Source organism: Leptodactylus fuscus, chromosome 3 (assembly GCF_031893055.1).
Source record: "Leptodactylus fuscus isolate aLepFus1 chromosome 3, aLepFus1.hap2, whole genome shotgun sequence".
NCBI classification, from domain to species: Eukaryota; Metazoa; Chordata; class Amphibia; order Anura; family Leptodactylidae; genus Leptodactylus; species Leptodactylus fuscus.
In genome coordinates this window covers 243,287,974-243,425,774 of record NC_134267.1, presented here as the reverse complement: position 1 = coordinate 243,425,774, position 137,801 = coordinate 243,287,974, and the positions used below count along the sequence as shown (strand labels likewise).

Here is a 137,801-nt window from a genome sequence, read left to right as displayed (position 1 = left end):
TATATAGCGGCTGTACAGTGACATGTAGTGGTATATAGCGGCTGTACAGTGACATGTAGTGGTATATAGAGGTTGTACAGTGACATGTAGTGGTATATAGCGGCTGTACAGTGACATGTAGTGGTATATAGCGGCTGTACAGTGACATGTAGTGGTATAGAGCGGCTGTACAGTGACATGTAGTGCTATATAGCGGCTGTACAGTGACATGTAGTGGTATATAGCGGCTGTACAGTGACCATATAGTAGTATATAGTGGCTGTACAGTGACCATGTAGTGGTATATAGCGGCTGTACAGTGACATGTAGTGGTATATAGCGGCTGTACAGTGACCATGTAGTGGTATATAGCGGCTGTACAGTGACATGTAGTGGTATATAGTGGCTGTACAGTGACATGTAGTGGTATATAGCGGCTGTACAGTGACATGTAGTGGTATATAGCGGCTGTACAGTGACATGTAGTGGTATATAGCGGCTGTACAGTGACATGTAGTGGTATATAGCGGCTGTACAGTGACATGTAGTGGTATATAGCGGCTGTACAGTGACATGTAGTAGTATATAGCGGCTGTACAGTGACATGTAGCGGTATATAGAGGTTGTACAGTGACATGTAGTGGTATATTGCGGCTGTACAGTGACATGTAGTGGTATATAGCGGCTGTACAGTGACATGTAGTGGTATATAGCGGCTGTACAGTGACCATGTAGTGGTATATAGCGGCTGTACAGTGACATGTAGTGGTATATAGCGGCTGTACAGTGACATGTAGTGGTATATAGCGGCTGTACAGTGACATGTAGTGGTATATAGAGGTTGTACAGTGACATGTAGTGGTATATAGCGGCTGTACAGTGACATGTAGTGGTATATAGCGGCTGTACAGTGACATGTAGTGGTATAGAGCGGCTGTACAGTGACCATGTAGTGGTGTATAGCGGCTGTACAGTGACCATGTAGTGGTATATAGTGGCTGTACAGTGACATGTAGTGGTATATAGCGGCTGTACAGTGACATGTAGTGGTATATAGCGGCTGTACAGTGACATGTAGTGGTATATAGCGGCTGTACAGTGACATGTAGTGGTATATAGCGGCTGTACAGTGACATGTAGTGGTATATAGCGGCTGTACAGTGACATGTAGTGGTATATAGCGGCTGTACAGTGACATGTAGTGGTATATAGCGGCTGTACAGTGACATGTAGTGGTATATAGCGGCTGTACAGTGACATGTAGTGGTATATAGCGGCTGTACAGTGACATGTAGTGGTATATAGCGGCTGTACAGTGACATGTAGTGGTATATAGCGGGTGTACAGTGACCATATAGTGGTATATAGCAGCTGCACAGTGACATATAGTGGTATATAGCGGCTGTACAGTGACATGTAGTGGTATATAGCGGCTGTACAGTGACATGTAGTGGTATATAGCGGGTGTACAGTGACCATATAGTGGTATATAGCGGCTGTACAGTGACATGTAGTGGTATATAGCGGCTGTACAGTGACATGTAGTGGTATATAGCGGCTGTACAGTGACATGTAAGATAAGATAAGATAATCCTTTAATAGTCCCACAGTGGGGAAATTTCAGCGTGTTACAGCAGCATAGTAATACAGATACAGGATAATACAGAGTAATATGTTACAGACGTAGACACAGATAAGCTGAGAAGAGAAGATATACTAAGAGTCCATGGCAGCTAAGGAAAAACAGAAGAGAAAGAGGAAGACCTCATGGTCATCCTCATAATCATTAGTTCTCTGTGCGGAGAGCTCTTCGTTTGGTCTGATGTAGATTATACAGCCTGGTCGCGGTTGGAAGGAAGGATTTGCGATAGCTCCTTCTCACACGGGGTGAAGCAGACGGTCACTTACAGTGCTGCCAAGTCCCATCAGGGTCCCATACATGGGGTGGGATTTGTTCTCCAGCATGGAGGTCACCACAGACAGTATCCTTCTGTCACCCACCACCTGTACTGGGTCCAAGGGGCCCCCCAGGACAGAGCTGGCCCTCCTGATCAGCCTGTCAAGTCTATTTCTGTCCCTGGTTGATATACTGCTTCCCCAGCAGGCCACACCGAAAAAGATGGCTGAGGCAACCACAGAGTTGAAGAAGGCCCTAAGAAGTGTCCCCTGGACTCCGAAGGCCCTCAGCCTCCTGAGCAGGTAGAGTCTGCTGTGGCCCTTTCTGTGCATTGCCTCCAGGTGGTCAGCCCAGTCTAGTTTATTATTGAGGAGCACGCCCAGGTACTTACAGGTCCTGACTATCTCAATACATGTTCCTTGGATCTCCACCGGGGTCGGAGCACCTCTCCGTTTACTAAAGTCCACCACCATCTCCTTGGTCTTCCCAGCATTAATCCTGAGCTGGTTCTGCTGGCACCATTCAACAAAATCCCGGTTTAAGTCTCTGTATTATCTATCATCGCCATCAGTGATCAGGCCGACTATAGCAGAGTCATCGGAGTACTTCTGTAAGTAACAGCTGGATGAGTTGTGCCTGAAGTCAGCAGTGTACAGTGTGAAGAGGAATGGGGCAAGCACTGTACCTTGTGGTGCCCCCGTACTACAGATCACAGTGTCAGACACACAGTCCTGGGCTCTCACATACTGAGGGCGGGTTGTCAGGTAGTCTAGGATCCAGTTGGACAGGTGATGGTCCCTCCACCAAGGTCCAACTTCTCCCTCAGTAGCCCTGGCTGAATGGTGGTAAAAGCAGCAGAGAAGTCACAGAACATTATTCTCACAGTGTTCCCGGGTTTCTCCAGGTGAGAGAGAGCTCTGTGAAGAAGGTGGATGATGGCGTCATCTACCCCAATGCCCGGCCGGTAGGCAAACTGGAGGGGGCCAGAGCGGAGCTCACTAGGGGGCGTAGGTGTGTCAGGACCAGTCTCTCTAGGACCTTCATCAGTTGGGATGTTAGTGCTACAGGTCTGTAGTCTTTGTAGCCCATCGGGTTGGGTGGTAGTGGTATATAGCGGCTGTACAGTGACCATGTAGTGGTATATAGCGGCTGTACAGTGACATGTAGTGGTATATAGCAGCTGTACAGTGACATGTAGTGGTATATAGCGGCTGTACAGTGACATGTAGTGGTATATAGCGGCTGTACAGTGACATGTAGTGGTATATAGCGGCTGTACAGTGACATGTAGTGGTATATAGCGGCTGTACAGTGACATGTAGTGGTATATAGCAGCTGTACAGTGACATGTAGTGGTATATAGCGGCTGTACAGTGACATGTAGTGGTATATAGCGGCTGTACAGTGACATGTAGTGGTATATAGCGGCTGTACAGTGACCATGTAGTGGTATATAGCGGCTGTACAGCGACCATGTAGTGGTATATAGAGGCTGTACAGTGACCATGTAGTGGTATATAGCAGCTGTACAGTGACATGTAGTGGTATATAGCGGCTGTACAGTGACATGTAGTGGTATATAGCGGCTGTACAGTGACATGTAGTGGTATATAGCGGCTGTACAGTGACCATGTAGTGGTATATAGCAGCTGTACAGTGACATGTAGTGGTATATAGCGGCTGTACAGTGACATGTAGTGGTATATAGCAGCTGTACAGTGACATGTAGTGGTATATAGCAGCTGTACAGTGACATGTAGTGGTATATAGCAGCTGTACAGTGACATGTAGTGGTATATAGCGGCTGTACAGTGACATGTAGTGGTATATAGCAGCTGTACAGTGACATGTAGTGGTATATAGCGGCTGTACAGTGACATGTAGTGGTATATAGCAGCTGTACAGTGACATGTAGTGGTATATAGCAGCTGTACAGTGACATGTAGTGGTATATAGCAGCTGTACAGTGACATGTAGTGGTATATAGCGGCTGTACAGTGACATGTAGTGGTATATAGCGGCTGTACAGTGACATGTAGTGGTATATAGCGGCTGTACAGTGACATGTAGTGGTATATAGCGGCTGTACAGTGACATGTAGTGGTATATAGCGGCTGTACAGTGACATGTAGTGGTATATAGCGGCTGTACAGTGACATGTAGTGGTATATAGTGGCTGTACAGTGACATGTAGTGGTATATAGCGGCTGTACAGTGACCATGTAGCGGTATATAGCGGCCGTACAGTGACATGTAGTGGTATATAGTGGCTGTACAGTGACATGTAGTGGTATATAGCGGCTGTACAGTGACATGTAGTGGTATATAGCGGCTGTACAGTGACATGTAGCGGTATATAGCAGCTGTACAGTGACATGTAGTGGTATATAGCGGCTGTACAGTGACATGTAGTGGTATATAGCGGCTGTACAGTGACATGTAGTGGTATATAGCGGCTGTACAGTGACATATAGTGGTATATAGCAGTTGTACGGTGTGCACATTGCTATTTGGGGTTTATTCTGTGTATTTTCATTTGCCACCATTTTGGGGTACATATAATGTTTTTATTATCTTTTATTCATGATTTTGGGGTCCATGTGACATCACACAATTCTATCCTAATGTTTTGTTAGTAGGCCGTTCCCCCTGCGTTATACATGACTTGGCCGCTTTGTCCGGGGGTCGCTCCGATTACGGCGATATTAGATTTATTTCGATTTTACTACATTTATTTTGGGGTTTTACACTCTTTGAATATGACGGATTTTCCCGGGGTCTCCGTATTGTGACCCTATAACTGTATTACTGTAGTGGAGGCGGAGACCTGACAGGAATCTTTATTTTGGTATTTGGGACTTTCTGGTAATTTTTTATTGGTATTTTTTTGGTAAAGCAAAGTGATCAAAATACGTTAATTTGCGCATTGTGGCGTATTTTTTTTTCCGGGATAGATAATAGAGATGAGCGAACACTGTTCGCATCAGCCGATCCGAACAGCACGCACCCATAGAAATGAATGGAAGCACCAGGTGCTTCCATTCATTTCTATGGAGCGTGCTGTTCGGATCGGCTGATCCGAACAGTGTTCGCTCATCTCTAATAGATAACAATATTTTTGGGTAATGGGAACTGACCCGCACATATAGTTTTTAAACATAAAGGGTTGTGGTTTTTTTTTTCCTTTTTTAATCTCTTTATTTTTGTGTGTTTCTCTTTTCCTTGTCCCGGAGACTTGAAGCTGAGATCTCAGATCCCCTGTGCGGTAGACTTAGTATTACAGTCATTCTTATAGGAACTGGAATTAAGCACAGTGATGGATAGACCCTTATATCTAATACTAGCAGGAGGACGCGGCTTCGCACAGGTATATGTCATTTTTTGTTTGTGACCGCATAAGAATTGTCCAGTTTTGCACTGGTGTATTTTGTATGTCGTTTGTGTGTATGTCCATAAGCGTCATGTGATTATGTGTATCTCAGTTTGGATATCAGTGAAAACCTGCGATCGGCTGTTATGGATATCGGGAGTAAAGCTGTTGCCCTTCCGACTGAGCTATCTGGGCTCTTCCTGGAGTAAATCTGTGTGTATGTGACCTTGTGTAACAGTGTCATTCACAGCGCCCTGCCCCTTTAAAGTTGACCTACAGCAGTGAAGAAAATGGATGGATTGTTATGGAAATCTGAAGTAAAGCTCTGATGTAAACCTCTGATTTGTGATACTGTGTGCTGATCTGTGTATCTAATCCCCTGATGCGTGTATCTCAGCTTGGTTATCAGTGTTGGATTGTACATGTGGAGTGATGGTGTGTTTGGCAGTTGGAATATGAGTGAAAGACTTGCAGGTTTGTATTTGCTAATGGGAATGTTTTAGGAATACTGTATCTCAGGAATAGTAATCCGGCAGAGTTGAGACCCGGTCTAAAACTTTCCCAGACACCTGATGTATCTCTGTGCCAAATTTGGTGAAGATCGGTCCAGTCCTTTGTTCGTGCATAAAGAACAGACAGACAGAAACTCATTTTTATATATATGAGATTTAAGGATTCAGTAATGACTGGGTCTGTTCCACAGGATTGGCGCAGAGAAAATGTGATACCGATTTTCAAAAAGAGGTCTAAAATGAGCCTAGAAACTATAGGCCAGTAAGTCTGACTTCTGTGATGGGTAAGATATTTAAGGACTTTCTAATAGATAACTTGAGGATCTCACTGTAAATAATCTAACACCCAATCAGCATGGGTTTATGAGGAATCGGTCCTGTCAGACTAATCTGATCAGCTTCTATGAGGAGGTCAGTACAAGATTGGTCATGGGTAATGCAGTGGACGTGGTGTATCTGGACATGGGTAATGCAGTAGACGTGGTGTATCTGGAGATGGGTAATGCAGTGGACGTGGTGTATCCGGAGATGGGTGATGCAGTAGACGTGGTGTATCTGGACATGGGTAATGCAGTGGACGTGGTATATGTGGACATGGGTAATGCAGTGGACGTGGTGTATCTGGACATGGGTAATGCGGTGGTGTATCAACATGGGTAATGCAGTGGACGTGGTGTATCTGGACATGGGTAATGTAGTGGACGTGGTGTATCTGGACATGGGTAATGCAGTGGACGTGGTGTACCTGGACATGGGTAATGCAGTGGACGTGGTGTATCCGGAGATGGGTAATGCAGTGGACGTGGTGTATCCGGAGATGGGTAATGCAGTAGACGTGGTGTATCTGGACATGGGTAATGCAGTGGACGTGGTGTATGTGGACATGGGTAATGCAGTGGACGTGGTGTATGTGGACATGGGTAATGCAGTAGACGTGGTGTATCGACATGGGTAATGCAGTGGACGTGGTGTATGTGGACATGGGTAATGCAGTGGACGTGGTGTATGTGGACATGGGTAATACAGTGGACATGGTGTATGTGGACATGGGTAATGCAGTGGAGGTGGTGTATCTGAACATGGGTAATGCAGTGGACGTGGTGTATCTGAACATGGGTAATGCAGTGGACGTGGTGTATCTAGACATGGGTAATGCAGTGGATGTGGTGTATCTGAACATGGGTAATGCAGTGGACGTGGTGTATCTAGACATGGGTAATGCAGTGGATGTGGTGTATCTGAACATGGGTAATGCAATGGACGTGGTGTATCTCAACATGGGTAATGCAATGGACGTGGTGTACCTGGGCATGGGTAATGTAGTGGACGTGGTGTATCTGAACATGGGTAATGCAGTGGACGTGGTGTATCTAGACATGGGTAATGCAGTGGATGTGGTGTATCTGAACATGGGTAATGCAATGGACGTGGTGTATCTCAACATGGGTAATGCAATGGACGTGGTGTACCTGGGCATGGGTAATGTAGTGGACGTGGTGTATCTGAACATGGGTGATGCAGTAGACGTGGTGTATCTGGACATTGGTAATGCAGTGGATGTGATGTATCTGGACATGGATAATGCAGTGCACGTGGTGTATCTGGACATGGGTAATACAGTGGACGTGGTGTATCTGGACATGGATAATGAAGTGCACGTGGTGTATCTGGACATGGGTAATGCAGTGGATGTGGTGTATCTGAACATGGGTAATTCAATGGACGTGGTGTATCTCAACATGGGTAATGCAATGGACGTGGTGTACCTGGGCATGGGTAATGTAGTGGACGTGGTGTATCTGAACATGGGTGATGCAGTGGACGTGGTGTATCTGGACATTGGTAATGCAGTGGATATGATGTATCTGGACATGGATAATGCAGTGCACATGGTGTATCTGGACATGGGTAATACAGTGGACGTGGTGTATCTGGACATGGATAATGCAGTGCACGTGGTGTATCTGGACATGGGTAATACAGTGGACGTGGTGTATCTGGACATGGATAATGCAGTGCACGTGGTGTATCTGGACATGGGTAATGCAGGGGATGTGGAGTATCTGGACATGGGTAATGCAGTGGAAGTAATGTATCTGGACATGGGTAATGCAGTGGATGTGATGTATCTGGACATGGGTAATGTAGTGGATGTGATGTATCTGGACATGGGTAATGTAGTGGACGTGGTGTACCTGGATATGGGTAATGCAGTGGACTTGGTGTATCTGGACATGGGTAATGCAGTGGACATGGTGTATCTGGACATGGGTAATGCAGTGGACGTGGTGTATCTGGACTTTTCAAAGACTTTTGATTCTGTCTGTGCCACATAACAGGTTGGTTTGCAAAATGATTATATTGAGACTGGGGGAAAACATGCAATTGGGTTTGCAGATGGTTCATTGATAGGAAACAGAGGGTACTTGTTAATGTAAAATATTCAGACTGAGTCACATTCACCAGTGGGGTGACACAGGGTTCAGTATTAGAAGGGTCACAGTCATCAGTGGGGTGCCAGACAGTACAATCTACCTCAAAATGTCTCCCACACAGTACAATCTGCCTCACTGTGGCCCCCACGCAGTGTTATCTGCTCCAGTGGTCCCCAGGCTGTACAATAAGCTTCAAAGTGGCCTCCAGACAGTATTATATGTTCCACAGTGGCACATAAACAGTATTATACACTCCACAGTAGGCCCCCACACAGTATTATACTCTCCGCAGTAGGCCCACACACAGCATTGGGCCCCCCACAGTAATATACGCTCCACAGTGGGCCCCTAGACAGTAGTATTGTACATGCTACTTACCCAGTATGCAGTCCCACAAAAAGCGTCCTCTTTCTTCTTCTGAATGCAGGCGCTGATGACTTACATCAAAGGTCACATTCTGCAGCTGCGGACCCGCGGCCTACATTGACAGTTTTCAGCTGGATGTGCATTTGCATCACTATATCCTACTTTCTCTTTTTAGGGGATGTTTCTTGGAAGGAGATTTATTCTTACAAAAAGCATCAAAGTTGAATCCTGGCATTGATATAAACCAAATGAATCTTACAATTCCAGGTTGGAATATATAATGTGTAATCCCCTATACATCATAGCAGTGGTGTACAGTCAGGTCTCCTATAGGCCTGCTATTACACCAGACTCTTCTACCTTCTGCGGCTTTACAATGAATTATTTCTCTTTGCACTATATCAGATTCTGCAAATATTTTGGTAAGGTAAGGATAAGGTACGGTAAGTATAAGGTAAGGTAAGTATAAGGTAAGGTAAGTATCAGGTAAGTATAAGGTAAGGTAAGTATAAGATAAGGTAAGTATAAGGTAAGTATAAGGTAAGGTAAGTATAAGGTAAGGTAAGTATAACGTAAGGTAAGTATAAGATAAGGTAAGTATAAGGTAAGGTAAGTATAAGGTAAGGTAAGTATAAGGTAAGGTAAGTATAAGGTAAGGTAAGTATAAGGTAAGGTAAGTGTAAGGTAAGTATAAGGTAAGGTAAGTATAATATAAGGTAAGTATAAGGTAAGTGTAAGGTAAGTGTAAGGTAAGTATAAAGTAAGGTATGTATAAGGTAAGGTAAGTATAAGGTAAGGTAAGTATAAGGTAAGGTAAGTATAAGGTAAGTGTAAGGTAAGTATAAGGTAAGGTAAGTATAAGGTAAGATAAGTATAAGGTAAGGTAAGTATAAGGTAAGTATAAGATAAGGTAAGGGTAAGGTAAGTATAATGTAAGGTAAGTATAAGGTAAGGGTAAGGTAAGTATAAAGTAAGGTATGTATACGGTAAGGTAAGTATAAGATAAGGTAAGTATAAGGTAAGGTAAGTGTAAGGTAAGTATAAGGTAAGGTAAGTATAAGGTAAGTGTAAGGTAAGTATAAGGTAAGGTAAGTATAAAGTAAGGTATGTATAAAGTAAGGTAAGTATAAGGTAAGGTAAGTATAAAGTAAGGTATGTATAAGGTAAGGTAAGTATAAGATAAGGTAAGTATAAGGTAAGGTAAGTATAAGGTAAGGTAAGTATAAAGTAAGGTATGTATAAGGTAAGGTAAGTATAAAGTAAGGTATGTATAAGGTAAGGTAAGTATAAGATAAGGTAAGGTAAGTATAAGGTAAGGTAAGTATAAGGTAAGTATAAGGTAAGTGTAAGGTAAGTATAAGGTAAGTATAAGGTAAGATAAGTATAAGGTAAGGTAAGTGTAAGGTAAGTATAAGGTAAGGTAAGTATAAGGTAAGGTAAGTATAAGGTAAGGTATGTATAAGGTAAGGTATGTATAAGGTAAGGTAAGTATAAAGTAAGGTAAGTATAAGGTAAGTGTAAGGTAAGGTAAGTATAAAGTAAGGTATGTATAAGGTAAGGTAAGTATAAGATAAGGTAAGTGTAAGGTAAGTGTAAGGTAAGTGTAAGGTAAGTGTAAGGTAAGTGTAAGGTAAGTATAAGGTAAGGTAAGTATAAAGTAAGGTATGTATAAGGTAAGGTAAGTATAAGGTAAGTGTAAGGTAAGGTAAGTGTAAGGTAAGTGTAAGGTAAGTATAAGATAAGGTAAGTGTAAGGTAAGTATAAGGTAAGATAAGTATAAAGTAAGGTATGTATAAGGTAAGGTAAGTATAAGGTAAGGTAAGTATAAGATAAGGTAAGTATAAGGTAAGGTAAGTATAAGGTTAAGGTAAGTATAAGGTAAGGTAAGTATAAGATAAGGTAAGTATAAGGTAAGGTATGTATAAGGTAAGGTAAGTGTAAGGTAAAGTAAGTATAAGGTAAGGTAAGTATAAGGTAAGGTAAGTGTAAGGTAAAGTAAGTATAAGGTAAGGTAAGTATAAGGTAAGTGTAAGGTAAAGTAAGTATAAGGTAAGTATAAGGTAAGGTAAGTGTAAGGTAAAGTAAGTATAAGGTAAGGTAAGTGTAAGGTAAGGTATGTATAAGGTAAGGTAAGTATAAGGTAAGGTAAGTATAAGGTAAGGTAAGTGTAAGGTAAAGTAAGTATAAGGTAAGGTAAGTATAAGGTAAGGTAAGTATAAGGTAAGGTAAGTATAAGGTAAGGTAAGTATAAGGTAAGGTAAGTATAAGGTAAGTATAAGGTAAGGTAAGTATAAGGTAAGGTAAGTATAAGGTAAGGTAAGTATATCTGGTAGAAATGGGGTATGTAATATATCACACAGATCTGGGAGGAGGATTGCATCGTAACGTCTCTTTATGTAAGATGGATTATATTACACAATAATCCTGAGGAGGGTGACGTCCCCCTTCAGGCCTGATTCTCTGGGAGAGGTGGGAGGATTCATTATTCCTTGAGTTGTCATCCCCTTTAAGCTTCCTTTTTGGGGCTCTGCACTTCCTTCTCACATGTCCTGGTTACCCATCCCATAACAGGCATTAATGCCGCCATCGCAGGTTTGTGGGGTCTACTACCCAATTCTACCCCTTGAGTTACTTTACACAAAGTGGCCGGTGGTCATGTAACCCATTTTAGCTTCAACCAACTGTTCCATGTCGCTCCATGTGGACCCACTACATAGTTTGCATTTGTCACAGTATTTTTACGAAGGGCATGGGTCTGGTTTCTGGGTCTGGCAAGGTCGTGAGCAACTGCATCCCATAATTCGGGGACCATTTGTACATCTGCTATTGTCTTATTGGCCTAGCTGGAGTCTGAGCCATGTTACGCAGAGTCTGCAGTGCTACAACCACATGTTTCATGTCCTCACTCTCCCCTCCTCTCCTTCTGTCAAATATTTCAGGTGACCCCGCTGACTCCTGAATCTCTCTCTTGTTATCCGTATTAGTCCGTTCACCTCCCAGTAGAGTATACGGGGGAAATCATCAGAAAATTTAGGTGACACGTGTCTTAACCCTTTCTTTTTGAGGAGTCTATTGTGGAGGGGACACCGGATGGTTTTCTGGTAGATTCAGAGAAATCAGTCATAGTCCAGTCTGTCTGTCTTGGTGAGCCGTCTGGTTCCTTTGCCTTGTGTCTGTCACAATCGTCACAACTGGAACTTCAGTCCCTACAATTTTCCTGTCTTTATTAGTTCCGGACTTTGATTTAGTTCTGGTTGTCACTGCGACTACTACAGCTGAGAAATCACTAAAGGATTATTGGGTGAGTTTCCTATTTGTGACAAGATGACCAAATTTATATGATTCCCTATCGTCCTACCAGCAGCACAATGTGGGGTATTTCTGCCCCTGTGTGCTAGTAGGACAGATGGAAATCTTAATCAACATAAATGCATGACTACAACCCTATAAGAGGGTACAGAGACCTTCCCCCCCCCCCCCCCCCACGTGTGTCTTTTTCTGTCTGTGTGGTGGGACAGGTGGAGGAGGCTCTGTGGTCTCCTATATGGTTTGGAAGAAAGTGCTTTAAAGTCTTCTCCTTGTTGTTCTTCTTCTTTTCCTTTTCTTTTCTATGTTTATTTTGCGGTCTCTTTTTTTCTTACCTACTTTTGCAGGTTGTTACTGACATTTCTTCAGCTCGTTTCACTGCCCAGCAGCAAGGAAAGCTAGTCCTCTTTCAGCCTTCTCTCTGTGATCAGTGTAGAAACTAAAGGAGTGGCAGGCAGGCAGTGTCCTTCTCTCTTCTAGGAGGGTTTGTTAACCACTTCTGGACCCTCCATAGACTTTATACGTCCGGGAAGTGATTGCCTAGTTCTGACAGGACGTACCGGTACGTCCAGTCAGGACACAGCAGCTGCATGGAGATCGTGCAGCTGCTTTCAATGGGAGCGGCTGTAACTTCAGCCGGAGCTCCCAGAGAGATGTCAGGGAAGATTTATTACCTCCCCTGCCTTCTGAGCGCTGTATACACGGCTATGGATGCTGCCATAAATCAGCTGCCCTCTGACCCGGCAGACACGTGATCCGCTGGGAAGACTCAGGTCAGCTCAGTAAGCTGTATATACAACATGCAGGAGGCTGGATTTCTCCTGCAACTGGGGTTAAATGTACCAGCCCCAGTTATAGGAGAAATCAGCCTCCAGTACAAAAAAATAAGTGATCAGATGTCCCCAAAGGTCTCTTATCACCTTATGGGGACACAATCTGAAAAAAAAAAATTAAAAAAAAATATAATAAAGTTTAAAAAAAATGTAAATAAAATAATAATAATAAATAAATAAATAATACGCTAATAAAACGCCATTACTAAAGGTTATAGCCCCACCCCCGACGACACCATACAAAATTAAAATTACCGTAACGGAGAGGAAAAACTATATTATATATATAAAGTTTTTCAGTGACACTTTGTGTTATTAAATAAAAATAAATAAATAAATTGAAAACCAGACACAATTTCCCTTCTATTATGTTTATATTTTCCCGGATATAAAAAAAATTAAAACACATTCGAAAATAAAAATAAAGCCCTATGTGTCCCCGAATAAAGACGCAAAAATTAGTTGACTGAGACATACGAGAAAAATTTTACAGACCTCAAAATCGCACATACAAAATAAACCCAAAATGTGTCTGGTCCTGGGCCACAAATTGGCCCGGTACTGAAGTGGTTAAAGGACATCCGTGACTCCATCTCCCAGCTTTCAAAAAAAAACAATTCCTTGCACAACTTGAGAGAGATATAGATTCCGGGGTGCCCAGAGATGACATCTTAGCCTCTATGAGTTCTTTATTTCTGGCAGCCGACTCCTTTTGGCCATTACTTCTGCCAAAAGTTTAGATGAGATTCAGGCTCTGATGAGTAGATCTCCTTTTTTGAGGACAGGGTCCAACTGAGAATCCTTCCAGGGTTCAGGCCCAAGGTGCCTTCCCTATTTAACATTAACCATTTGGTTCTCTTCCTGTGTTTTGTCCTGCTCCTTCTTCTCCGGAGGAGGTGAGACTTCATGCCTTGGACCTTGTAAGGTACTTGAGTATTTACATTGACCTTACCAGGTCTTTCAGGAGATCTGAAAATCTCCTTGTGAATATGGTTGGTAGGCTCAGGGGCCTTAGGCCTCCATCTCCAGGTGGGTTAGGGATGCTATTAAAGTTTCTTTTCTGTTTTTCTTAGGGCTCATTCTACAAGTGCGGTGTTTTCTTACTGGGCGGAGAATAGGGCAGTGCCCTTAGACCAGATTTGCTCGGCAGCCTTGTCGTCTTCCCAACTCACTTGTGTCAAGCACTATAGGTTGAGCTCCTGTGCTTTAGAGGCTACCGCCTTTGGACGGTCTGTATTACAGGGGGATTACTTGCTATATCCCCCACATTGTGCTTCTGGTAGGACGATAGGGAATTGTTGATTATGTAGATAATCTGTTTTCCCTTAGTCCTAACAGCAGCACAAGGCTTCCCTCCCTAAGCAATTTCTTTGTAGAGGTCTATTATAAACAGACGGAGGAGATTTTCTTATGGGATTCGTTTTTACGGTGTTCATTGTGCAGCCACAATGACCTGTCCCCTGTATTCTATGTTTCGGTGTGATTCCAGTGATACCAAATTTCTATGGTTTTATTTACATTTTAACCCCTTAACAAAAATCCAAACCTGTGCCAAATTTTATTCTAAAAGTCGCCATATTCTGACACCCGTAACTTTTTTATACGTCCGTGTACGGGGATGCATAGGGCGTCTTTTTTTGCGGGGTCGGGTGTACTTTTCAGTTCTACCATGTTGGGGAATGTCTTTTGCTCTGATAATTTTTTATTAAAATTTTTATCAGCGGCAAAACAGTGAAAAAATAGTGGTTTGGCACTTTTTACTTATTTTCCCGCTACGGCATTTACCGTACAGGAAAATATTTGTATATATTTGTAGAGAGGAAGATTTCAGACAGAGGGAGATCTGATGTGTAGGTGTGTCACAGTATATAACTACTTTTATATGTGTTCTAGGGAAAGGGGGGTGATTTGAATTCTTAATACTTTTTAATATTTTTATTTATTTTTTGCATTTATTAGACCCCCCCCCCCCCCAGATGTCTTGAACCCCAGGGGCTCATTACAATGCTTATGTATTCCAATACATTGTAAAAAAAAATTGTCATTCAGTCTGCAAAAGAAAAACAGTGCAGAAAGGCCGGGGAGGCTTTACAAGGCTCCCGGCTGTCATGCCAACGTAACATGAGCCCTAGTGCTTGTTCCAGGTGTCGATGATCACTGGCAACATGGCGACGCCCATGCACCGCCAGGAAAATTGCGCCTCAGTCAGCTTTGACCTAGGCGCCGGAGGGGTTTATGCCCCCGATCAGTGCGGGCACCGACCGGGGGCATCAGAAATGGGTGTCTACTGTGTAAAACAGTAGACATCTGGCAGCTATGGTGGCCATCCGACTCCCGGGCGTCCGCCATAATTAAACACCCAGCGTCCACCATACTAGTACGGCGGATGTCGGGAAGGGGTTAATGACCTCTTTTTTTTTTTTCTAAGCCTTCTTTGAGCTGACTGCTGGAGGAGCCCTCCATCTTTGCTGCTTTTTTTTTCCATCCACACTCTGGACAGAGAATTTCCCAGCAAAGGCTAAACCTTTGGGTTGGAGGAACCCTAGATTTCTGAACCTTAGTGTAAGGATTGGAGTCAGGGTCAGGCAGTGCAAAGTGACACAGCTGGGAAAGCAACACTGTGCAACTAATGACAAAAGGGGTCGCAGGCCCTGCAGCTATGACTTTGCTGTAGTATCTGAGATGAGGCAGACCAATGCACTTCCTAATTGAAGTGCGCTTACCACGACTCCTTACGCTTCTATCCCGGCGGCTAGGATAAGGGAAGAGGAGGCCCTGAAAGTCCTAGGGACTGGAGTCACGGGGTCACACCTAAACAGAAAGCACAGTGTAAATGCAATGCAAAACAAAAGACTAAACAGCATGGAACCAGGGAGGACCACAAGTCCCAGCAAGACACAGAAGAGAAGGCGAGGTCAGACGAGCAAGAGGTCAAGCCAGGAGATATAATAAAGGTACCAAATCAAAAGACAAGGGATAGTCAAAAATACAAGCCAGGTAAATAAACCAAGAAACAGACAGAAGACGAACAGACAGGGAATCAGACTGAGCAGGGGGACCAGGAACCACAAGTGAATGGCTGGCAAGGATCCATGCCTGGGTGGGGTTTAAATAGCAGCAGAGAACACACCTGATGGCTAATGGCATGGAGACTGAAGGCAAGGAAAAGATTAACCCTTAATGACCTAAGCACACCCAATATAACTCCTAACACGTCTCCCAGGGAGACGCCGCGCAGCAAGGAGACCGCGGCGACTCCGTATCCTGACACTTAGATTCCCTAAGCAATTAGTCTTTTAATTTAAATTTTTGTCTGACCTAATATGGGGGATCTCTCCCTTTTCTACTCTCTCCTGAACTCAATACCACAAGATATGCAACGCAAAATCAATCCCAACACTTCTTCCTCAGAAGGTGTCCATTTAAATAAAAAAAAAAAAAATGGATAGCAGCCTATTAAAGGGGCATGGCAGCTGGGGTCACTTACAGAGACTTGAGCTCCCAGTGTCAAGTAGCCATTGTGTCAGTTGTAGACTGGTTGACTTGGTCATCCGCTTCATCCCAAGTCACATCAGACACTCCCAGCCAAGAGTCGTTGCATTCGTCAGCCACAACCCTTAGTTGACAAGGCCCAGGAGCAGACTCTGTGCCCTCACGTGTCTTCAACCTGCATTTATTAGGGATAAAATTATCTACTCGGCGTTGTGACAGTTTTTTGTTGCTGCTGGGGGAGACGAACATGGCCATATGTTCAATCTGTGGGCAGAAGGTGAAGCATGGCCAGGGTGCAAATGTTGGCAGCACGTCCCTGTGTCAACATATGCAATGGCACCATAAAGTGGCCTTGAAGAGACGTGGGATGTGGTGTTCCAGCCTGCGGCAGGAATCATTGCAACACCCAGTGGCATGCACCCCATTTCAGGTAGTCAAGGCTCTACCACCTCAGCTGAAGGAAGTTGGGTGTCCTTACCATCATCTGCTGGTCATGATGCTCCTACTCCTCTTCCTCCTCAGTCATTGAGTCAGTAATCGATCAGAGAATCTACTGTATATCTAAGAGACAATACTAGGTGTGCTCTCATTCAACGGTGCAGAAACTGAACGTGCTCCTGTCAAGTTGCTGGTGCTGCAGTCACTCCCTTTCCAATTGGTGGTCTCTGCAGGTTTCACCGAATTGATGGCTTGCGCCGAGCTGAGGTGGAAAGTCCCAAGCTGTCATTTCTTTGCCAAACAGGCAGTACCAGCCCTGCACAAATATGTAGAACAGAAGGTGGGTCAATCCTTGAGACTGTTGGTATCTGCCAAAGTACATGGCAGTGCTGACGTGTGGACCTGTAACTACGGTCAAGGAAAACATATGCCATTTTGGGTCCGCTGGGTTATTGTGACACTACAGCAACTTGGACAGGTGACACTGCCTCCATGTTCTCATGCCATTGGTCCTGCAATGTCCGCCCATCCTCCACTGTGTCCCAAGCCTCCAATGCAGGGACAACTCCCAGTGCTTTTCCAGCATGCCACATGTGCAGGGCACAGCGGTGTCACACTGTTCTACATCTCTTTCACCTGGGTGTACGGTCACACAGGGAAGAAACTCCTCTGTTGTCTCAATCAAGAAATCAAATCCAGGCTTTCTCCAAGTGAACTTAAAATCAGAACGATGATGACCGACAATGGGAAAAACATGGTGTCGGTGCTGCATCAAGGAGGGCTGAGCCATGCGCAGCATAGTGCACATGTTCAATCTGGTTGTCAAGCATTCCCTTAAATATTCCACCATCTGTAAGACATCCTAAAAATGTCAAGGAAACTTTCAGCCACTCGTACACAGAAAAGCACAACCTCCTTGAGCTGCAGATGGATCGACTATATGAATAGAGAAAAGCCATAAAACATTTCTTGATGATATATATACTAGCAGGAGGACCTGGCTTCGCACGGGTATATTTAATTTTTTGTTTGTTTAGTGGCCCCATAAGAATTGTCCAAGATGTGCGTATCTAATCCTCCGGCATTTGGTACTGTGTGAAGAGGCGTGTATCTAATCCTCTAGCATGTGATACTTTGTGCAGACACGCGTATCTAATCCTCTGTCATGTAGAACTGTGTGTAGACTCGTGTATCTAATCCTATGGTGTGTGATACTGTATGCTGACCTGTGTATCTAATCCTCCAGCGTGTGGTCACCTCCTGAGGAAGCCAACTTATGTGGCGAAAGGGGTGGTCCTTCTACTTGTCAGTAATCTTTTCTGTGGACGTTCGGCTGACTATCCTTTACCCTCAAGCAATATGATTGCAGGTATTTAAAAATGTCATCATTTATTATGTTGGTCTAGTTTTGTGTTTCCCCCTGTGAAGTGTGACTTCTGATATGTATAGTCATGTGCAATAGCATTGTTATTACTTTCTCCATGGCGCTGTAGCTATTATAGCTCATCATATCTCTCACACTTTCTTTGAGACATCTCTTGTACTGTTCCCTGTAAGTTATAGGGTTAATTAACATTAGTGTATACTGCTGTGATTGTGTGAAAAGATTTATTTGGGTTGGATGTCTACATTCTTATACATGCCACTCAGTGGGTATTCTCCACTATTGATATAACAAAGCTTTGACATCATTATTATTGATATTTTGACTATAGTCTATCTGAACGTCTTTATCTTGTATTCTTTTGTGTCTTATTTTCGTATGTGTTTGGCAATATCCATCTGCCCTGCTGTACCATTTGTTTTTATGGTATTTATTTACCAAATATTTCAATAAAATTATATATATATATAGAGAGAGAGAGAGAGAGAGAGAGAGAGATCTGATTCGATTGGTTGTCTGATTTAGTTGACTTGTGCTTTTTCCGTATTATGTGCTGAATTATTCTATCAAGTCAAAATTCATTATGTGAGGCAATTGTTTACGGTATGCGAACGGGAGAAACTGCCAGCTGCTGACTGGGCAGACATCATTGCACCCTATCTGACCGGTGAACTCCAGAAGGCCTATTATTACCTCTGCCAGAAGGATGTCCAGGACTATGAAAAGTTAAATGCGGTAATTCTTGCTCGGCTGGGGGTAACCACTGCTGTCCGTGCCCGGCGGGTACATACCTGGAGCTTCCATATGGACAAGCCTGCCAGATCCCAGATGTACGACCTGATTCACCTGGTGAAAAAGTGGCTGGAACCAAACACCTGTACCCCTGCAAAGATGGTGGAGAAGGTGGTCCTAGACTGGTTCACCAGAGCTCTTCCTCCTGCGTTGCAGCGCTGAGTTGAACATGGAGATCCCAAAGATGCCAACCAGCTCATCAGCCTTCTGGAGAGATACCTGGTGACTGAGGCTGAACTCCATTATGACCCTACAGCACGACCATCCCCCATAAACACCCGGTGGAGGACACCTCCTGGTAACGCTGTTCCGATATTTGAGGGTGGAGAGAAAAGAGCTCGTGATAGGTTTTCCAGGCAGTCCACCAGCCCAAGAAGGGACTCTTTGCTGGAGAAACCAGGGCTGGTACAGTGTTGGAGATGCCATGAGCGGATATATATTGCTGCCCATTGCCCATTCACCTCTGAGCCAAGAGACTGTGACGCTGGTGGGTGTCAATCATTATTTGCCAGACCTGTCTGTGCTGCAGCACCGGGACTAGAGACTGGGCCTCAGGTCTGCTAAGTTGTGGTGAATGGTCATTCTGTCCAGGCGTTGTTGGTCTCTGGTAGCCTGGTCGCTCTGGTGCATGCCAGCTTGATAGCTGGGGATTTTATCCCGAAACACACGTATGAGTGTTTGTTGCATCCATGGACTACCCCAAGTCCAAGGTCACAATAGAGACTACATTAGGATCTGTTTATTATGAAGTGGGTGTTGTAAAAAGGCTTATGCATAATGTGATTTTGGGACGTGATTTCCCTTTGTTCTAGGATTTGTGGGGAAAAGGTAAAACCAAACAGCCGAAGGTGGAAACCCTGCCTATGCCCAAAGTGCCTGAGGAGGGCGACACCTTTCCATTACAGGTCCTAGCTGGAGAGGAAGATGATGCCTCTTCCCTAGCTCCTGAGCCTAATATACCTGAATTAGAGGTCTCACGGGATAATTTTGGTACTGCACAATTGAGAGATCCCACTCTTGCTAATGCTCGTGATAATGTGACAGTTATTAACAACATGCCTCAGGAACCTGATGCTGACCACCAATTCCTTCATTTTGCTATGAATAATGACCTCTTGTATCGGGTAGCAAAAAGTAATGGGGAAATTGTGGAGCAGCTTCTCGTACCGAAGCCATACCGCAGTGTGGTACTTGATATGGCCCATAATCATGTGCTTGGAAGACACCTAGGGGCGGAGAAAACACAGGAGAGGATTCTCCAAAGATTTTATTGGCCAGGCGTGTACAGGGAAGTGAAGGACTACTGTGCGTCCTGTCCTATGTGTCAGGTACATGCCCCAGCCCCACATTTCCGTAGTCCCTTGGTTCCCCTGCCCATCATTGAAGTGCCTTTTGAAAGGATTGGTGTGGACTTTTTCGGTCCAATAGTCAAGTCAGCTAGAGGTCACCAATATATTCTGGTTGTCTTAGATTACGCTACTCACTATCCTGAGGCGGTTCCCTTGCGTAATACGACATCAAAGAGTTGAATACACACAGATGTACCCAGGAAAAGATAACCGAGCCGTAAGTGCGATACTTGGAGACAGATGGAAAAAGATGAAGAACGAGGAAAGGAGAACATACACAATAGAAGCTAAAGCTCTGGCTGAAGAACAAAAACGTTTCAATCCTGACTGTTGAAAAAGAAAAAGAACATCTGCAAAGAGCACAAGAGGCCCAAAGCAGAATTTACAATCATTCTGCCAGAGTCCGAGAGTTTAACCCAGGGGACAGAGTCCTTATTTTGGTGCCTACTGTGGAGAGCAAGTTCTTAGTAAAATGGCAAGGCCCATATAAAATTGTGGAAAAAGTAGGACCAGTCAACTATAAGGTTCACCAACCAGGGAAAAGGAAGCCTTGTCAAATCTACTAATTTACTGCAGGTCTAAGAGCGGTGCTGTCCCAGGTGGTAAATGGTGAGGAGCATCCAGTGATGGACCTGAGCAGGAAGCTGTCCCCCGCTGAGAAAAACTACGCCATTGTAGAAAGGGAATGCTTGGCCATTAAGTGGGCGCTGGATGCTCTGAGGTGTTACCTCCTGGGCAGAAAGTTTAAATTGACCACTGACCATGCTCCCCTTACATGGATGAAAATCAATGAGGACAGAAATGCTAGGGTTACCCGATGGTTCATGTCTCTGCAAAATTTTGTGTTTGATGTAGAACACAGGCCAGGGAAATTATTGGGAAACGCTGATGCCCTGTCAAGGGTGCATTGTATGATGGCCACAATTTCCCAGCCCACCGGTCTGGAGAAGAGGGTGGGGATATGTAAGCTGACGGCTGGTCGGGTAATGGAGGGGGTGTACATCTCACCCAGAGTACTAAAGTGGGTGAGATGAGAAAACTCCAGAAAGAACATTTCTCAGCAAATAACTATTGCCTGCTGAGGGTTATTTCAGAGTTCCGGTTACTGGGCTGAATTTTTAGGAATGGCAGGTAGGATTGGTAGTGGGACCTGTCATTCCACTCCCCCTCCAGTCCACACTTTGGGGATGTTCCGGCAGTGACTCAGCTGTTGAGTCTCCTCATCAAGGAGGCTTAAGAAGTCAGCTCCAGCAGCAGACTGGGGCAGAGAGTCAGAGAAAGAGGTCATAGTTTTGGGAGCTGTGTCCTGAATGATACTACTGGCTTTTGGATTTCTGTTCTTCTAGGTGAGGTAATCTATTCCAGGTTTAGTTAGAGCCTAGCCGGGCAGGGAGTTATTTTTGTATTGTTTACTTTTGTTGCTGCACTGCCTTTTTGAGTGAAAATAAACTCTACCTTTGTTTTGGACTAAAAGAAACTGAACTTTTGTGTCTATGCCCCCCCACCTAGCAGCCCCAGACCCTGATATATATATATATATATATATATATATATATATATATATATATATATATATATATATACTAATAACCAATGGAAGCCTGGATGGGTTTGGGGTCACCCCCAAAATTAAGGTGGGAAAACACACTACAGGCTGATCCAACTTTGATTTAATGTCCTTAAAACATGTCAGTATGAGGCTGAGTAGTGTGTGTGGCCTCCACGTGCCTGTATGACCTCCCTACAACACCTGGGCATGCTCCTGATGAGGTTGTGGATGGTGTCCTGAGGGATCTCCTCCCAGACCTGGACTAAAACATCTGCCAACTCCTGGACAGTCTGAAAATAAGTAATGCGTCTCTCCCCCCTGGGTCAGACACGCCGACCCTGTTAGGAGTATTGGTGCACACCTTCTGACTTGCACATGCGCACTGATGGTAGGCAGCTTTGTCTCCTGGTTGATTAGTCTGTCCTCCCATTTGCACCTGGGAGGAGTGGTCTCTACTCTGTATTTAAACCCATGCCTCCCATGGTTCTGTGCTGAGTGTCGCTTTTACAGAGCTAGGCCTTAGCAGGAGGAGTAGGTGGTGTTCTGGGATAGAGGAAGTTCCGTGGTTGATTTTTGGGAGGTTTGGGTGAACGAGTTGGTTTGTGTGTTTTCCCTTCTGTGTTCACCAATCCTCCCTCTGTGTATAATTGACTGTGTGAGTGAATTGCCTTATCCTTTGATTTCTACTCAGTTTCCCTGTGTTTGTTTCCTAGTGTAAGGTTCCTTCCCATATTGGTTTGGGGGAATCCTTTCCCACATGTTTCCTGTGTGCTGCTTGTGTTGTTAGTCAGCGCACACCCTTGTCAGTCCCTGTCAGTAGCAGCTTCACTTGTTCGTTAGGGGTGACCCCCTTTAGTCTCCAGTCCCTAGAGGTCTTATAGGGCATTCCTTCTCCCACTTCCCGCTAGGCCTACGGTATCAGTGAGAGAGGAGCTGTCTGGGTCAGGCTTAGCCTGAGTACAGCCGACCCACACCCGTGAGGCAGGGACCGGGATAGCTAGTGGGAGTAGTGCAGGGCGAGATTCCCTACTGCTATCCCTTAGCCCCGTTGCAGCTACCTGGACTGACATAACAGACCCACATTGACAACATATCGAGGACTGTAAGCTTCTTCTGTTAAATGCATCTTTATGTTTTAGAAAAGCAAACTAAAGATCAGACCTGGGCAATGTACGGCCTGTGGGCCACATCTGGACCTCTGCCTTGTTCTGTCCGGCATTACTTTTGGAAGTTTATTCAAGGACCTGTGATGACGTCATCACAGCCTATCACCAGGATAGGCTATGACTCGTTAGTGGGCGGAGCAGGCAGTGTAGTAACACACAATACTGATTGGAGTCGGATTAGAGACTGAGAATTTGTGATTGTGTGATACGGCTTCTATACATGTCATTACACTGTCTGTGCACGCCATGTACTAATGGATGCTCTAAGGCTGCATTCACATGACAGAAACGTGGTCTGTGTGCCGGTCGGAATTGCCAGCTTGAACAGTAATCGGGAGAGGAATGTCTAGAATAATAGTTACCCATGATGCTAGGATGCTGTATAATCTGTATATTATCTCCTATCTCTCTCTAGTCCTAACTAGAGATGAGCGAACAGTGTTCTATCGAACTCATGTTCGATCGGATATTAGGCTGTTCGGCATGTTCGAATCGAATCGAACACCGCGTGGTAAAGTGCGCCATTACTCGATTCCCCTCCCACCTTCCCTGGCGCCTTTTTTGCTCCAATAACAGCGCAGGGTAGGTGGGACAGGAACTACGACACCGGTGACGTTGAGAAAAGTAGGCAAAACCCATTGGCTGCCGAAAACATGTGACCTCTAATTTAAAAGAACAGCGCCGCCCAGGTTCGCGTCATTCTGAGCTTGCAATTCACCGAGGACGGAGGTTTCCGTCCAGCTAGCTAGGGCTTAGATTCTGGGTAGGCAGGGACAGGCTAGGATAGGAAGGAGAAGACAACCAACAGCTCTTATAAGAGCTAAATTCCAGGGAGAAGCTTGTCAGTGTAACGTGGCACTGACGGGCTCAATCGCCGCAACCCAGCTTTCCCAGGATCCTGAATGGAATACACTGTCAGTGTATTCCCGTATACCCGATATATACCCCGATACCCGTTCCAACGGTGTGCCCCCCCACCTTCACCCCAGAAATACCCTGCAAGTCCCCTAGCAATAGAATTGGGGCTATATACACCCACAATTTTTACTACTGGTATACAGTGCCATTGTCTGACTGGGAATTCAAAGAATATATTGGGGTTATAAATACCCTCATTTCTTGCTACTGCCATATAGTGCCAGTTTCTGACTGGTAATTCAAAGAATATATTGTGGTTACGTGCACCCACAATTTTTACTACTGGTATACAGTGCCATTGTCTGACTGGGAATTCAAAGAATATATTGGGAATACAAATACCCTCATTTCTTGCTACTGCCATATAGTGCCAGTTTCTGACTGGTAATTCAAAGAATATATTGGGGTTACGTGCACCCACAATTTTTACTACTGGTATACAGTGCCAATTTCTAACTAGGAATTCAAAATGCGCAAGGCTCCCGGAAAGGGACGTGGACGAGGCCGTGGGCGAGGTCGGGGGAATGGTTCTGGGGAGCAAGGTAGCAGTGAAGCCACAGGGCGTCCCGTGCCTACTCCTGTGGGGCAGCAAGCATTGCGCCACTCCACAGTGCCAGGGTTGCTTGCCACATTAACTAAACTGCAGGGTACAAACCTTAGTAGGCCCGAGAACCAGGAACAGGTCTTGCAATGGCTGTCAGAGAACGCTTACAGCACATTGTCCAGCAGCCAGTCAGACTCTGCCTCCTCTCCTCCTATTACCCAACAGTCTTGTCCTCCTTCCTCCCAAAATTCCGAAGCTTTACAGAACAATAACCCAAACTGTCCCTGCTCCCCAGAGCTGTTCTCCGCTCCTTTCATTGTCCCTCAACCTGCCTCTCCACGTCACGATTCCACGAACCTAACAGAGGAGCATCTGTGTCCAGATGCTCAAACACTAGAGTCTCCTCCATCTCCGTTCGATTTGGTGGTGGATGACCAGCAACCCACCCTCATCGACGATGATGTGACGCAGTTGCCGTCAGGGCATCCAGTTGACCGGCGCATTGTGCGGGAGGAGGAGATGAGACAGGAGTTGGAAGAGGAAGTGGTGGATGATGAGGACACTGACCCGACCTGGACAGGGGGGATGTCAAGCGGGGAAAGTAGTGTGGATGTTGAGGCAGGTGCAGCACCAAAAAGGGTAGCTAGAGGCAGAGGCAGAGGTCAGCAGCTTAGGCGAAGCCAGGCCACACCCGGAATCTCCCAAGATGTTCCAGTTCGTACCCAGCCCCGAAAAACTCCCACCTCGAGGGCACGTTTCTCGAAGGTGTGGAGTTTTTTCAAGGAATGCGCCGAGGACAGATATAGTGTTGTCTGCACAATTTGCCTCTCGAAATTGATTAGGGGCTCTGAGAAGAGCAACCTGTCCACCACTTCAATGCGCCGTCATTTGGAATCCAAGCACTGGAATCAGTGGCAGGCAGCAACGGCAGGACAAAGGCCGCCTGCCGTTCACGCCACTGCCACTGCCTCTGCCACTGCCACTGCTGACTGTGCTGGCGATGCACTCCAGAGGACGAGCCAGGACACCACTTCATCTGCCTCCGCCACTTTGTTGACTTCTACCTCATCCTCCCCTGGTCCTGTCTTATCTCCTTCTCCTGCACCATCAAAGGCACCATCAGGCGTTTCTTTACAACAACCCACCATCTCTCAGACATTGGAGCGGCGGCAGAAATACACTGCTAACCACCCACACGCGCAAGCCTTGAACGCCAACATCGCTAAACTGCTGGCCCAGGAGATGTTGGCGTTCCGGCTTGTTGAAACTCCCGCCTTCCTGGACCTGATGGCAACTGCGGCACCTCGCTATGCCGTCCCTAGCCGTCACTACTTCTCCCGGTGTGCCGTCCCCGCCTTGCACCAGCACGTGTCACTCAACATCAGGCGGGCCCTTAGTTCCGCGCTTTGCACAAAGGTCCACTTGACCACCGACGCGTGGACAAGTGCATGCGGACAGGGACGCTACATTTCACTGACGGCACACTGGGTGAATGTAGTTGAGGCTGGGACTGCTTCCCAAACTGGCCCGGTGTACCTCGTCTCCCCGCCTAACATTCCTGGCAGGGACACGAGAAGAACACCCCCCTCCTCCTCCTCCTCTACCGCCTCCTCCTCCGCCACCGCCTCCTCCTCCGCCACCTCCTCCGCTGTTAGATTGACCCCAGCTACGAGTTGGAAACGTTGCAGCACTGGCGTTGGTAGACGTCAGCAGGCTGTGCTGAAGCTGATCAGCTTGGGGGACAGACAGCACACTGCCTCCGAGGTGAGGGATGCCCTCCTCGATGAGACGGCAATATGGTTTGAGCCGCTGCACCTGGGCCCAGGCATGGTCGTTTGTGATAACGGCCGGAACCTGGTAGCAGCTCTGGAGCTTGCCGGACTCCAACATGTTCCATGCCTGGCCCACGTCTTCAACCTAGTGGTGCAACGTTTCCTAAAGAGCTACCCCAATGTTCCAGAGCTACTGGTGAAAGTGCGGCGCATGTGCGCCCACTTTCGCAAGTCGACAGTAGCCGCTGCTAGCTTAAAATCTCTCCAGCAACGCCTGCATGTGCCACAACACCGGCTTTTGTGCGACGTCCCCACACGCTGGAACTCAACGTTTCAGATGTTGAATAGAGTGGTTGAGCAGCAGAGACCTTTGATGGAATACCAGCTACAAAACCCTAGGGTGCCACAAAGTCAGCTGCCTCAGTTTCACATCCATGAGTGGCCATGGATGAGAGACCTTTGTGACATCCTACGGGTCTTTGAGGAGTCCACAAGGAGGGTGAGCTCTGAGGATGCGATGGTGAGCCTTACAATCCCGCTCTTGTGTGTTCTGAGAGAATCCCTGATTGACATCAGGGATAACTCAGATCACACAGAGGAGTTAGGGATAGCATCCGATCCGTCACAGCTGGAGAGTAGGTCCACACATCTGTCCGCTTCACTGCGTTTAATGGAGGAGGAGGAGGAGGAGGAGGAGGAGGAAGAAGAGTTGTCCGATGATGTGATGGTGATACAGGAGGCTTCCGGGCAACTTCGAATCGTCCCATTGTTGCAGCGCGGATGGGTAGACATGGAGGATGAGGAGGAAATGGAGATTGAACTTTCCGGTGGGGCCAGAGGAGTCATGCCAACTAACACTGTGGCAGACATGGCTGAGTTCATGTTGGGGTGCTTTACAACCGACAAGCGTATTGTCAAAATCATGGAGGACAACCAGTACTGGATCTTTGCTATCCTTGACCCCCGGTATAAAAACAACATCTCGTCTTTTATTCCGGTAGAGGGGAGGGCCAATCGCATCAATGCTTGCCACAGGCAATTGGTGCAGAATATGATGGAGATGTTTCCAGCATGTGACGTTGGCGGCAGGGAGGGCAGTTCCTCCAGTAGGCAACCAAGTTCTCACCGGTCCACACAAACGAGGGGCACACTGTCTAAGGTCTGGGACACCTTGATGGCACCCCCTCGCCAAAGTGCCGCCACGGAGGGTCCTAGTGTCACCAGGCGTGAGAAGTATAGGCGCATGTTGCGGGAATACCTTTCCGACCACAGCCCTGTCCTCTCCGACCCCTCTGCGCCCTACACGTATTGGGTGTCGAAGTTGGACCTGTGGCTTGAACTTGCCCTATATGCCTTGGAGGTGCTGTCCTGTCCTGCCGCCAGCGTCCTATCTGAGAGGGTGTTCAGTGCAGCCGGTGGCATCATCACTGACAAGCGCACCCGTCTGTCAGCTGAGAGTGCCGACCGGCTCACTTTGATAAAAATGAACCACCACTGGGTAGAGCCGTCATTTTTGTGCCCACCTGTGTAAAGCACCCCAACATGAAACTCCATGTCTGTACTCAACCTCTCCAATTCCTCCGCATCCTCATACTCATCCACCATAAGCGTTGCACAATTCTGCTAATACTAGGCTCCCTCCACCCTGATTTCCCCCAACTCTGCTGGTTAGAGGCTCCCTCCACCCTGATTTCCACCAACTCTGCTGGTTAGAGGCTCCCTCCACCATGAATTTGCCCAAACTGGGCTGTTTTAGAGGCTCCCTCCACCATGAATTGGTCCAAACTGGGGTTTTTAGAGGCTCCCTCCACCATGAATTGGTCCAAACTGGGCTGTTTAGCGGCTCCCTCCACCATTAATTGGTCCAAACTGGGCTGGTTAGAGGCTCCCTCCACCATGAATTTGCCCAAACTGGGCTGTTTAGAGGCTCCCTCCACCATGAATTTGCCCAAACTGGGCTGGTTAGAGGCTCCCTCCACCATGAATTGGTCCAAACTGGGGTTTTTAGAGGCTCCCTCCACCATGAATTGGTCCAAACTTGGCTGTTTAGAGGCTCCCTCCACCATTAATTGGTCCAAACTGGGCTGGTTAGAGGCTCCCTCCACCATGAATTGGTCCAAACTGGGTTTTTTAGAGGCTCCCTCCACCATGAATTGGTCCAAACTGGGGTTTTTAGAGGCTCCCTCCACCATGAATTGGTCCAAACTGGGCTGTTTAGCGGCTCCCTCCACCATTAATTGGTCCAAACTGGGCTGGTTAGAGGCTCCCTCCACCATGAATTTGCCCAAACTGGGCTGTTTAGAGGCTCCCTCCACCATGAATTTGCCCAAACTGGGCTGGTTAGAGGCTCCCTCCACCATGAATTGGTCCAAACTGGGGTTTTTAGAGGCTCCCTCCACCATGAATTGGTCCAAACTTGGCTGTTTAGAGGCTCCCTCCACCATTAATTGGTCCAAACTGGGCTGGTTAGAGGCTCCCTCCACCATGAATTGGTCCAAACTGGGTTTTTTAGAGGCTCCCTCCACCATGAATTGGTCCAAACTGGGGTTTTTAGAGGCTCCCTCCACCATGAATTGGTCCAAACTGGGCTGTTTAGCGGCTCCCTCCACCATTAATTGGTCCAAACTGGGCTGGTTAGAGGCTCCCTCCACCATGAATTTGCCCAAACTGGGCTGTTTAGAGGCTCCCTCCACCATGAATTTGCCCAAACTGGGCTGGTTAGAGGCTCCCTCCACCATGAATTGGTCCAAACTGGGGGTTTTAGAGGCTCCCTCCACCATGAATTGGTCCAAACTTGGCTGTTTAGAGGCTCCCTCCACCATTAATTGGTCCAAACTGGGCTGGTTAGAGGCTCCCTCCACCATGAATTGGTCCAAACTGGGTTTTTTTAGAGGCTCCCTCCACCATGAATTGGTCCAAACTGGGCTGTTTAGCGGCTCCCTCCACCATTAATTGGTCCAAACTGGGGTTTTTAGAGGCTCCCTCCACCATGAATTGGTCCAAACTGGGGTTTTTAGAGGTTCCCTCCACCATGAATTGGTCCAAACTGGGCTGTTTAGCGGCTCCCTCCACCATTAATTGGTCCAAACTGGGCTGGTTAGAGGCTCCCTCCACCATGAATTGGTCCAAACTGGGCTGTTTAGCGGCTCCCTCCACCATGAATTGGTCCAAACTTGGCTGTTTAGAGGCTCCCTCCACCATTAATTGGTCCAAACTGGACTGGTTAGAGGCTCCCTCCACCATGAATTGGTCCAAACTGGGTTTTTTAGAGGCTCCCTCCACCATGAATTTGCCCAAACTGGGCTGTTTAGAGGCTCCCTCCACCATGAATTGGTTCAAACTGGGTTTTTTAGAGGCTCCCTCCACCATGAATTGGTCCAAACTGGGCTGTTTAGAGGCTCCCTCCACCATGAATTTGCCCAAACTGGGCTGGTTAGAGGCTCCCTCCACCATTAATTGGTCCAAACTGGGCTGGTTAGAGGCTCCCTCCACCATGAATTTGCCCAAACTGGGCTGTTTAGAGGCTCCCTCCACCATGAATTTGCCCAAACTGGGCTGTTTAGAGGCTCCCTCCACCATGAATTTGCCCAAACTGGGCTGGTTAGAGGCTCCCTCCACCATGAATTGGTCCAAACTGGGTTTTTTAGAGGCTCCCTCCACCATGAATTTGCCCAAACTGGGTTTTTTAGAGGCTCCCTCCACCATGAATTGGTCCAAACTGGGTTTTTTAGAGGCTCCCTCCACCATGAATTTGCCCAAACTGGGCTGGTTAGAGGCTCCCTCCACCATGAATTGGTCCAAACTGGGCTGGTTAGAGGCTCCCTCCACCATGAATTGGTCCAAACTGGGTTTTTTAGAGGCTCCCTCCACCATGAATTTGCCCAAACTGGGCTGTTTAGAGGCTCCCTCCACCATGAATTGGTCCAAACTGGGCTGGTTAGAGGCTCCCTCCACCATTAATTGGTCCAAACTGGGCTGGTTAGAGGCTCCCTCCACCATTAATTGGTCCAAACTGGGCTGGTTAGAGGCTCCCTCCACCATGAATTTGCCCAAACTGGGCTGGTTAGAGGCTCCCTCCACCATGAATTGGTCCAAACTGGGTTTTTTAGAGGCTCCCTCCACCATGAATTTGCCCAAACTGGGCTGGTTAGAGGCTCCCTCCACCATGAATTGGTCCAAACTGGGGTTTTTAGAGGCTCCCTCCACCATGAATTTGCCCAAACTGGGGTGTTTAGAGGCTCCCTCCACCATGAATTTGCCCAAACTCTGCTGGTTAGAGGCTCAATCCACCCTGATTTTCAAAACAAATGTTGGTGCCAACCTCAACTTACTACAAGGGCCAAATTCACTGCTGGTGACAAGCTCTCCTCACTGCAAGTGCCAAATACACATGTTTCAAGGTGTTTTCCTACTGTCAGAGAGGTGGTATTGAGTGTGTAAAGTGTGTAGTTGTTAGGCTGTGATATTGGGGTAATAGAGGGTCTTTGGTGTGTTAGATGCCCCCAGACATGCTTCCCCTGCTGTCCCAGTGTCATTCCAGAGGTGTTGGCATCATTTCCTGGGGTGTCATAGTGGACTTGGTGACCCTCCAGACACGGATTTGGGTTTCCCCCTTAACGAGTATCTGTTCCCCATAGACTATAATGGGGTTCGAAACCCATTCGAACACACGAACATTGAGCGGCTGTTCGAATTGAATTTCGAACCTCGAACATTTTAGTGTTCGCTCATCTCTAGTCCTAACACTACACTAATCCCCAGAACCCCCCACACTGTGTTATCCAGTCCTAAAACTAATTTAGAGTTTTAGCCCTATATGGGACAGTGACCAACTGCAAAGTGTTATGTGCTGGTGCTATATAGTAAATGAATGGCCGGGCTCTGTGATACAACGTTACAATTAGACCTGTAGTTGTATCTACAATCAGAGCTGAGATTTATCCCTTTAAGCCCTCTATGTCTTTGTTGTTGGGGCAGTTCCCTGATGCACCAAGGAATAGCCCACACTCCAGAATGTGTAATCACTCATTGTTTATTACAGTCCAGCAGCTCTTTCTGGGCTATTAGCCCCGATCTCTATTTAGGAGTCATCCCCTACATAACAATCAGACATCGATACGTCCATATATCATATAATATACAGTCCTATGAAAAAGTTTGGGCACCCCTATTAATCTTAATCATTTTTAGTTCTAAATATTTTGGTGTTTGCAACAGCCATTTCAGTTTGATATATCTAATAACTGATGGACACAGTAATATTTCAGGATTGAAATGAGGTTTATTGTACTAACAGAAAATGTGCAATATGCATTAAACCAAAATTTGACCGGTTCAAAAATATGGGCACCTCAACAGAAAAGTGACATTAATATTTAGTAGATCCTCCTTTTGCAAAGATAACAGCCTCTAGTCGCTTCCTGTAGCTTTTAATCAGTTCCTGGATCCTGGATGAAGGGATTTTGGACCATTTCTTTCTACAAAACAATTCAAGTTCAGTTAAGTTAGATGGTCGCCGAACATGGACAGCCCGCTCTCAAATGATCTGAAAACAAAGATTGTTCAACATAGTTGTTCAGGGGAAGGATACAAAAAGTTGTCTCAGAGATTTAACCTGTCAGTTTCCACTGTGAGGAACATAGTAAGGAAATGGAAGACCACAGGGACAGTTCTTGTTAAGCCCAGAAGTGGCAGGCCAAGAAAAATATCAGAAAGGCAGAGAAGAAGAATGGTGAGAACAGTCAAGGACAATCCACAGACACCTCCAAAGAGCTGCAGCATCATCTTGCTGCAGATGGTGTCACTGTGCATCGATCAACTATACAGCGCACTTTGCACAAATAGAAGCTGTATGGGAGAGTGATGAGAAAGAAGCCGTTTCTGCACGTACGCCACAAATAGAGTTGCCTGAGGTATGAAAAAGCACATTTGGACAAGGCAGCTTCATTTTGGAAACAAAAATTGAGTTGTTTGGTTATAAAAAAAAAAAGGCGTTATGCATGGCGTCCAAAAAGAAACAGAATTCCAAGAAAAACACATGCTACCCACTGTAAAATTTGGTGGAGGCTCCATCATGCTTTGGGGCTGTGTGGCCAATGCCGGCATCGGGAATCTTGTTAAAGTTGAGGGTCGCATGGATTCCACTCAGTATCAGCAGATTCTTGAGAATAATGTTCAAGAATCAGTGACGAAGTTGAAGTTACGCCGGGGATGGATATTTCAGCAAGACAATGATCCAAAACACCGCTCCAAATCCTCAGGCATTCATGCAGAGGAACAATTACAATGTTCTGGAATGGCCATCCCAGTCCCCAGACCTGAATATCATTGAACATCTGTGGGATGATTTGAAGCGGGCTGTCCATGCTCGGCGACCATCAAACTTAACTGAACTTGAATTGTTTGTCCAAAATACCTTTATCCAGGATCCAGGAACTGACTAAAAGCTACAGGAAGCGACTAGAGGCTGTTATCTTTGCAAAAGGAGGATGTACTAAATATTAATGTCACTTTTCTGTTGAGGTGCCCATACTTTTGCACCGGTCAAATTTTGGTTTAATGCATATTGCACATTTTCTGTTAGTACAATAAACCTCATTTCAATCCTGAAATATTACTGTGTCCATCAATTATTAGATATATCAAACTGAAATGGCTGTTGCAAATACCAAAATATTTAGAACTAAAAATGATTAAGATTAATAGGGGTGCCCAAACTTTTTCATAGGACTGTACATGTCACACAGGGTCTCCTTCCTTTTTCATGATGACAATTCAGCTTCACAGTTTATATCCACCAGACTTTTCCTCCGTGGATCCCGGTCACATTGACCTCGCAGATACAAGCTAATGTCACTCAAAACGAGGCTCTTATTGGCTGTTTAATATCTCTGAACTTCAAACAAGAATGGTCTTATTTTCCATAAACTCTCCCGTGTGACTTCTCTGATGATCATTGAATTTGGCTTTTGAAATAAAACATTTCCCACATTCAGAACATGATTACGGCTTCTCCCCTGTATGAATTCTCCCATGTTTAGAAAGATCTGATTTATTTGAAAAACATTTTCCACATTCAGAACATGAATACGGCTTCTCTCCTGTGTGAATTCTCTGATGCACGATAAAATCCTTCTTTGCCGTAAAACATTTCCCACACTCTGAACATGAATATGGCTTCTCTCCTGTGTGAATTCTCATATGTGCAACAAGATTTGATTTACTTGAAAAACATTTCGTACAATCTGAACATGAATACGGCTTCTCTCCTGTGTGAATTCTCTGATGCACAACAAAATGACACTTCTTTATAAAAGATTTCCCGCACTCTGAACATGAATATGGCTTCTCTCCTGTGTGATGTTTCTGATGTGTATTGAGACTTGATTTTTCTGTAAAACATTTTCCACATTCAGAACATGAATATGGTTTCTCTCCTGTATGAATTCTCTGATGCGCAATAAAATGATTCTTCACGGTAAAACATTTCCCACACTCTGAACATGAATATGGCTTCTCTCCTGTATGAATTCTCTGATGCACAACTAAATGATTCTTCTTTATAAAAGATTTCCCACACTCTGAACATGAATATGGTTTCTCTCCGGTGTGAATTTTCTGATGTCTAATAAGACGTGATTGATCCATAAAACATTTTTTACATTCAGAACATGAATACGGCTTCTCTCCTGTGTGAATTCTCTGATGCACAACAAGTTCATTCTTCGTGGTAAAACATTTCCCACACTCTGAACACGAATATGGCTTCTCTCCTGTGTGAATTCTCTGATGTCTAATATAACTTGATTTAAGTGTAAAACGTTTTAGACATTCTGAACATGAATATGGCTTCTCCCCTCTGTGGAATTTCTCATGTATAATAAGATATGATTTATAAGGAAAACATTTCCCACAATCTGGACATGAATATGGCTTCTCTCCTGTGTGATTTTTCTGATGTGTATTGAGACTTGATTTATCCTTAAAACATTTTTCACATTCAGAACATGAATACGGCTTCTCTACTGTGTGAATTCTCTGATGCACGACAAAATCCTTCTTCACCGTAAAACTTTTCCGACACTCTGAACATGAATATGGCTTCTCTCCTGTGTGAATTCTCATATGTGCAACAAGATATGATTTACTTGAAAAAAATTTCCTACAATCTGAACATGAATATGGCTTCTCTCCCATGTGACTTCTCTGATGATCACTTTGTTTGTCTTTAGCAATAAAAGATTTCTCACATTCTGAACATGAATATGGCTTCTCTCCTGTGTGATTTGATTTATTGCTAAAACATTTCCCACATTCTGGACATATAAAGGACTTCTCTTCCGTGTGACTTCTCTCATGTGTAACAAAATTTAATTTATCGTTGAAATATTCTCCTTGTTCTGAACATGAAGATGGCTCAACTCCTGGGTGAATTCTGTTTGTAAGAAGATCTGAGCTCTTATTAAACTCTTTTCCACCTTCCCATTGAAACCTTTCCCCCTCTTTCTGGCCGGTACTTGTGGTCACAATCTGTGGTTGGTCAGAAGGTTCCTCATGATTCGGGGGATTATATGATGGATCTGTACTGTGACCTCCTGGATGTACATTAGGGGTATATACCATATCTTCATCTTCTACTTTATAGTTTTCCTCAAGGTTCTTACGGTGATTTTCTGTAGGATTAAAAAAGATTTGATGATTCTTTTTTCAAAATACAAAGTAGAGAAATTTATAACAGGCTGGAAATACACAAGTTATATACAATATAATCAATGACAAAGAGGGATAGAGACATTACTCTTAAAGGGAATGAGTCACTAAATTCTTATTCACTATTTCTTAATTTTAGATTTTATTGGCATTAAAAAAAAAAAAACCAAATCCTATATATAAAGCCGTGGCCAATACAATTTTATTTTCCAGCGATGGCGTTCACTTTATGGTTTACAGATTTCTGTATTTTAAAGGAATGTTTCACCAAAAATGACTTATTATTTAAACCACGTTTTTGATGTTTATTCATTAGTGACTTTCATTTCATGTTATCATTATTTTTTTTAACCCCTGCCCACCGACGGCATATTTCGATTTTTTTTTTTTGACTCCCCCCCCCCTTCCAAACCCCATAACGTTTTTTTTATTTCTCTGCTCTCCTAGCTATATGAGGTCTTAATTAGAGCTGTGCGAATAGTATTGGATCGAGTAGGTATTCGATTGAATACTATGGTATTCGAAATACTCAATCGAGTACCACTCGCTATTCGAATGTAAAAGTTTGATGCAGAACCAGCATTGATTGGCCGAATACTATACAGTCGGCCAATCAACGCTGGTTCTTCTTCTACCTTTAGAAGTTTTCCCCGTGCAGCGTCCCTGCGGCGTCTTCCAGCTCTGAATTCACTTTGCCAGGCATCGGGCCTAGGCAGAGCCGACTGCGCATGCCCGCGCTACAAGAAATTGGCCGCTTTGACTGTAATTGGCCATTTACTTGTAGTGCGCGCATGCGCAGTTGGCTCTGCCCAGGCCCGATGCCTGGCAAAGTGAATTCAGAGCTGGAAGACGCTGCACAGAGAATCCAGCCCGACCCTCACTCGTGGACTTGGCAAGTTCAATTTGATCGAATGTTGCCTACCCATGAAACGAGCATTTTTCCCCCATAGAGTATAATAGGATTCGATATTCAATTCGAGTAGTCGAATATTGAGGGGCTACTCGAAACGAATATCGAATATTTCACTGTTCGCTTATCTCTAGTCTTAATCTTTGCAAGATTTTGGGGAATTGCTTTTGCATTTATTACTTTATATTAAAATTTTTATCAGAGGCAAAACAGTGAAAAAACGGCGGTTTGGCACGTTTGACTCGTTTTCCTGCTACGGCGTTTACCGTACGGGAAAAATATTTGTATAGATTTGTAGAGCCGGCGATTTCAGACACAGGGAGACCTCATGTGTAGGTGTGTCACAGTATTTAGGTATTTTTATATGTGTTCTAGGGAAAGGGGGGTGATTTGAACTTTTAAGATTTTTAATTTTTTTCATATTTTTTTTTTACTTTATCAAAACTTTTTTTTTTTTTTGCATTTGTTAGACCCCCCCCCCCCAGGTGTCATGAACCCCAGGGGGTCTGATCACTAATGCAATGCATTACAATGCTAATACATTGCAAAATACCGGCACTTCTATTGCAGGCTACCTAGAGTAGTCTGCAATAGAACGACAGGCCGGAGAGCCGTCACAAGGCTCCCGGCTGTCAAAGAAACGTGATGCCGGCCCCGGAGCTTACTCTGGATGCCGCCGAGTGCAGCAAAAATGGTGGCATCCACGTGTCGCCAGGAAAATGGCGCCTCGGTCAGCTTTGACTGAGGCATTGGAGGGGTTTAATGCTCCTGATCAGTGCTGACACAGACCAGGGGTATTAGCGCTGAGTGTCTACTGTATAAAGCAGTAAACACCTGGCGACTATGACGTCCATCCACCTCCCGGGCGTCCGCCATAATTTAACACCCGTGTATCCGCCGTACTAGTACGGTGATTGTCGGGAAGGTGTTAGAGTATAATATCCTGCAATCTTCACTCTCTCCACTAAGCCTTACAGCAGCCTTATACTTGCTATTTCTAAAGATGTTTTCACTGCATCAGTAATCTAATGTACATCACACGCGAGACAGGTGGAATCACAAAATATGTTGACACCTGTACAGATAACACCCATAGTGACCCATCATGACATCACTACTGCCTATAGATGCTACAGAGCAGGTCACGAGTCGGCTTCAGGCTTTTGCTTCCTATGGCCATGACTATACTGTAAAGCATATCACTAAATGCTGTAAACAGGGCAGAGGAGAAGTTCAGGCACCTCCTAGGCAACAATCATTACAACATGGCGGCAACTTTGGAGTCAATTCTGTTTAGAGTTAACTGTTACTTTTGACACAATTGGCGCTGGCCCGACTCATGGCAGGTATTGGCTGTATTATACAGCTGGTTCCCACCATGTATGAAGAGGCTCCGCCCCTGAGCCCTCATTGTAAAACCCCTCATGACCAATAGTTGTTAAGGGGGGTAAGCCGTCACCTAAAATACGAAATATTAGTATTTTCCTTCTCAGCTTATTGTGACCGGGGACGATATTCAGTTCTAGATAATCCTCAGCCCTTTCTGACCCTCCGACCCCAAGGGATTGTCCCCGGGGAAGAACCGCAACAAATTATTCCTAGTAATCTGTAGGATCTCCAAGGAGAATAAGAGAGACTTCCCCCAATGTATTCACTAGGACTAATGGCGGGATGGAGACGCTCCTGCCCCAGTCTGACCAGGACCAGAAACTCCTCCCATCTCTATCCAGTAGTCCAGTATTCACACAACGCTCGGCTACAACTTCTGCTTTATGGCTTATAGTTCTGTTCTTAGTTTAATAGCTGGAATTACTTTCTGCCGGAGAGTTACTGGACTGGAGCTCTAAGGGGGAACCGACCTGAAGAAACCTGGGACTTCTCCTTCTCCATTCATGACTCCGTACCTGTGGTAACACCTCCTGGAATCCCCTCCTCCACTTCCCTCTTACACAGGTGATGGCCCCTCATCCTCTCTTCTTCAGCCTCCGCTTTAATATCAGTCACATCTTCTCCCTGATTTCTGGCAATGGCTCCATCTGTAGGAAACACACAGTGATGGGATAGATTGCCATGTGATGAGGAGATGATGGGAGTAGTAGTATCTAGAGGAGAAAGTCTCCGCTCCTTACACTGCTGATCAGTCCAGGAATCCGTCTCCTCTTCTGCTTCTTCTTTAACCTCAACCTTAATATCCATCAGATCTTCACCCTAAACAGAGGAAAAAACAATGTAATATCTCTGGTCCAGTCACTTTATGCTCTGACTATAGCGCCATCTACCTGCTGACTGTCTGGTACATGTATGAGTGCAGGAGCTCCACCCCCTATATAGATGTACCCCAGGACTCAGCAGCGCCCCCTACCTGCTGACTGTCTGGTACATGTATGAGTGCAGGAGCGGCGAGCTCCACCCCCTATATAGATGTACCCCAGGACTCAGCAGCGCCCCCTACCTGCTGACTGTCTGGGTTATTCTCCTCTGGGCAGTCCTGGGAATACAGAGGACTCAGGGGACATCTCTCGGGGGGATTTCTCCTACTGGATCCATCTGTGGAGACACAAACACACGTGACGGAATACATGAGCGGCTGGAGATCTGTCTAGAATTAGTTATGGGATGACCCTAACAATACAGTACAGACAAAAAGTTTGGCCACACCTTATCAGTCACAGAGTTTTCTGTATCTTCATGATTATGACAATTGTAGATCACACTGAAGGCATCAAAACTCAGAAGTAACACATGTGGGATTATAGACTTACCAGTGTGACACAATGTCTTATATTCTCGGCTCCTTTTGCTTTGATTCCTGCTTTGCACACTCTTGGCATTCTCTTGATGAGCTTCATGAGGTAGTCACCAGGAATGGTCTTCCAACAGTCTTGAAGGAGTTCCCAGAGATGCTTAGCACTTGTTGGCCCTTTTGCCTTCACTCTGCGGTCCAGCTCACCCCAAACCATCTGGATTGGGTTCAGGTCTGGTGACTGTGGGGGCCAGGTCATCTGGCGTAGCCCCCCATCACTCTCCTTCTTGGTCACATAGCCCTTACACAGCCTGGAGGTGTTTGGGGTCATTGTCCTGTTGAAAAATAAATGATGGTCCAACTAAACGCAAACCGGATGGAATAGCATGCCGCTGCAAGATGCTGTGGTAGCCATGCTGGTTCAGTATAAATCCCCAACAGTGTCACCAGCTTGGCCCCCCCACACCATCACACCTCCTCCTCCATGCTTCACGGTGGGAACCAGGCATGTAGAGTCCATCCGATCACTTAAGACACGGTGGTTAGAACCAAAGATCTCAAATTTGGACTCATCAGACCTTGGCACAGATTCCCACTGGTCTAATGTCCATTCCTTGTGGTCTCTTCTGCTTGTTGCCGGTCCTTAGCAGTGGTTTTCTAGCAGCTATTTTACCATGAAGGCCGGCGGCTGCACAAAGTCTCCTCTTACCAGTTGTTGTAGAGATGCGTCTGCTGCTAGAACGCTGTGTGGCATTGACCTGCTCTCTAATCTGAGCTGCTGGTAACCTGCGATTTCTGAGGCTGGTGACTCGGATGACTTTATCCTCTGCAGCAGAGGTGACTCTTGGTCTTCCTTTCCTGGGGCGGTCCTTATCCTCCGCAGCAGAGGTGACTCTTGGTCCTCCTTTCCTGGGGCGGTCCTTATCCTCCGCAGCAGAGGTGACTCTTGGTCCTCCTTTCCTGGGGCGGTCCTTATCCTCCGCAGCAGAGGTGACTCTTGGTCTTCCTTTCCTGGGGCGGTCCATATCCTCCGCAGCAGAGGTGACTCTTGGTCTTCCTTTCCTGGGGCGGTCCTTATCCTCCACAGCAGAGGTGACTCTTGGTCCTCCTTTCCTGGGGCGGTCCTTATCCTCCGCAGCAGAGGTGACTCTTGGTCCTCCTTTCCTGGGGCGGTCCTTATCCTCCGCAGCAGAGGTGACTCTTGGTCTTCCTCATGTCAGCCAGTTTCTTTGTAGCACTTGATGGTTTTTGCAACTGCACTTGGGGACACTTTCAAAGTTTTCCCAATTTTTCGGACTTACTGACCTTCATTTCTTATAGTAATGATGGCCACTCGTTTTTCTTTACTTAGCTGCTTTTTTCTTGCCATAATACAAATTCTAAGAGTCTATTCAGTAGGACTATCAGCTGTGTATCCACCTGACTTCTGCACAACACAACTGATGGTCACAACCCCATTTATAAGGTAAGAAATCCCACTTATTACACCTGACAGGACATACCTGTGAAGTGAAAACTATTCCTGGTGACTACCTCATGGAGCTCATCAAGAGAATGCCAACAGTGTGCAAAGCAGGAATCAAAGCAAAAGGAACCGAGAATGTAAGACAGATTGTCAGTTGTGTCACACTGTTTGGTAAGTCTATAATCCCACATGTCTTACCGCTGACTTTTGATGCCTTCAGTGTGATCTACAATGGTCATAGTTATGGAAATACAGAACACTCACAGAATGAGAAGGTGCGGCCAAACTTTTGGTCTGTACTGTATATATACACATACACATATATATATATCTATATGTCTCCTCTCACCATGTGATGTCTGGGGGGTCCGGGGGTCCTCCATCATCACCTCCTTGTACCGATCCTCGTGTTCTTCTAAATACTCCCACTCCTCCATGGAGAAATAGACAGCGACATCCTGACACCTTATAGGAACCTGACAACACAATGATACAGTCATCACCCCTCCCCCTCCAGTGCTGTTACTGGAGAATTTCCCAGCATTCCCAGCAGTGTCACCTCTCCAGTCAGCAGCTCCAGCATCTTGTTGGTGAGTTCTAGAATCTTCTGCTCATGTATCAGGGAGAGCGAGGGAGGGGGTGTCTTTAGTATAATGTATTCCTGTGTATGGAGAGACAATAGATGATAGAAATGTAGTACAGATACCTCTCCGCTCAGCAGATAGATGATAGAAATGTAGTACAGATATCTCTCCGCTCAGCAGATACATGATAGAAATGTAGTACAGATACCTCTCCGCTCAGCAGATAGATGATAGAAATGTAGTACAGATACCTCTCCGCTCAGCAGGGAGATGATAGAAATGTAGTACAGATACCTCTCCGCTCAGCAGATAGATGATAGAAATGTAGTACAGATACCTCTCCGCTCAGCAGATAGATGATAGAAATGTAGTACAGATACCTCTCCGCTCAGCAGATAGATGATAGAAATGTAGTACAGATACCTCTCCGCTCAGCAGATAGATGATAGAAATGTAGTACAGATACCTCTCCGCTCAGCAGATAGATGATAGAAATGTAGTACAGTTACCTCTCCGCTCAGCAGATAGATGATAGAAATGTAGTACAGTTACCTCTCCGCTCAGCAGATAGATGATAGAAATGTAGTACAGTTACCTCTCCGCTCAGCAGATAGATGATAGAAATGTAGTACAGATACCTCTCCGCTCAGCAGATAGATGATCTCCAAGGTGAAGTCTAATATTCTTCTGGTGATCTCAGTCCTGTCCTTGTCCATCCTTGGTGGGTCATTCAGGAGAGGGAGCGTCTGGAGGAGAAGAGGAGGAAACTGGATGAGCTGGAGGATCTAGTAGTGCAGGAGAGAGGAGGGGCCCGAAATCCTCCAGGGGCCACATCATGTGTGACATACAGGAGCTCCTCACATGGATACAGGAGGATTCCCACAGACACCAGTGATGGGGCCCATTGTATGTGACTGCAGGATCATGGAACTAAGACTCTGTTCACACCTGGAGCAGTGATGTCATCTTACCTTCTAGCCGCAGTGTGAACGTGTCCTGAGAGCAGTCACTGCTGTATATACAGTATATATATATATATATATATCTATAGCCTGGGGTAATGGCTGATAACAGAGAGAGCAGTCACTGCTGTATATACAGTATATATATATATCTATAGCCTGGGGTAATGGCTGATAACAGAGAGAGCAGTCACTGCTGTATATACAGTATATATATATATCTATAGCCTGGGGTAATGGCTGATAACAGAGAGAACAAGACAACAGCACTGACCACCGAGGAGCTGCAAGAGCTGAAGGACCTGGGATGATGTCACCGCTATCATGTGACCAGGAAGTGGGGGCGGAGCTCAGGAGAGGAGAAGGATGAAGGACCTGTGATGATGTCACCGCTATCATGTGACCAGTACATGGGGGCAGAGTTTATTTCTTCATGGTTACAGCGCAGAGGGACAAACATGTCTGAGGAGACCCCGACCTAGTTTTACCGATATCCTCTCTATTCGTATAGTGGTATACAGTGTTGGCCAAAAGTATCGCCCCCCCCCCCCCTTCAATTCTGTCAGATAATACTCGTGTTCTTCCAGATAATGATTGCAGTAACAAATTCTTTGATATTTTCTTCATTTAATTTGTCTTCAATGGAAAACCACAAAAAGAATTGTCAAAAAGCCAAATTGGATATAATTCCACACCAAAAATAAAAAAGGGGGTGGACAAAAGTATTGGCACTGTTTGAAAAATCATGTGATGCTTCTGTAATTTGCGTAACTAACAGCACCTGTTACTTACCTGAGGCACCTAACAGGTGGTGGCAATAACTAAATCACACCTGCAGCCAGTTGAAATGGATTAAAGTTGACTCCACCTCTGTCCTGTGTCCTTGTGTGACCACATTGTGCATGGAGAAAAGAAAGAAGACCAAAGAACTGTCTGAGGATTTGAGAAGCAAAATTGTGAGGAAGCCTGAGCAATCTCAAGGCTACAAGTCCATCTCCAAAGACCTGAATGTTCCTGTGTCTACCGTGCGCAGTGTCATCAAGAAGTGTAAAGCCCATGGCCCTGTGGCTAACCTCCCTAGATGTGGATGCAAAAGAAACATTGACCAGAGATTTCACCGCAAGATTGTGCGGATGGCGGATAAAGAACCTCAACTAACATCCAAACAAGTCCAAGCTGCCCTGCAGTCCGAGGGTACAACAGTGTCACCCCGTACTATCCAGCGTCAGCGTCTGAATGAGAAGGGACTGTATGGTAGGAGACCCAGGAAGACCCCACTTCTTACCCACAGACAGAAGCCAGGCTGGAGTTTGCCAAAACTTACCTGAGAAAGCCAAAACCGTTCTGGAAGAATGTTCTCTGGTCAGAGGAGACAAAAGTAGGAGAAGGCCTCAACATAGAGATTACAGGAAAAAAGAGAAGAAGACGCCCCCTACAGTCAGACATGGCGGAGGTCCCTGATGGTTTGGGGTTGCTTTGCTGCCTCTGGCACTGGACTGCTTGACCGTGTGCATGGCATTATGAAGTCTGAAGACGACCAACACATTGTGCAGCATCATGTAGGGCCCAGTGTGAGAAAGCGGGGTCTCCCTCAGAGGTCAGGGCTCTTCCAGCAGGACAAGGACCCAAAACACACTTCAGGTCAGCACTAGAAAATGGTGGTGAGAGAAAGCCCTGGAGACTTGTAAAGTGGCAGCAATGAGTCCAGCCCTGAATCCCATAGAACACCTGTGGGGGAGGGGGAGAGATCTCTTGGTGGCAGTTTGGAGAAGGCCCCCTTCACATCTCAGGGGGGACCTGGAGCAGTTTGCCAAAGAAGAAGGGTCTAAGATTCCAGCAGAGCCTTGTAAGAAACTCATTGCTGGTTAGCGGAAGCGGTTGTGCCTAGTTATTGTGTTTAAAGGTTGTGCTACCAAGTATTAGGCTGAGGGCGCCAATTAGAGATGAGCAAACACCGTTCGATCGAATAGGTATTTGATCGAACATCAGGCCGTTCGAGGTATTCGATTCCAATCGAATACCACGAGGCAAACGCAGTAAAAATTTGTGTCCCCTCCCACCTTCCCTGGCACTTTTTTTGCATCAATAACTGCGCAGGGGAGGTGGGACAGGAACTACGACAACGGAGGTGAATAAAAAATTGAAAAAACCTATTGGCTGCCGAAAACATGTGACCTCCCATTTATAAGAACGGCCACCGGCATATTCGCCATTTTTGCGGTCAGAGATAGGTAGAGAGACATAACTGCAGAGGGCTAGATAGCGATTAGCTTCAGATAGGCAGGGATAAAACCAAAGAACAACAACAGCTCTTTTCAGAGCTATACACTGCAGGGAGAGGAGTCCAGCTTTCCACGGACAGTGAAAAACAGGGATACAGATTTCTGAACAGTTATTTCTTGCTATATACGTGAAAAACAGCTTTTATTGGAGGGTGTCCCCCCAAAACATAGCAGGAATCCACAGCAGTTACTTTTTGCTATATATGTGAAAAACAGCTTTTCTCTGGGGCCCCCCCAAAAAAATATCAGGAATCCACAGCAGGCAGTTCTTGCTATGTACGTGAAAAACTGTTTTTCAGGCAGTGTGTAACCCCAAAACAGGGATACAGAGCAATTAGGTCCGGCTATGTCTGCTCAATCCAGATATCCAGGGTGTGTACCCCCAAAACCTAGGTGGGAGACACTAAAATTCAGTCTGGCTATGTATGCTCCATCCAGATATCCAGGGTGTGTACCCCCAAATCCTAGGTGGGAGAGACAGAAATTCAGTCAGGATATGTCAGCTCAATCCAATTTTTAAGGGTCTACCCCCCAAAATTAAGTGGGAGACACAGCAATTCAATCATGCTATATCAGCTCAATCCAATTTTTTGTTCAATCCAGTATTGTTTGCTCTCCATGATATGAACTATGCCTTTGTCTCTTGAGAAGCAACCCAACATGAAGTCAGCCATGTGTGCCAGTGTGTTACTTGGCCTGCCTTTGCTGCCCCCAACTGTAAGGGTCATTCTCCATTTCCTCCATTTTCCACTCCCCTTCACACCATCCGTGCTGAAGCAATGGGATGCACTGAAGTGCACCCTCAAGCCTCATGTGGGACTGGGACATCAGATGCCACTTCATCCCCCTCGTCTTCCTCCACCAGCCAACGGTGCGAAGATGAGAGGAGTGTGCTCTGAATGTTTTCAGCCTAGCAGAGGCTACTTCTCGCTTACAAAAATGGCCACATTTTGACCAGTATATCAGGCACAATGGTGTAGGTTTCAAAGAACCATTGCACCAACAAGTTGAAAACGTGGGCCATGTGTGGACCATGTTTGAGTCTGGCAAGCTCCAGATCTGCTAGCAGGTTCCGGCCATTATCACATACGCAAACATGCCTGGGCCCAGGTGCAGCAGGGAAAACCATATTGCCATATCATCCTGGATGGCATCCCTGACCTTGGAGGCACTGTGCTGTCTGTCCCCCAAGCTGATGAGCTTCAGCACGTCCTGCTTACATCTCCCCCATGCCAGTGGTACAGCGTTTCCAGCTTGTAGCTGGGGTGGAGGTTGCAGCGCAGTAGGCTTTCAGAGAAACCCTGCCATTAATTTTGGGCTGGGAGAGGAGATAGGCCACCCCAGTTTGCCCCCGGGGACCAGACTCCACCACATTCACCCTGCCTGTCATTAAAGATAAGCACTGCAGCATCCCTGACCACAGGCGCTTGTCCATGTGTCGGTGGTCAAGTGGACCTTACAGCAAAGCACTGAACGCTGGGCCCGACTGATGTTATGGGACACATGCAGGCGCAAGGCAGGGACAGCACACCAAGAGAAGTAGTAACGGCTAGGCCCAGCATTGGGAGGTGCCCCAGCTGCCATCTGGTGACAGAAGGTCTGAGTATCCAGAAGCATAAACACCAACATCTCCAGGGACAGCAGTTTTTAGATGAGGCCTTTGAAGGCTTGGGCATGTGGGTGGCTTGCGCTGTACTTCTGCCTGCAATGAAACGCCTGGGAGATGGGGAGTGGCTGGGAAAAGGCACATGATGGTGCAGGCCAAAAGGGCGGATGAGGGTGAACTCCCCAATGTGTCAGAGACAGATGTGTAGGTGTCTAGGCTTGCCATCCAAATGAGAGCGCACGCAAAAGGTGGCAAGGTTGCTCTTTTCAAACCCCCTCCTCAGTTTAGACTTGCAACGTGTGCAAACCGCACTAAATTTGTTATGTAACTGGTGACACTAGGCACCTCAGTGGCGGTAGTTTGGCCAGGGGGTACAGCTAGCCTCCTGTGTGACAATGAAATCATCTGCCACCTCGTCATCCTCCTCTTCCTCCATCAATATACGCTGTGAAGCAGACAGGAGTGTGCTTGTCACAATACCCTTACTAGTAGTCTAGAGACCAATGGCTGGAAACAGGGAGTATAACAATAGCAATGCACAGTTAGACTTACAGTCCGTTCAATGAAAGGCAGGGAGGCTTGGCCGGAAGCAGCGGTCCTATTATCAGCAGGAGGGCTTCCTGGAGGCAGTGGTTCCACAGCTCCTATGGACCAGGTAGATAGCAAAGTCTTTTAGTAGAAGGAGGACTTGCTGGGGCCAGTAGTAGTTACAGGTAGCAACCAACTTGGCAGGTGAATAACCAACTTGGAACAGTCAGTTAGAGCTTGAGGAACTTGGTAGAAGACAGACTTCTGGAACCAATACTCAGGCAACTTGGGTAATCACAACACACATGCTAAATAATCAAGAATCAGGAAACCAGGGTAAGTAACAGGCAGGAAACACAAAAAACTTCATCTTGACTGCTGGCAAAAAAAGAGTTCAACAAAACAAGATCCTGACAGTGCACTGACTATCCTGCTGGAATGGTTCTGCTCTTATGCCCGACTCCTCAGCATACAATGTGTTATCCCTGATCACGATGAGGGATTCTTGCATCACACACAGGAGCGGGATTGTTAAAATCAGTAATGCGTCGTCAAAGCTGACCCTCTTGGTGGACTCCTCAAAGACACGGAGCGATCTCGCATAAGTCTGGCAACATGGGCGAGTTTTGCATGAGTGGCTAGTACATGGAAAATCTTTGGCCTTGCTGCCTCTGGACATGCCTCTGCCTCTAGCCACCTTTTTTCCTGCTTAGCTCGCCTCCATATTTACATATCATTTGTGCGATTTTTTTGCTCTCCTGTACCAGAACAAAGGATGTGATTTTTAACTTATACCGAGGATTGCAAAAATCCATTATTGTTTGCTCTCCATGATGTGAACTATGCCTTTGTCTCTTGAAAAGCAACCTAACATGAAGTCAGCCATGTGTGCCAGTGTGTTACTTGGCATTTCTTATAATGAGCTTCTAACCAGCACAGTTGGGGGAATCAGGGTGGATTGAGCCTGTAACCAGAAGAGTTTGGGGGCATTAGTGTGAATTGAAGCTAGTAGGAGCAGAATTGTGCAATGCTGATGGTGGAGGACTATGAAGAGAAGGAAGAATTGTAGAGAGTGAGCACACACATCAAACTTCATGTCAGGGTGCTTGACACTGCTGGAAATGAAAATGATGGGTCTATCCAGTGGCTGCTCATTTTGATCAGCATCAGCCGGTCAGCACTGTCAGCTGGCTGTGCTTATCCGTAATGATGCCATCGGCTGTGCTGAAGACATTTTTCGATAGCATGCGGGCGTCAAGGCAGGAAAGGACCTCCAATGCGTAGAGCACAAGTTCCAGCCACAAATCCAACTTGTAGACCCACTAAATGTAGAGTGTAGAGGGATCGGAGAGGACAGGGCTGGGGTCGGCCAGGTACTCCCGCAACATGCGCCTATACTTGTACCTCCTGGTGACACTAGGCCCCTCAGTGGCGGTAGTTTGGCCAGGGGGTGCCATTAACGTGTACCAGACCTTGAAGAGTGTGCCCCTGATGGGTGCGGACCGGATGGCAGTTGTTAGCCTGATGGAGGAATTAGTCTGGCAACATGGGCGAGTTTTGCATGAGTGGCTAGTACACGGAAAATCTTTGGCCTTGCTGCCTCTGGACATGCCTCTGCCTGTAGCCACCTTTTTTCCTGCTTAGCTTGCCTCCACATCTACACTGCTTTCCCCACTATACATCACCCCTGTCATTTAGGGTCGGTGGCCTCGTCTACCAACTCCTCTTCCAATTGCTCACTCTCCTCTTACTGCAAACTGCACACGACAACAGCATGCCCTGATGGCAATTGTGTCTCATCATCATCATCATCACTGAGGACAGAAAATGCTGGTTGCAGGTCCACAACCACAAAATTGCCAAGTGATGGCAGATGCTCCAGTGTTTGGGCATCAATACACTCAAAGTCTTCTGGTAGCTCCTGGGATTCGGGAAATGGTCCAACAGAGGGAGAGACAATAAAAGGACCCGAAAAGAGATCCTGGAAGGGGGCAAGGGTGGGATGACTCTGTTGGGAAGATTGGGCATGTTGGGAGGAAGGAGGGGCAGACTCTTGGGTATGAACACGACTGCAGGTAGTGGCTGACTGGCTGGTGGAAAAGCAGCTCGAAGCATTATCTGCTAGCCACTGTTACACCTGTTCCTGGTGCTCGGACCTGGTCTGCGTTGTACCCTGCACCCTGCTTAACGCAGCTGCCATATCAGGAATTGTGATGAGCGCATGCTAATGTTTTTTGTCCAGTGGAAAGGATGGGATAGGATTTCACATAAGTCTGCCACCCATGAAAACTCATGGTGCAGAAACTGAGGGAGCTGACTTTGATGAACGCTTGGGTTTTGTAGTTGGAACTCCATCAAAGGTATCTGCTGCTCACACACCCTGCTCAACATACGGTATCTAGGGTTTCAGCGTGTGGTGACCTTGCACAACAGCCGGTGCTTCAGGCAGATGTAGGTGTTGCTGGAGTGTATTGAGGCTAGCACCAGGTACTGTAGGCTTGCCAAAGTGGGAGCACAAGCGCCGCACTTTAACCAGTTGCTTGTGTAAATTGGGGTAAGTTGTTAGAAACCATTGCACCAATAATTTGAAAATGTAGGCCATGTGTGGACCGTGTTTGAGTCTGGCAAGCTCCAGATCTGCTACCAAGTTCCAGCCATTATCACATATGCCAACCTGGGCCCAGGTGCAGCGGATCAAAAAACATTGCCATCTCATCCAGGATGGCATCCCTGACCTCGGAGGCGGTGTGCTGTCTGCCCCCAAGCTGATGAGCTTCAGCGCAGCCTGCTGACGTATCCCCATGCCAGTGTTGCAGCGCTTCCAGCTCGTAGCTGGGGTTGATTTAACGGAGGAGGAGGAGGAGGGTGGTGTTTCAGCACTCCTGCCAGGAATATTGGGCGGGGAGACAAGGCAGGCCGCGACAGTTTGCGACACGGTCCCAGCCTCAACTACATTCAGGCAGTGTGCTGAGATTGAGATGTAGCGTCCCTGGCCGCATGCACTTGTCCACGCGTCAGTGTTCAAGTGGAACTTAGCGCAGAACTTAGGGCCCGCCTGATGTTACGGGATACGTGCTGGTGTAAGGCTCAACTCACCCAAAGGGCCAAAAACACTGCTGGTGAATTTTGTTCCGTTCCAAAGGACTCTGTGTTTAGATTTGGCTCAGTCACAGCTCCAGAACATGCCTTGGAAGGCAAGGTTTCCTTTAGTGGCTCCATCTCAGCAGGATGATGATGGTGAAGCTTGGTTAAATCTGGTGTCGGAAGGGAAAGAGGTTTCTGATCTACATGTAAAGTACTGGAGCATGTTGTTTGGACTATTAACACCTGATCAGAACCCTGTATAGGTAATGTAGAGTCCGATATTAGAGGACCATTACCGCTAGTAGTGGTTGCAGCCAATTCTCCACCTTTGCGGTCCTCTAAATAGAAGTTACCCCCAGGACTTGATGCCAAAATGTTATCAATTTCCCAATCAAAATCAAGGTCAATGTCTGGGTCCTCAGTCCAATCCACTGCATCAATCCAACACAATGAGAGTGATGGTTCTGGAACCACTGTTTTAGGGGCTAAGAATTTTAAAGGGGCTAACACTCTGCTGGTAGAGGCTGAAGTCACCTGAAGGGCCTCAATCTCTGCTGGAGCTCAGCTTAAGGGCCTGGAACTTAATTTGGAAGGGCTCATGTGAAGATCTAGAAAAGTGAATTTTGGAAGGTCTTACCACATCACACACATCCACAATGACAGGTCAGGGGGGGACTGAAGGATTTCCCATTGCCTATTCCATATGTGGTTGTCATGGGCAACGTGATTTAAAGGGGGGCTTGTTAATGTTTCTTTAGCATCAAATTGTGGTTTGTGTCCATCCATTTGGGGAGTAAAGAAGGTTTCCAGGTATTTTCCCCCCACTTTGATAGAGGTTTTGTTGAGTGTGGAAAGTGTGTAGTTGTTAGGCTGTGATAGTGGGGTAATAGAGGGTCTTTGGTGTGTTAGATGCCCCCAGACATGCGCCCCCTGCTGTCCCAGTTGCATTGCAGAAGTGTTGGCATCATTTCCTGGGGTGTCATAGTGGACTTGGTGACCCTCTTGAGTCGAATGGTGGGATCCCCTGAAACGAAGCATTTTATCCCATAGACTATAATGGGGTTCGTTATTCGATCGAATAGTCCAATATTGAGCGGCTACTTGAAACGAATAACGAATATTTTACTGTTCGCTCATCTCTAGTGCCAATACTTCTGTCCGGCCCAGTTTTGGAGTTTTGTGTAAAATGATCAATGATGTGACTTTTTTTTTCATTCTCTTTTGTGTCTTTTCATTGCAAGCAAAATAAATGAAGATATTAATACCAAAGGGTTTGTGCTTGCTGGAAGAACACGAGTATTATCTGACAGAATTGCAGGGGTGCCAATACTTTTGGCCAACGCTGTATGTTATTCAATGTTGTCGGAAAATCACAACCACGAAAAGTGCATATTTGAAAATGCAACGTCATTGGTATATGGCCACTGAAAACTGATCACAAAATGAAGGCAAATATCTGAATATCAAGAAATGCATAATCACACACTTGAAATATTGATAGGTATGTAGATGTGTATAAACTACTTCCCTGAATGATGTTTCATGTATGTATAATGGAGTATAAACACGTCTCCATATTCAAGGCACATAGGTTCTCTCGTTCACTTCTTTTAGAATGGAAACTACCTGCCAAAGATCAATGTATAATAATACTCCGCACCATATTGTTAGATATCATGTTAATATATATAAGATGGAGCGTTCCTCCTGTTTAACCCCTGAGGGTGACGTGTGTTTAGTTTAAGGATCCATGAAGCTTCTCTAGAGTTTTAGCTGATCTTCGCGATTACCTCCTCGAATGGATCTCTTTACATGATCTATAGCCTTGAAAGAGAAAGCACTGATGTCATTATTGTGAGTTTGGATAAAATGTTGTGATACCCCCGTAGATTTTGTACAGTTTTTATTAACAATACTGTAAATATGTTCTGCGATTCTCGTTTTTAAAGAAGTATCTCAGGATTGTCATCCAGATCTCCGGTCACAGGGAGCATTACCAGTTTTCCAGTCTACTCTTCGGCATCTCTTCCGCCCCTCACACCTTCACCAAGATGGTGGCTCCGGTCGCTGACGCCCTCAGACTTCAAGGTTTGTTCGTAGTTCCCTACTTGGACGACTGGCTTATAAAAGCTCAATCAGTCCCAGTCCTCCAACAACATCTTCAGATAGCCATTTCCTTTCTTCAGAGGTTAGGATGGCTAATCAGTTGGGAGAAATCCAAGGTAATTCCATCTACCCAGAAGAAGTTTCTGGGATTCCTTCTAGACTTGGAGGCTCTGCAGATCTCATTATCCATCCCAAAGAAACAAGAGGATAGAAACGGCAACTCGTTTTCTCTACAGAACCCGGCGGGGTCCATCAGAACTGTCATGAGAGTCCTGGCCTGATATCATCCTCAGCTAGGGCAGTCCCTTGGGCTTTATGGCATTTGCGTCCCCTTCAGATGGAAGTGTTGAGCACCTGGGACAGGTCTCTACGGGGACTGCACAAGAAGATCTGCCTTTCTCCCAGTACCAGTCTTTCCCTCAGATGGTGGATACACCTGAAAGATGGAAGGTCCTTAGTCCAACCAGAGTGGACTCTGTTGACAACGGATACATTCCAAACAGGATGGGGAGCCCATTTAGACGATAGGACTGTTCAAGTCAATGGAGCAGCCTGGAAGTAGGATCTTCCAACCAACAGGAACTCAAGGCAATACACCTGGCACTGCTACACTTCGCCCCTTATCTCAGGGTTAAAGCTGTCAAAGTGCGGACGGACAACATGACTGCAATGTTGTACCTGAACAAACAGGGAGGAACCAGGTCGAGATTTCTGAAGATTATGAATCTAATCTTTTCCTGGGCAGAGAGGAACCTGACCCAGCTTTCCGCGGTTCACATCAAGGGCTCTCTGAACATAGTAGCTGATCGATTGAGTCACGGTATTACCATATCAGGAGAATGATCACTCAATCCAGAGGTGTTCCATCAAATTGTCCGGATGTGGGGCCTTTCAGAAGTGGACCTCTTGGCAAGCCGACTCAACGCCAAGGTAGAAAAGTTCTGCTCTCTCTATCAGGAGGACAATCCCTTCGCAGTGGATGCCCTGTCCATCCCTTGGAGGTTCAGGCTGATATACATATTCCCTCCAATTCCCATCATACCCAAGGTATTGATGAAGATAAGACAGGACCAAGTCCAGGTGATTGCCATAATCCCATTCTGGCTGAGAAGAACTTGGTTTGCCTAGCTCATACGGATGAGTCAAGGTGTTTAGTGGAGGCTTCCCCCTCTCCCAGAACTGGTCACTAAGGGAGGACTACGGTGCCAGGATCTGGTGAGACTCAACCTGACAGCCTCGAGGTTGACCAGTCCCTATTACTAAATTGTGGACTGTCAGAGGCCATCCTGAGGACTCTTGCCCATGCCAGGGCAGAATCTACCAACAGAAATTATCTCAGGATCTGGGAGATCTTCAAAACTTGGTGCCTTGGACGTGGCTTGACGTTTTCCAATTCTTCTGTGGAATCAGTATTGGACTTCTTACAGGACGGCCTAGACAGAGGGCTAGCCCCTTCCACATTAAAGGTACACGTGGCAGCCCTCTCCGCCTATCTGAGGAGGCGGTTGATGCAACATCCCTTGGTAAGTAGCTTTCTAAAGGATGCTACGAGGATTATACCAGCCGTTTCAGCTCCAGTTCAGCAGTGGGACCTTGGGACAGTCCTTTCAGGGCTCTGCAAATCCCCATTCGAGCCTTTAGACGAAGTGGATCTAAAGTTCTTGACTTATAAAATTACCTTTCTTCTGGCCATCACATCGGCTAAGAGGGTAGAGGAGCTGCAGGCCCTGTCATCTGAAGAGCCTTACACCTCTTTCTTTGAAGATAGGGTGCAACTGCGTTTTCTGTTGCAGTTTAGGCCTAAGATGCCTTCTCTGGCAAATTTAAATCAAATTATTTCTTTGCCAGTGTTCGTTCCTTCTCCCTCCTCTCCTGAGGAGATAAGACTTCATTACCTTGACCTGGGTAGATGTCTGCGCATTTACCTGGAATGTACGACATCTTTTAGGAGGTCTGGGAACCTCTTAATTAACCTAGCTGGAGGTCTGAAAGCTTCCAAAACCTCTATTTCCCATTGAGTTAGGGAAGCCATCAAGTTGGCCTTTTCTTCCCAAGGATTTTCTCTTCCAGCTTGCCTAATGGCGCACTCTACGAGGGCAGTCTCAACTTCATGGGCGGAGAGGAGGTCCATACCTTTGGAGCAGATCTGCGCGGCGGCTTCCTGGTCCTCTTCCAACACCTTTGTGAAGCACTACAGGTTGAGCTCTCGTGCTTCGGACGCGACTGCCTTTGGACGGTCAGTCTTGAGCTCCGTAGGTCAAGGAAACCCTTCCTAAGGGGATTACTTGATATCTCTCCACATTGTGCAGCTGGTATGACGACAGGGAATGGTGGATTATGTAGATAATCTGTTTTCCCTTAGTCATAACAGCAGCACAAGGCTTCCCTCCCTATTGTATGGTTCTTTTTACTCTTGTATTAACACACGGGAGGGAGGTCTCTGTGCTCTCTTATAGGGCCTAGTCAGGCAAATTAATTAATTGCTGATTACAAATTCCGCCTGTCCTACCAGTACACAGGGGCAGAAATACCCCACATTATGCTGCTGTTATGACTAAGGGAAGCAGATTATCTACATAATCCACCATTGTTCCTCAACATCATGAAACTCTTCCATTTCTATGAATTTCTTCCCCACACTTCCCGGTTATTTTAAGTTTACCTTAGTTGCAGGCACAAAACCCTGCAAACAATTAGGGAACGAAGGTGTTGAGTTTTCCTCCAAAGGACGATGAGGTAAAGAATCAGTTTGAACCACCGATTTCAGTCTCAACCCAAGATCAAAAATCGTGTCAATTACCCACCGTCTATGAGGAGTTAAAGTATGTTTGTGACAAACCAAAGGCTGATAAATTACCACCACATCGTTCTTATGACTGTCCAATAGATTTACTTCCTGGAGCACCCATACCTGTTAGAACAATATACCCATTATCAGGACCTGAATTGAATACCCTTAAGGAATCTATTGATGACAATTTAAGAAAGGATTTATTCGGCCATCCTCATCACCTGCAGGGGCTCCTATATTCTTTGTCAAGAAATCAGATGGTTCTTTACGGCCAGTAGTAGATTATAGGGAACTGAATAAGATCACAGTCAAGAACCGTTATCCGTTGCCCCTAATTCATGAGTTATTGGAGAAAGTACAGCGAGCAAAGATCTTCACTACATTAGATCTATGGGGTGCTTACAATCTTGTCCGGATAAGACCAGGGAACGAATGGAAAACCACTTTTCGCACCCGGTATGGTCATAATGAGAGTTTAGTGATGCCGTTCGGACTCTGCAATGCTCCGGCTACCTTTCAACATCTAGCAAACGATATATTCAGAGATTTATTAGATCAATTCCAGGTAGTCTATTTAGACAATAAATGAATTTTCTCTGGATCTCTAGAAGAACATCGGGAGCATGTAATATGTGTATTCAAGTGGTTACAAGAGAACCGACTTTACATCAAATTAGAAAAGTGAGTTTCATCGTGGAAGAGATTTAATTCCTAGGATACATCATCTCTTCTAAAGGATTACGTATGGATCCCAGAAAGATCCAAGCAATCGACTGGCTGACTCACAAAACTGTAAAAGAAGTGCAAAGATTCGTAGGCTTTTCTAACTTTTTCAGACGATTTATTGAAAACGTCTCGGAGATTGTAGCCCCATCACAGAGCTGACAAAGAAAACCCACTTTTCATGGACTCCGCAAGCAGAGGAAGCCTTCTCTCGTTTGAAAGTGAAATTCACCACGGCTCCAGTACTACGACATCCCAATCCAGAACTTGCTGAACGTGCTCCTGTCCAAGTTGCTGCTGCAGTCCCTCCCTTTCCAATTGGCAGACTCTGCACCTTTCAGGGAACTGATGGCTTGTCCGAGCTGAGGAGTCCCAAGTTGTCATTTCTTTGTCAAGAAGGCAGTACCAGCCCAGCACAACTATGTAGAACAGAAGGTGAGCCAGTCCTTGAGCCTGTCGTGTCTGCCAAAGTGCATGGCAGCACAGATGTGTGGAGCTGTAACTGGGTTAATGTGGTGCGTGGCCAAATACACCTGCAACTTGCACAGGTAACGCAGCTTCTGCCTCCACGTTCTCACACCGTTAGCCCTGCAATGTCTGCCTCATCCTCCACTGTGTCCCAAGCCTTCACGGCAGGGACAACTCCCAGGGCTCCTCCAGCATGCCACATGTGCAGGGCAGTACATACCACTCTGTGGCATACTCACGTTGCTGCCATCTCCTCACTCTGCCATTGGGTCACTGTATGGTCTCCTAAGGCTGTTGCTACCTCCATATTATATCAACTTGCTACTCTGTGGCCTACTCATGCTGCTGTCACCTCTGCTCTGCTACTGGGTGACTGTATTGGCTCCTCACGCAGCCACCACGTCCTCACTCTTCCACTGGGTCACTGTATGGTCTCCTAAGGCTGTTACTACCTCCACATTATATCACCTTGCCACTCTGTGGCCTACCCATGCTGTTGTCACCTCCGCACTCTGCCACTGAGTAACTGTACGGGCTCCTCATAATGCTAAGAGCAAGATAGCATGGCTGGACCTGCAGCCCCACAACAACTGGAACGCCGAAGGCCGCCTACCCCTGGTCTAAGGAATTGTGATTATAGTGAAAGAAAAAAAATTCTTAACAGTTTTGGGTGAAAGTACACATTCTTCTGAACCATGTGGTGAAAGTGAACACATACAATCTAAACAACCCAACACAAAAGGAGATTATTGTTGGGGAAGTTCCCTGATGCACCAAGGAATAGCCCACACTCCAGAATGTGTAATCACTCATTGTTTATTACAGTCCAGCAGCTCTTTCTGGACTATTAGCCCCGATCTCTATTTAGGAGTCATCCCCTACATAACAATCAGACAACGATACGTCCATATATCATATAATATACATGTCACACAGGGTCTCCTTCCTTTTTCATGGTGACATTTCAGCTTCACAGTTTATATCCACCAGACTTTTCCTCCATGGATCCCGGTCACATTGACCTCACAGATACAAGCTAATGTCACCCAAAAAGAGACTCTTACTGGCTGTTTAATGTCTGATTGTGAGGAAGAATGGTCTTATTTCCCATAATCTCTCCCGCGTGACTTCTCTGATGATCATTGTATTTGGCTTTTGAAATAAAACACTTCCCTCAATCTGAACATGAATTTGGCTTCTCTCCTGTGTGAATTCTCCCATGTTTCCTAAGATTTGATTTATTTGAAAAACATTTTCCACATTTAGAACATGAATATGGCTTTTCTTCTGTATGAATTCTTCCATGTTTAACAAGATCCGATTTACTTGAAAAACATTTCCCGCAATCTGAACATGAATATGGCTTCTCTCCCGTATGAATTCTCTGATGCTCAACAAAGTGACTCTTCTGTATAAAAGATTTCCCACACTCTGAACATGAATATGGCTTCTCTCCTGTGTGATTTTTCTGATGTTTATTGAGACGTGATTTATCTATAAAACGTTTTCCACATTCAGAACATGAATACGGCTTCTCTCCTGTATGAATTCTCTGATGCGCAACAAAATGATACTTCGCCGTAAAACATTTCCCACACTCTGAACATGAATACCGCTTCACTCCTGTGTGAGTTCTCTGATGCGCAATAAAATGATGATTCGCTTTAAAACATTTTCCACATTCAGAACATGAATACGGTTTCTCTCCTGTATGAATTCTCTGATGTGCAATAAACTGATGATTCGCCGTAAAACATTTGCCACATTCAGAACATGAATATGGCTTCTCTCCAGTGTGAATTCTCTGATGTCTAATGAGACTTGATTTATCCATAAAACATTTTTCACATTCAGAACATGAATACGGCTTCTCTCCTGTGTGAATTCTCTGATGCACAACAAAATAATTCTTCGTTGTAAAACATTTCCCACACTCTGAACATGAATACGGCTTCTCTCCTGTGTGAATTCTCTGATGCACGACAAAATGATTCTTCACTCTAAAACATTTCCCACATTCTGAACAGGAATATGGCTTCTCTCCTGTATGAATTTTCTGATGTCTAATGATATTTGATTTACTTGAAAAATATTTACCGCATTCTGAACATGAATATGGCTTCTCCCCTTTGTGGAATTTCTCATGTATAATAAGATGTGATTTAAAAGGAAAACATTTCCCACACTCTTCACATGAATACGGCTTCTCTCCCGTGTGACTTCTCTGATGATCACTTTGTTTGTCTTTCTCACATTCTGAACATGAATATGGCTTCTCTCCTACATGATTTGATTTTTTGCTAAAACATTTCCCACATTCTGGGCATATAAATGACTTCTCTTCCGTGTGACTTCTCTCATGTGTAACAAAATTTGATTTATCGTTGAGATATTCTCCATGTTCTGAGCATGAAGATGGCTCATCTCCTGGGTGATTTCTTCTCTGTGTAAGAAGATCTGAGCTCTTACTGTGATTTTCTGTAGGAGGAAAATGGATTTGATGATTCTTTTTTCAAAATACAAAGTAGAGAAATTTATAACAGGCTGGAAATACACAAGCAAAATATAATATAATAGAAAACTGTATTTGTATCGTTGTGATGCTTAAGGACCCCCCTGGATGATATCATATGTGACACATTTATACAGTACACAGATGACGCTCCTTCACGTGAGTAGCAGTGGGAAGTATGAAAAACCGTGTCGGAGCTGTGTTTGGCATCTTTTAATGCGGGATAAGATGTCGTTTTTATTGATACTTTAGGGAAGGTGCGGCTGATGGATCACTTTACTTTTTGGAGGTAAAGCTGTGGCCGATGCAATTTTATTTTCCAGCGATGGTGTTCACTTTATGGTTTACAGATTTTTAGATTTTTAAAAGGAATGTTTCACCAAAAATGACTTATTATTTAAACCACGTTTTTTATGACATTCATGTCATGTTGTTATTAATATATCCTGCAATCTTCACTCTCTCCACTAAGCCTTACACTTGCTATTTCTAAAGACTATTTCACTGCATCAGTGACCTCATTTACATCACACTCGAGACAGACGGGATCACAATATATGTTGACACCTGTACAGATAACACCCATAGTGACCCATCATGACATCACTACTACCTATAGATGCTACAGAGCAGGTCACGAGTCGGCTTCAGGCTTTTGCTACCTATGGCCGTGATTATACTGTAAAGCATATCACTAAATGCTGTAAACAGGGCAGAGGAGAAGTTCAGGCACCTCCTAGGTAACAATCATTACAACATGGCGGCAACCTTGGAGTCAATTCTATTTAGAGTTAAGGGTTACTCTTGACACAATTGGCGCTGGCCCGACTCATGGCAGGTATTGGCTGTATTATACAGCTGGTTCCCACCATGTATGAAGAGGCTCCGCCCCTGAGCCCTCATTGTAAAACCCCTCATGACCAATAGTTGTTAAGGGGGGTAAGCCGTCACCTAAAATACGAAATATTAGTATTTTCCTTCTCAGCTTATTGTGACCGGGGACGATATTCAGTTCTAGATAATCCTCAGCCTGGACTATACACAAGGGTGCGGTGATGATGGGTATATAGCAGTATATTAGTAAGGGGCCTGGACTATACACAAGGGGGCGGTGATGATGGGTATATAGCGGTATATTAGTAAGGGGCCTGGACTATACACAAGGGTGCGGTGATGATGGGTATATAGCAGTATATTAGTAAGGGGCCTGGACTATACACAAGGGGGCGGTGATGATGGGTATATAGCAGTATATTAGTAAGGGGCCTGGACTATACACAAGGGGGCGGTGATGATGGGTATATAGCGGTATATTAGTAAGGGGCCTGGACTATACACAAGGGGGCGGTGATGATGGGTATATAGCAGTATATTAGTAAGGAGCCTGGACTATATACAAGGGGGCGGTGATGATGGGTATATAGCGGTATATTAGTAAGGGGCCTGGACTATACACAAGGGGGCGGTGATGATGGGTATATAGCAGTATATTAGTAAGGGGCCTGGACTATACACAAGGGTGCGGTGATGATGGGTATATAGCGGTATATTAGTAAGGGGTCTGGACTATACACAAGGGGGCGGTGATGATGGGTATATAGCGGTATATTAGTAAGGAGCCTGGACTATACACAAGGGGGCGGTGATGATGGGTATATAGCAGTATATTAGTAAGGGGCCTGGACTATACACAAGGGTGCGGTGATGATGGGTATATAGCAGTATATTAGTAAGGGGTCTGGACTATACACAAGGGGGCGGTGATGATGGGTATATAGCGGTATATTAGTAAGGGGCCTGGACTATACACAAGGGGGCGGTGATGATGGGTATATAGCAGTATATTAGTAAGGGGCCTGGACTTTACACAAGGGGGCGGTGATGATGGGTATATAGCGGTATATTAGTAAGGGGCCTGGACTATACACAAGGGGGCGGTGATGATGGGTATATAGCAGTATATTAGTGACGGGTCTGGACTATACACAGGGGTGCGGTGATGATGGGTATATAGTGGTATATTAGTAAGGGGTCTGGACTATACACAAGGGTGCGGTGATGATGGGTATATAGCAGTATATTAGTAAGGGGCCTGGACTATACACAAGGGTGCGGTGATGATGGGTATATAGCGGTATATTAGTAAGGGGCCTGGACTATACACAGGGGTGCGGTGATGATGGGTATATAGCAGTATATTAGTGACGGGTCTGGACTATACACAGGGGTGCGGTGATGATGGGTATATAGCAGTATATTAGTAAGGAGCCTGGACTATACACAAGGGGGCGGTGATGATGGGTATATAGCAGTATATTAGTAAGGAGCCTGGACTATACACAAGGGTGCGGTGATTATGGGTATATAGCAGTATATTAGTAAGGGGCCTGGACTATACACAGGGGTGCGGTGATGATGGGTATATAGCAGTATATTAGTAAGGGGCCTGGACTATACACAAGGGTGCGGTGATGATGGGTATATAGCAGTATATTAGTAAGGGGCCTGGACTATACACAAGGGTGCGGTGATGATGGGTATATAGCAGTATATTAGTAAGGGGCCTGGACTATACACAAGGGTGCGGTGATGATGGGTATATAGCAGTATATTAGTAAGGGGCCTGGACTATACATAAGGGTGCGGTGATGAAGGGTATATAGCGGTATATTAGTAAGGGGCCTGGACTATACACAAGGGTGCGGTGATGATGGGTATATAGCAGTATATTAGTAAGGGGCCTGGACTATACACAGGGGTGCGGTGATGATGGGTATATAGCAGTATATTAGTAAGGGGTCTGGACTATACACAGGGGTGCGGTGATGATGGGTATATAGCAGTATATTAGTAAGGGGCCTGGACTATACACAAGGGTGCGGTGATGACGGGTATATAGCAGTATATTAGTAAGGGGTCACAGTGTATACAGCACATATATAGTAGTTATAATATAGCGGCCAATCCCTTTATTAGATACATCAGGATTCTACATTGAGCCGTCACCTGGAATCACAAGGACCCGAGAGAAGATGATGTTTATTATTTCCTTCACATGATCCGGAGCGGTGCGGCCCCGAACACATAAACCAGTTGTGGTGACCTCACCATTCTAGATAGGGCCATCTTGTCTGTCCTTGTAGTCGCCGCCCTGACCAGACTTGGATTCTCCTTCTCAGCTTATTGTGACCGGGGACGATATTCAGTTCTAGATAATCCTCAGCCCTTTCTGACCCTCCGACCCCAAGGGATTGTCCCCGGGGAAGAACCGCGACAAATTATTCCTAGTAATCTGTAGGATCTCCAAGGAGAATAAGAGAGACTTCCCCCAATGTATTCACTAGGACTAATGGCGGGATGGAGACGCTGCTGCCCCAGTCTGACCAGGACCAGAAACTCCTGCCATCTCTATCCAGTAGTCCAGTATTCACACAACGCTCAGCTACAACTTCTGCTTTATGGCTTATAGTTCTGTTCTTAGTTTAATAGCTGGAATTACTTTCTGCCGGAGAGTTACTGGACTGGAGGTCTAAGGGGGAACCGACCTGAAGAAACCTGGGACTTCTCCTTCTCCATTCATGACCCCGTACCTGTGGTAACACCTCCTGGAATCTCCTCCTCCACTTCCCTCTTACACAGGTGATGGCCCCTCATCCTCTCTTCTTCAGCCTCCGCTTTAATATCAGTCACATCTTCTCCCTGATTTCTGGCAATGGCTCCATCTGTAGGAAACACACAGTGATGGGATAGATTGCCATGTGATGAGGAGATGATGGGAGTAGTAGTATCTAGAGGAGAAAGTCTCCGCTCCTTACACTGCTGATCAGTCCAGGAATCCGTCTCCTCTTCTGCTTCTTCTTTAACCTCAACCTTAATAACCATCAGATCTTCACCCTAAACAGGGAAGAAATAATGTAATATCTCTGGTCCAGTCACTTTATGCTCTGACTATAGCGCCATCTACCTGCTGACTGTCTGGTACATGTATGAGTGCAGGAGCTCCACCCCCTACATAGATGTACCCCAGGACTCAGCAGCGCCATCTACCTGCTGACTGTCTGGTACATGTATGAGTGCAGGAGCGGTGAGCTCCACCCCCTATATAGATGTACCCCAGGACTCAGCAGCGCCATCTACCTGCTGACTGTCTGGTACATGTATGAGTACAGGAGCGGCGAGCTCCACCCCCTATATAGATGTACCCCAGGACTCAGCAGCGCCATCTACCTGCTGACTGTCTGGTACATGTATGAGTGCAGGAGGGGCGAGCTCCACCCCCTATATAGATGTACCCCAGGACTCAGCAGCGCCATCTACCTGCTGACTGTCTGGTACATGTATGAGTACAGGAGTGGCGAGCTCCACCCCCTATATAGATGTACCCCAGGACTCAGCAGCGCCATCTACCTGCTGACTGTCTGGTACATGTATGAGTACAGGAGCGGCAAGCTCTACCCCCTATATAGATGTACCCCTGGACTCAGCAGCGCCATCTACCTGCTGACTGTCTGGTACATGTATGAGTGCAGGAGCTCCACCCCCTATATAGATGTACCCCAGGACTCAGCAGCGCCATCTACCTGCTGACTGTCTGGTACATGTATGAGTGCAGGAGCGGTGAGCTCCACCCCCTATATAGATGTGCCCCAGGACTCAGAAGCGCCATCTACCTGCTGACTGTCTGGTACATGTATGAGTACAGGAGCGGCGAGCTCCACCCCCTATATAGATGTACCCCAGGACTCAGCAGCGCCATCTACCTGCTGACTGTCTGGTACATGTATGAGTTCAGGAGGGGCGAGCTCCACCCCCTATATAGATGTACCCCAGGACTCAGCAGCGCCATCTACCTGCTGACTGTCTGGGACATGTATGAGTGCAAGAGGGGCGAGCTCCACCCCCTATATAGATGTACCCCAGGACTCAGCAGTGCCATCTACCTGCTGACTGTCTGGTACATGTATGAGTGCAGGAGCGGCCTGCTCCACCCCCTATATAGATGTACCCCAGGACTCAGCAGCGCCATCTACCTGCTGACTGTCTGGTACATGTATGAGTACAGGAGCGGCGAGCTCCACCCCCTATATAGATGTACCCCAGGACTCAGCAGCGCCATCTACCTGCTGACTGTCTGGTACATGTATGAGTACAGGAGCGGTGAGCTCCACCCCCTATATAGATGTACCCCAGGACTCAGCAGCGCCATCTACTGGCTGACTGTCTGGTACATGTATGAGTGCAGGAGCGGCGAGCTCCACCCCCTATATAGATGTACCCCAGGACTCAGCAGCGCCATCTACCTGCTGACTGTCTGGTACATGTATGAGTGCAGGAGCGGCGAGCTCCACCCCCTATATAGATGTGCCCCAGGACTCAGCAGCGCCATCTACCTTCTGACTGTCTGGTACATGTATGAGTGCAGGAGCTCCACCCCCTATATAGATGTACCCCAGGACTCAGCAGCGCCATCTACCTGCTGACTGTCTGGTACATGTATGAGTACAGGAGCGGTGAGCTCCACCCCCTATATAGATGTACCCCAGGACTCAGCAGCGCCATCTACCTGCTGACTGTCTGGTACATGTATGAGTGCAGGAGCTCCACCCCCTATATAGATGTACCCCAGGACTCAGCAGCGCCATCTACCTGCTGACTGTCTGGTACATGTGTGAGTACAGGAGCAGCGAGCTCCACCCCCTATATAGATGTGCCCCAGGACTCAGCAGCGCCATCTACCTGCTGACTGTCTGGTACATGTATGAGTGCAGGAGCGGCGAGCTCCACCCCCTATATAGATGTACCCCTGGACTCAGCAGCGCCATCTACCTGCTGACTGTCTGGTACATGTATGAGTGCAGGAGCAGTGAGCTCCACCCCCTATATAGATGTACCCCAGGACTCAGCAGCGCCATCTACCTGCTGACTGTCTGGTACATGTATGAGTTCAGGAGGGGCGAGCTCCACCCCCTATATAGATGTACCCCAGGACTCAGCAGCGCCATCTACCTGCTGACTGTCTGGTACATGTATGAGTACAGGAGCGGCGAGCTCCACCCCCTATATAGATGTACCCCAGGACTCAGCAGCGCCATCTACCTGCTGACTGTCTGGTACATGTATGAGTACAGGAGCGGCGAGCTCCACCCCCTATATAGATGTACCCCAGGACTCAGCAGCGCCATCTACCTGCTGACTGTCTGGTACATGTATGAGTACAGGAGCGGTGAGCTCCACCCCCTATATAGATGTACCCCAGGACTCAGCAGCGCCATCTACCTGCTGACTGTCTGGTACATGTATGAGTGCAGGAGCGGCGAGCTCCACCCCCTATATAGATGTACCCCTGGACTCAGCAGCGCCATCTACCTGCTGACTGTCTGGTACATGTATGAGTGCAGGAGCGGCAAGCTCCACCCCCTATATAGATGTACCCCAGGACTCAGCAGCGCCATCTACCTGCTGACTGTCTGGTACATGTATGAGTGCAGGAGCAGTGAGCTCCACCCCCTATATAGATGTACCCCAGGACTCAGCAGCGCCATCTACCTGCTGACTGTCTGGTACATGTATGAGTGCAGGAGCGGCGAGCTCCACCCCCTATATAGATGTACCCCAGGACTCAGCAGCGCCATCTACCTGCTGACTGTCTGGTACATGTATGAGTGCAGGAGGGGCGAGCTCCACCCCCTATATAGATGTACCCCAGGACTCAGCAGCGCCATCTACCTGCTGACTGTCTGGTACATGTATGAGTACAGGAGCAGTGAGCTCCACCCCCTATATAGATGTGCCCCAGGACTCAGCAGCGCCATCTACCTGCTAACTGTCTGGTACATGTATGAGTGCAGGAGCGGCGAGCTCCACCCCCTATATAGATGTACCCCAGGACTCAGCAGCGCCATCTACCTGCTGACTGTCTGGTACATGTATGAGTGCAGGAGCGGCGAGCTCCACCCCCTATATAGATGTGCCCCAGGACTCAGCAGCGCCATCTACCTGCTGACTGTCTGGGACATTCTCCTCTGGGCAGTCCTGGGAATACAGGGGACTCAGGGGACATCTCTCGGGGGGATTTCTCCTACTGGATCCATCTGTGGAGACACAAACACACAGTGACGGAATACATGAGCTGCTGGAGATCTGTCTAGAATTAGTTATGGGATGACCCTAACAATACAGTACAGACCAAAGGTTTGGCCACACCTTCTCAGTCACAGAGTTTTCTGTATTTCCATGATTATGACAATTGTAGATCACACTGAAGGCATCAAACCTCAGAAGTAACACATGTGGGATTATATTCTTACCAGACAGTGTGACACAACTGACAATCTGTCTTCTATTCTCGCTTCCTTTTGCTTTGATTCCTGCTTTGCACACTCTTGGCATTCTGTTGATGAGCTCCATGAGGTAGTCACCTGAAATGGTCTTCCAACAGTCTTGAAGGAGTTCCCAGAGATGCTTAGCACTTGTTGGCCCTTTTGCCTTCACTCTGCGGTCCAGCTCACCCCAAACCATCTGGATTGGGTTCAGGTCTGGTGACTGTGGGGGCCAGGTCATCTGGTGTAGCCCCCCCATCACTCTCCTTCTTGGTCACATAGCCCTTACACAGCCTGGAGGTGTTTGGGGTCATTGTCCCGTTGAAAAATAAATGATGGTCCAACTAATTGCAAACCGGATGGAATAGCATGCCGCTGCAAGATGCTGTGGTAGCCATGCTGGTTCAGTATAAATCCCCAACAGTGTCACCAGCTTGGCCCCCCCACACCATCACACCTCCTCCTCCATGCTTCACGGTGGGAACCAGGCATGTAGAGTCCATCCGATCACTTAAGACACGGTGGTTAGAACCAAAGATCTCAAATTTGGACTCATCAGACCTTGGCACAGATTCCCACTGGTCTCATGTCCATTCCTTGTGGTCTCTTCTGCTTTTGCCGGTCCTTAGCAGTGGTTTTCTAGCAGCTATTTTACCATGAAGGCCGGTGGCTGCTGCACAAAGTCTCCTCTTACCAGTTGTTGTAGAGATGTGTCTGCTGCTAGAACTCTGTGTGGCATTGACCTGCTCTCTAATCTGAGCTGCTGGTAACCTGCGATTTCTGAGGCTGGTGACTCGGATGACTTTATCCTCTGCAGCAGAGGTGACTCTTGGCCCTCCTTTCCTGGGGCGGTCCTTATCCTCCGCAGCAGAGGTGACTCTTGGTCCTCCTTTCCTGGGGCGGTCCTTATCCTCCGCAGCAGAGGTGACTCTTGGTCCTCCTTTCCTGGGGCGGTCCTTATCCTCCGCAGCAGAGGTGACTCTTGGTGCTCCTTTCCTGGGGCGGTCCTTATCCTCCGCAGCAGAGGTGACTCTTGGTCTTCCTCATGTCAGCCAGTTTCTTTGTAGCACTTGATGGTTTTTGCAACTGCACTTGGGGACACTTTCAAAGTTTTCTCAATTTTTCGGACTGACTGACCTTCATTTCTTAAAGTTTTTCTTTACTTAGCTGCTTTTTTCTTGCCATAATACAAATTCTAACAGTCTATTCAGTCGGACTATCAGCTGTGTATCCACCTGGCTTCTACACAACACAACTGATGGTCCCAACCCCATTTATAAGGCAAGAAATCCCACTTATTAAATCTGAAAGGACACACCTGTGAAGTGAAAACCATTCCCGGTGACTACCTCATGGAGCTCATCAAGAGACTGCCAACAGTGTGCAAAGCAGGAATCAAAGCAAATGGAACCGAGAATGTAAGACAGATTGTCAGTTGTGTCACACTGTTTGGTAAGTCTATAATCCCACATGTCTTACTGCTGAGTTTTGATGCCTTCAGTGTGATCTACAATTGTCATAGTCATGGAAATACAGAACACTCACAGAATGAGAAGGTGTGGCCAAACTTTTGGTCTGTACTGTATATATACACATAAACATATATATCTATCTGTCTCCTCTTACCATGTGATGTCCGGGGGGGCCGGGGGTCTGTATATAATATATATATCTCCTCTTACCATGTGATGTCCGGGGGGGCCGGGGGTCTGTATATAATATATATATCTCCTCTTACCATGTGATGTCCGGGGGGGCCGGGGGTCCTCCATCATCACCTCCTTGTACCGATCCTCGTCTCCTTCTAAATACTCCCACTCCTCCATGGAGAAATAGACAGCGACATCCTGACACCTTATAGGAACCTGACAACACAATGATACAGTCATCACCCCTCCCCCTCCAGTGCTGTTACTGGAGAATTTCCCAGCATTCCCAGCAGTGTCACCTCTCCAGTCAGCAGCTCCAGCATCTTGTTGGTGAGTTCTAGAATCTTCTGCTCATGTATCAGGGAGAGAGGGGGAGGGGCTGTGATGGGGCCCCGGCTCCTGCTCCCTCCTCCTCCTGGCTCTGTGATGGGGCCCCGGCTCCTGCTCCCTCCTCCTCCTGGCTCTGTGATGGGGCCCCGGCTCCTGCTCCCTCCTCCTCCTGGCTCTGTGATGGGGCCCCGGCTGCTGGGGGCCACACAGTCCCGCGATGTCTTCTTCACTAGTGAGTATTCCTGTGTATGGAGAGACAATAGATGATAGAAATGTAGTACAGATACCTCTCCGCTCAGCAGATAGATGATAGAAATGTAGTACAGATACCTCTCCGCTCAGCAGATACATGATAGAAATGTAGTACAGACACCTCTCCGCTCAGCAGATACATGATAGAAATGTAGTACAGACACCTCTCCGCTCAGCAGATAGATGATAGAAATGTAGTACAGATACCTCTCCGCTCAGCAGGGAGATGATAGAAATGTAGTACAGTTACCTCTCCGCTCAGCAGATACATGATAGAAATGTAGTACAGATACCTCTCCGCTCAGCAGGGAGATGATAGAAATGTAGTACAGATACCTCTCCGCTCAGCAGATAGATGATAGAAATGTAGTACAGATACCTCTCCGCTCAGCAGATAGATGATAGAAATGTAGTACAGTTACCTCTCCGCTCAGCAGATAGATGATAGAAATGTAGTACAGATACCTCTCCGCTCAGCAGATACATGATAGAAATGTAGTACAGATACCTCTCCGCTCAGCAGATAGATGATAGAAATGTAGTACAGATACCTCTCCGCTCAGCAGATACATGATAGAAATGTAGTACAGATACCTCTCCGCTCAGCAGATAGATGATAGAAATGTAGTACAGATACCTCTCCGCTCAGCAGGGAGATGATAGAAATATAGTACAGATACCTCTCCGCTCAGCAGATACATGATAGAAATGTAGTACAGATACTTCTCCGCTCAGCAGATAGATGATAGAAATGTAGTACAGATACCTCTCCGCTCAGCAGATAGATGATAGAAATGTAGTACAGATACCTCTCCGCTCAGCAGATACATGATAGAAATGTAGTACAGATACCTCTCCGCTCAGCAGATAGATGATAGAAATGTAGTACAGATACCTCTCCGCTCAGCAGATACATGATAGAAATGTAGTACAGATACCTCTCCGCTCAGCAGGGTGATGATAGAAATGTAGTACAGATACCTCTCCGCTCAGCAGATACATGATAGAAATGTAGTACAGATACCTCTCCGCTCAGCAGATAGATGATAGAAATGTAGTACAGATACCTCTCCGCTCAGCAGATAGATGATAGAAATGAAGTACAGATACCTCTCCGCTCAGCAGATAGATGATAGAAATGTAGTACAGTTACCTCTCCGCTCAGCAGATAGATGATAGAAATGTAGTACAGTTACCTCTCCGCTCAGCAGATAGATGATAGAAATGTAGTACAGATACCTCTCCGCTCAGCAGATAGATGATAGAAATGTAGTACAGTTACCTCTCCGCTCAGCAGGGAGATGATAGAAATGTAGTACAGATACCTCTCCGCTCAGCAGATAGATGATAGAAATGTAGTACAGATACCTCTCCGCTCAGCAGATAGATGATAGAAATGTAGTACAGATACCTCTCCGCTCAGTAGGGAGATGATAGAAATGTAGTACAGATACCTCTCCGCTCAGCAGATAGATGATAGAAATGTAGTACAGATACCTCTCCGCTCAGCAGATAGATGATAGAAATGTAGTACAGTTACCTCTCCGCTCAGCAGATAGATGATAGAAATGTAGTACAGATACCTCTCCGCTCAGCAGATAGATGATAGAAATGTAGTACAGATACCTCTCCGCTCAGCAGGGAGATGATAGAAATGTAGTACAGATACCTCTCCGCTCAGCAGATAGATGATAGAAATGTAGTACAGATACCTCTCCGCTCAGCAGATAGATGATAGAAATGTAGTACAGATACCTCTCCGCTCAGCAGATACATGATAGAAATGTAGTACAGATACCTCTCCGCTCAGCAGATAGATGATAGAAATGTAGTACAGATACCTCTCCGCTCAGCAGGGAGATGATAGAAATGTAGTACAGATACCTCTCCGCTCAGCAGATAGATGATAGAAATGTAGTACAGATACCTCTCCGCTCAGCAGGGAGATGATAGAAATGTAGTACAGATACCTCTCCGCTCAGCAGATAGATGATCTCCAAGGTGAAGTCTAATATTCTTCTGGTGATCTCAGTCCTGTCCTTGTCCATCCTTGGTGGGTCATTCAGGAGAAGGAGCGTCTGGAGGAGAAGAGGAGGAAACTGGATGTAACTAAGACTCTGTTCACACCTGGAGCAGTGATGTCATCTTACCTTCTAGCCGCAGTGTGAACGTGTCCTGAGAGCGGTCACTGCTGTATATACAGTATATATATATATCTATAGCCTGGGGTAATGGCTGATAACAGAGAGAGCGGTCACTGCTGTATATACAGTATATATATATATCTATAGCCTGGGGTAATGGCTGATAACAGAGAGAGCGGTCACTGCTGTATATACAGTATATCCACTGAGCAGGAGCTGCAAGAGCTGAAGGACCTGGGATGATGTCACCGCTATCATGTGACCAGTATATGGGGGCGGAGTTGTGTTTCTTCACGTTTAGTATGGTTACAGCGCAGGGGGACAGACCAAGCATACTGTGATGTGGATACCTGGGACCAACCCTCCCCCCCCCTGCGACTGATCAAATCCCCAACATAACAAAACACGAACACTCTCTTGGGTGAAAATGTGGGGGTCGGCCACAGCTTTATTAAATAAACACATCAGCAGAACCCTGCTACCCCCCTTCTATGCCAAGACAAGCGCGTCACCGGAATGCCCCGCCACCGCCTGCGGTGTGCATGTGCGTGATGTTCAGTGGGTGACGCGCCTCTCATCTTCTACACCAGATGACCAAAAGGGGGGAAGGGGAGGCGCAAGGTCCCGCCACCGGAACCCGACGTAAACCTACAAAGGGGTCCGACCCCCCTCCAAGAGCATAAACAACGCCTGCTCAATCCCATCCTGAAGCCCAGACAAGAAAATATCCAGACTGATATCGGTCAAATGGACACCATCTCTGCGGAGCAGCGCCCTATTGTCACCCTCCAGCTGTCTGTGCCTAACCACCACCCCAGCACGGGAGCGCACGTGGCGTGACACCCGCAAGTTGAGCAGACGTCTGGCACGCTCCAAAGCCGCTGGTTCTCGGGCATCTCGCCACCGTGCCCTGGGCACAACCTCCAACCATACAATCACGACATCCTGGAAGAAAGCTGGAAACCGATCCACATCCGAGCGGATCAACAAAATCAGTTCAGATAAGTTTATCACACCCAAATCGTTGCCACCCATATGAAACAGCAGCACCACCGGGGCCTGGGAGGATCTACCAATCTCAATGACCTGTGGCAGCATCTGCAACCAGCTCATGCCCCGGACGCCGTGCCATTTGAGCTCCGAATCCTGAAAACCCAGCTGCAGGCCTCCTGGCCGGACAGCGGCACGTCGAGCCACCCAATATACATAAGAGTGGCCGAGAATCCAGACCACCGGATACTGACCTAAAACAACAAAAACATCATTAATAACAGGATTTTTTTTTTTTTAACAAATTATGATCATATCCCGAAGTAAACAAGGAAAGGGAAGAAAAACACACAGAATTAAGCCAAAAGAAAACACAAACAAAGAAACAATGAAGCAAAACTAAAAACTAAACAGCGAGAAGACCCGGGCGAACATAACGCCTGTAAAAACTGGACCGCCAACGACCGATACGCTTTATCTTGTCCTCAGTAAGGCCTGCCGCATCGACCGCAGTAGCTGCCCGTATATGGAACAAGTGAGTACCGAAATCATCCGGAGGCACACCCAAAGTGACGAGACATCGCTTAAACAAGGATTCAAACTGGAATCTAGTAAAAAAGGAACCATCCACATGAACCAAAAACTGACTGGACGGGGGTCGTACGGACACAAAACGACGCACCCGGTCTACCGGACATAAGGGGCCCTCTAAATGCGAAATAGTCAACCATGTACCCTGACCATAAGGATCAGTCTTAGACCGTTTAACACGCTTTATCACGTTTAACCCACCCGCAGCCCGCCGTGACGGGGCGACCAACTCACCCACACGCAACGCACCGAAAAAGGCCAAAACAAATGCACAACTCAACAGCTCCGCCTCGAAAGGCGAAGAATAGACCAACGACGCAACTCCGACCAGGCGGTGTAACAGAAAAAACTAAACCGGCCGTCGCCTATCCACGGGGCGCGCAGACTTCTTCCAACCGCGCAAAATCAGCTGAAAAGCAAATTCTTTAGTATCATCAGGAACACCCAACAGCTTAAGCCCAAAGGCCACACCCGATAACCTCCTAGCGGCAGTAGAGGCCGATACACCCTCAGACTTCAAACGAGCCAGGTAAGAAAACGTCAAATCCCTACAACATTCAGAATCCAACTATCTCTCCGGCTGACCAAAGGACAGCCATTCACCCCACGCCTTACCATGTGCTGACCATGTCGCCGCCGTAACTGAATCCTGTAACAATGGGCTCAAGACTGCAGAACCAGGACCCACAGCAAAGGAGGGCACGGGCAGCCCACCAAATCCGTTCTCGGGTGCATATCTCTGAAGTGCTCCCACTGAAAACGAGAAAGAGCATCAGCAACGACATTATCAACACCAGGCACATGGCGAGCTTTGAAAACCACAATAAACTGAAGACATTTTAATACCAAATGCCGCAACAAAGACAAAACAGGCAAAGAGCTGGAAGAAAGGCAATTAATTGCAGAGACCGCACTCTCAATATCACACCAAAACAAAACTCGCTTGTTTGACATGTCCGCGCCCCACAACTCCAAAGCCACCACAATTGGAAACAATTCCAACAAGGTAAGGTTGCGCGTAAATCCCGCGGACAACCAGCTCTGGGACCAGGGGGCAGCGGACCAGTGCGAACCAAAAATGGCCCCATAACCAAACGAACTGGCCGCATCCGTGAAAAGCTGGAGGTCGGCGTTGCACAACTCCTTCTCAGGGAAACAAGAAACACCAGAATAATCTAACAAAAAGGACTTTCAGACCTTCAGGTCCTCCCGCAGGACACTCGTTATCCGCACAAAATGATGCGGCATGCGAACCCCAGCTGTGGCCATAGACAAACGGCGTGAAAAAACACACCCCATAGGAAAAATCCTACACGCAAAGGCCAACTGTCCCAGCAACGACTGCAAACAGGACAGCTGGACCTTGCGGGCCAACAAGCAAAAGTCCACCTCCGCACGTAGGCGAGACAACTTATCCTGCGGGAGCTGAAGAATCATATGATCCGAATCAATAAGTATACCCAGGAAGGAGAGTGACGAAACCGGGCCCTCCGTCTTATCACGGGCCAAGGGGACCCCGAAGTAACCTGAAAAAAAACGGAAAGTGTTAAGCAAATATTCACATAAACGCGAAGCAGCAGGACCAACAAAAAGAAAATCATCTAGATAGTGAATGACCGACGGGGATCAAACGAGACGTCCGACACCATCGTCTCTTCCTTCGGGATGCCATCATTCACCAACTCGCCCGGAGGGAAGGATAAATGGTGAATCAGTCAGGAACTTTCCCGCCTCCTTTTTCGGAACCAATCCCAGCGAGGACACCCTGAAATTTGGAAAGGGGGGCTCCGTAAAAGGACCAGCCAAGGGGCCCAACTCCACTTCTTTGTCGATCTTAGCCTGAGCAACAACCAAATCTTTCTGCACAGAACGTAAATTATCAGAGAACATAACTGATGAACTATGAACATGAGGGATATAAAACCCAAACATAAAACCGTTAAGAAGCAGGTCTGCCTCCTGCCTCCTGGGGTACCTGTCGAGCCAGGGGCGCATCCTTACCGCGCTCACCGGCATCCTCGGGTTTACCCGTACTGGACTTAGGGGCTCTACCGCGCTTGGCACAGCGCAAGGCGGAATGGGCTCCTCCGCAAATAGAACACTCATGCTTGACACGGCATGATGCGAAGAAATGACAGTGTCCTTCATTAAACATCCAGCAGGCTCCTGGCCTGCGTACGGCCGCGGAGGGAGAACCAGCTCCCCCAGCGGCCGCGGATGGAAAGAGAGAAGCTACCGGCTTCGGCGAGAGCATCAGCTGAATCCAGATGTTGGTGGCCTTAGAGGCCCAACCGACCTCCGGCTGAAGCGCCAACCGACGCCGGAACTCCTCGTCGTACTTCCACCATGCCGTTCCACCATAGAGTTTGTGAGCTGTAAAAATCGTCTACAAATACACAAATAAATCAGCCGCCAGTGTAGGCGTTGACTGACACAGAATACACGAATAGATCGCAAAGGCTTGCAACCAATTTGAAAATGTCTTAGCCACTCTCGGCTTCCTGTCATCCCCCCAACCAAACCCCCTCTCTCTATCTACGGTGACTTGGTCAGGAGACAACAAAAGCCAAATATCCACATATTCACCATTCGTAATATTGTGCCTAAGCTCCGCCGAGACATGAGTACCCAACGGAGCCACAGCACAGAAATAAGAATCACGAAATCGCAAACCAGAAGGAGGGGGAACCGGCTCAGGCTGCGTCCCAACCGCCCCTGGAGAAGCAAGTGACTGCCCCCTACCTTCCAACTGTGTAACCATTGCTTTTAAGATATCTAACATATCACCACCAGCCGATGGTGTCTGAGAAGACCAAGCCTGTGAACAAGACAACTCACCAGCCGGGATCACTGGAGGCTGCGCCGAAACGACCAGGGGTGGAGGCAGCGGAGCTACTATAGGAGAAGGCTCAGGAACCACAACAGCAGGCACAACTGGAGCACCCTGGGCGGAACCATATTCACTCCTCCCACTCCGCCTCCTGGAACTCCTGATATAATGCGAGCGCCGCGACCTGCGCGAATCCCGCGACAAGGAAGATGAACAGGACTCCGACCTACGCCTACCATAATGAGACCCACGACGCCTGTGCCGACTCCGCGATCTAGAGCGACTACGATAACGACGGGACCGACCAGAAGCAAGGACACATCATCAGCCCCAAAGCTCCTGTAGGAGCAGGCTCCAGACTCCGACGCCTGACTAGAAGACGAAAGGGGGTGAGCACGTGGCAAGACATGAGGAGTTCCGGGCACATAATCTACTTCGAAGAACTCCTCCTCACTTTCCTGGACCAATTCGGGGGAAGCCTCAGCCGCGCTGAAACTCGCCGGTAGAGGCACAGCAGAGGAAGCCTAGGCGGATACACCGGCCGCTACTTTCTGGGAAACCGCCGCACTGTCTGCCCCAGCAGGGGTGGTAGTCGCCCTCCCAAACCACCACGCCAATCTATCCGGCGGCGGTGGAGGCGCCAAGGGAGCGGCAAGAGCCGGGGGGTCACTAGGACCAAATGGGGCCAACACAGCCTGGGCCTGCTGGGAGGCCACCATAGGGGAGGCACTCCCTGCAGAAGTGTGGGGGACCAGGGGAACAGCCACAGGCGGCAGGCTAGGGGCCACTGTATCCAAAATGGCCGGAGGGGGCGGTGCCTCGCCCCCCATAGCCGGATCAGCCACGTGCGCGGGCGCCGGCACTACCTGCCAGGGAACTCGCGCGCCGCCCGGTACGCACAGAAGCTCGGGCACCGCGTGAAACAGAGCGCACGGACCCCCGTGCCGGAGCCCTACTCCGAGCACTAGGGGCCGTGTCGGGAGACAGCAGCACGGGAGGCCTCTCCGTCCTGCTAGGCCGGGTAGAGGCCGCCCGCTGCGACTCCGGTGGAGCAGAAGGCAGGCTGGACCCCCCACTCGAAGTGAGCAGTGACTCCAGCCATGCCGTCCCCTCATCCCTTACCCGCTGTTGCAGCAGCTCCATGAGCTGCTGTTGCCGGGTGCTCTCCACCATCACGGTCGAGGCCTTCTTTCTCCGACGATGGCGGGGGATCAAAGAGGAAGTCCCCGCCCAGCGCCGGAGCCTAAATAGGGCTGGCAAGCCCCGACCCTTCCCCAAACCCCGCCCAGGCCAGCATCAGCCACTGGGAGGGGGGAAGGAGGAAGGAGCGCGTGGTCAAGACCCGGACAGCTTAAGCAGCCGTCTGGGTCACAAACATGTCTGAGTAAACTCTGACCTATTTATACCAATATTCTCTCCATATAGTGGTATATAGCAGCTGTACAGTGACCATATAGTGGTATATAGCAGTTGTCTGGTGTCCACATTGCTATTTGGGGCTTATTCTGGGTATTTTCATTTGCCACCATTTTGGGGTACATATAATGTTTTTATAATAATAATACATTTTATTTAGATAGCGCCGACATATTTCGCAGCGCTGTATTATCTTTTATTCATGATTTTGGGGTCCATGTGACATCACACAAGTCTATCCTAATGTTTTGTTAGTACGCCGTTCCCCCTGCGTTATACATGACATGGCAGCTTTGTCCGGGGGTCGCTCCGATTACGGCGATATCAGATTTCTATCGGTTTTATTACGTTTTTCTGCTTTTACACTCTTTGAATATGAAAGATTTCCCAGGGTCTCCATATTTTGCCTGTTTTCCAGGCTGTGTACAGGGCTGGGTCCCTGTCCCTCAGTTTTGAAGGTTTTCCAAGATGATACTGATTGTTTTCTGTTTGGAATGGCCTTGTGCATACCTCCCAACTTTTGAAGAACCGAAAGAGGGACAAAATGTGCGCCTACACGTGCCGTGGCAAATTTAGCCCCGCCCACTTTTGTGTTGACTCCGCCCACTCATTAATTTTTCATGTGCCCACACACAGTATAATCGTCCTACAGTCACCTGTAAATTATATGTCCCCCCTCCATCTCTGCCCCCAGTTTCATGTCCCCTCCATCTCTGCCACCAGATTCATGTCCCCTCCATCTCTGCCACCAGATTCATGTCCCCTCCATCTCTGCCACCAGATTCATGTGCCCCATCTCTGCCCCCAGATTCATGTCCCCTCCATCTCTGCCACCAGATTCATGTCCCCTCCATCTCTGCCACCAGATTCATGTGCCCCATCTCTGCCCTCAGTTTCCTGTCCCCCATCTCTGCACCCAGATTCAAGATCCCCCAATCTCTGCCCCCAGAATCATGTCCCCCATCTCTGCCCCCAGATTCATGTCCCCCATCTCTGCCCCCAGATTCATGTCCTCTCCATCTCTTCCCCCAGATTCATGTCCCCCATCTCTGCCCCCAGATTCATGTCCCCCCATCTCTGCCCCCAGATTCATGTCCCTCCATCTCTGCCCCCAGATTCATGTCCCCCCATCTCTGCCCCCAGATTCATGTCCTCTCCATCTCTGCCCTCAGATTCATGTCCCCCATCTCTGCCCCCAGATTCATGTCCCTCCATCTCTGCCCCCAGATTCATGTCCCCCCTCCATCTCTGCCCCCAGATTCATGTCCCCCCCTCTCCCCCCAGAATCATGTCCCCCCATCTCTGCCCCCAGATTCATGTCCTCTCCATCTCTGCCCCCAGATTCATGTCCCCCATCTCTGCCCCCAGATTCATGTCCCCACATCTCTGCCCCCAGTGTCATGCCGTCCCTTCCTTCATCTGCCCCCAGTTTCATGTTCCACCTCAATGTCTACACACAAAAAACACTTATACTCACCTTTTCCTTGCTCCTCCGCCGCTCTCGCCGCAGTCTCACTAACACAGTTGTAGGCGCGATGTGACGTCATCACATCGTGTCTACACAGCGACTAGCCGGAGCGACGCGGCAAAGCAAGAGGCTGAGCTCTGACAGCTCCTTGCTTTAGTTTTGTATGAAATCGGGACATACCTCCCTCCAACTGGGACCGCGGGACACGTCACCGGTAGAGATGAGCGAACACTAAAATGCTCAATGTTCGTGTGTTCGAACGGGTTTCGAACCCCATTATAGTCTATGGGGAACAGATACTCGTTAAGGGGGAAACCCAAATCCGTGTCTGGAGGGTCACCAAGTCCACTATGACACCCCAGGAAATGATGCCAACACCTCTGGAATGACACTGGGACAGCAGGGGAAGCATGTCTGGGGGCATCTAACACACCAAAGACCCTCTATTACCCCAACATCACAGCCTAACAACTACACACTTTACACACTCAATACCACCTCTCTGACAGTAGGAAAACACCTTGAAACATGTGTATTTGGCACTTGCAGTGAGGAGAGCTTGTCACCAGCAGTGAATTTGACCCTTGTAGTAAGTTGAGGTTGGCACCAACATTTGTTTTGAAAATCAGGGTGGATTGAGCCTCTAACCAGCAGAGTTTGGGCAAATTCATGGTGGAGGGAGCCTCTAAAAACCCCAGTTTGGACCAATTCATGGTGGAGGGAGCCTCTAAAAACCCCAGTTTGGACCAATTCATGGTGGAGGGAGCCTCTAAACAGCTCAATTTGGGCAAATGCATGGTGGAGGGAGCCTCTAAACAGCCCAGTTTGGGCAAATTCATGGTGGAGGGAGCCTCTAAAAACCCCAGTTTGGACCAATTCATGGTGGAGGGAGCCTCTAAAAACCCCAGTTTGGACAAATTCATGGTGGAGGGAGCCTCTAAACAGCCCAGTTTGGGCAAATTCATGGTGGAGGGAGCCTCTAACCAGCCCAGTTTGGACCAATTCATGGTGGAGGGAGCCTCTAAAAACCCCAGTTTGGACCAATTCATGGTGGAGGGAGCCTCTAAACAGCCCAGTTTGGACCAATTCATGGTGGAGGGAGCCTCTAAAAACCCCAGTTTGGACCAATTCATGGTGGAGGGAGCCTCTAAACAGCCCAGTTTGGACCAATTCATGGTGGAGGGAGCCTCTAACCAGCAGAGTTGGTGGAAATCAGGGTGGAGGGAGCCTCTAACCAGCAGAGTTGGTGGAAATCAGGGTGGAGGGAGCCTCTAACCAGCAGAGTTGTGGGAAAGCAGGGTGGAGGGAGCCTCTAACCAGCAGAGTTGGTGGAAATCAGGGTGGAGGGAGCCTCTAACCAGCAGAGTTGTGGGAAAGCAGGGTGGAGGGAGCCTCTAACCAGCAGAGTTGGTGGAAATCAGGGTGGAGGGAGCCTAGTATTAGCAGAATTGTGCAACGCTTATGGTGGATGAGTATGAGGATGCGGAGGAATTGGAGAGGTTGAGTACAGACATGGAGTTTCATGTTGGGGTGCTTTACACAGGTGGGCACAAAAATGAAGGCTCTATCCAGTGGTGGTTCATTTTTATCAAAGTGAGCCGGTCGGCACTCTCAGCTGACAGACGGGTGCGCTTGTCAGTGATGATGCCACCGGCTGCACTGAACACCCTCTCAGATAGGACGCTGGCGGCAGGACAGGACAGCACCTCCAAGGCATATAGGGCAAGTTCAAGCCACAGGTCCAACTTCGACACCCAATACGTGTAGGGCGCAGAGGGGTCGGAGAGGACAGGGCTGTGGTCGGAAAGGTATTCCCGCAACATGCGCCTATACTTCTCACGCCTGGTGACACTAGGACCCTCCGTGGCGGCACTTTGGCGAGGGGGTGCCATCAAGGTGTCCCAGACCTTAGACAGTGTGCCCCTCGTTTGTGTGGACCGGTGAGAACTTGGTCGCCTACTGGAGGAACTGCCCTCCCTGCCACCAATGTCACATGCTGGAAACATCTCCATCATATTCTGCACCAATTGCTTGTGGCAAGCATTGATGCGATTGGCCCTCCCCTCTACCGGAATAAAAGACGAGATGTTGTTTTTATACCGGGGGTCAAGGATAGCAAAGATCCAGTACTGGTTGTCCTCCATGATTTTGACAATACGCTTGTCGGTTGTAAAGCACCCCAACATGAACTCAGCCATGTCTGCCACAGTGTTAGTTGGCATGACTCCTCTGGCCCCACCGGAAAGTTCAATCTCCATTTCCTCCTCATCCTCCATGTCTACCCATCCGCGCTGCAACAATGGGACGATTCGAAGTTGCCCGGAAGCCTCCTGTATCACCATCACATCATCGGACAACTCTTCTTCCTCCTCCTCCTCCTCCTCCTCCTCCATTAAACGCAGTGAAGCGGACAGATGTGTGGACCTACTCTCCAGCTGTGACGGATCGGATGCTATCCCTAACTCCTCTGTGTGATCTGAGTTATCCCTGATGTCAATCAGGGATTCTCTCAGAACACACAAGAGCGGGATTGTAAGGCTCACCATCGCATCCTCAGAGCTCACCCTCCTTGTGGACTCCTCAAAGACCCGTAGGATGTCACAAAGGTCTCTCATCCATGGCCACTCATGGATGTGAAACTGAGGCAGCTGACTTTGTGGCACCCTAGGGTTTTGTAGCTGGTATTCCATCAAAGGTCTCTGCTGCTCAACCACTCTATTCAACATCTGAAACGTTGAGTTCCAGCGTGTGGGGACATCGCACAAAAGCCGGTGTTGTGGCACATGCAGGTGTTGCTGGAGAGATTTTAAGCTAGCAGCGGCTACTGTCGACTTGCGAAAGTGGGCGCACATGCGCCGCACTTTCACCAGTAGCTCTGGAACATTGGGGTAGCTCTTTAGGAAACGTTGCACCACTAGGTTGAAGACGTGGGCCAGGCATGGAACATGTTGGAGTCCGGCAAGCTCCAGAGCTGCTACCAGGTTCCGGCCGTTATCACAAACGACCATGCCTGGGCCCAGGTGCAGCGGCTCAAACCATATTGCCGTCTCATCGAGGAGGGCATCCCTCACCTCGGAGGCAGTGTGCTGTCTGTCCCCCAAGCTGATCAGCTTCAGCACAGCCTGCTGACGTCTACCAACGCCAGTGCTGCAACGTTTCCAACTCGTAGCTGGGGTCAATCTAACAGCGGAGGAGGAGGCGGTGGCGGAGGAGGAGGCGGTAGAGGAGGAGGAGGAGGGGGGTGTTCTTCTCGTGTCCCTGCCAGGAATGTTAGGCGGGGAGACGAGGTACACCGGGCCAGTTTGGGAAGCAGTCCCAGCCTCAACTACATTCACCCAGTGTGCCGTCAGTGAAATGTAGCGTCCCTGTCCGCATGCACTTGTCCACGCATCGGTGGTCAAGTGGACCTTTGTGCAAAGCGCGGAACTAAGGGCCTGCCTGATGTTGAGTGACACGTGCTGGTGCAAGGCGGGGACGGCACACCGGGAGAAGTAGTGACGGCTAGGGACGGCATAGCGAGGTGCCGCAGTTGCCATCAGGTCCAGGAAGGCGGGAGTTTCAACAAGCCGGAACGCCAACATCTCCTGGGCCAGCAGTTTAGCGATGTTGGCGTTCAAGGCTTGCGCGTGTGGGTGGTTAGCAGTGTATTTCTGCCGCCGCTCCAATGTCTGAGAGATGGTGGGTTGTTGTAAAGAAGCGCCTGATGGTGCCTTTGATGGTGCAGGAGAAGGAGATAAGACAGGAACAGGGGAGGATGAGGGAGAAGTCAACAAAGTGGCGGAGGCAGATGAAGTGGTGTCCTGGCTCGTCCTCTGGAGTGCATCGCCAGCACAGTCAGCAGTGGCAGTGGCAGAGGCAGTGGCAGAGGCAGTGGCAGTGGCGTGAACGGCAGGCGGCCTTTGTCCTGCCGTTGCTGCCTGCCACTGATTCCAGTGCTTGGATTCCAAATGACGGCGCATTGAAGTGGTGGACAGGTTGCTCTTCTCAGAGCCCCTAATCAATTTCGAGAGGCAAATTGTGCAGACAACACTATATCTGTCCTCGGCGCATTCCTTGAAAAAACTCCACACCTTCGAGAAACGTGCCCTCGAGGTGGGAGTTTTTCGGGGCTGGGTACGAACTGGAACATCTTGGGAGATTCCGGGTGTGGCCTGGCTTCGCCTAAGCTGCTGACCTCTGCCTCTGCCTCTAGCTACCCTTTTTGGTGCTGCACCTGCCTCAACATCCACACTACTTTCCCCGCTTGACATCCCCCCTGTCCAGGTCGGGTCAGTGTCCTCATCATCCACCACTTCCTCTTCCAACTCCTGTCTCATCTCCTCCTCCCGCACAATGCGCCGGTCAACTGGATGCCCTGACGGCAACTGCGTCACATCATCGTCGATGAGGGTGGGTTGCTGGTCATCCACCACCAAATCGAACGGAGATGGAGGAGACTCTAGTGTTTGAGCATCTGGACACAGATGCTCCTCTGTTAGGTTCGTGGAATCGTGACGTGGAGAGGCAGGTTGAGGGACAATGAAAGGAGCGGAGAACAGCTCTGGGGAGCAGGGACAGTTGGGGTTATTGTTCTGTGAAGCTTGGGAATTTTGGGAGGAAGGAGGACAAGACTGTTGGGTAATAGGAGGAGAGGAGGCAGAGTCTGACTGGCTGCTGGACAATGTGCTGTAAGCGTTCTCTGACAGCCATTGCAAGACCTGTTCCTGGTTCTCGGGCCTACTAAGGTTTGTACCCTGCAGTTTAGTTAATGTGGCAAGCAACCCTGGCACTGTGGAGTGGCGCAATGCTTGCTGCCCCACAGGAGTAGGCACGGGACGCCCTGTGGCTTCACTGCTACCTTGCTCCCCAGAACCATTCCCCCGACCTCGCCCACGGCCTCGTCCACGTCCCTTTCTGGGAGCCTTGCGCATTTTGAATTCCCAGTTAGAAATTGGCACTATATACCAGTAGCAAAAATTGTGGGTGCACGTAACCCCAATATATTCTTTGAATTCCCAGTCAGACAATGGCACTATATACCAGTAGCAAGAAATGAGGGTATTTATAACCCCAATATATTCTTTGAATTACCAGTCAGAAACTGGCACTATATAGCAGTAGCAAAAATTGTGGGTGCACGTAACCCCAATATATTCTTTGAATTCCCAGTGAGACAATGGCACTATATACCAGTAGCAAAAATAGTGGGTGTATATAGCCCCAATTCTATTGCTAGGGGACTTGCAGGGTATTTCTGGGGTGAAGGTGGGGGGGGCACACCGTTGGAACGGGTATCGGGGTATATATCGGGTATACGGGAATACACTGACAGTGTATTCCATTCAGGATCCTGGGAAAGCTGGGTTGCGGCGATTGAGCCCGTCAGTGCCACGTTACACCGACAAGCTTCTCCCTGGAATTTAGCTCTTACAAGAGCTGTTGGTTGTCTTCTCCTTCCTATCCTAGCCTGTCCCTGCCTACCCAGAATCTAAGCCCTAGCTAGCTGGACGGAAACCTCCGTCCTCGGTGAATTGCAAGCTCAGAATGACGTGAACCTGGGCGTCGCTGTTCTTTTAAATTAGAGGTCACATGTTTTCGGCAGCCAATGGGTTTTGCCTACTTTTTTCAACGTCACCGGTGTCGTAGTTCCTGTCCCACCTACCCTGCGCTGTTATTGGAGCAAAAAAGGCGCCAGGGAAGGTGGGAGGAGAATCGAGTAATGGCGCACTTTACCACGCGGTGTTCGATTCGATTCGAACATGCCGAACAGCCTAATATCCGATCGAACATGAGTTTGATAGAACACTGTTCGCTCATCTCTAGTCACCGGAATTGTGAATGTCCCGCGGAAATCGGGACGGTTGGGAGGTATGCTTGTGTCAGGACCTGAGTACTTTCATGAAATTTGTGTGTTTTCTGGTGGTGTTTGGTTGGGGAGTTGGGCTGGGGTTCTGTGGCTCTCTGGTGGTTTTCTTACCACTAGGCTATTGATTTGGGTGTTGGGTATCTGCCTTCAGTGTACACTTGAGGTTTCTTTGATTTGAGCCTCAGGTGTTTGTCATACTCATCAACCTATCGGATTGTTCCGGGGCCTGTATAAGGTTGAGGGCTGACTTCAGTCTTTGCCGGTTTTCGTTGTTACCAACCTGAACTCGTGGCCCAGTTAGGAGGAGGAGTTACTTGTGGAACTTGCACAGTCTCAGGAGCTGATTTGGAAGGAGTGTGAGAGTTACCTTGTGTGTGAGTCTGGCTTTTCCCTCTACACTTCTACTCAACCCCTGTCCTACATTTTCTGGTTGCCTGACACTGTCTGGGTATTAGTGAGGTTTTGTTTTGGGGTCCAGGTTTATTTTGCTCCTGTCCTGTGTAACCCTTTCCTCACTATTCCACTGTTCCTTCCCTCATACTCCTGTTGTGTGTTTATGTTGTGCTGCGTGTTTTTTTTCCCACCACGTCCCATCCTAGTTGTTTCTGTTTGCAGGTGCACCTGTTCTTCGCTGGAGTGACCACCTTTAGTATCCCCAGTCCCTAGCCTCTTTCAGCTCTCTCCCTACCTATCTAAGTTGTCAGGGCCAAGCCTAGCTTGGGAACAGCCGACCAACACCCTCAAACAGGGCCTAGTCAGCTGTTGTAGCGCCAGGAAAGCCTTCTACCCCTTTCCCATAGTGGTGCACGCTGCATTCAGTATTCAGTTGCTCGAGGCATAGACACAACCGTGACACCTTGGTCCACATACATGTTGGTGGAGTTACCTGTTCAGAAGTTCACCACTTAACATGGTTGGTAGCACATGGACTCTCTTTGGGTACTCACTGAAGTATGTGCGCCTAGCCCAGCAATTCACTACACATGGTGCACTGGAAATGGTGCGTACGCTCATCCAGAGATGATGCATGATGCTCCAGGACTGGCATTCATCAACAGTGTGGGCAAACAACCACAAGTGAGGTAACAGCACACAGGAAGTGATGTGGCGCAGTGTAGTGAGGCGCATTGTTCACTTCTTAAAAATTGAGCCAATAACCGGCAGCATGGCGCCCTCACCTCCTGTTCAGCCCTCTGCTTACAGTATTTTTCTCTCCGCGTGATGTGTGCAGACACCGTGCGGAAAACACACAGACCCCATTATAGTCTATGGGTCCGTGTGGTTTCTTAGCTAACCGCATTTTAATTCGTATAGGTTTCTGTTCGGGGGATTCCCAAGCGGACTCCTCGAAAGGAATACCAAACGCAGATGACAACCGGGCCTAAAGCATTTATGGATTGGTTTAAGTAGCAGCTTACTGAAGTGTTTAGGAGGCAAAGTCTGCTCACGTCTATGAAAAGGCCAGAAGGTCTTCCTCAACTCGGGAACCTGCACCAAGTTCCTCCAGCTCTGACTCGCATGAGGGATTCATCTCAGATTCCGACGACCCAGAAGAGTTTTATGTTTTCCACAAGGAGAAAGTTCATGATTCACTTAAAACAGTTATTTGTGTATTTCACACAGAGTACGCTGACCCATCCTTTTCTATGGGCCCGTACACATGACCATGAATTTCATGGTCCCTCCTGCGGGCTGACAGTCCGTGCTTCTGTGGTTCCTATTCATTTATTGAAAGGACCCGAGGAAGCAAGGCGCGTGCATGCGCGAGACATGGGGACATCCTCGTGTGCAGCCCTTGCTTTTAATTCACGGCAGGCCAGTTGCTACATGGTTGTCTTCAACCGGCCTAAAGGCAAGGTTTTTCCAAGTCATCCAGTTCTGCAGGAATTGCTGAAACATGACTGGGATAAACCTGAAAAAAGGCAGATCTGGGTTCTAGGTTTAACACCATCTATAGGCTGGAGAACTCATCCTCTCCTGGTGTGAACCTGTACCTAGGGTAGATCTTCCAGTCACTAAAAAGCAATCTTTCCATCCGAAGATACTACTACTGAAGATACTACGCTGTTAAAAGATCCCATGGACCGAAAGACAGATTTGATCTTGACAAAAGCTTACAGTCCTATGAAAAAGTTTGGGCACCCCTATTAATCTTAATCATTTTTAGTTCTAAATATTTTGGTGTTTGCAACAGCCATTTCAGTTTGATATATCTAATAACTGATGGACACAGTAATATTTCAGGATTGAAATGAGGTTTATTGTACTAACAGAAAATGTGCAATATGCATTAAACCAAAAATTGACCGGTGCAAAAATATGGGCACCTCAACAGAAAAGTGACATTAATATTTAGTAGATCCTCCTTTTGCAAAGATAACAGCCTCTAGTCGCTTCCTGTAGCTTTTAATCAGTTCCTGGATCCTGGATGAAGGGATTTTGGACCATTTCTTTCTACAAAACAATTCAAGTTCAGTTAAGTTAGATGGTCGCCGAGCATGGACAGCCCGCTCTCAAATGATCTGAAAACAAAGATTGTTCAACATAGTTGTTCAGGGGAAGGATACAAAACGTTGTCTCAGAGATTTAACCTGTCAGTTTCCACTGTGAGGAACATAGTAAGGAAATGGAAGAGCACAGGGACAGTTCTTGTTAAGCCCAGAAGTGGCAGGCCAAGAAAAATATCAGAAAGGCAGAGAAGAAGAATGGTGAGAACAGTCAAGGACAATCCACAGACACCTCCAAAGAGCTGCAGCATCATCTTGCTGCAGATGGTGTCACTGTGCATCGGTCAGCAATACAGCGCACTTTGCACAAATAGAAGCTGTATGGGAGAGTGATGAGAAAGAAGCCGTTTCTGCACGTACGCCACAAATAGAGTTGCCTGAGGTATGAAAAAGCACATTTGGACAAGGCAGCTTCATTTTGGAAACAAAAATTGAGTTGTTTGGTTATAAAAAAAGGCGTTATGCATGGCGTCCAAAAAGAAACAGCATTCCAAGAAAAACACATGCTACCCACTGTAAGATTTGGTGGAGGTTCCATCATGCTTTGGGGCTGTGTGGCATCGGGAATCTTGTTAAAGTTGAGGGTCGCATGGATTCCACTCAGTATCAGCAGATTCTTGAGAATAATGTTCAAGAATCAGTGACGAAGTTGAAGTTACGCCGGGGATGGATATTTCAGCAAGACAATGATCCAAAACACCGCTCCAAATCGACTCAGGCATTCATGCAGAGGAACAATTACAATGTTCTGGAATGGCCATCCCAGTCCCCAGACCTGAATATCATTGAACATCTGTGGGATGATTAGAAGCGGGCTGTCCATGCTCGGCAACCATCTAACTTAACTGAACTTGAATTGTTTGTCCAAAATACCTTTATCCAGGATCCAGGAACTGATTAAAAGCTACAGGAAGCGACTAGAGGCTGTTATCTTTGCAAAAGGAGGATCTACTAAATATTATAGAGATGAGCGAACACTAAAATATTCGAGGTTCGAAATTCGATTCGAACAGCCGCTCAATGTTCGTGTGTTCGAATGGGTTTCGAACCCCATTATAGTCTATGGGGAACAGATACTCGTTAAGGGGGAAACCCAAATCCGTGTCTGGAGGGTCACCAAGTCCACTATGACACCCCAGGAAATGATGCCAACACCTCTGGAATGACACTGGGACAGCAGGGGAAGCATGTCTGGGGGCATCTAACACACCAAAGACCCTCTATTACCCCAACATCACAGCCTAACAACTACACACTTTACACACTCAATACCACATCTCTGACAGTAGGAAAACACCTTGAAACATGTGTATTTGGCACTTGCAGTGAGGAGAGCTTGTCACCAGCAGTGAATTTGGCCCTTGTAGTAAGTTGAGGTTGGCACCAACATTTGTTTTGAAAATCAGGGTGGATTGAGCCTCTAACCAGCAGAGTTTGGGCAAATTCATGGTGGAGGGAGCCTCTAAACAGCCCAGTTTGGGCAAATTCATGGTGGAGGGAGCCTCTAACCAGCCCAGTTTGGACCAATTCATGGTGGAGGGAGCCTCTAACCAGCCCAGTTTGGGCAAATTCATGGTGGAGGGAGCCTCTAAACAGCCCAGTTTGGACCAATTCATGGTGGAGGGAGCCTCTAAAAAACCCAGTTTGGACCAATTCATGGTGGAGGGAGCCTCTAACCAGCCCAGTTTGGACCAATTAATGGTGGAGGGAGCCTCTAAAAACCCCAGTTTGGACCAATTCATGGTGGAGGGAGCCTCTAACCAGCCCAGTTTGGGCAAATTCATGGTGGAGGGAGCCTCTAAACAGCCAAGTTTGGACCAATTCATGGTGGAGGGAGCCTCTAAAAACCCCAGTTTGGACCAATTCATGGTGGAGGGAGCCTCTAACCAGCCCAGTTTGGGCAAATTCATGGTGGAGGGAGCCTCTAAACAGCCCAGTTTGGGCACATTCATGGTGGAGGGAGCCTCTAACCAGCCCAGTTTGGACCAATTAATGGTGCAGGGAGCCGCTAAACAGCCCAGTTTGGACCAATTCATGGTGGAGGGAGCCTCTAAAAACCCCAGTTTGGACCAATTCATGGTGGAGGGAGCCTCTAAAAAACCCAGTTTGGACCAATTCATGGTGGAGGGAGCCTCTAACCAGCCCAGTTTGGACCAATTAATGGTGGAGGGAGCCTCTAAACAGCCAAGTTTGGACCAATTCATGGTGGAGGGAGCCTCTAAAAACCCCAGTTTGGACCAATTCATGGTGGAGGGAGCCTCTAACCAGCCCAGTTTGGGCAAATTCATGGTGGAGGGAGCCTCTAAACAGCCCAGTTTGGGCAAATTCATGGTGGAGGGAGCCTCTAACCAGCCCAGTTTGGACCAATTAATGGTGGAGGGAGCCGCTAAACAGCCCAGTTTGGACCAATTCATGGTGGAGGGAGCCTCTAAAAACCCCAGTTTGGACCAATTCATGGTGGAGGGAGCCTCTAAAAAACCCAGTTTGGACCAATTCATGGTGGAGGGAGCCTCTAACCAGCCCAGTTTGGACCAATTAATGGTGGAGGGAGCCTCTAAACAGCCAAGTTTGGACCAATTCATGGTGGAGGGAGCCTCTAAAAACCCCAGTTTGGACCAATTCATGGTGGAGGGAGCCTCTAACCAGCCCAGTTTGGGCAAATTCATGGTGGAGGGAGCCTCTAAACAGCCCAGTTTGGGCAAATTCATGGTGGAGGGAGCCTCTAACCAGCCCAGTTTGGACCAATTAATGGTGGAGGGAGCCGCTAAACAGCCCAGTTTGGACCAATTCATGGTGGAGGGAGCCTCTAAAAACCCCAGTTTGGACCAATTCATGGTGGAGGGAGCCTCTAAACAGCCCAGTTTGGGCAAATTCATGGTGGAGGGTGCCTCTAACCAGCAGAGTTGGTGGAAATCAGGGTGGAGGGAGCCTCTAACCAGCAGAGTTGGGGGAAATCAGGGTGGAGGGAGCCTAGTATTAGCAGAATTGTGCAACGCTTATGGTGGATGAGTATGAGGATGCGGAGGAATTGGAGAGGTTGAGTACAGACATGGAGTTTCATGTTGGGGTGCTTTACACAGGTGGGCACAAAAATGACGGCTCTACCCAGTGGTGGTTCATTTTAATCAAAGTGAGCCGGTCGGCACTCTCAGCTGACAGACGGGTGCGCTTGTCAGTGATGATGCCACCGGCTGCACTGAACACCCTCTCAGATAGGACGCTGGCGGCAGGACAGGACAGCACCTCCAAGGCATATAGGGCAAGTTCAAGCCACAGGTCCAACTTCGACACCCAATACGTGTAGGGCGCAGAGGGGTCGGAGAGGACAGGGCTGTGGTCGGAAAGGTATTCCCGCAACATGCGCCTATACTTCTCACGCCTGGTGACACTAGGACCCTCCGTGGCGGCACTTTGGCGAGGGGGTGCCATCAAGGTGTCCCAGACCTTAGACAGTGTGCCCCTCGTTTGTGTGGACCGGTGAGAACTTGGTTGCCTACTGGAGGAACTGCCCTCCCTGCCGCCAACGTCACATGCTGGAAACATCTCCATCATATTCTGCACCAATTGCCTGTGGCAAGCATTGATGCGATTGGCCCTCCCCTCTACCAGAATAAAAGACGAGATGTTGTTTTTATACCGGGGGTCAAGGATAGCAAAGATCCAGTACTGGTTGTCCTCCATGATTTTGACAATACGCTTGTCGGTTGTAAAGCACCCCAACATGAACTCAGCCATGTCTGCCACAGTGTTAGTTGGCATGACTCCTCTGGCCCCACCGGAAAGTTCAATCTCCATTTCCTCCTCATCCTCCATGTCTACCCATCCGCGCTGCAACAATGGGACGATTCGAAGTTGCCCGGAAGCCTCCTGTATCACCATCACATCATCGGACAACTCTTCTTCCTCCTCCTCCTCCTCCTCCATTAAACGCAGTGAAGCGGACAGATGTGTGGACCTACTCTCCAGCTGTGACGGATCGGATGCTATCCCTAACTCCTCTGTGTGATCTGAGTTATCCCTGATGTCAATCAGGGATTCTCTCAGAACACACAAGAGCGGGATTGTAAGGCTCACCATCGCATCCTCAGAGCTCACCCTCCTTGTGGACTCCTCAAAGACCCGTAGGATGTCACAAAGGTCTCTCATCCATGGCCACTCATGGATGTGAAACTGAGGCAGCTGACTTTGTGGCACCCTAGGGTTTTGTAGCTGGTATTCCATCAAAGGTCTCTGCTGCTCAACCACTCTATTCAACATCTGAAACGTTGAGTTCCAGCGTGTGGGGACGTCGCACAAAAGCCGGTGTTGTGGCACATGCAGGCGTTGCTGGAGAGATTTTAAGCTAGCAGCGGCTACTGTCGACTTGCGAAAGTGGGCGCACATGCGCCGCACTTTCACCAGTAGCTCTGGAACATTGGGGTAGCTCTTTAGGAAACGTTGCACCACTAGGTTGAAGACGTGGGCCAGGCATGGAACATGTTGGAGTCCGGCAAGCTCCAGAGCTGCTACCAGGTTCCGGCCGTTATCACAAACGACCATGCCTGGGCCCAGGTGCAGCGGCTCAAACCATATTGCCGTCTCATCGAGGAGGGCATCCCTCACCTCGGAGGCAGTGTGCTGTCTGTCCCCCAAGCTGATCAGCTTCAGCACAGCCTGCTGACGTCTACCAACGCCAGTGCTGCAACGTTTCCAACTCGTAGCTGGGGTCAATCTAACAGCGGAGGAGGAGGCGGTGGCGGAGGAGGAGGCGGTGGCGGAGGAGGAGGCGGTAGAGGAGGAGGAGGAGGGGGGTGTTCTTCTCGTGTCCCTGCCAGGAATGTTAGGCGGGGAGACGAGGTACACCGGGCCAGTTTGGGAAGCAGTCCCAGCCTCAACTACATTCACCCAGTGTGCCGTCAGTGAAATGTAGCGTCCCTGTCCGCATGCACTTGTCCACGCGTCGGTGGTCAAGTGGACCTTTGTGCAAAGCGCGGAACTAAGGGCCCGCCTGATGTTGAGTGACACGTGCTGGTGCAAGGCGGGGACGGCACACCGGGAGAAGTAGTGACGGCTAGGGACGGCATAGCGAGGTGCCGCAGTTGCCATCAGGTCCAGGAAGGCGGGAGTTTCAACAAGCCGGAACGCCAACATCTCCTGGGCCAGCAGTTTAGCGATGTTGGCGTTCAAGGCTTGCGCGTGTGGGTGGTTAGCAGTGTATTTCTGCCGCCGCTCCAATGTCTGAGAGATGGTGGGTTGTTGTAAAGAAACGCCTGATGGTGCCTTTGATGGTGCAGGAGAAGGAGATAAGACAGGACCAGGGGAGGATGAGGGAGAAGTCAACAAAGTGGCGGAGGCAGATGAAGTGGTGTCCTGGCTCGTCCTCTGGAGTGCATCGCCAGCACAGTCAGCAGTGGCAGTGGCAGAGGCAGAGGCAGTGGCAGAGGCAGTGGCAGTGGCGTGAACGGCAGGCGGCCTTTGTCCTGCCGTTGCTGCCTGCCACTGATTCCAGTGCTTGGATTCCAAATGACGGCGCATTGAAGTGGTGGACAGGTTGCTCTTCTCAGAGCCCCTAATCAATTTCGAGAGGCAAATTGTGCAGACAACACTATATCTGTCCTCGGCGCATTCCTTGAAAAAACTCCACACCTTCGAGAAACGTGCCCTCGAGGTGGGAGTTTTTCGGGGCTGGGTACGAACTGGAACATCTTGGGAGATTCCGGGTGTGGCCTGGCTTCGCCTAAGCTGCTGACCTCTGCCTCTAGCTACCCTTTTTGGTGCTGCACCTGCCTCAACATCCACACTACTTTCCCCGCTTGACATCCCCCCTGTCCAGGTCGGGTCAGTGTCCTCATCATCCACCACTTCCTCTTCCAACTCCTGTCTCATCTCCTCCTCCCGCACAATGCGCCGGTCAACTGGATGCCCTGACGGCAACTGCGTCACATCATCGTCGATGAGGGTGGGTTGCTGGTCATCCACCACCAAATCGAACGGAGATGGAGGAGACTCTAGTGTTTGAGCATCTGGACACAGATGCTCCTCTGTTAGGTTCGTGGAATCGTGACGTGGAGAGGCAGGTTGAGGGACAATGAAAGGAGCGGAGAACAGCTCTGGGGAGCAGGGACAGTTTGGGTTATTGTTCTGTAAAGCTTCGGAATTTTGGGAGGAAGGAAGACAAGACTGTTGGGTAATAGGAGGAGAGGAGGCAGAGTCTGACTGGCTGCTGGACAATGTGCTGTAAGCGTTCTCTGACAGCCATTGCAAGACCTGTTCCTGGTTCTCGGGCCTACTAAGGTTTGTACCCTGCAGTTTAGTTAATGTGGCAAGCAACCCTGGCACTGTGGAGTGGCGCAATGCTTGCTGCCCCACAGGAGTAGGCACGGGACGCCCTGTGGCTTCACTGCTACCTTGCTCCCCAGAACCATTCCCCCGACCTCGCCCACGGCCTCGTCCACGTCCCTTTCCGGGAGCCTTGCGCATTTTGAATTCCTAGTTAGAAATTGGCACTGTATACCAGTAGCAAAAATTGTGAGTGCACGTAACCCCAATATATTCTTTGAATTCCCAGTCAGACAATGGCACTGTATACCAGTAGTAAAAATTGTGGGTGCACGTAACCCCAATATATTCTTTGAATTACCAGTCAGAAACTGGCACTATATGGCAGTAGCAAGAAATGAGGGTATTTATAACCCCAATATATTCTTTGAATTCCCAGTCAGACAATGGCACTGTATACCAGTAGTAAAAATTGTGGGTGTATATAGCCCCAATTCTATTGCTAGGGGACTTGCAGGGTATTTCTGGGGTGAAGGTGGGGGGGCACACCGTTGGAACGGGTATCGGGGTATATATCGGGTATACGGGAATACACTGACAGTGTATTCCATTCAGGATCCTGGGAAAGCTGGGTTGCGGCGATTGAGCCCGTCAGTGCCACGTTACACTGACAAGCTTCTCCCTGGAATTTAGCTCTTATAAGAGCTGTTGGTTGTCTTCTCCTTCCTATCCTAGCCTGTCCCTGCCTACCCAGAATCTAAGCCCTAGCTAGCTGGACGGAAACCTCCGTCCTCGGTGAATTGCAAGCTCAGAATGACGCGAACCTGGGCGGCGCTGTTCTTTTAAATTAGAGGTCACATGTTTTCGGCAGCCAATGGGTTTTGCCTACTTTTCTCAACGTCACCGGTGTCGTAGTTCCTGTCCCACCTACCCTGCGCTGTTATTGGAGCAAAAAAGGCGCCAGGGAAGGTGGGAGGGGAATCGAGTAATGGCGCACTTTACCACGCGGTGTTCGATTCGATTCGAACATGCCGAACAGCCTAATATCCGATCGAACATGAGTTCGATAGAACACTGTTCGCTCATCTCTAAAATATTAATGTCACTTTTCTGTTGAGGTGCCCATACTTTTGCACCGGTCAAATTTTGGTTTAATGCATATTGCACATTTTCTGTTAGTACAATAAACCTCATTTCAGTCCTGAAATATTACTGTGTCCATCAGTTATTAGATATATCAAACTGAAATGGCTGCTGCAAACACCAAAATATTTAGAACTAAAAATGATTAAGATTAATAGGGGTGCCCAAACTTTTTCATAGGACTGTATGTCTCATCCATATGAGCATGCAAAGCAGCTTTGTCAGCTATTCCAGGAACCAGGTCACTGCGTATATGGCTGTCATCTCACCAGAGACTTAGAAGAAGGAGTCCCTAGGTCAGAAATCCTCAGATCGCTGACACAGATGAAGGACGCTTCCGAGTTTCAATGTGATGTCTATTTGCATACAATTAAATGTGCGTCCAGAGGCCTAAGGGCCTGTGCACACAATGTAACGCGGTGTTGATCCTGATACATGTAAACTCGTGTCAAAATCAAGCGCTGGAAAACAGAATCCCATTGATTTCAATGTGTTACGCGTGTTAAATGGAACCCATTGAAGTCAATGGGATTCTGTTTTGAAGCGCTGAGTCTGATACGAGTTTACATGTCAGGGTCAGCGCCGCATTACATCGTGTGCACGGGCCCTTACATTTTCAAATGCAGCAAGGAGGGCGCTCTGGAAATTCAACTTCCAAAAATAATTTCTACAGTCTGTTTTTCCAACCAGAATCTCTCTTTGGTCTACAACAATCAAACATTTTAGAGTTCCTAAATAAAGGCAAAAACACTAATTTCTGGATACCAAGAAAAGAGACTTTGTAGATTTTTTTTTTGAGTCAAAAAATGAAATCGCCAAAGGAACAACGGCTTCAATAAAAAATCCTAGACTTGGGAAAGAAAACTCAGATTCCTTCGAGAAGAGAAATTCTAATCAGAAATCCAGCAACCTCTTGAAGATGGGTGGGAGAATGAAAAGTTTCTTTTCACAGTGGTATAAGACTTCATCCAACGACTGGGTCACTTCAACAATAAAAAGAAGTTACATCATAGAGTTTGAGACAATGCCACCAGATCATTTCTTCATCAGTCCTCCAGGTCAGACGGTAACTACTCAGCTCCATCTTGAGTTTCCTCAGAAAGGGCTTTGGAGGAGGTCCCATGCCATCAAGAAGGAACAGGTGTCTACTCCAGTATATCTCCAGTTGCAAAAACTGGAGGAAAATGGAGGTTGGTGATAGGTCTTACTTTTCTCAATCAATATATCCTGAAAAAATCATTAAAAATGGAGACAATCTGGTCAGCGACCACATTACTAGAGAAAGACGATTTTCTTGCCAAGATAGACCGACGCCAACCTGCACGTACTGATTCTAGAAAACCACAGGAAATTCCTCAGGATAGCGGTTCAGACCAATCAGGGTGTCAGTCCTCTCCAGTTTACATTTTTTCCCTTCGGCATATCGATAGATCCAAGAGTTTTTACAAAAATTGTGGTGATCTTGACGGCAGCAATCAGAGGAATAGGTGGGGTACCTTGGGCCAAAGTTCACATGAGAAGTCCTCAACAAGACAGCCTGAGGTCATGGGACAAAAATTATCATATTTTAGACAAGATCTACAAAATCTCAGCATATCCCCACAGTCATCTACTATAAACTCGCTGCTTCAGCTTCTCCAAGAAGGCTTTAACAAAGGTCTTAAAGGGATTCAATTATTAAAATGGAATTTTTTTCTCCCTAACACGTAGGAATAGCCTTAAGAAAGGCTATTCTTCTCCTACCTTTAGATGTCTTCTCAGCGCCGCTGTTCCGTAGAAATCCTGGTTTTCTTCGGTATTCTAATGAGTTTTTTCGCAGCACTGTGGGCGGTCCCCAGCACTCAAATAGAAAACTCTCCAGCGATGGCCTCTGTCTTCTTCTTCTTCTGGCACACCCTCTCTGTGATGTCTTCTTCTGATGTCTTCTTCTGGCTTTAAATGACACGCATGCGCAGTTGGCTCTCCCAAGATATCTGCAGTCTCATGCCTTCCGCCGTTAAATATCGTGTAGCAAACAGCATTAGTCGCATGCAAGAATCCACGTGCAAATCCAAGTGCAAAGTTGTCCAATTTTGAGAGGGGTAATTGTCGAGTACCATAAAAATGGTCGATCCTTAAGGGACATAGCAAGCAAACTGAATTACCCAAAATTGACAGTAGCCTATGTGATTACGAAATGGAAGGTGAACGTCGATTGTCGGAATGTGCTCCGAGTCGGCAGTCTCCCAAAACTGGGAGATAGAGACTGACGAGTGTTGGCCAGAGAAACCGCACCCAACTGATGTGTCACATACACCAGGAGGTTCAACAGGTATCCGGGAGTATTGTGTCCATCAATCCCATCTGTAAGGAAGCAGCTGCTGGGTCTACCAACTATTGGATAGGAAGAAATGGTGTTTTTCTATTCTACTGCAGGGGTCCAAATACTTATTGGTACATTCCTAGCTGTCCATTGATGGTCACTTGGTATACAATCCTTTATCCTTTGTTTCCTATGTATGGTCATGTATATTATAAAGATCTATGCTATGTCACATTCTTTTAGTCTCGTGCCCAGGAACCTTGAGTGACCAGAAACCTTGAGTCATCATTGAATAAGATGGGTGTATTTTAGTACATAACATACAACGAGGCTCCATTATCACAAAACTCCTCCTCAGTATTATCTTCTCATTTATTAAACACTTTTTATTCTATTAAATTCGGGAGTGATGCACACAGTGATGTCATAGTACAGGCAATATCTTACAGTGATGTCATAGAACAGGCATTGTCTAAATTTTCTTCAAAATAACACCAAAGCTGCTACTACTCTACCGAAAAGGAATTGTTTTTCACAGTATAATGCTCCCCCTTATACCATCCATATACTATAATGCTTTGTTGTGGCCCACACAGTATAATGCTCCCCCTTATATTATGAGGGTGCACTTAAGCTATATCATAACATCTGTTGGCCACATTCTCTTATTAACACTTTCCTTATGTCAGTTCATTTGTGACTGCGGTGTGAGAAAAATGGCTTCCGCGGCCTCAGTTCTGATCTGCACAAAAGAGCACCATGCAGCGATTGTTTTTGTGGTCTGAGGGTGTGCCCACTGCAGTTCATTTTTGACTCAGCCTTGTAGAATGCCCCTTACATTTATAATCTTAATCGCCATAAAATTGATGGAAGCGCTTTCTGCAAGAGACGTAAGGTGCGGGAGCCTTCCGGGGACATATGGCTCACAAGTCTTTCTGGTCATGTCTGCTGGTTGTTGCCAATACCAGCAACAGAGCACCAAAATGTCTTCTCCTCCCTGTGACTTCTCTAATGTTCAAGATGCTTTTTTGTCATACATTTCTCAAATTCTGGACATGAATAAAGCTTCTCTCCTGTGTGAGTTCTCCAATGTCTCACCATCAGCCATGATTGATCTTTATGATTTATGATTTTTTTTTTCACACACAATTTTTGTATATCTAAAACATATCATGTTATGTGCTCCTGTGACTACAATAAAAGTTTATTGTACATAAAGCTAAACATGAATGTGGCTTCTCTCCTGTGTGACTTCTCTCATGATCATTACGCTTGGATTTAGAAATAAAACATTTTCCATGTCATGTATGTGAAAATCCTTCTCCCGGGTGTGAATTTTCTCATGTTTAAAATGAGTAGCTCTATCTTTAAAACATTTCCCACATTCGGAGCAAGTATATGGCTTCTCTCCGGTGTGAATTCTCTGATGTACAACAACACTGTCTTTTTGATTAAAACACTTCCCACATTCCGAACAAGTGTACGGCTTCTCTCCCGTGTGAATTCTCTGATGTACAACAAGGTTGATCTTTTGCCTAAAACTTTTCCCACATTCTAAACATGAAAATGGCTTCTCTCCCGTGTGAATTCTCTGATGTCTAATGAGGCTTGATTTATCTGAAAAGCACTTCCCACATTCTGCACATGAATACGGCTTCTCTCCCGTGTGAATTCTACCATGTGTAACAAGATTTCCTTTATCTTTAAAGCATTTCCCACATTCCGAACATACATATGGCCTCTCTCCTGTGTGAATTCTTTTGTGGATTGAGAGGTGTATTTTTTGAGTAAACCGTTTTCCGCAGTCACTGCATTGAAACTTTTTCTGGTCTGTACTTGTGGTCACAATCTGTGATGGGTCAGAAGGTTCCTCATGAATCGGGGGATTATATGTTGGATCTGTACTGTGACGTCCTGGATGTACATTAGGGGTAATGAGGTTTTCTCCTGAGGAGCGCTCCATCATATCTTCATCTTTATCATTTATAGATAACATCAAAATGTCCTCAGAGTTCTTGCAGGGATTTTCTGTTGGAGTTAAAACATTTTTGTCAGAAATTTTTGTTGCAGTTTATTATGTATGAGTGACTGGACTATACACAAGGGTGCGGTGATGATGGGTATATAGCGGTATATTAGTAAGGGGCCTGGACTATACACAGAGGTGCGGTGATGATGGGTATATAGCAGTATATTAGTAAGGGGCCTGGACTATACACAAGGGTGCGGTGATGGATGATGGGTATATAGCAGTATATTAGTAAGGGGCCTGGACTATACACAGGGGTGCGGTGATGGGTATATAGCAGTATATCAGTAAGGGGTCTGGACTATATACAAGGGTGCGGTGATGGGTATATAGCAGTATATTAGTAAGGGGCCTGGACTATATACAAGGGTGCGGTGATGATGGGTATATAGCAGTATATTAGTAAGGGGCCTGGACTATACACAAGGGTGCGGTGATGGATGATGGGTATATAGCAGTGTATTAGTAAGGGGCCTGGACTATACACAAGGGTGCGGTGATGATGGGTATATAGCGGTATATTAGTAAGGAGCCTGGACTATACACAAGGGTGCGGTGATGGATGATGGGTATATAGCAGTGTATTAGTAAGGAGCCTGGACTATACACAAGGGTGCGGTGATGATGGGTATATAGCAGTATATTAGTAAGGGGCCTGGACTATACACAAGGGTGCGGTGATGATGGGTATATAGCAGTATATTAGTAAGGAGCCTGGACTATACACAAGGGTGCGGTGATGATGGGTATATAGCAGTATATTAGTAAGGAGCCTGGACTATACACAAGGGTGCGGTGATGGATGATGGGTATATAGCAGTATATTAGTAAGGGGCCTGGACTATACACAGGGGTGCGGTGATGATGGGTATATAGCAGTATATTAGTAAGGGGCCTGGACTATACACACGGGTGCGGTGATGGGTATATAGCAGTATATTAGTAAGGGGCCTGGACTATATACAAGGGTGCGGTGATGATGGGTATATAGCAGTATATTAGTAAGGGGCATGGACTATACACAGGGGTGCGGTGATGATGGGTATATAGCAGTATATTAGTAAGGGGCATGGACTATACACAGGGGTGCGGTGATGATGGGTATATAGCAGTATATTAGTAAGGGGCCTGGACTATACACAAGGGTGCGGTGATGATGGGTATATAGCAGTATATTAGTAAGGAGCCTGGACTATACACAAGGGTGCGGTGATGGATGATGGGTATATAGCAGTATATTAGTAAGGGGCCTGGACTATACACAGGGGTGCGGTGATGATGGGTATATAGCAGTATATTAGTAAGGGGCCTGGACTATACACAAGGGTGCGGCGATGATGGGTATATAGCGGTATATTAGTAAGGGGCCTGGACTATACACAGGGGTGCGGTGATGATGGGTATATAGCGGTATATTAGTAAGGGGTCTGGACTATACACAAGGGTGCGGTGATGATGGGTATATAGTAGTATATTAGTAAGTGGCCTGGACTATACACAGGGGTGCGGTGATGATGGGTATATAGCAGTATATTAGTAAGGGGCCTGGACTATACACAAGGGTGCGGTGATGGATGATGGGTATATAGCGGTATATTAGTAAGGGGCCTGGACTATATACAAGGGTGCGGTGATGATGGGTATATAGAGGTATATTAGTAAGGGGCCTGGACTATACACAAGGGTGCGGTGATGATGGGTATATAGCAGTATATTAGTAAGGGGCCTGGACTATACACAAGGGGCGGTGATGATGGGTATATAGCGGTATATTAGTAAGGGGCCTGGACTATACACAAGGGGCGGTGATGATGGGTATATAGCAGTATATTAGTAAGGGGCCTGGACTATACACAAGGGGGCGGTGATGATGGGTATATAGCGGTATATTAGTAAGGGGTCTGGACTATATACAAGGGTGCGGTGATGATGGGTATATAGAAGTATATTAGTAAGGGGCCTGGACTATATACAAGGGTGCGGTGATGGATGATGGGTATATAGCAGTATATTAGTAAGGGGCCTGGACTATACACAAGGGTGCGGTGATGATGGGTATATAGCAGTATATTAGTAAGGGGCCTGGACTATATACAAGGGTGCGGTGATGATGGGTATATAGCAGTATATTAGTAAGGGGCCTGGACTATACACAAGGGTGCGGTGATGATGGGTATATAGCAGTATATTAGTAAGGGGCCTGGACTATACACAAGGGTGCGGTGATGATGGGTATATAGCAGTATATTAGTAAGGGGCCTGGACTATACACAAGGGTGCGGTGATGATGGGTATATAGCGGTATATTAGTAAGGGGCCTGGACTATACACAGGGGTGCGGTGATGATGGGTATATAGCGGTATATTAGTAAGGGGCCTGGACTATACACAAGGGTGCGGTGATGGATGATGGGTATATAGCAGTATATTAGTAAGGGGCCTGGACTATACACAGGGGTGCAGTGATGATGGGTATATAGCAGTATATTAGTAAGGGGCCTGGACTATACACAAGGGTGCAGTGATGATGGGTATATAGCAGTATATTAGTAAGGGGCCTGGACTATACACAAGGGTGCGGTGATGGATGATGGGTATATAGCGGTATATTAGTAAGGGGCCTGGACTATATACAAGGGTGCGGTGATGATGGGTATATAGCGGTATATTAGTAAGGGGCCTGGACTATACACAAGGGTGCGGTGATGATGGGTATATAGCAGTATATTAGTAAGGGGCCTGGACTATATACAAGGGTGCGGTGATGGATGATGGGTATATAGCAGTATATTAGTAAGGGGCCTGGACTATACACAAGGGGCGGTGATGATGGGTATATAGCGGTATATTAGTAAGGGGCCTGGACTATACACAAGGGTGCGGTGATGATGGGTATATAGCGGTATATTAGTAAGGGGCCTGGACTATACACAAGGGTACGGTGATGATGGGTATATAGCAGTATATTAGTAAGGAGCCTGGACTATACACAAGAGTGCGGTGATGATGGGTATATAGCAGTATATTAGTAAGGGGCCTGGACTATACACAAGAGTGCGGTGATGATGGGTATATAGCAGTATATTAGTAAGGAGCCTGGACTATACACAAGGGTGCGGTGATGATGGGTATATAGCAGTATATTAGTAAGAGGCCTGGACTATACACAAGAGTGCGGTGATGATGGGTATATAGCAGTATATTAGTAAGGGGCCTGGACTATACACAAGGATGCGGTGATGATGGGTATATAGCAGTATATTAGTAAGGAGCCTGGACTATACACAAGGGTGCGGTGATGATGGGTATATAGCGGTATATTAGTAAGGGGTCTGGACTATACACAAGGGTGCGGCGATGATGGGTATATAGCGGTATATTAGTAAGGGGCCTGGACTATACACAAGGGTGCGGTGATGATGGGTATATAGCGGTATATTAGTAAGGGGTCTGGACTATATACAAGGGTGCGGTGATGATGGGTATATAGAAGTATATTAGTAAGGGGCCTGGACTATATACAAGGGTGCGGTGATGGATGATGGGTATATAGCAGTATATTAGTAAGGGGCCTGGACTATACACAAGGGTGCGGTGATGATGGGTATATAGCAGTATATTAGTAAGGGGCCTGGACTATACACAAGGGTGCGGTGATGATGGGTATATAGCAGTATATTAGTAAGGGGCCTGGACTATACACAAGGGTGCGGTGATGATGGGTATATAGCGGTATATTAGTAAGGGGCCTGGACTATACACAGGGGTGCGGTGATGATGGGTATATAGCGGTATATTAGTAAGGGGCCTGGACTATACACAGGGGTGCGGTGATAATGGGTATATAGCAGTATATTAGTAAGGGGCCTGGACTATACACAGGGGTGCGGTGATGATGGGTATATAGCGGTATATTAGTAAGGGGCCTGGACTATACACAAGGGTGCGGTGATGATGGGTATATAGCGGTATATTAGTAAGGGGTCTGGACTATACACAAGGGTGCGGTGATGGATGATGGGTATATAGCAGTATATTAGTAAGGGGCCTGGACTATACACAAGGGTGCGGTGATGATGGGTATATAGCAGTATATTAGTAAGGGGTCTGGACTATACACAGGGGTGCGGTGATGATGGGTATATAGCAGTATATTAGTAAGGGGCCTGGACTATACACAAGGGTGCAGTGATGGATGATGGGTATATAGCAGTATATTAGTAAGGGGCCTGGACTATACACAAGGGTGCGGTGATGATGGGTATATAGCAGTATATTAGTAAGGGGTCTGGACTATACACAAGGGTGCAGTGATGATGGGTATATAGCAGTATATTAGTAAGGGGCCTGGACTATACACAAGGGTGCGGTGATGGATGATGGGTATATAGCGGTATATTAGTAAGGGGCCTGGACTATACACAAGGGTGCGGTGATGATGGGTATATAGCAGTATATTAGTAAGGGGTCTGGACTATACACAGGGGTGCGGTGATGATGGGTATATAGCAGTATATTAGTAAGGGGCCTGGACTATACACAAGGGGCGGTGATGATGGGTATATAGCGGTATATTAGTAAGGGGCCTGGACTATACACAAGGGTGCGGTGATGATGGGTATATAGCAGTATATTAGTAAGGGGCATGGACTATACACAAGGGGGCGGTGATGATGGGTATATAGCAGTATATTAGTAAGGGGTCTGGACTATACACAGGGGTGCGGTGATGATGGGTATATAGCGGTATATTAGTAAGGGGCCTGGACTATACACAAGGGGCGGTGATGATGGGTATATAGCAGTATATTAGTAAGGAGCCTGGACTATACACAAGGGTGCGGTGATGGATGATGGGTATATAGCAGTATATTAGTAAGGGGCCTGGACTATACACAAGGGGGCGGTGATGATGGGTATATAGCGGTATATTAGTAAGGGGTCTGGACTATACACAAGGGTGCGGCGATGATGGGTATATAGCGGTATATTAGTAAGGGGCCTGGACTATACACAAGGGTGCGGTGATGATGGGTATATAGCGGTATATTAGTAAGGGGTCTGGACTATATACAAGGGTGCGGTGATGATGGGTATATAGCAGTATATTAGTAAGGGGCCTGGACTATATACAAGGGTGCGGTGATGGATGATGGGTATATAGCAGTATATTAGTAAGGGGCCTGGACTATACACAAGGGTGCGGTGATGATGGGTATATAGCAGTATATTAGTAAGGGGCCTGGACTATACACAAGGGTGCGGTGATGATGGGTATATAGCAGTATATTAGTAAGGGGCCTGGACTATACACAAGGGTGCGGTGATGATGGGTATATAGCGGTATATTAGTAAGGGGCCTGGACTATACACAGGGGTGCGGTGATGATGGGTATATAGCGGTATATTAGTAAGGGGCCTGGACTATACACAAGGGTGCGGTGATGATGGGTATATAGCGGTATATTAGTAAGGGGTCTGGACTATACACAAGGGTGCGGTGATGGATGATGGGTATATAGCAGTATATTAGTAAGGGGCCTGGACTATACACAGGGGTGCGGTGATGATGGGTATATAGCGGTATATTAGTAAGGGGCCTGGACTATACACAGGGGTGCGGTGATGATGGGTATATAGCAGTATATTAGTAAGGGGCCTGGACTATACACAAGGGTGCGGTGATGATGGGTATATAGCAGTATATTAGTAAGGGGCCTGGACTATACACAAGGGTGCGGTGATGATGGGTATATAGCAGTATATTAGTAAGGGGCCTGGACTATACACAAGGGTGCGGTGATGGATGATGGGTATATAGCGGTATATTAGTAAGGGGCCTGGACTATACACAAGGGTGCGGTGATGATGGGTATATAGCAGTATATTAGTAAGGGGTCTGGACTATACACAAGGGTGCGGTGATGATGGGTATATAGCGGTATATTAGTAAGGAGCCTGGACTATACACAAGGGGGCGGTGATGATGGGTATATAGCGGTATATTAGTAAGGGGCCTGGACTATACACAAGGGTGCGGTGATGATGGGTATATAGCAGTATATTAGTAAGGGGCCTGGACTATACACAAGGGGGCGGTGATGATGGGTATATAGCGGTATATTAGTAAGGGGCCTGGACTATACACAAGGGTGCGGTGATGATGGGTATATAGCAGTATATTAGTAAGGGGCCTGGACTATATACAAGGGTGCGGTGATGATGGGTATATAGCAGTATATTAGTAAGGGGCCTGGACTATACACAAGGGTGCGGTGATGGATGATGGGTATATAGCGGTATATTAGTAAGGGGCCTGGACTATACACAAGGGGGCGGTGATGATGGGTATATAGCAGTATATTAGTAAGGGGCCTGGACTATACACAAGGGGGCGGTGATGATGAGTATATAGCGGTATATTAGTAAGGGGCCTGGACTATACACAAGGGGGCGGTGATGATGGGTATATAGCAGTATATTAGTAAGGAGCCTGGACTATATACAAGGGGGCGGTGATGATGGGTATATAGCAGTATATTAGTAAGGGGCCTGGACTATACACAAGGGAGTGGTGATGATGGGTATATAGCGGTATATTAGTAAGGGGTCTGGACTATACACAAGGGTGCGGTGATGATGGGTATATAGCAGTATATTAGTAAGGAGCCTGGACTATACACAAGGGGGCGGTGATGATGGGTATATAGCAGTATATTAGTAAGGGGTCTGGACTATACACAAGGGGGCGGTGATGATGGGTATATAGCAGTATATTAGTAAGGGGCCTGGACTATACACAGGGGTGCGGTGATGATGGGTATATAGCAGTATATTAGTAAGGGGCCTGGACTATACACAGGGGTGCGGTGATGATGGGTATATAGCAGTATATTAGTAAGGGGTCTGGACTATACACAGGGGTGCGGTGATGATGGGTATATAGCAGTATATTAGTAAGGAGCCTGGACTATACACAAGGGTGCGGTGATGATGGGTATATAGCGGTATATTAGTAAGGGGCCTGGACTATACACAGAGGTGCGGTGATGATGGGTATATAGCAGTATATTAGTAAGGGGCCTGGACTATACACAGGGGTGCGGTGATGATGGGTATATAGCAGTATATTAGTAAGGGACCTGGACTATACACAAGGGTGCGGTGATGATGGGTATATAGCGGTATATTAGTAAGGGGCCTGGACTATACACAGAGGTGCGGTGATGATGGGTATATAGCAGTATATTAGTAAGGGGTCTGGACTATACACAGGGGTGCGGTGATGATGGGTATATAGCAGTATATTAGTAAGGGGCCTGGACTATACACAGGGGTGCGGTGATGATGGGTATATAGCAGTATATTAGTAAGGGGTCTGGACTATACACAGGGGTGCGGTGATGATGGGTATATAGCAGTATATTAGTAAGGAGCCTGGACTATACACAAGGGTGCAGTGATGATGGGTATATAGCAGTATATTAGTAAGGGGCCTGGACTATACACAAGGGTGCGGTGATGATGGGTATATAGCAGTATATTAGTAAGGGGCCTGGACTATACACAAGGGTGCAGTGATGATGGGTATATAGCAGTATATTAGTAAGGGGCCTGGACTATACACAAGGGTGCGGTGATGATGGGTATATAGCAGTATATTAGTAAGGAGCCTGGACTATACACAAGGGTGCGGTGATGATGGGTATATAGTGGTATATTAGTAAGGGGCCTGGACTATACACAGGGGTGCGGTGATGATGGGTATATAGCAGTATATTAGTAAGGGGTCTGGACTATACACAGGGGTGCGGTGATGATGGGTATATAGCAGTATATTAGTAAGGGGCCTGGACTATACACAAGGGTGCGGTGATGATGGGTATATAGCAGTATATTAGTAAGGGGCCTGGACTATACACAGGGGTGCGGTGATGATGGGTATATAGCGGTATATTAGTAAGGGGCCTGGACTATACACAGGGGTGCGGTGATGATGGGTATATAGCAGTATATTAGTAAGGGGCCTGGACTATACACAAGGGTGCGGTGATGATGGGTATATAGCAGTATATTAGTAAGGGGCCTGGACTATACACAAGGGTGCGGTGATGACGGGTATATAGCAGTATATTAGTAAGGGGTCACAGTGTATACAGCACATATATAGGAGGTATAATACAGCGGCCAATCCCTTTATTAGATACATCAGGATTCTACATTGAGCCGTCACCTGGAATCACAAGGACCCGAGAGAAGATGATGTTTATTATTTCCTTCACATGATCCGGAGCGGTGCGGCCCCGAACACATAAACCAGTTGTGGTGACCTCACCATTCTAGATGGCGCCATCTTGTCTGTCCTTGTAGTCGCCGCCCTGACCAGACTTGGATTCTCCTTCTCAGCTTATTGTGACCGGGGACGATATTCAGTTCTAGATAATCCTCAGCCCTTTCTGACCCTCCGACCCCAAGGGATTGTCCCCGGGGAAGAACCGCAACAAATTATTCCTAGTAATCTGTAGGATCTCCAAGGAGAATAAGAGAGACTTACCCCAATGTATTCACTAGGACTAATGGCGGGATAATGGGAAGAATATGCAAATCTGTCTTCCATGATGTAATTAGGAAGTCAGCTGCTGCCTCAGTATTGCAAACCAATAGAGGGCGCTCACTGGAATGTGCAAGCCTGTCTTCCCTGATGTAGACAGGAAGACAGAATTCCAGTGAAATAACCCAATAAAGGCTGCTCCCTTTTGCATCATGCTCGACCTTCCAAGAGGCCTTGCAGTGGTGGATCCAGGGTTTGCGGGGCCCTGGGCAATTGACTTTGGCGGGGCCCTACTTACTGGGGGTCTTGCACTTCTAACCTGTACTTCCCAACTGTTGAAGACTAGAAAGAGGGAACAAAATGCACGCGCCACAGCAAATTAGGCCCCGCTCACTTTTATGTTGACTCCACCCATTCTCATTCAATTTTCATGTGATTCCACACAGTATAATCCTCCCACAGTCACCCGTAAATTATATCTCCCCACCATTTTCATATACACCCTTCATCTACCTCTAGTTTCATGTCCCCCCCCCTTTATCTCTGTCCCCAGTTTCATGCCATTCTCCCCCTTTATCTGCCCACAGTTTCATTTCCCCCCCGTCTCTGCCCCAGTGTCATGCCGTTCTCCCCCCCTTCATCTGCCCCAGTGTCATGCCGTTCTCCCCCCTTTATCTGTCCCCATGTCATGCCATTCCCCCCCTTCATCTGCCCCAGTGTCATGCCATCCCCTTCATCTGCCCCAGTGTCATGCCATTCTCCCCCCTTCATCTGCCCCAGTGTCATGCCGTTCTCCCCCCCTTCATTTGCCCCAGTGTCATGCCGTTCTCCCCCCTTCATCTGCCCCAGTGTCATGCCATTCTCCCCCCTTCATCTGCCCCAGTGTCATGCTGTTCTCTCCCCCTTCATTTGCCCCAGTGTCATGCTGTTCTCCCCCCCTTCATCTGCCCCAGTGTCATGCTGTTCTCTCCCCCTCTATCTGTCCCAGTGCCATGCCATTCTCCCCCTCCATCTGCCCCAGTGTCATGCTGTTCTCCCCCCCTTCATCTGCCCCAGTGTCATGCCATTCTCCCCCCTTCATCTGCCCCAGTGTCATGCCATTCTCCCCCCTTCATCTGCCCCAGTGTCATGCTGTTCTCCCCCCCTCCATCTGCCCCAGTGTCATGCCGTTCTCCCCCTCCATCTGCCCCAGTGTCATGCTGTCCCCCCCCTTCATCTGCCCCAGTGTCATGCCGTTCTCCCCCCTCCATCTGCCCCAGTGTCATGCTGTTCTCTCCCCCTCTTCATCTGCCCCAGTGTCATGCCATTCCCCCCCCTTCATCTGCCCCAGTGTCATGCCGTTCTCCCCCCTCCATCTGCCCCAGTGTCATGCTGTTCTCTCCCCCTCTTCATCTGCCCCAGTGTCATGCCATTCCCCCCCCTTCATCTGCCCCAGTGTCATGCTGTTCTCCCCCTCTATCTGCCCCAGTGCCATGCCGTTCTCCCTCCTCCATCTGCCCCAGTGCCATGCCGTTCTCCCTCCTCCATCTGCCCCAGTGTCATGCCATTCCCCCCCCTTCATCTGCCCCAGTGTCATGCCGTTCTCCCCCCTCCATCTGCCCCAGTGTCATGCTGTTCTCTCCCCCTCTTCATCTGCCCCAGTGTCATGCCATTCCCCCCCCTTCATCTGCCCCAGTGTCATGCCGTTCTCCCCCCTCCATCTGCCCCAGTGTCATGCTGTTCTCCCCCCCTTCATCTGCCCCAGTGTCATGCTGTTCTCCCCCTCTATCTGCCCCAGTGCCATGCCGTTCTCCCTCCTCCATCTGCCCCAGTGCCATGCGGTTCTCCCTCCTCCATCTGCCCCAGTGTCATGCCGTTCTCACTCACACACACTCTCACACACACTCACCATTCCTCGTTCCCCCGCAGCTCTCTCCCTCATACACATATTGTAGCCGCGATGTGATGACGTCATCACATCGTGGCTACAAATGCCGGAGCTCAGCGTTAAAGCAGGAACTGAGCTGTGACAGCTCCTGCTTTAAACGCCTAAGTATTCAGCGCATCGGCGTCCTACTGCCCATGAGCCGAATACATAGGCGTTTAAAGCAGGAGCTGTCACAGCTCAGTTCCTGCTTTAACGCTGAGCTCAGTTGGAATCGGGACATGCCGACCGGGACCATTTTGTTAGGTCCCGGCTCGCCCGGCCCTGGATCCGCCCCTGAGGCCTTGGATGGAGACGCTCCTGCCCCAGTCTGACCAGGACCAGAAACTCCTCCCATCTCTATCCAGTAGTCCAGTATTCACACAACGCTCGGCTACAACTTCTGCTTTATGGCTTATAGTTCTGTTCTTAGTTTAATAGCTGGAATTACTTTCTGCCGGAGAGTTACTGGACTGGAGGTCTAAGGGGGAACCGACCTGAAGAAACCTGGGACTTCTCCTTCTCCATTCATGACTCCGTACCTGTGGTAACACCTCCTGGAATCCCCTCCTCCACTTCCCTCTTACACAGGTGATGGCCCCTCATCCTCTCTTCTTCAGCCTCCGCTTTAATATCAGTCACATCTTCTCCCTGATTGGTCAGAGGTCACAATTCAGTCCAATACATCAGAAATACAGGAGGGAAATCTACCAGATCAATAGAAGAAAGCAGCAAAATATCTGAGGAGCGGCGAGCTCCACCCCCTATATAGATGTGCCCCAGGACTCAGCAGCGCCATCTACCTGCTGACTGTCTGGTACATGTATGAGTACAGGAGCTCCACCCCCTATATAGATGTGCCCCAGGACTCAGCAGCGCCCCCTACCTGCTGACTGTCTAGGACATGTATGAGTGCAGGAGTGGCGAGCTCCACCCCCTATATAGATGTACCCCAGGACTCAGCAGCGCCATCTACCTGCTGACTGTCTGGTACATGTATGAGTACAGGAGCGGTGAGCTCCACCCCCTATATAGATGTACCCCAGGACTCAGCAGCGCCATCTACCTGCTGACTGTCTGGTACATGTATGAGTACAGGAGCGGTGAGCTCCACCCCCTATATAGATGTGCCCCAGGACTCAGCAGCGCCATCTACCTGCTGACTGTCTGGGACATTCTCCTCCGGGCAGTCCTGGGAATACAGAGGACTCAGGGGACATCTCTCTGATGGTTTTCTGTCAATGAGCCCATCTGTAGGAAAAATAGTAATGGAATAGATCGATATGTGATGATGGGAGTAGTAGTATCTAGGTGACCTCCAGCACAGCCAAAAAACTCTCCCCTCCTTACACTGCTGATCAGCCCATGAGTCCGTCTCCTCCTCTGAATCATCTATAATGCGAATATTAATATCCATCAGATCTTCATTCTAAATAGGGAAGAGGAAAAAAAATGTAAATTGAACTTTGATTAATCTCTTTACAGTCAGATATTAGTGAGACTTTAGCGCCCCCTACCTGCTGACTGTCTAGGACATTCTCCTCCGGGCAGTCCTGGGAATACAGAGGACTCAGGGGACATCTCTCGGGGGGATTTCTCCTACTGGATCCATCTGTGGAGACACAAACACACAGTGACGGAATACATGAGCTGCTGGAGATCTGTCTATACATCAGACACTTCTAGGGTGACTTATGGGGTGACTCTGAATAACAATGTTCTGCTCCTCAACAACTTTCTGCTAAACCCTGTCATAGTAGAATTTTTCAGTACCTTGTGGTGGTCGGGAGGATTCTAGCCGTTTAAAAGACAACACACAACTCTATGGCGAGTGTGATGTCTTCCAAATAACTTCACAACAATCTATTTATATTGTGGTAACAGGTCTTACAATATAAAACTATGTTCTGTCCAATGGGAATGATGCCTTTAGGGCATCACTTCCAAGCAGAATTACCATACCATACGATGCATATGTCCATTATATATAGCACTATGTGCAGAATACTCTGACCTGAACTTTGGTTTCAAATTATTTCACACTGTGAGATTTTGATGGCTTTCATGAAGGGCCTTAGGAGGCGATACATTTCCCTGATGAGCTTCTGCTCTCTTATCTCACCGCAATGTACCTGTTAGGAGCAGTGAGGGGACCTCCGCAACGGTGATGCTGGAGTTGCCAGACTTCTCCTAACACGGGACGAGAATACTCGTCTTCTGGGGCAGGGCTAATGTTGGTGCCTGCGAGAAACTCTCCATTTCTCACTTCTGCTCCCGTTCACCGCTGGCTAGTCGGTCTGTACTGGATGTTAGCTCTACTCTCCTGTGTTCCGTGGATGTCTTGCCTTACTTCTTGGTTCCATCCCCGACTCTGCCCTCATCTCATTTGTACCTTGGCTCTCCTGGAGTAAAGCTGTGTGCATGTGGAGTGACTGTGTGTTTGGCAGTTGGAATATGAGTGAAAGACTTGCAGGTTTGTATTGGTAATGCAGGTCATTGTTTTGGGAATACTGTATCTCATAAACGGTAGGTCCAATAGAGCTGGGGCCTGGTCTAAAACCTTCCGGGATACCTGATGTATCTGTGTGCCAAATTTGGTGAAGATCGGTCCAGTCGTTTGGTCACATATAAAGAACAGACAGACAGAAACTCATATATATAACAGAAGAGATATATTATGTATTATATACATAGACAGTATATAGTCTCTACTTACCATGTGATGTCCGGGGGGGCCGGGGGTCTGTATATAATATATATATCTCCTCTTACCATGTGATGTCCGGGGGGGCCGGGGGTCCTCCATCATCACCTCCTTGTACCGATCCTCGTGTCCTTCTAAATACTCCCACTCCTCCATGGAGAAATAGACAGCGACATCCTGACACCTTATAGGAACCTGACAACACAATGATACAGTCATCACCCCTCCCCCTCCAGTGCTGTTACTGGAGAATTTCCCAGCATTCCCAGCAGTGTCACCTCTCCAGTCAGCAGCTCCAGCATCTTGTTGGTGAGTTCTAGAATCTTCTGCTCATGTATCAGGGAGAGAGGGGGAGGGGCTGTGATGGGGCCCCAGCTCCTGCTCCCTCCTCCTCCTGGCTCTGTGATGGGGCCCCGGCTGCTGGGGGCCACACAGTCCCCCGATGTCTTCACCAGCGAGTATTCCTGTGTATGGAGAGACGATAGATGATAGAAATGTAGTACAGATACCTCTCCGCTCAGCAGATAGATGATAGAAATGTAGTACAGATACCTCTCCGCTCAGCAGGGAGATGATAGAAATGTAGTACAGATACCTCTCCGCTCAGCAGGGAGATGATAGAAATGTAGTACAGATACCTCTCCGCTCAGCAGATAGATGATAGAAATGTAGTACAGATACCTCTCCGCTCAGCAGATAGATGATAGAAATGTAGTACAGATACCTCTCCGCTCAGCAGATACATGATAGAAATGTAGTACAGATACCTCTCCGCTCAGCAGATAGATGATAGAAATGTAGTACAGATACCTCTCCGCTCAGCAGATAGATGATAGAAATGTAGTACAGTTACCTCTCCGCTCAGCAGATAGATGATAGAAATGTAGTACAGATACCTCTCCGCTCAGCAGATACATGATAGAAATGTAGTACAGATACCTCTCCGCTCAGCAGATAGATGATAGAAATGTAGTACAGTTACCTCTCCGCTCAGCAGATAGATGATAGAAATGTAGTACAGATACCTCTCCGCTCAGCAGATAGATGATAGAAATGTAGTACAGTTACCTCTCCGCTCAGCAGGGAGATGATAGAAATGTAGTACAGATACCTCTCCGCTCAGCAGGGAGATGATAGAAATGTAGTACAGATACCTCTCCGCTCAGCAGATAGATGATAGAAATGTAGTACAGATACCTCTCCGCTCAGCAGATAGATGATAGAAATGTAGTACAGATACCTCTCCGCTCAGCAGATACATGATAGAAATGTAGTACAGATACCTCTCCGCTCAGCAGATAGATGATAGAAATGTAGTACAGATACCTCTCCGCTCAGCAGATAGATGATAGAAATGTAGTACAGTTACCTCTCCGCTCAGCAGATAGATGATAGAAATGTAGTACAGATACCTCTCCGCTCAGCAGATACATGATAGAAATGTAGTACAGATACCTCTCCGCTCAGCAGATAGATGATAGAAATGTAGTACAGTTACCTCTCCGCTCAGCAGATAGATGATAGAAATGTAGTACAGATACCTCTCCGCTCAGCAGATAGATGATAGAAATGTAGTACAGTTACCTCTCCGCTCAGCAGGGAGATGATAGAAATGTAGTACAGATACCTCTCCGCTCAGCAGATAGATGATAGAAATGTAGTACAGATACCTCTCTGCTCAGCAGGGAGATGATAGAAATGTAGTACAGATACCTCTCCGCTCAGCAGATAGATGATAGAAATGTAGTACAGATACCTCTCCGCTCAGCAGATAGATGATAGAAATGTAGTACAGATACCTCTCCGCTCAGCAGATAGATGATAGAAATGTAGTACAGATACCTCTCTGCTCAGCAGGGAGATGATAGAAATGTAGTACAGATACCTCTCCGCTCAGCAGATAGATGATAGAAATGTAGTACAGATACCTCTCCGCTCAGCAGATACATGATAGAAATGTAGTACAGATACCTCTCCGCTCAGCAGATAGATGATAGAAATGTAGTACAGATACCTCTCCGCTCAGCAGATACATGATAGAAATGTAGTACAGATACCTCTCCGCTCAGCAGGGAGATGATAGAAATGTAGTACAGATACCTCTCCGCTCAGCAGGGAGATGATAGAAATGTAGTACAGATACCTCTCCGCTCAGCAGATAGATGATAGAAATGTAGTACAGATACCTCTCCGCTCAGCAGATAGATGATAGAAATGTAGTACAGATACCTCTCCGCTCAGCAGATAGATGATAGAAATGTAGTACAGATACCTCTCCGCTCAGCAGATAGATGATCTCCAAGGTGAAGTCTAATATTCTTCTGGTGATCTCAGTCCTGTCCTTGTCCATCCTTGGTGGGTCATTCAGGAGAAGGAGCGTCTGGAGGAGAAGAGGAGGAAACTGGATGAGCTGGAGGATCTAGTAGTGCAGGAGAGAGGAGGGGCCCGAAATCCTCCAGGGGCCACATCATGTGTGACATACAGGAGCTCCTCACATGGATACAGGAGGATTCCCACAGACACCAGTGATGGGGCCCATTGTATGTGACTGCAGGATCATGGAACTAAGACTCTGTTCACACCTGGAGCAGTGATGTCATCTTACCTTCTAGCCGCAGTTTTCTCCTTAATCCTCAGGTGTGAACGTGTCCTGAGAGAAGCCAACAAGGAGAATAGAAGGATGAAGGACCTGTGATGATGTCACCACTATCATGTGACCAGTACATGGGGGCGGAGCTCTGAAGAGGGGAAGTGGTGGATAAAGGACCTGTGATGATGTCATGAGGGGTGTAGATTCTGTATTGGGTGTGACATGGAGGGACTTGCTGGGAGTTGTAGTTCTCATCCAGGTTCAGTGCAGACAACCCGTCTATTTATGCTGCCATCATTAGCCGACCTCTTGTTATATATGACGGGTTACAGTAGTCCTGTGACTGAGACATAAGGGGTTAACTGCAGCCACTGCTGACCTGTACTGGGTATACTGGTACACGGCTGGTCCTCGTCACCTCTCAGAGCCTTGGACACAAGTCTTTACATCTTCTATCTTCTATAACCACAAGGTCTTCTTTTCCTTCTTCCTCGGCAGTAGTCTCCAGGGTTACGTCTCGCCCCTTCCAATAATAGATGTGTATTTTCTCTTCTGCTACTCCTAAGATTCAGCAGCTCCCACATTCCCTTGTCTGCGCTGCCACCTCCGGAGGACCTTCCTCAACTCCTTGCAGTAACTTCATCATCTGTGGTTAGAACCTTCAGAATTCTTCTCAGCCAGCTTGCCCAGGACATTCAGGAAGATGTTCCTCGGGAAGAGCACTCGCGTCCTATCCCTGATCTCTGTGACTTCCTTCACCCTTTAGATAATCTCCAAAAATCTAGCGGTTGGTAATGTGTAAGCTGTGGTCAGGGGATCTAAACATCTGACAACTTTTGTTCCTTTCCATTTCAGCTAGAAGGCCTGTTCAGACCACAACTTCCCCCATTTTTGAGCCATTAGAAGAGGACAAACAAATTTCTTCACCAGAGATTAAGAGGCCTCATAAGAGAAATTTTTGTTTATTCAGAAGAGACTTTCCTAAGCGTAGATGAAATTTCCGAAGAGCTGGCCAACAAAACAGATATTCCTCGAGAAAGGGTAATCGGGAGTCCAGGCTGAAAAAGAAGGCTGATAGTCCTCTACACCTAGACCGGGGACAGTGACAAGGGGACGTCCTCTACACCTAGACCGGTGACAGTGACAAGGGGACGTCCTCTACACCTAGACCAGTGACAAGGAGACGTCCTCTACACCTAGACCGGGGACAGTGACAAGGGGACGTCCTCTACACCTAGACCGGGGACAGTGACAAGGGGACGTCCTCTACACCTAGACCAGTGACAGTGACAAGGGGACGTCCTCTACACCTAGACCGGGGACAGTGACAAGGGGACGTCCTCTACACCTAGACCGGTGACAGTGACAAGGGGACGTCCTCTACACCTAGACCAGTGACAAGGAGACGTCCTCTACACCTAGACCGGGGACAGTGACAAGGGGACGTCCTCTACACCTAGACCGGGGACAGTGACAAGGGGACGTCCTCTACACCTAGACCGGGGACAGTGACAAGGAGACGTCCTCTACACCTAGACCGGGGACAGTGACAAGGGGACGTCCTCTACACCTAGACCAGTGACAGTGACAAGGGGACGTCCTCTACACCTAGACCGGGGACAGTGACAAGGAGACGTCCTCTACACCTAGACCGGGGACAGTGACAAGGGGACGTCCTCTACACCTAGACCGGGGACAGTGACAAGGGGGCGTCCTCTACACCTAGACCAGTGACAAGGGGACGTCCTCTACACCTAGACCAGTGACAGTGACAAGGGGACATCCTCTACACCTAGACCAGTGACAGTGGCAAGGGGACGTCCTCTACACCTAGACCAGTGACAAGGAGACATCCTCTACACCTAGACCGGTGACAGTGACAAGGGGACGTCCTCTACACCTAGACCAGTGACAAGGGGACGTCCTCTACACCTAGACCAGTGACAGTGACAAGGGGACGTCCTCTACACCTAGACCAGTGACAAGAGGACATCCTCTACACCTAGACTGGTGACAGTGACAAGGGGACGTCCTCTACACCTAGACCAGTGACAAGGGGCCGTCCTCTACACCTAGACCAGTGACAGTGACAAGGGGACGTCCTCTACACCTAGACCAGTGACAGTGACAAGAGGACATCCTCTACACCTAGACTGGTGACAGTGACAAGGAGACGTCCTCTACACCTAGACCTGTGACAGTGACAAGGGGACGTCCTCTGCACCTAGACCAGTGACAAGGGGACGTCCTCTACACCTAGGCCAGTGACAAGGGGACGTCCTCTACACCTAGACCGGTGACAGTGACAAGAGGAAGTCCTCTACACCTAGACTTGTGACAGTGACAAGGGGACGTCCTCTACACCTAGACCAGTGACAGTGACAAGGGGACGTCCTCTACACCTAGACCAGTGACAGTGACAAGGGGACGTCTTCTACACCTAGACCTGTGACAGTGACAAGGGGACGTCCTCTACACCTAGACTGGTGACAGTGACAAAGGGACGTCCTCTAGACCAGTGACAAGGGGACGTCCTTTACACCTAGATCGGTGATAGTGACATGAGGACGTCCTCTACACCTAGACCAGTGACAGTGACAAGGGGATGTCCTCTACACCTAGACTGGTGACAGTAACAAGGGGACATCCTCTACACCTAGACCAGTGACAAGGAGATGTCCTCTATACCTAGACCGGTGACAGTGACAAGGAGACGTCCTCTACACCTAGATCAATGACAGTGACAAGGAGATGTCCTCTACACCTAGACCGGTGACAGTGACAAGGAGACAACCTCTACACCTAGACCAATGACAAGAGGACGTCCTCTACACCTAGAGCAGTGATAGTGACTAGGGGACGTCCTCTACACCTAGATCGGTGATAGTGACAAGAGGATGTCCTATACACCTAGACCGGTGACAATGACAAGATGACACCCTCTACATCTGGAGGAGAGAAAGTTTCACCAGCAATATAGAAGGGGATTCTTCACAGTAAGAACATTGAGGCTCTGGAACTCTCTGCCCCATGAAGTGGTGATGGCGAATTCATTGAGCAAGTTCAAAGAGGGCCTGGATAACTTTCTAGAACAGAAAAATGGTTTGGTGAACTCCTCATTAGTTCTCTTTAACCCCTTCCCACCACAAATATTTTTCGATTTTCGTTTTTGACTCCATGCCCAAACCCCATAACTTTATCATTTTTCCATTCACAAAACCATAAAAGGGCTTAATGTTTGCGGGACAGATTGTACTATGTGATGGTACCATTTAGTATTCTAAAATTTAGAATGGGGGGAATTGGAGAAAAACTGGATTTGGCAAACTTTATTACAGCCAAAATAACCTGACGCCTGTTTTCTATTAGTCGGTCCGATACCACATTTATATAGTTTTTCGTTTACATTTATATCCCTTTAAAAAATCCCAAAGTTGCCATATTCTGATACCCATAACTTTTTTATATTTCCATGTATGGAGATACCTAGGGATTCTTTAATTGTGGGGTCGGGTGTACTTTTTAGTTATTTTAGCAATTTTTATTTATTTTCTATTTTTAAATGTTTGTAGAGCGGATGTTTTCAGAAGAGGAATGTATAATTTATATAAAGAGGAGCAATTTAATTTTTTTTTTTTTTTCAACTTTTTTTTTCTAAACTTAAATTTTATTAGCCCCCTAGGAATGTGGGTCTCATAGACTGCGATACAACTGTAGAGTCTATGAGCGGTTCACTAGATTACTATGTAGTAAGACCATATAGTGTATACTCTATAACCAGCCTCGATAGCTATATTACTATGACAAGCCTGGGAGTCTTCATCGAGGTTGAGCACACGCCATCAACTGGCAAAAAGCAGTGGAATCCACTAAGTCTTGCGGCAGTGACTTCTTCGCCGGCAGCTTGTTAAGTTGCACAATAGTCAGATGACTGGGGGCTTATTGTTGTCTTCTGGCCACACACCGACATTGGCATGGAAGTTATAATGTTGATAATGACGACCATGTGCTAGGTGTAGATGTGGCCTGTCTACAAGGAAGATCAAGAGGAAGAGAACAGTCTCGGTCACTTTCTCTGCCACTGCCAAGTCTATTTTTCCAAATAAGAGTCTCTGTTTACAGATCTTGGATATCGGCGTGGATTTATCGTTTGGCAACGTACATTTCCCATATAGGAAATGAACGCATGTAGTTGCTTCTACCAGCAGGTCTGCCCCAGGTAGGCTTTTTGGAGGTTAGGCCTGCCCTACCACTGCCACCATCCTCCTCATCCGATGTCACCCTGACGCCGATAACCACGTAGATCGATCACAGATGTCTTTGCATGTCCACCATTACAGCAACTGAGATTGAGGACGAGCGCACCACCTTATATACTCCATATGACATCAGCACTGTAAGCTCCGCCTACCCCTGAGACTGTCAGATGTTGCTATCACGTGATGTATGAGCCACATTGCCTGCTCTGTATTTCCTGGTCTAACACGTGGCAGCAGCCATTTTCTCGAAGTGTGGCCATTTTTGTTCGCGCAAAGCAAATAACCATTTGTTTAGTTCTATTAAAACCAAAATATTTGGAATTTTTGGGAACAACCTGACTCATGACGAACCAATTCATCCAACGCTAAACGTTCAATGCCGCTACTGGATACAGAGAACCAGGAAGAGCTTGTTTTTTTTCTCTATCACTCCATTTGCATCACCTATACAGTTAAAAAAAAACCATCTAAGACAATCCCTACATTAGAATGTTCCAGAATCAGGAGCCCGAGTTTTTTTTGTTTGTAATTTTTTTTTAGCAGTGTTTCCTAGCCTGGCATTGTGGCAATAGTCGCCAATGGCCATAGATTATGATGTTGTGCATGACTGACATCAATCTGTTCAAGCGCAAGCACATAGCCGATGAAGTTTGGAACGGTCTTCGGCATCATCACTTTTCATGACACCGCTGCAATCTGGCCCATGCGTAGGGTATATAAGTGTATCAGAGAAATCACATCTAGGAACACAATGTAGTTAGAGAGATATTTCCAGCTCACCCAGACAAGTCCTAGATGGGAAGATGGCGCTTCATCTCCCATCCCGAGATGGGAAATATGGAAACAAGTGAATGCAGCTGTTCAACGCTGTTTCCATAACTCCCATAGAGGTAAACTATGTAATGTAAACAGCATGGCATAATGAGATACACTGTCTCTGTAACACCTGAAGTTACGCCAATACACAGTCCAGTCCTATTAATGTGAGCACCGCCTACTTTTTACGTCAACATTAGCTAACCAATGACAGAAGGCACGTGTCATCAGCCATCTGGGTGCACTCAACATGGATCAACACAAACATGCATCTATCCTTGCGGACCATGTTCACCCCTACATGCCAATTGTTCTTCCTCAGGATGATGGCATCTACCAGCAGGACAATGCCACGTGTCATAAAGCTCGCAGTGTACGTGCGTGGTTCGGGGAGCACCAGGATGAGTTTACCGTACTCCCTTGGCCAGCAAATTCCCCAGGCTTGAACCCAATCGAGAATCTGTGGGACCACCTCGATTGGGTTGTTCGCGCCATGGATGCTCAACCGCGTAACCTAGCGCAGCTGGCCACGGCACTGGAGTCGGCATGGCCCAACATCCCAGTGAAAATCATCACAAATCCCCCTCGTCCTGCACGTCTCGCAGCCGTCCGCTCTGCCAAAGGGGGGTATTCTGGAATGTGACAGGTGGTCATATTAATGGGACTGGACTGTGTAGCTTAGTTCACTCTGGTACACTGTTTCTGCAATTCCCAGTACTATTCAGTGGTTGCCATAAGTCTCACCCAAGGGCAGGCTTTCTGAACAAGAGGTACACAACGTACTGACCTAGTGTTCAGAAAGCACACAACATTATGCTCCACTGTGGAGAAGGCACACAATGTAATACTGGCCAAAACAATATTTGATAGACAATTTATTGTGAATCCAGTTTATTATTTTACTTGTATTTTCCCCCTTTATCCTTCTATACTGTATGAATAAAGATCAGCTATTACGTCCACATATGATATACAGTAGAACATACAGTTTACACGCGATGTCCTTCTTTATGACGGTCACTCTGGATTCTCCTGCAGTATGGGGGAATGTATGACTCCAGTAAGAAGAAGTCCATGGAGACAGTTCAGCTTCACAGCTTTGGTAGTACACAAGGCTCCTCTCTTCTTCCTTATGTTTACAAGACTTTAGCTCCATGGATCCTGGTCACGTTGACTTCAGGGAATAGAATTTGGGTGTTTGGCAGATCGGGGCCAATTCCCCCCTATCAATCTGTCCTATTCGTTGGTTTATATCTGTGAAGAACCTGATGGGTAACACAATCTCATTTTGCGTATTACTGATTCTACGTAAAATTTTTGATGAACTTGATTTCCTTGATTTTCCACTTGTAGAATATTAAATTGGCTTCTTCCTTGTGTGAATTCTCTGGTGATCACTAAGATTGGATTTAGAAGTAAAACATTTCCCACATTCTGGACATGAATATGGCTTCTCTCCCGTGTGAATTCTCTGATGTCTAAATAGATTGGATTTATCTATAAAACATTTCCCACATTGTGTACATGAATATGGCTTCTTTCCTGTGTGGATTTTCTCATGTTTTGCAAGATTTGATTTACTGATATAACATTTTCCACATTCTGAACATGAATACGGCTTCTCTCCTGTGTGAATTCTTTTATGTTTAATAAGATTTGATTTATTGTTAAAACACTTTCCACATTCTGAACATGCAAATGGTTTTTCTTCGGTGTGAATTCTCTCATGTGAAAGGAGATTTGACTTCTCTTTAAAACTTTTCCCACATTCTAAACACGAATACGGTTTCTCTCCAGTGTGTATTTTTTCATGTATGATAAGATTAGATTTTTTAATAAAACATTTTCCACACTGTGAACATGAATACGGCTTCTCTACAGTGTGTATTTTCTCATGTTTACGAAGATTTGATCTACCTGCAAAACTTTTACCACACACTGAACATGAATACGGCTTCTCTCCTGTGTGAATTCTCTGATGATATTTAAGGTTGTCTTTAGTAATATAACATTTCCCACATTCTGAACATGAAAATGGCTTCTCTCCTGTGTGGCTTCTGTGATGTTTAACAAGACAGGTTTTATCAGCAAAACTTTTCCCGCAAATTAAACATGAATATGGCTTCTCTCCTGTGTGAGTTCCTTCATGTTTAATAAGAGATGATTTATTAGTAAAACATTTTCCACACACGGGGCATGGAAAAGGCTTCTCCCCTGTGTGGATTCTTTGATGATCCTTCAGGTTGTTTTCCGAAATAAAACATTTCCTACATTCTGAACATGAAAATGGCTTCTCTTTTCTGTGGATTCTCTCATGTTTAACGAGACCTGACTTACCAACAAAACATTTCCCACATTGTGAACACGAATACGGCTTCTCTCCTGTGTGGATCATCTCATGGGTGACCAGATTTGATCGAACTGCAAAACATTTTCCACACAGTGAACAAGAATATGGTTTCTCTCCTGTGTGAACTCTCTGATGGTCCTTGAGTTTGGCTTTAGTAATAAAACATTTCTCACATTCAGAACATGAAAATGGCTTCTCACCTGTGTGAATTCTCTGATGGTTAATGAGAATTGTTTTATTTCTAAAACACTTCCCACATTCTGAACATGAATATGGCTTCTCTCCTGTGTGACTTCTCTGATGGTTAATGAGACTTCTTTTACTTGTAAAACATTTCCCACACTCCGAACATGAATATGGCTTCTCTCCTGTGTGACTTCTCTCATGATGATCAAGGCCTGATTTTTGCGTAAAGCATTTCCCACATTCTGAACATGAATATGGCTTCTCTCCTGTGTGAATTCTTTTGTGTGTAAGAAGTACTGAGCTGCTATTAAACTCTTTTTCACATTCCCCACACTGAAACCTTTCCCCCGATTTCTTGTCAATACTTGTGGTCACAATCTGTGATGGGTGAGAAGGTTCCTCATGATTCGGGGGATTATATGATGGATCTGTACTGTGACCTCCTGGATGTACATTAGGGGTAATGAGGTTTTCTCCTGAGGAGCGCTCCATCATATCTTCATCTTCCGCTTTTACCAATAACATGGAGTCTGCCTTAGAGTTCTCACTCGAATTTTCTGTTAAGATTAAAAGCAGATTTAGTGATTTTTATTTCCCCAAACCAGACAAGTAGAGAAATGTATAACATTCTTATTGGGCTGGAAACACACGTGCAGTTTTTGGTGAAATTGGAGGTGAAACCGGAACTGAATCAAATAGGAAGGAGAAGTATACGGCCTTACTTTATATTTGCTATTATTTTTTAATACACATTGAAAAACAGCATCGAGTGCTGTATCAAGAACTGTAAGTACGATTCCAGCACTGTAACATTGTGTGTAAGAGATCAGTGACAAGGTCCAGGATTCTGCTCTTCCCTTAGTGACCACTTCCATCACATAAAACGAGACTTGAGCAAATACAAATCCAAAAAACACAATTTATTTCTGGAATCCCCCCCCTCCCCCCTACATGTTACACCCCTCGGGGCTGTTTTTTAGGATTTCTTTAGAATGACTTTGCTCTTCATCTTCCTGACTGGTTGTCTATCATATATTCCTGTATTGCCCGAGCAGTTCTAACATTACGTGCCCCTCATTTTGGCGCATGCACCGTAGATGATAGATGCTGGATAAATCAAGATGACTCGAGGGAATGAAATATGCCGCCACTTTCCTAACGGGTAATTACATAAATATATTTGGGTCCTCAGATCCAAATTTACACTTGACAAAAACATGATGGTGGCGATATGGGTGGGACCTCGGGCCCCTACCCCGTAGGCTGCACTACTTCTTCAGGGATATTGGGTATATTTTGATGTTTCATCATATAGACAGATAGGTCTCATCATATATGTTGGATTAGATGATGTTGGTATTACACTTTTGCCATTTGCTTAAAGGGATTCTACCATTAAAGCAACTTTTTTTTCTAATTACCACGTCGGAATAGCCTTAAGAACGGCTATTCGTCTCCTACCTTTAGATGTGGTCTCCGTCACGCCGTTCCTTACAAATACTGGTACTTACTGGTATGTTAATGAGGTCTCGGCAGCAATGGGGGCGTCCTTCTTCTTCATCTGCCTCCTCCCCTTGTCTGTCGTCTTCTTTCTTCGTCATGTCTGACGCCTGTGCAGTCGGCGGCCATATTTCCAAGACTGCAATTGCGCGCATGCGCAGTACGCTCCTCACGTTTTCGCCGAACAAAGTGTAGTGCACATGTTCAGTAAGGTCCGTTCAGCCCTCCGAGGCGCGAGTAAACTCATCCAGATGTCGGAAGGCTGTATGGACCTTACTGAGCATGCGCAGTACACTCTGTTCGTCGAAGACTTGAGGAGCGTACTGCGCATGCTGGCCGGTGGCCATATTTCCAAGACTGCAATTGCGCGCATGCGCAGTACGCTCCTCACGTCTTCGCCGAAAAGAGTGTACTGCGCATGCTCAGTAAGGTCCGTTCAGTCCTCCGACGCGCGAGTGAACTCATCCAGACGTCGGAAGGCTGTACGGACCTTACTGAGCATGCGCAGTACACTCTGTTCGGCGAAGATGTGAGGAGCGTACTGCGCATGCGCGCAATTGCAGCCTTGGAAATATGGCCGCCGGCCGGCATGCGCAGTCGGCTCTAACAGGGTCTCACTGTCAGAGCCGACTGCGCAGGCGTCAGACATGACGAAGAAAGAAGACAACAGACAACGGGAGGAGGCAGATGAAGAAGAATGATGCCCTCATTGCTGCCGAGACCTCATTAGAATACCGGTAAGTACCAGTATTTCTAAGGAACGGCGCGACGGAGACCACATCTAAAGGTAGGAGACGAATAGCCTTTCTTAAGGCTATTCCGATGTGGTAATTAGAAAAAAAGTTGCTTTAATGGTAGAATCCCTTTAATAAACACTTTAAAGAGAATCTACATGGACATGACCTTCCTTAAATTTGTAGAAATTTAGTAAATTAGACAACTTTTTGCAGAATTGTAAAGATTTTCTGGAACTGTCTTACAGGTGATAGCCTCTTGTCTTGGTTGGTGACCATGAATGGAGGAAGGTCTGGACTTGTCAGATCCCCAGCCATGAGTTCCTTGTATCTGGAGACATGTATATGTAGTTCACCGTTTCATTTTCTCAGGGGTTGGGGGGAGGGTTTTGGTTTATACCGCCTATGGTTTTATGCTACATTACTTCTTTAGTGTGGTGGGCTTTTCATCTCCTTAGTGATATGGTTTGGGTTAAAGTCTTCTCCGGTTAGGCCGCCGATCATTTATCCACATTAGGCACTAGGGTACAATTGCACTTGTGTCATAAGAAACTAAAAAAATGTATTTCAGATTTCTATCTCGGCTCTTGTATAGCTGCACACTAGTGATCTGGATGAACCTTCATGTGCTATCAGATTCTAAGAACCACCATAGACTGGCCGAATATTACGAGAAGCCTGCATAGATTTTGTATTGCGGACCTCGCACTGATAAACCTGATCTGATCCGGATTTACCAGATCACTGATGACTTCGGCCAACGCCGTGACACACAAATGATTGATGGAATTAGAGACCTTTCCACCTAGACCTGATTCAGTACCCGAGAGGACGACATCTAGAAATTTATAGCAGAAAAACTATCTAACCCTGGTGATTGTCTCCCCATCATTGTCTCTATTACCATTTGTATCTCCTCCAGATTGATGGAAGCGTCTAAAATTTTGGGGGGCAATTGAAAGTTTGAGGAATCTGAAGGAAACCAAGACCAACCCCTACTCATGGTGGAGTATTCACACAACGCCCCTGTATAACTTCTGGTTTATAAGTTATGATATTAGCCGGGACGTACCTGGGGCCTGCCTGACCCACCACAAAAATTCAGTCCTGAGTATCTATCCAGGTTAACTCATCGTCATAACTTTTTATTTTTCACTGCTCTATAGATGGAGCTGTGCGACAGATCAAATTATAGATTTTATTGGCACTAACTTGCTGTGGGCTACAGGTTCTATGCTAGGGATGGGCCGCATCTCAATGGGGAGGGGGCGGCTGTGCTGGGGGAGAAGATGGCTAGATGGTTGGAGGAGTGTTTAAACTAGGGACTGGGGGAGAGGGTAACAGATATACAGTGTTGGCCAAAAGTATTGTCCCCCCTGCAGCTCTGTCAGATAATCCTCGCTGTCCCCCAGATAATGATTACAAGAACAAACTCTTTGGTAATATCTTCATTTATTTTGTTTGCAATGAAAAAAACACAAAAGAGAATGAAAAAAAAGTCACATCATTGATCATTTTACACAAAACTCCAAACCTGGTGCGGACAGAAGTATTGGCGCCCTCAGTAAGAGACTTGGTAAATGAAGTTTAATGCTGACAAATGTAAGGTAATGCACTTTGGTCGGCGTAATATAATGTCTGACTATGGACTTAATAGTAAATTTCTGGGTAAGACTGCCAATGAAAAAGACTTAGGGATTTTGGGGGACAGTAAGCTTACCTTTAGTGACCAGTGTCAGGCAGCTGCTGCCAAGGCAAATAAAATTATGGGATGCATCAAAAGAGCTCTAGATTCTCATGACAAGGACATAGTTCTACCTCTATACAAATCACTGGTACGGCCACACTTAGAATATTGTGCGCAATTTTGGGCCCCGATATACAAGAAAGACATAAGTGAGCTTGAAAAAGTGCAAAGACGGGCAACCAAAATGATCAGGGGAATGTGAGGACTGGAGGACAACGAGAGGTTAACAAACTGGGGGTTATTCAGATTAGAGAAAAGACGTCTACGTGGAGATCTAATAACAACGTACAAATACATGAAGGGACAATACAAGGAACTTTCTAAGGATATTTTTACTCCTAGACCAGTCACAGTGACAAGAGGACGTCCTCTACACCTAGACCAGTGACAGTGACAAGGGGACATCCTCTACACCTAGACCAGTGACAAGAGGACGTCCTCTACACCTAGACCAGTGACAGTGACAAGCGGACGTCCTCTACACCTAGACCGGGGACAGTGACAAGGGGACGTCCTCTACACCTAGACCGGGGACAGTGACAAGGGGACGTCCTCTACACCTAGACCAGTGACAGTGACAAGGGGACGTCCTCTACACCTAAACCAGTGACAAGAGGACATCCTCTACACCTAGACCAGTGACAGTGACAAGGGGACGTCCTCTACACCTAGACCGGGGACAGTGACAAGGGGACGTCCTCTACACCTAAACCAGTGACAAGGGGACATCCTCTACACCTAGACCAGTGACAGTGACAAGGGGACGTCCTCTACACCTAGACCAGTGACAGTGACAAGGGGATGTCCTCTACACCTAGACCAGTGACAGTGACAAGGGGACGTCCTCTACACCTAAACCAGTGACAAGGGGACATCCTCTACACCTAGACCAGTGACAGTGACAAGGGGACGTCCTCTACACCTAGACCAGTGACAAGGGGACGTCCTCTACACCTAGACCTGTGACAGTGACAAGGGGACGTCCTCTACACCTAGACCAGTGACAGTGACAAGGGGACGTCCTCTACACCTAGACCGGGGACAGTGACAAGGGGACGTCCTCTACACCTAGACCAGTGACAGTGACAAGGGGATGTCCTCTACACCTAGACCAGTGACAGTGACAAGGGGATGTCCTCTACACCTAGACCAGTGACATGGGGACGTCCTCTACACCTAAACCAGTGACAAGGGGACATCCTCTACACCTAGACCAGTGACAGTGACAAGGGGACGTCCTCTACACCTAGACCAGTGACAAGGGGACGTCCTCTACACCTAGACTGGTGACAGTGACAAGGGGACGTCCTCTACACCTAGACCGGTGACAGTGACAAGAGGACATCCTCTACACCTAGACCAGTGACAGTGACAAGGGGACGTCCTCTACACCTAGACCGGGGACAGTGACAAGGGGACGTCCTCTACACCTAAACCAGTGACAAGGGGACATCCTCTACACCTAGACCAGTGACAGTGACAAGGGGACGTCCTCTACACCTAGACCAGTGACAGTGACAAGGGGATGTCCTCTACACCTAGACCAGTGACAGTGACAAGGGGACGTCCTCTACACCTAAACCAGTGACAAGGGGACATCCTCTACACCTAGACCAGTGACAGTGACAAGGGGACGTCCTCTACACCTAGACCAGTGACAAGGGGACGTCCTCTACACCTAGACCTGTGACAGTGACAAGGGGACGTCCTCTACACCTAGACCAGTGACAGTGACAAGGGGACGTCCTCTACACCTAGACCGGGGACAGTGACAAGGGGACGTCCTCTACACCTAGACCAGTGACAGTGACAAGGGGATGTCCTCTACACCTAGACCAGTGACAGTGACAAGGGGATGTCCTCTACACCTAGACCAGTGACATGGGGACGTCCTCTACACCTAAACCAGTGACAAGGGGACATCCTCTACACCTAGACCAGTGACAGTGACAAGGGGACGTCCTCTACACCTAGACCAGTGACAAGGGGACGTCCTCTACACCTAGACTGGTGACAGTGACAAGGGGACGTCCTCTACACCTAGACCGGTGACAGTGACAAGGGGACGTCCTCTACACCTAGACCGGGAACAGTGACAAGGGGACGTCCACTACACCTAGACCTGTGACAGTGACAAGGGGACGTCCTCTACACCTAGACCAGGGACAGTGACAAGGGGACATCCTCTACACCTAGACCGGTGACAGTGACAAGGGGACGTCCTCTACACCTAGACCGGGAACAGTGACAAGGGGACGTCCACTACACCTAGACCTGTGACAGTGACAAGGGGACGTCCTCTACACCTAGACCGGGGACAGTGACAAGGGGACGTCCTCTACACCTAAACCAGTGACAAGGGGACATCCTCTACACCTAGACCAGTGACAGTGACAAGGGGACGTCCTCTACACCTAGACCAGTGACAAGGGGACGTCCTCTACACCTAGACCTGTGACAGTGACAAGGGGACGTCCTCTACACCTAGACCGGTGACAGTGACAAGGGGACGTCCTCTACACCTAGACCGGTGACAGTGACAAGGGGACGTCCTCTACACCTAGACCTGTGACAGTGACAAGGGGACGTCCTCTACACCTAGACCAGGGACAGTGACAAGGAGACGTCCTCCACACCTAGACCGGTGACAGTGACAAGGGGACGTCCTCTACACCTAGACTGGGAACAGTGACAAGGGGACGTCCACTACACCTAGACCAGGGACAGTGACAAGGGGACATCCTCTACACCTAGACCGGTGACAGTGACAAGGGGACGTCCTCTACACCTAGACCGGGAACAGTGACAAGGGGACGTCCACTACACCTAGACCTGTGACAGTGACAAGGGGACGTCCTCTACACCTAGACCGGGGACAGTGACAAGGGGACGTCCTCTACACCTAAACTAGTGACAAGGGGACATCCTCTACACCTAGACCAGTGACAGTGACAAGGGGACGTCCTCTACACCTAGACCAGTGACAAGGGGACGTCCTCTACACCTAGACCTGTGACAGTGACAAGGGGACGTCCTCTACACCTAGACCGGTGACAGTGACAAGGGGACGTCCTCTACACCTAGACCGGTGACAGTGACAAGGGGACGTCCTCTACACCTAGACCTGTGACAGTGACAAGGGGACGTCCTCTACACCTAGACCAGGGACAGTGACAAGGAGACGTCCTCCACACCTAGACCGGGGATAGTGACAAGGGGACGTCCTCTACACCTAGACCGGGGACAGTGACGTCCTCTACACCTAGACCGGGGACAGTGACAAGGTGACGTCCTCTACACCTAGACCAGTGACAGTGACAAGGGGACGTCCTCTACACCTAGACCGGGAACAGTGACAAGGGGACGTCCACTACACCTAGACCAGTGACAGTGACAAGGGGACGTCCTCTACACCTAGACCAGTGACAGTGACAAGGAGACGTCCTCTACACCTAGACTGGTGACAGTGACAAGAGGACGTCCTCTACACCTAGACCAGGGACAGTGACAAGGAGACGTCCTCTACACCTAGACCAGTGACAGTGACAAGGAGACGTCCTCTACATCTAGACTGGTGACAGTGACAAGAGGACGTCCTCTACACCTAGACCAGTGACAGTGACAAGGAGACGTTCTCTACACCTAGACTGGTGACAGTGACAAGAGGACGTCCTCTACACCTAGACCAGTGACAGTGACAAGGGGACGTCCTCTACTCCTAGACTTGTGACAGTGACAAGGGGACGTCCTCTACACCTAGACCGGGGACAGTGACAAGGGGACGTCCTCTACACCTAGACCGGTGGCAAGGGGACGTCCTCTACGTCTGGAGGAGAGAAAGTTTCACCAGAAACATAGAAGGGGATTCTTTACAGTAAGAACAGCGAGGCCCTGGAGGTCTCTGATGGTGGTGGTGGTGATGGAGGTGGTGGTGGTGATGGCAGATTCATTAAAGAGGGCCTGGATGTCTTTCTTGAAGAGAAAAAAATAACAGGTTATGGACTCTAGATTTTAAGGACACATTGATCCAGGGTTTTTATACTGACTGCCAGATTTGGAGTCGGGAAGGAATTTCTTCCCCTGAAATGGGGCAATTGGCAGGAGCCTCATGGGGTTTTTTGCCTTCCCCTGGATCAACACTGTAAGGATTGTAGGGTTATAGGTTGGACTTGGACTGATGTCTTTATCCAACCTCATCTACTATCTAACTGTAACTTTTTGATCACTTTTCATCACTATTTTTGGGGAAGTCAGGTGACCAAAACATATTAATCTGTACCCTGCAGTATATTTTGTTACTGCGTTCACCACCTGGGATAAATAATATATTTTTGGATAGTGTAGCCTTATACACACATGGGTACAAATAATATGTTTGTGTACATTTTTTTTTATATGGTCACTAATTTTTAGGCAACTTAGTCTCACTTCATGAAGCGTGTGATTCTGGACAAAAATGTCATTCACTTTCCAGCTAATTTGCAGTTCACTCCCTGTTGCTAGTGAAGTTCTATCCATCGATACATTAGATAGGAAAGACATCTTCATAGCGAGTTGAAGGGGGGAGGGATCTGGTCTCTTCATACAGTGAATGCAGATAGGAGGGGCTGATTCTCCTCACGGCCTCCACACACATCAGCAAACTGCTGAAACTGAACATTTTGCAAATGTCACAGATTACAAAGTAAAAAAATCTACTTATATAATAGGCACCGAGGGAGAGAAGAACCCGCCTGCAAGAACTGACGCTACAATAAGGTTTGCTTGGGGTGTGTTCGGTACATAAGGGGCAGTCTCAGGTATTCATGACGTAAAAAGACAATAAATATCTGATTTTTCTCAATAGATAATTGGGAATTGCTTTTATTTTCCCCCAGTCCATCCCCTTTATCCTTCTATAGTGAGACTGAAGATCAGATATTGACAGGTCCACATAGGATATAGAATATACCGTGTACACGCAACGTCCTCCCTTATCACGGTCACTCTGGATTCTCCTGCCGTGTGGGGGAATGTATGAATCCAGTAAGAAGAAGCGAGGGGCATGGGGACAATTCATGGTTTTGGATCTTCTCTTTGTTACATCCACAAGACGTTTCCTCCATGGATCCCACTCACAAAGACCTCAGGGAACAGAATTTTTGGATTTGGCTCAAACACGTTGCAATCCGGACCAGAAGTTCTGGTTTCTATATCGGCCAAATTTACCAGTCCGAACCTAGTTCGTAGTAATCTATGATGCTGGGCACCCCTGCCTCTGTGCAGCTCTACTGTATATACTATATACAATATGGGACAGTATAGCTATGGATAGGCAGGGTCTCAAATCATAGATTACTATGAGGCAAGAGTCTTTTGACTTGGTTTGGGCCAGGAAATCCAGCTGATGTACAGACGAGATTCCCCTCTGAAGCTCGAAAATTAACTCTCTTATTGGATGCTTAATGTCTATGAATTAATTAGAATATCACAGTCTCCAGATATGAATAGTTTGTTCTATGGAAATTATTTGATAAAGTTAAAAATATGACTTTTTTGTGACTTTTCTGGACATGAATATGGCTTCTCTCCTATGTGAATTCTCCAATGTTTAACAAGAACTGAATGATCAGCAAAACATTTCCCACACACCAAGCATGAATACGGCTTCTCTCCTGTGTGGGTTCTCTCATGTTTAACAAGTTTAGATTTTTCTGTAAAACATTTCTTACATTCTGAACATGAATATGGCTTCTCTCCTGTGTGAATTCTCTTATGTTGATCTAGATGTGACTTCTGTGTAAAACATTTCCCACATTCTGGACATGAATATGGTTTCTCTCCCGTGTGAATTCTTCTGTGTGTATAAAGATGTGAGCTTTGTGTAAATTGTTTCCCACATTGTAAACATGGATACGGCTTCTCTCCTGTGTGAGTTCTCTGGTGATGCTTGAGGTTGTCTTTCGTAGAAAACCATTTCTCACATTCTGAACATGAATAAGGCTTCTCTTTTGTGTGACTTCTCTCGTGCTCAACCAAAGTTTCCATATCTTTAAAATATTTCCCACATTTTGAACATGAATTTAGCTTCTCTCTTGTGTGAATTCTTTGATGATGCCTAAGGCTGTCTTTTGTAATATAAAATTTTCCACATTCTTCACATGAATATGGCTTCTCTCCTGTGTGAATTCTTCTGTGCGCATAAAGATTTGACCTGCGTGTAAACTCTTTTCCACATTCACCACACTGATACCTTTTCCCCCATGTCTGGCTGGTACTTGTAGTCACAATCTGTGATTGGTCAAAAAATTCCTCATGATTAGGGGGGTTATAAGATGGATCTACATTAGGGGTAATGAGGTTTTCTTCTGAGGAGCGCTCCATGACATCTTCATCTTCCGTTTTTATAAATAACAAGAAGTTTTCCTCAGAGTTCTCACTGGTATTTTCTGTTAAGATTAAAAATGGATTTTGTGATTTTTTTTTTTTTTTCAATCCCCAAATTTGAGAACTTTATAGCATTCTGGAAACACACATACAGTTCTTTGATGCAGTTTCGTGACTTTATAGGAGCCAAGATTCTGCTCTACCCTCAGTGACAGCTTCGATTACATACACTGCACAACCTAGTCTGTCCTTTGCCAACACGCAAAACCCATCAGTGCCAATTTATCAGATTAATACAAATTACCGTATATACTTGAGTATAAGCCGAATTTTTCAGCCCAGTTTTTGGGCTGAAAAAGCTTCCCTCGGCTTATACTCGAGTCAATAAGTTTTCCCAGTTTTTTGTGGTAAAATTAGGGGGGTCGGCTTATACTCGGGTCGGCTTATACTCGAGTATATACGGTAAACTATTAGTGATCAATTTTGGGCCCCAGTGAACAAACATTCCAAAAAGATAAGAGATAAGGACAGTAGAGGGTATCTGCAGAGACACAGAGAAACTGTAGATGGTTCTAGTGGCCGACTACCTCCATCCTATGCTGGATTCACAACTACACTGCTCAGTATTGTTGTACAATGTCCTCCATGCTGCTGCTCGGGTGCATGCAAGAGATATAGAGACAAGGAGGGATCACCTAGTATCAAATTGTAAGGTCTGTTACTATACAATAAATGGATTGATGGGAGGTCGTTTAGCAGACGTCACAGGTAGGGTTGAGCGATCGGGATCGGAAAAGATTGGATTCCGAACCCGATCTTTTTTTGGCGGGATAGAGGTCTCACGTTTGTTCCCACAATGCTTGGCTACTGGCCAATCATTGTGGGAAAAAGCTAACAACATTATTTGCTTTTCCCACAATGATTGGGAATATTGTGGGAACTAACGTGAGACCTCGATCCCGCCAAAAAAGATCGGGATCGGAATCCAATCTTTTCCGATCCCGATCGCTCAACCCTAGTCACAGGTGCTACAAGTCTGTTCGTTATCTCACTTCCTGGTCTGAATTTTTCTTCAATCCCTGAAGGCTACTTAAGAATTGAAGAGGGTCTCAGACTATAAGGGGACAGTTTTGACAGCGCAACAAATTCTACCAGTAAAAACTTCATATCTGCAGAACCTCACAGGCGGCATCGGGTGAATATCCACAGAGAGTTCTCTCAACTATCCAAGGGACAAACGAGGAAGACAATCTTATCTATAGAGGGAGCGGCGTCAGAGCGTGGAGAGAAAAATGGGAGTTGTGCAAATGCAGTTTTTCGCCAATTACACTCCATTCGGATTTATTTATTTTTTATCTTACAGAATATTAAGTGTAACCATAATGAAGTAGAATTTGTCCTGCAAACACTAAGACCTCATATGGCCCTGTGAACAGAAACATCTAAAATTTATGGGGTTTGGAAAGCGGGGAGTCAAACAAGAAAATCGAAGGCAAAGGCAAGCCTCAGGAGTGTCGATGTGACAACAACGTACATAGCTATGGGTACACAGAAGGAAACAATGCCTCAATCTGATAGGACGGTGCTGATCACATGATACAGCTCTATACCATTTACATGTGATGGAACAATTACTAACTATAACATATAGATAGAAGGAGGGGGCGCCCACTGTTCCCCAACTGAATCGTAGAAGGACCAATCTCCATAGTTTTTCTCCAATTCCACCTCATTCTAAAAAAAATTTCCGCCTCTAAGAACATCGTATGGAATATTAAATGGCGCCATTGCAAAGCACAACCTGTCCTGCAAAAATGAAGCCGTCATACGGCTCAGTGAGCACAAACACCCATTATCCAATGTGAGGGATGACATTATAGGACTCATGCTCTGCATTTTGTAGCAGTTCTCCCCGAGCTGGAGGGTGGAGACTGACTACTATGATGGCTCCCATACACTGCACACAGTAAGTAGAGGAGATTCTGCTATGTAAACTGCATCAGCAGGATCATACAGGACATGACAAACACTTAGGGTGAGACACAAAACTTACTACTAGCTGCAGCAGACTCTCACTATACCCCTCCCCCTTCATAGACTCCTATGTAAATCTATGACAAATCTATGAGTACAGTTCGCAAGACGGATTCAGGAAAAATTTCACAGTTAAAATCAGTTTAGCAGGTAGGAGGAGCCATTGTTCTGTGATAAGAGTATTATAAAGCTTCTTACAGTTGTTTGTATCTTTTATACTGACTATTTAACCACTTCATGGCAGATAATTTTTTAGGGTTTTTTTGGTATGTAGGAGATTGAAGGCTGTAACTTGTTCAAGTTTTTTTTCATTACTATATATACCTGTATATACAGTTCTAAAGATTCTGATACATTAGCTCCAGTTACAAGAGAAATGTAGCCTCCTAGTATACACTGCAGATCAAACACAAGTCCTCTAGGACCCTGCAACTCCCAAGTCCTAGAAGATCACAGGAGTGTCGGGCCAGGAGGAAACCCCATCATGGCGGCTTCTGTGACTGTGTACAATAAGATAACCTTATAACTTAGAATTCCTCCCTTAATGATAAGGCAGAGCACAGAAAGATTTATTGCTTTGCCCAATCACAGAGAGAGAGAGAACTGTGCAGTCATTCATAAGCTGCAGAGTCCTCTCTATCTCCTCCACCTCTATGATCAGAGCAAGGAAGAAACGAGAATCTGAACTATCGCCATACCTGTGGTAACACCTCCTGGAATCTCCTCCTCCACTTCCCTCTTACACAGGTGATGGCTCCTCATCCTCTCTTCTTCAGCCTCCGCTTTAATATCAGTCACATCTTCTCCCTGATTTGTCAGAGGTCACAATTCAGTCCAATACATCAGAAATACAGGAAGGAAATCTAACAGATCAACAGAAGAAAGCAGCAAAATATCTGAGGAGCGGTGAGCTCCACCCCCTATATAGATGTACCCCAGGACTCAGCAGCGCCCCCTACCTGCTGACTGTCTGGTACATGTATGAGTACAGGAGCGGTGAGCTCCACCCCCTATATAGATGTACCCCAGGACTCAGCAGCGCCCCCTACCTGCTGACTGTCTGGTACATGTATGAGTGCAGGAGCGGCGAGCTCCACCCCCTATATAGATGTACCCCAGGACTCAGCAGCGCCATCTACCTGCTGACTGTCTGGTACATGTATGAGTACAGGAGCGGCGAGCTCCACCCCCTATATAGATGTACCCCAGGACTCAGCAGCGCCATCTACCTGCTGACTGTCTGGGACATTCTCCTCCGGGCAGCCCTGGGAATACAGAGGACTCAGGGGACATCTCTCTGGTGGTTTTCTGTCAATGAGCCCATCTGTAGGAAAAATAGTAATGGAATAGATCGATATGTGATGATGGGAGTAGTAGTATCAAGGTGACCTTCAGCACAGCCAAAAAACTCTCCCCTCCTTACACTGCTGATCAGCCCATGAGTCCGTCTCCTCCTCTGAATCATCTATAATGCGAATATTAATATCCATCAGATCTTCATTCTAAATAGGGAAGAGGAAAAAAAAATGTAAATTGAACTTTGATTAATCTCTTTACAGTCAGATATTAGTGAGACTTTAGCGCCCCCTACCTGCTGACTGTCTAGGACATTCTCCTCCGGGCAGTCCTGGGAATACAGAGGACTCAGGGGACATCTCTCGGGGGGATTTCTCCTACTGGATCCATCTGTGGAGACACAAACACACAATGATGTGACCATAAGAGATACGAACCCCCTCCTGTGCGGGACATAAGAGGTCACTTTAACCCATTCTGGCCATGTGCTATTAGAAAACCGCAGGTAAGATTGTGAATCACCAGTTTTTGTGCTTATTAATGTGGATTGTTGTAGATTTTTGCACTTTTTGGATTGTGACATTTGCCGTTGAGCTTGTTCTGATCTCGCTGTGTTTTGGGCAGATGTTACGTTTGGGCAAACACATGTTAAATAGAACGGCCTAGACAGGTCACCAGGAGTGAAGATTGTTCCAGTGATAACCTTCTCCTTTGTATAATTAATTCTACAAATTATCACATCACACTGAGGAACATTCACCAGGACAGAGACTGATTCTGGAGGAAATATATCGGGTATATTACATGTTATGTTTATGTTGTGGCTCCATAAGGATTGTCCAGTTTTGCACTGGTGTATTGTGTATGTGGTTTGTGTGTATGTCCATAAGCGTCATGTGATTATGTGGATCTCAGTTTGGATATCAGTGAAAAACCTGCGATCGGTTGTTATAGATACCTGGAGTAAAGCTGTGTGAATATGAACTTTTGTAGCCGTGTCATCTACAGCGCCCTGCCCCTTTAAAGCTGACCTATAGCAGTTCAGAAAAATGGCTGGATTGCTATGGAAACCTGGAGTAAAGCTCTGATGTGGAAACTGTGTGCTGAGCTGTGTATCTAATCCTCTGATGGTTGGATATCAGTGTTGGATACACCAGGAGTAAAGCTGTGTGCATGTGGAGTGACCGTGTGTATGGCAGATGGAATAGGAGTGAAAGACTTGCAAGTTTATTTTGGCTAATGGAAGTCATTGTGTTGGGAATGTTGTGCAGGAGCAGGAAAGGTCTGTCTGAGACAGCTGAGGCTCTAAAACCTTCCTGGACACCTGATGTATCTGTGTGCCAAATTTGGTGAAGATCAGTCCAGTCATTTGGTCACGCATAAAGAACAGACAGATAGAAACTCATTTTTATATATAAGAGATATATAGTCTCTCCATACCATGTGATGTCCGGGGGGGCCGGGGGTCTGTATATAATATATATATCTCCTCTTACCATGTGATGTCCGGGGGGGCCGGGGGTCTGTATATAATATATATATCTCCTCTTACCATGTGATGTCCGGGGGGGCCGGGGGTCTGTATATAATATATATATCTCCTCTTACCATGTAATGTCCGGGGGGGCCAGGGGTCTGTATATAATATATATATCTCCTCTTACCATGTGATGTCCGGGGGGGCCGGGGGTCTGTATATAATATATATGTCTCCTCTTACCATGTGATGTCCGGGGGGGGCCGGGGTCTGTATATAATATATATATCTCCTCTTACCATGTGATGTCCGGGGGGGGGCCGGGGGTCTGTATATAATATATATCTCCTCTTACCATGTGATGTCCGGGGGGGCCGGGGGTCTGTATATAATATATATGTCTCCTCTTACCATGTGATGTCCGGGGGGGGCCGGGGGTCTGTATATAATATATATATCTCCTCTTACCATGTGATGTCTGGGGGGGCCGGGGGTCTGTATATAATATATATATCTCCTCTTACCATGTGATGTCTGGGGGGGCCGGGGGTCTGTATATAATATATATATCTCCTCTTACCATGTGATGTCCGGGGGGGCCGGGGGTCTGTATATAATATATATGTCTCCTCTTACCATGTGATGTCCGGGGGGGGCCGGGGTCTGTATATAATATATATATCTCCTCTTACCATGTGATGTCCGGGGGGGGGCCGGGGGTCTGTATATAATATATATGTCTCCTCTTACCATGTGATGTCCGGGGGGGGCCGGGGGTCTGTATATAATATATATATCTCCTCTTACCATGTGATGTCTGGGGGGGCCGGGGGTCTGTATATAATATATATATCTCCTCTTACCATGTGATGTCTGGGGGGGCCGGGGGTCTGTATATAATATATATATCTCCTCTTACCATGTGATGTGCGGGGGGGCCGGGGGTCTGAATATAATATATATATCTCCTCTTACCATGTGATGTCCGGGGGGGGCCGGGGTCTGTATATAATATATATATCTCCTCTTACCATGTGATGTCCGGGGGGGCCGGGGGTCTGTATATAATATATATATCTCCTCTTACCATGTGATGTCCGGGGGGGCCGGGGGTCTGTATATAATATATATATATCTCCTCTTACCATGTGATGTCCTGGGGGGCCGGGGGTCTGTATATAATATATATATCTCCTCTTACCATGTGATGTCCGGGGGGGGCCGGGGGTCTGTATATAATATATATATCTCCTCTTACCATGTGATGTCCGGGGGGGCCGGGGGTCTGTATATAATATATATATCTCCTCTTACCATGTGATGTCCTGGGGGGCCGGGGGTCTGTATATAATATATATATCTCCTCTTACCATGTGATGTCCGGGGGGGGCCGGGGGTCTGTATATAATATATATATATCTCCTCTTACCATGTGATGTCCGGGGGGGCCGGGGGTCTGTATATAATATATATATATCTCCTCTTACCATGTGATGTCCGGGGGGGCCGGGGGTCCTCCATCATCACCTCCTTGTACCGATCCTCGTCTCCTTCTAAATACTCCCACTCCTCCATGGAGAAATAGACAGCGACATCCTGACACCTTATAGGAACCTGACAACACAATGATACAGTCATCACCCCTCCCCCTCCAGTGCTGTTACTGGAGAATTTCCCAGCATTCCCAGCAGTGTCACCTCTCCAGTCAGCAGCTCCAGCATCTTGTTGGTGAGTTCTAGAATCTTCTGCTCATGGATCAGGGAGAGAAGGGGAGGATCTATGATAGGGCCCCGGCTCCTGCTCCCTCCTCCTCCTGGCTCTGTGATGGGGCCCCGGCTCCTGCTCCCTCCTCCTCCTGGCTCTGTGATGGGGCCCCGGCTCCTGCTCCCTCCTCCTCCTGGCTCTGTGTGTCCCGGCTCCTGCTCCCTCCTCCTCCTGGCTCTGTGATGGGGCCCCGGCTCCTGCTCCCTCCTCCTCCAGGCTCTGTGATGGGGCCCCGGCTGTTGGGGGCCACACAGTCCCCCGATGTCTTCTTCACCAGTGAGTATTCCTGTGTATGGAGAGACAATTAGGGCTATAAATCCTTCCTGACCCCAAATCTGACATCAGAATAAATCCCAGGACCATCCCCCGATCTCCAGTAATCTAATGTGACAAAGAAAAACAATTTATTGTCTTTTCTAATAATTAATTGTTGTTATTATATTGTACTCCCGGGATAAACATAAATCTATCTATATATAGGGAGAGGTGAGAGGCAGAGAGCTGGAGTCCAGATATATCAGCCCCAGGTCTCTGACATATGTGAGGTCCAGGGCAGATCTGGAGTAGCCTCAGCACAGGTGTAGACCCCGGGCTCATTACTGACCCATAAAAGGCTGCAGCTCTTGCATTGCAGGGCAGTTCCATGAGGTGAGAGGAGGTGTGCGGGTCTGTCCTGTAACCCTGAGTCTGGTGACACAATGTTGCGTCTGTTTTGTTTGAGTGGGTGGAACTAACCCACATGTATATATCTGTTCTATATGCGCTCAGCAGGGAGATGATAGAAATGTAGTACAGATACCTCTCCGCTCAGCAGATAGATGATAGAAATGTAGTACAGATACCTCTCCGCTCAGCAGATAGATGATAGAAATGTAG

At 47.1% G+C, this 137,801-nt stretch overlaps 1 protein-coding gene across 1 annotated transcript; it reads right to left on the bottom strand.

The window, feature by feature from the left end:
* Positions 1 to 32,816: 32,816 nt before the first annotated feature.
* Positions 32,817 to 136,973, bottom strand: LOC142198685 (uncharacterized). The gene is made up of 20 exons (XM_075269713.1): positions 136,859 to 136,973; positions 136,649 to 136,775; positions 133,980 to 134,074; positions 133,812 to 133,890; positions 133,618 to 133,712; positions 133,087 to 133,195; positions 108,620 to 108,714; positions 108,453 to 108,531; positions 64,572 to 64,666; positions 61,391 to 61,469; positions 61,166 to 61,297; positions 56,249 to 57,541; positions 55,744 to 55,784; positions 53,921 to 53,992; positions 53,007 to 53,260; positions 52,403 to 52,479; positions 38,174 to 38,268; positions 37,851 to 37,929; positions 37,626 to 37,757; positions 32,817 to 34,774 (listed from the first exon to the last, which is right to left on the bottom strand). Exons 1-20 carry the CDS (start codon positions 136,880 to 136,882, stop codon positions 33,105 to 33,107), a joined length of 4,722 nt encoding a protein of 1,573 aa, XP_075125814.1. The 5' UTR covers positions 136,883 to 136,973; the 3' UTR covers positions 32,817 to 33,104.
* Positions 136,974 to 137,801: the final 828 nt, after the last annotated feature.

Coding starts and splice junctions, on each gene's coding strand:
- LOC142198685 (XM_075269713.1), bottom strand. CDS start 136,882: ATGCTGGAGCTGCTGACTGGAGAG. Junction 134,075..136,648: donor GCCCCCCCGGACATCACATG/GTAAGAGGAGAT, acceptor GTGTCTCCACAG/ATGGATCCAGTAGGAGAAAT. Junction 53,261..53,920: donor TGGTAATTTATCAGCCTTTG/GTTTGTCACAAA, acceptor TGCTTCACAAAG/GTGTTGGAAGAGGACCAGGA.